The 131,609-nt window shown below is 38.8% G+C and overlaps 1 protein-coding gene and 3 long non-coding RNA genes across 5 annotated transcripts; 2 read left to right on the top strand and 2 right to left on the bottom strand.

Annotated features, from left to right (window-relative positions):
- Positions 1-15,804: 15,804 nt before the first annotated feature.
- Positions 15,805-98,420, bottom strand: cdh5 (cadherin 5). Of its 2 annotated transcripts, XR_015765525.1 has the most exons (16): positions 97,524-98,415; positions 68,223-68,462; positions 67,499-67,772; positions 63,908-64,030; positions 63,603-63,770; positions 63,198-63,379; positions 59,798-59,905; positions 58,824-58,969; positions 58,615-58,748; positions 55,360-55,469; positions 55,115-55,217; positions 49,231-49,361; positions 49,016-49,130; positions 41,557-41,689; positions 33,906-34,005; positions 29,045-32,938 (listed from the first exon to the last, which is right to left on the bottom strand). XR_015765525.1 is itself a non-coding variant. In XM_088013453.1 (15 exons), exons 2-15 carry the CDS (start codon positions 68,457-68,459, stop codon positions 24,175-24,177), a joined length of 2,349 nt encoding a protein of 782 aa, XP_087869579.1. In that variant the 5' UTR covers positions 68,460-68,462; positions 97,524-98,420; the 3' UTR covers positions 15,805-24,174. The 2 variants fall into 2 exon arrangements, 1 of the variants encoding a protein (XP_087869579.1); XM_088013453.1 differs by lacking the exons at positions 29,045-32,938; positions 33,906-34,005 and adding an exon at positions 15,805-24,559 and having other exon boundaries at positions 97,524-98,420.
- A 13,151-nt stretch (positions 98,421-111,571) lies between these two features.
- LOC148155268 (uncharacterized) lies at positions 111,572-112,957 on the top strand. Its single transcript, XR_015765528.1, has 3 exons — positions 111,572-111,977; positions 112,057-112,136; positions 112,692-112,957. It is a non-coding gene; the product is annotated as an uncharacterized LOC148155268 (long non-coding RNA).
- A 6,667-nt stretch (positions 112,958-119,624) lies between these two features.
- Positions 119,625-121,114, top strand: LOC148155267 (uncharacterized). Its single transcript, XR_015765490.1, has 3 exons — positions 119,625-119,860; positions 119,940-120,019; positions 120,574-121,114. It is a non-coding gene; the product is annotated as an uncharacterized LOC148155267 (long non-coding RNA).
- LOC148155266 (uncharacterized) lies at positions 121,115-122,050 on the bottom strand. Its single transcript, XR_015765491.1, has 3 exons — positions 121,860-122,050; positions 121,701-121,780; positions 121,115-121,147 (listed from the first exon to the last, which is right to left on the bottom strand). It is a non-coding gene; the product is annotated as an uncharacterized LOC148155266 (long non-coding RNA).
- Positions 122,051-131,609: the final 9,559 nt, after the last annotated feature.

The raw sequence follows: 131,609 nt of genomic DNA, 5'->3' as shown, positions 1-131,609 counted from the left end.
AATTTATATGATGTTATTCTGAAGGAGGCCATATTGTAGCTCATCAGGTCCATGAAATCTTTACAGTATACCAAAATTAAGCATTTATTTCACAAATTTTCATCAAAGTTTTGTAAATTGTCAGTTATGGAGTTGACACATTATGGTTGTGATGTTCAATTTAGGAATAAAACAGAAGAAAAAACTAAAGAGTAACATATACCAACCAGAGCTGCCTAGCTCTCTTAGCAAAGTAAGAAAAGAGAAAATGTCATGGGGTCCTTGTAAAGTAGGTTAGGCTCAAGGATCAGAGGTGAGCAGAAAATCAGGACCAGCCACTGCTTCAGTTTCTTCCAGTCATATTTTTTTTTTTATTCAGTCATTTCTCAGACTTCTCTCCCAGCATTCAAAAACTCACTGTTTTTATACAAACTTGGCACCACACCTGTGCTTGATTGGACACAGCCACCAAGGAACAGGTCAAACAAACAAAATCTAAACAAAGAAACACCAAAACTACAAATCAATTTACAAACTCCTACATAATGAAATTATCTGCAAAATAAGTTACATAATCCAAGATAACTCAAAAGATTATTTTTAAAGAAAAACAAACAAAGCAATACACAAAAGAAAAACCCTCTAATTGGTAGAACCCAATAAGGTAATCACTGACATCATCCAGCCACTTAACCAGGAAGTACTGGGTCGGCCCCTCCCACACTCCTGCAGATCTACAAGGACAAATGATGGTGAGTTCAAAGAAAAAATAAATACACCTTGAAACAAATTCAACCCACAATCCAGAAATAATAACCAACCTAAACATAGATAGATCCTGCAACATAATGCTAACACAAACAAACCCGGGATAGTAAGTAAAGCAAAATTGCAATGTTTACATTAATTATTATAACCAACTATAAAAATAAGTGAATGAGAAAATATAAGGGACAAGTGGTGAACATAAACTGAACCACTTTGTCACAGTCCTCAGAAGTTCTGATGCCCACCAATACTGCCTGATTTATTTTATTATTATTATTATTATTATTATTATTATTATTATTATTATTATTATTATTATTATTATTATTATTATTATTTTGCATTCTTTTTATGTCTGACAGTGTTGACAAAAACTTGGGACAAATGTCAACTGAGTTGGAACATATATAAAAATTATTTCTAATTCAATTTATTGATACTTTTATAATTATTTATTTGAATACTTATACTTAATTGTCATAATATATTATTTTACTATTTCTATATTTGTTTTAAACTATTATAATGTGTTGAGTTCTGTTTCAGGACAAGGGATTCCACCTACTACAAAGTTTAAAATGAAAAATATTCAGAAAACACCAGGAAAACATACATTGTTGTGCTCACATGTCCCAGGTTAGTTTAGTCAGATATTTGAAAAAAAAATATATGTTTGTGTATATTTTATTCAAATTTTGTGCTTCATGCATAGGACCTGTTTTGTCCATGTTCTCAAGAATCACTGAAAATATAAAAAAATATTTTTTTATTGATCAGTCCTCCTAGACTTGATTATAATGATCAAACATAAAGACAGTATTTTAATTGTAAATCATAGACGTAGCACACATTGTCTGTGTCCATGAGAAGCTGACATGCTTTCCGGTTTATGGAGGTAAAAACTGAATGGGCTTCCTTTATTGTCAGCTGCTAATCAATGGCAGGATGCTGGACAAAAGCTCCAGAGTCAGGCTTTGTTCAAAGTTAACCTTTTGTGAGCACTCTGGATTTCTACAGGGAAGAAAGCAATCAGTCTTCCAGAGGAAAACATTTCCTTAGGGATTATTTACCACATTTCTTGCTTTTTTTTCTTTCTGTTTTTATTGTTTTTTGTTGCCAAACCACAGCCTGTCTGTGGTTCCCCTCAAACGCTTAGTGACATGTTGGCTGTCTACATATGAGGCAGCTCTGGCTCTTTTAGTGGCTCTTTTGAACTAAGCTTTGTTCATTGGTGTGTGTGATGCTGTCTTGTTTTCATGATGGATGACTGCAGTGCTGCTCTGAGGAGGAATGAAGAGTTTTCAGTGACTATTCTTATGTAAGGCTCGCCAGTGTGTGTGAGTGGTCCTGCTTGAGGCGAGGAAATAAAATCCTAAAATCTGCCAATGTCACAGTCTATCCACTTTTCTGCTGCACAGGCATTCCATTTTCCTTATGACAAACACAGAAACACATCTGCTAAACAGACCCAACTGAGGGACATGAGACAAAGCAAACCTTGTGCAAATACACACATTTCACATTTATGTTCATGTTTAATTGTTTAGTGTGTCTTGCTTTTAACACTAGAACACAGAACCTGGGAACTGCAGGGAGTGTTTTGTGTGGAGCAGTTGTGGAAAATAAGTATCCAAGAAGCTGTAGATTAGAGTTTAGATTCGCTCTGCTCCGCTCAGTCACACATCTGACTTAATCTGCAATTACAGCAAGTGACAAGATGGAGCTGGAAGATTTTAAATAAAAGTTAAAAACAGAAGAAGTTACACTGGTTTCTCAAATTATGGTACTAAAACGAAAGCAGTTGAGGCTTAATTAAAGTAATACAGTATGTTGGGTTTATTTCAGGCTCAGGTCTTTAATTAAAGTTAATTGGTGTGGTCAGGTCGGGCTCTGATACAATGCCTGCAGATTCGGGCTGGGTCAGGCTGGATGGACAGCAGTTAGAATAATCGTTGTTTAGAGAAACAGAATTTTTGTCAAAAGAAATCAAGCTAACAACTAATCAGAGCAGGATTAACGGCTTCCATGTTAAATGCCTCAAACTTAACACTTCATTCACAGTTCTAACAAACATGCTAATTTTGCAGGGCTGTAGACAGTGCTGAAAATGAACAAACTGTCAAGCCCCCATCCTGCCTCATTTCATACAGGAGTTCACAAGTTTTGTAGCCTCTACCAAGAGCAGCCAACAGAAGATCAGACTCTGTGGTGTTGTTGTTGTCATGTTTCCTTAACATGTAAAAGGTCTCTGGTTCCAAACCAGACAACCCCCCGTCCCAATCCCTAAACCCAAGGGGTCAAGTTTATCACAGGATGTTGTAGGTGAACACACTGATCTGGGACATGGAGTCTCCTGTAGTGTAATGGTCACCACTCTGGCCTTTGATTCCAGAGATATGAGTTCAACTCTGAGTAGGACCTTCTACCAAACATTTTCTACAAAGCAACATTTTCTATACAGTAGCTGTTTTCAGGCTTAATGAAGTTTCTGTGTTAGAGAATGAGGAATTTAATTTTGATTCCAGCTTTTGCTAGGTCAGATGCAAAGACAGGTGAATCAATCTGAGCTTAACACTTAACCAGGAGCAGCACATTTTATCTGCAGTTGCTGCTGATTCTAATTTATTATTTCTCTAACATTAGTAAGAAAGCTATCATTTTTGTTTCTAATTATTTTTCAGCAAAAATTATCTTAAAATCTGATTATAATTGAATTTATTCTAAATATACTAAATAATGCAAAATACTATGCTATTTTGGATAGCATAGTATTTAACAGTATACTGTTTTATAGATGTTTACAGATTTTTTAAATTTTGGAATTAGATTTTACAGAACAATATACCAAACTCTGATCAAAGGTTTGCTGAATAGCTGTAATGAGTTTTTATAGAGCATTCCACATAGCCGTTTTATTCCTTTTCCATATTTGCCTTCAAAGTTTCTGTGACAAAGTGGTTCAGTTTGTGTTCACCACTTGTCCCTTATTTTTATTTCTGATTCACTTACTTTCTATAGTTGGCTATATTGCTTAATTGGGGCCTGTAATATGGCATTATACAGGGAAGAGAAGTGACTGCCTTGCAAAGCATTATCATTAGCCTTTTCCCTAAAGTTAGCAATAATATTAGCCCATTGCTCTTTTGGGTTTAATGTGACTGGTTTAAACAAACCACTGTTACACATTGAATTAGTGTGGTCATTAAAATGAAGCTTACTTACTCACGTTAGTGCACCACTATAGGAAGTGCAATAATATTAGCCTTTTTAATGGTTTTTTTTTCAGGATAGTGAACATAATGGATAATGTTCATTAACATTCGCGCACATCATCTTTGTCTCATCGCTGTTAATACTGCGAGTGAGGTAGAGATATGAATCGTGGGAATATCAGAGATGACAAATAGCCCTCTCATATGCTTCAAACAGTTTTTGAATACGTGTCACGGTTCCTGGACGGGAAGGAGTTGTTCAAAGTGCTTTTTTTTGTGAGAAACAGGGTGGCTTAAACAGTGAATTCTCTCACCCTTTTTGTGTCACTAACAGCTGCAGGGCATTAATTACCGTAGCAACAGAACACAGAACAGAGCAGAGGAGCTGTTTAGGATTACAGAGGAGCTCCTTAGGACTACAAACACGCCATCATTATATTTCTAACTATGCCTGAACACTCAGTTATTCACAGAGGGTTGAGCAGAATGTTAGAACTACAACATGGGGGAACTGTCTGTCACTCACAGCTGCACTAGGGGATTAATTACCGTAGCAACAGAACACAGAGCAGGGTAGAGCTGCTGCTTAGGACTACAAACACGCCATAACTGTAGTTCTATCTATGGCCAAGACTCAGTTAAAAGAGAGGCCTGAGCAGCATGTCAGAACTACAACATGGCGGAATTGTCAGTTACTACAGAGGAGGACTTACCTGGTATTCAGAACTACTTGTGTTTTGAGCATTATATAACTGATTTAAACCCAATCACTATTACACATGGGATTAGTGAGGCCATTTCAAATAAAGCTTAATGAAAATTTCAAAATAAAAGCCTTGACAATTTTTACATCATGTAATTGCGCTTTTGGCCATTAGAAAACTGGTTTAACAAAACCACTGTTACACCCGGGATTAGTGTTGCAATTTCAAATGAAGCTTAATGAAAATTTCAAAATAAAAGCCTCAATAATCCTCTCACGTAAGTGCACCGCCATAGGCGGTGCAATAATATTAGCTTTAATTATCTTTTTTCCTCGAGTTAGTTATAATATTAGCCTTTATTAGCATTTTCTCTCAGGTTATGGAACTGGCTTGCGCATGCCAGTGCATTAGCATTAGCATTTCACCTAAAATAAGCTTTTAGCTAATTTTCTTACTTATTAGCCATGTTTAGTATACTGAATGGACTAAGTGAATGACAGACAACATACAGGTGCTGGTCATAAAATTAGAATATTGTGATAAAGTTCATTATTTTCCATAATGTCATGATAAAAATTAAATTGTCATATATTTTAGATTCATTGCACACCAACTGAAATATTTCAGGTCTTTTATTGTTTTAATTTTGATGATTTTGGCAAACAGCTCATGAAAACCCAAAATCCCTGTCTCAAAAAATTAGAATATTATGAAAAGGTTCTCTGAACGAGCAATAAAAATAATCTTCTGAATCAACAAAGTAACTCTAAACACCTGAAAAAGATTCCTGAAGCCTTTAAAAACTCCCAACCTGGTTCATTACTCAAAACCGCAGTCATGGGTCAGATTGCTGACCTGACTGCTGTCCAGAAGGCCATCACTGACATCCTCAAGCAAGAGGGTGAGAAACAGAAAGAAATTTCTGAACGAATCGGCTGTTTGCAGAGTGTTATATCAAGGCACCTCAGTGGGAAGTCAGTAGGAAGGAAAAAGTGTGGCAGAAAACGCTACACAACGAGAAGAGGTGACCGGACCCTGAGGAAGATTGTGGAGAAGGGCCGATATGGGAGGGGAGACAAGATAACTGTATTTCCTGCTTAAATGGCTGGATGATGTCATTGACTGTGTCCTACCAATTAGAGGGTTTTCTTTTGTGTATTGCTTCATTTGTTTTTCCTTAAAGTAACTTTTTGAGTTATCTTGTATTATGTGGTTTATTTTGCAGACAACTTCATTATGAAGGAGTTTGTAAATTAGATTAATAATTTTAGTGTTTCTCTGTTTAGATTTTGTTTGTTTGACCTGTTTCATTGTGGCTTTGTAAAATCAAGCACAGATGTGTTGCCAATTGGCTATAAAAACAGTGAGGTTTTGGAAGCTCAAGAGGGAAGTCAGTTAAAAGATTGAATAAAAGCCATCAGAAGAAACTGAAACCGGTGGCTGATGCTGATTTTTCTGTTCGCCTTCTGACCCTTGTGCCTACACTACCTTATAGTTTCCCATAAATAGCTTTACACTGACACCATTTTGGATGCATCACTGGCTCCATTTCTATTGCTGCAGCTTTGCGTTAAGCAGCAAATTCAGGAGGATTTGTAGCTAATTTTCCACACATTTTCATGCACTCATTTGAACTCCTGAGATTACTTTGGGAATCAGTTTTTTCAGGGTTCGAACATTGCTTTGGTGCTCAACCAGCTTCTGTAATGAATGACCAAAAGATTAAAATGATAGTGCATGAATAGATTCCTTTCCTCTCTTTGATAGCATCTGCCTGTTTTGCCCTCTGGGTTTATTTTGGTTGAGCTACATCTGCTGGGTTCAGTGATTCAAAGCTAAAAGGCTGACGTTGCTTCAAACACAGACTGGATTTGTGGGACATTTGCCAGATTTTTGTAATAGTTTGGATATAATTTTGAAATGGGTAATTTAGCAGAACTTAAAAATTATACAATTTTAAAAACACTTTGCGCATGCTGAATCCTTGCATGCAAAATAATGTATGAGGTCCATTTAACAAAGCAGCTTTTGCCACAGCTGTCATGGGCAAAGGAAGTGGCAGCTTCCTGCTAACCTTATCTATTCATGTAGTTGAAGCTACATATACATGCTATATCCTGAGAGGACTGCATGCTGCCATCATGTAAAAAAGTGCATATATCAACTTTTTCTGTTTGTGCAAACAGAAACCCACGTTGAGTTTTAGACTTCAGCTTCAGAGAATTATCCTCTCATATTCTCCATGTTGTCACATTTAGGGAAACCACAGTGTGATGGAGCCTGTCACAAAGTTAACTGTCCCATCCCGCTGCAATCCTCTGCTGATTCATCATCTTTCCCTCCTTCTTGATGACATCTGTCCCGTTTCCCAGCTGTCCTCCTCGCCTGAATAATTGATGACTCTGTGAATTTGCACAGTAAAAGCATCTTTCTGCCTCACATAGCTGTTTTGAACTGTGTCACTGCAAAAGACACTTGAGGGTCACGATAATCAAAAACTTAGAATTTGTGGAAATGCTGTCCAGGCAGACAATAGAAGATGGAAACAGAGACATGCAGAAAGCTAAATAGCCAATCACACAGCCTCAGCTCAACTCAAACATGGAAAAGTCAACCTGGTGAAGTTTTGTAGGGAAGACTTTGGTTGTTGATGGCTGGTCAAAAACTGCTCACACAATGAGTTAAATCATGTTTTAGTTTTATGGTGAATGACCCAAAAAACGAGTAACAGCAAATATCCAGTGAGCAAAAACTGGTTGAATTTGACACCTTGTTGATGTCTGAACTTTCAACGTCAAAGGCAACAGTAGTTCAAATATCAGCTCATCACAATCAATTTATGCAGAAAATAATCTTTGAATTTCCCATCAACTGAGGACACAAAACTAAAGGCTTGAATCACACAGATTGGTTGGTCTTGATTTAATAGCAACGTTCAAATAGTAGAGCCAGAATTTGGTGTGAGCAACATGCTTTATTCAGCCTTGAATCAACTGTTCTTGTGGTGGGGGTGTCATGGTGGGAGGACATTTTATTGGCACCTTTAATACGAATTGATTATTAATGCTGACCATGCCTTTATGACCACAGTGTGTATAATATGCATAGAGGATAAGTCACTGTGTTACCAAGCTCTAATATCTCACCGGTTTCTTGTAATCATAAGACTCCTGTACCCCTTAGTGAACAATAGCTGCAGTTTCAAACTAGCAGAATGAATCTAGTATGTGGTTGTGGGAAATTGGCATCATAATTGTCTTATTTCTAACTCTGACCTGTCTTATTGCTCTTGCCTGCTTCCTGTCTGTCCTGTTAGTAATTCTGATTCTAGGTCTGAACTCTCTTCTTGTACCTGAATATGATTATTGCCTCATGGATTTTGGACCGGTTATGTCGTCTCTGCCTACCTTGTTATTGACCTGGACAGTTTTTCCTGACTGGATTGTGAACACTCTGTCTGTTGGTGAATCTGGTAATGCAGATTGCAGTGTGTTCTTCAACTATCTGAGTTTCCTCAGTGTGTGACCTCTTTGTTCCTGGTTTCCAGTTGATAGAATCACCTCCTCTATATGGTCATGCGGGTGACCATATAGACCATATAGAGGTCACCCGCATGACCATATAGAGGAGGTGATTCTATATGGTCATACTACCATATAGAATCGCATGACCATAAATGAATCTCTACTTCTTTGCAGTGAACCACATCTATCAGCTAACACTTTAGTTTAGATTTTTCTTGTATAACACCACAACAAAATGTTTCAAATCCTGAAACAGAATCTTATCTAAATGTTATCAAAACCCTCTTCATGTAGAAGACATCTAGATACTGCTTATCTATACTTTTTTCAGAAGTGCAGATAATGGTTTAGTGGTTGCATGAATCATTTTCTGACTCGAATGAAAAACTTTATTTAGGTTTCCAGACTTTCAAACATTAACAGATTGACATTGAAGAATTAGAAACTTACAGCAGAGTTTTCACTAAAACTGAACGTGCATCTGGTGCTATTTTAAAGTCAGTTTGTGCTCAAACTGACTTAATTTCATCTTAATTTCTGTGCATGGTGTGTTTCCACACATGTCTTTGCTAAAATGTCTCTTTGGTCTCTTCCTTCTCAAAGTTTGTCTGCTTCCCACCGTTGGTTTTTGCCCCCTTTTCCTCTTGGACAATCAGTCAAATCTCTCACAAACACAATCACGTGTAAAGAGGACTGACCGTGAAACCCCCAAGCTCTCTCCAGACGATAAGAGATCAGCACTAAGCTGTGGTTCATTTATGCTTGGAGAAAAACACAGGATTTCCTCCAGGTCACATTTGATCCCATTTGATTAAGTTGAAAGAGATCAGGGGGATTTCTTACAGATAGAATGTTTGACACAAAGAAAGTGATCTCAACCCATATATGGAAGTCGCTTTTAATCAGAACCAGTGGAAGGGTGACCATTTAGATCCATGGACACCCTTCCACTGACCTGGTTAAAATATGGCACTAATCATGTAATCCACAAATGCTTTGGGGCTATACAAACCAATTCCAGATCCTACTTTCATCACAACGAATATCTCGCACATGTGTAATTCTTTTTGCTTCATCTTTCAAAACAAAATTTGGATGTAGTTCTGGATTTTGACTAACAAATTTCAACTAAACCAGTCCATAAGATTACTTAATATTAGACATGGAATGGCAGGAGTAATTTCAAGAGTGGTTTGATAACCTTGGTTAAAAAGAAACAGTGATTTTAATGTGTTTCTATAAAAATTTGAAACAAAATATTCTAACATTTTCATTTGCTAATGTTTAAAATAAAATGCTTATATGTTTCTCTGGCTAAAATAATTTTACTGTAATGGTAATGTAATGTTAGCATTTTCATTTTGATAAACATGAGGAGGCAAAAGCATGGGCAGGTGTGCAAGTATCTATTTTGTGCATATGAACTCATAAAAATAAAATATTTTTTCTTTGCAAAAATAATACAAAAATATCAAAAATGAAACTCCACTTCAGTCAAAGGAGATACAGTTCCAGTTAGCGCTAGCTAAAACAGTTGGTGCTTTTTTTTTAATAAGGCTTTTAATAACAGTGTGTGATTGGATGGTGTTCTACCCTCCCCAATCAGCGCATCAGGTGCGGCCAGAAGCACCGCTGACTGATGGGTGGGGCAGATGCCTTTATAGTTAGGCAGGCCGCTGTTAAGGTGTGTGTGTCTTTGTTTCTCCCTCTACATGTCATCTGTCTGAGTGGCCTGTGTTCTTGATCTGTTCATCTGAGATCGTATATGCCATTAGATCGTATATGCCGAATCAGTGGCTGGGATTGTGGTTAGTTTTGGGTTGCTAAACCTGCCGTGCGTTTCTGCGGTGTTACTGGCTGCAGTTGGAGGTTGTTGCGTCGTGCGGCTAACACCTGGTTCTCACTTGTTAATCTTTTTAAGTGCATAACTGTTTTAACTGTTTTTTGTTTTGTTTTTTGTTGTTGTAAGACAAGACAGCAGTAGCTATCCAAAGTAACACCTACCTGTGGGTTGAGGGTCTTTTTTCACTGGTGTGTTTTTCTTTTTTGCAGTCTTTGCAGCAGGTATGGAGGAAGTGGCACAGTGGCCAGCGGATGGAGAAGCTAAGCAGAATGTGACGGCTGGGGTATTGCCGGGCGGTGCTGCTTACCTGGCTGTGGCTGGTGGTGTCTTGCCTGCTGGCGCTCCGGTTGCTGAGCAGTTGGTGGTTGTGCCCAGGGACTGACGATGTCCTATGTTCAGTAGTAGAACTGGCATTGCGATCAATGAGTGAATTGAAGAGGCCCAATTATGTATTCGGCCTGCCATTTGTCAGTGGCAGACCAGGCTTTCTTCCTTTTTGATCATCTAGAGGGGAGGCAAGGGAGGAAATAAAGTACCGCACCAGTGCAGAAAGGAATGACCCAGCTAAGATCTTGGCTATCTTGAGGGAGTTGTATGGTTGTGCTGAGTCATATATTGTTCAGCATACATTCTTTTCTAGGTAGCAGCAAGAGGAGGAAACAGTGTTGCAGTTTTCCTTGGCCTTGATGGACTTACGAAACCAGTGAAGCAGAATGCTCCTGAAGGGTTGCTGAATGCTGATATTCTGCTGCGTGATCAGTTTGTAGTGTCATGATTATGGATGATGAGGTGAGGATGAACACAGACTGACCCAGGGTGTAGAAGATGAAAAGATGATTTAATGAAGAATCCAAAATAACATAGTCCAATAGTGGCAGCACAGGGAAACAGATGGTACGAAAGACGAATACGGCATACACGACGAGGATCCGACAACAGACAAAGAACACAGGTGGGTTTAAATACACAAGGAGGTAATCAGGGAAACTTGTTTGTTTTCTTTGGTGGATCATGAATCTCCTGGCATTTGTCGAAAAACAACAACAATAAAAAAAAAAAAGGAGGGGCTGGAAAAGGTGCAACCGCAGCAGCAGTGACGAGGACAACGTGGTTTCAGGATGAAGGAGAAACGGCTGTGGTTTACTTGGGGAACATTCCAGGCAGAGGAGAGTGACTGCCCTGTTTACACTGTGCCCATTACTGAACTCGGAAAGGAGGCACGTCCACTTTAATCCAGGTCTTGTGTGTTTCACAATGACACACAGCTGAGAATGATCAAGGGGTGGACAAGACAAGACAGAGATTCACAAGAACAAAAACCTAGAAATAAACACACAGAAAACTCAAATCCTCACATGTAGTACATGTGTTGTATTTTTAGATACCGAATTCAAGTCTTATGACTGATACATCTGGCATTTATTTATAGTAAATTCTTGATATTCCACTCAAACTAGTTGTAAATAAATTGTAAGTAAAGGTTTTTTTGAAAAAAGCTTTAAAGTTCTATGAGCAATAAGCTGCTTTGATCAGCGATACGAATGGTACATAACAACCTACTGAGCCTAATAGGAGGCACAGGAGGGGACCGCGAGAAGCCATTCAGTGGGGCTGATAACCACTAATAATGGCCATCCCATTGGTTAACAACATCCAAAGCGGGTGTGGATTTTGCCATGTTGGAGCCTTCATGAAATGGTTTGGAAAATGTTCTTGTAATTATTAATGTATGTAGTAAATACACCATTGTTGTTCCAACTTGGGACCAGAAAGCAGCTATTGTCGCCCAGGTTTTGCTGACTGAATGGTTTTTCAGATTTGGGATTCCAAGCTGCATTCATTCAGACCAGGGTCAGAGCTTTGAGAGTGCATTAATTCAGCAGCTCTGTGACCCTTATGGGGTTAAAATGTTGCGCACTACCCCTTACCATCCTGCTGGAAACGGGCAGTGTGAGCGATTCAATAGAATTCTTCATAACCTGCTGCGCACCTTACCAATGTCTAGGAAGCGGGATTGGGCTTCCTGTCTTCCACAAGTACTTTTCTGTTACACTACCCCTCATCAGAGTACTGGTGAGTCTCCATTTTTCCTTATGTTTGGCTGTGAACCACAGCTGCCTGTGGACTTCTTGTTGGGTCGTGATTGGGACCCTGAACCAGGTGAGGTGGAGGATTGGGTTGCTGAGCATAAGACCAGACTAACTATGGCTTTTCATCATGCTCAGGATCACTTGCTGGCAGCTGGAGGATGTAGAAAAGAGTATCAGGGCACATGGGAGGCTCCATTGCAGGAGAGACAGTTGGTTTATCTGTGCGATCATAGTGCTAGAGGTCGTTATAAAATCCAGGACCTCTGGAACCCGGTTATCCATCAGGTCGTGAGAGCTCCAACAGCTGGAGGGCCAGTTTATACTGTTGCTCCTATGGGTGACTTGCAGAGAACTCAAAATGTGCTTCGTGACATGCTGAAGGCTTGGGCTGGGCAGGAGCCCACACCTGTACCCCTGCAATTAAAGCCTACTTTGCCTTCAAAGGGGTTGACTCTCTGGAGGATGACTTGTGCTGGTTAATTCCTGATACTTCAGTACCCACCTCTGCAGCTCCAGGGTTGCCTCCACAGGTGACTTCAGGAAATGTGCACCCCGTTCAAACTTCTGCAGAAGTTCATCCACACTTGCGTTGCACTGTTCACTCAAGAGCTGGACAGCATTCAAATGTCCATCACCTTCCTTGACCTATGGGTCAAGCCAGAGGATCTACACAGCCAGTCTCCAATGTGCAGTTTGCCATTTTTCATCCTTGGTGTTGAAGTGTCCAAAGGTCATCGTTGAGGCGACGATGCAACTCTGGGAGGTAGAATGTGGTGGGATGGTGTTCCACCCTCCCCATTCTGCTCACCAGGTATGGGCAGAAGCAGATGACTTTATAGTTAGACAGGCCGCTGCTAAGGTGTGTGTGTGTGTGTGTGTGTGTGTGTGTGTGTGTGTGTGTGGGGGTGTGTGTGTGTGTGTGTGTGTGTGTGTGTGTGTGTGTGTGTGTGCGTGTGTGTGTGTGTGTCTTTGTTTCTCCCGCTACATGTCAGCTGCCTGAATTGCTTGTGTTCTTGGTCTGAGTGTAAGTGCCATTTTTACAATCAGTGGCTGGAATTGTGGTTGGTTTTTGGGTGCAACACCTGCCATGCATTTCTGCAGTGTTATCACTCTGCTGGTGTTACAGGTGTTCTGTTTATCTGTGCTATAGTCAGAACACCAGTGCTTTTTATATGTAGCCTTTTAAAAGTAACCCCTAGCACTCTCATGCTGGTAACAAGTGGAATACTGAAGCAAAATATGTAATAAACTCCTGCTGGATTTAGTTGAGGTTTGTCAGTAAAAATGGTTTTTGTGAGGAATATTAGCTTGTTAGACTAAGAGTCTAGCAGGTTAATTACATCTTTAGTTTCCTCCCAAATAACATTTGAAACTTTACATAAAAAAGACTTCTTGAAAGTGGTAGACTGGTTAGCCTTTTTAGCCAGCAGGCTAGCCTTCTCTCACAATGCTCTCTTATTTGTATTTCTAAAATATAAAAACCATGTATCGTTTTCCTTCATTATACACACTGTGTTGGTCTGCTATTTAAAAGTTTCGCAACTAATACTTTGTTGCAGATTAAAAAATATTCAACTGAAACAGAAAAAAAAACAACAGATGACAAACAAGATTTTTTTGCCATTTATTTTGTTTTTACACTTACAAATAATGGCAGGTAATAAAAAGTAGCTGCTATACACCATAGAAATAACATAGAAAACATTGTGCTAACCATAAAAAATGTAATTTTTTCTTAAGAATAAAGGCACATGGTCCTCCCCTACAAACCTCCATATTTATATAAAGAAAAAAATCATTGTTGCTTTTATGAGATTGACACTCTATGTACATGAATGCAATGGAGACTAAAACCAATCATTATGGCTGGATACCTATTCTTCACATCATGCAATTTTCTGTCGAATTTATTTTTCAGAAATAAAAAAAAAAGCCAAATAAAGAAAAGCACATTTTTCTCTACATAGATTTTCTAAAAGTAAAATCCCTTGAGGAATGTGCAAAAAATTCAAATAAGTTCACTTTAGACCAGTGTCATTAATTCCAGAGATGTTACTTGTTTTGTTATGAATGTAAAACTTTATTTGCCTGGATCCCACCCTGAGACATTTGTCTTCATTGTCTGAATCCAAGCTGAGTTTTTTAAAGACAAAAGAAACACCATTAATATCCTAAAACTGTTTTAGCTATTTTTAATGGATAGTTTTTGAAGAGCTCTTATGTTGAAAGGTTATATAGAGAGAATAACTCTTAGTATCTTCATTTACTATAAAGTCATCTTAAAACAGAAGGTCAAACTAAAGGCAGACCACTACAAAAGTGGTCTTCTATTAGTTTAAACAACTAAGATTCTCAAAAATCTTAAGGCAGTTTATGTAAAAGCTATTTTATCAACCTTCAAATCATGTTTCAGATTTGGTAACTATTTACACAGAAGTCGCTGATTATTACGACAAATAGAGGTTGGAGGTTGTGCGCCACTGATGATCTTCCTATGTGAAACACAAACTGAGAATGAAAATGGTATTTCCAGTTGCAGTAGCTGTCTATGTAATGTTAAAAGCAAAAATAATAATTACAGCAGCTCAAGTGAACTCCATAGATTTTTACAATGCTTCTCCATTTAAGTTCTCACTTTGACTTGAAATGTTTCAAAAAACCATTTAAAAAAAGTCTCTAAAAAATGACCAATGAACTCACTAGAAAGTCAAGATATGAGAGAAAAGTTAATCACCAGCTGAAGCTGAGATCAAGTAGAACTAGAAACAAAAGCGGTTTTCAGTCACCATTTTCACAAAATGTTAACCTCCACGTTTTCATGTTTGTGGCTTCTTTAATATTCTGCGAATGCTCATGTCAATGGCTTAAAGGTTTTAAAATAATGTTTGCATTAGGACACTTTTCACACTGTAGTCTCCTTTAGTCTTCTTGGATTAGCCGTTAGCTTCCTCCAAGACCAACTAATTTGCTTTTATACTAACATTAATGAGATGTTAACTGCTTTTGCCATGACATTTAAAAATCCCATCATTTCCCTTAAGATTTTTACAGAAAATAAAAACCTTTCTCAAGTTGTGAGCTCATTTAAAAATCTCTGCGGTTTGTGAAACAACAACCACTCGAACCAAGTGCATACACTAACACACAAATCACATTTATAATACAAAATTTGCATACAATATCTCATCTTCATCTTTGAAAAACGTCTTTACATTGTCTGCAATAAAACGGTGCAGCAAATATTTCTTGATGAAAAAAAACATACTGAACTTGTGTGGTGTCTGGCAGATCCTTTTCTATTTTTTTAGACACACATTGTTTTCAAAAACAAGTGTAAATACATAAATGATGACAATACATGACAGATTAAAGGGCGTAGTGAGTTCTAAAATATGTCAAAATAACACCGACAATTGTAGGGATTTTAAATTGCCAGCCCAGGGGTGCTATGGTGACGCAGGGGTTGAGCACAGCCCAGATAAGGAGGCCTTACTCCTCAACGCAGCTGTCGCAGGTTCAAATCTCCTGGCCTGGTCTCCCCCTGTATGTCTCCCCCTTCTCTCATTTCCTACCTTCCTGTCAATTCACTATCAAATAAAGGCTAGAGCCAATAAAACCTTAAAATAAATAAATAAATAAAGCTCCAGTCCAGTCAGTGTTTTGTTTCCATCCCAACTTTGGTCCTTTTGTTTTTATGGCCTAAAACTGTTTAAATTTTCATGCATATTTCATGATAATTTCTCACATTATTTTTAAAATTCATCTGAAATTTAGATTTCTGAAAAGAAATGTATTGCTTCATAAATAAGGTTTTTCTCATGTTTTCTGCGTTATGCCCCAGTATTTCATCAGACATTTTGTTCTGTAGTGTTTCTCCTCTCCACTTGTCCCTCCTTATCCTGCCCTAACCCCAACTCTTCCCCTCATCCCGTGTTTCTACTCAAATCGCTCCCTCTTCCCCCTCCAAGACACTTCCCACCTCCTCTTAACAGGAAGCCAACACAATAGGAGAGAATGCAGACAGGAAGGGGCGGGGCCAGCCCCCAAATGGACAGGAAGCCGGGTCCAGTGTTTTAGCTGATTAAAGGACAAAGAAGGGGGCTGAGGGGAAGATATGGTAAGGTTGCTCTCATTGTATATAAATATAAAAGTGAAGTAATCAAAGAGTCGGCTTCTAGCTATTGTTCCCACGTTTATCCTGTGACATTCCCAGCAGGTCTGGCTTTTAAAGAAGCACTGCAGGCCAAGAAAAACAGAATAAGCAGCAGAGCAAATAAACTAAAGCATTTCTAAACAAAGGAGCCATTAGTGGATTTTCAGAACAACGGCATGATGTCATCACTGCACACAGTTGGTGACTTTTGTGCTTTATTGCTGGCTATGAATGAGTTTTTAATGGCAGAAGCCATCCTTTATGACCAGCCTGTTATTATTTAGATAATGAGTGGTAGCCGGGCTCTCAGCCAGTTGCTCCACAGGCCAGGGTTAAAGGTCAGGAAGTCTGTGGGGAAGCAGTTACTCCTGATTACTCCCCAGGAGCCAGAAACCCAGCAGAGGTAGTTTATTCAAAATGTCCCAAAGAAAAGAGAGAGACACATTTTGAATGATTTGCTGCTACCAGTTATTCAGATGGAAATATGGGTAACACTTTATTTGAAGGGGGTTGAATAAGACTGTCATGACACTTTCATAAACATGACATAACACCTGTCATGAACATCAATAAGTCTTCATGAATAGTTATGACTGTTGTCATAAAGCGTCATTCGGTAAATAATGAAACTTTTAATACAAAGTTGACATTATTCGAAATGTCTTCATTATGACAACTTGTCATTAACCTCGCCAAAAATGTCTTCGTTATGACAACTTGTCATTAACCAAGAAATCATGAGCTGACATAAATTTGTTATAAAAGCATTACCGATTAAACTTTAAAAATTAGCTTTATGTAGTAATGTTATAAAGCTCTGCCATGTTGTTTAGTCTTAATTTTCTTAATTTAATCGATCCTAAAGTTTTACAGCAAGATGTCTACAAACCGCTTATGAACTTAGCATTTGAAACATTATTTAAGGCTGTTTTAACCCTTATGCGTGCGAGGACTGAGGCAAACGTAGAGAACTGTGGCAAATGATAAAAGTTTTACGAGTGTGGGGTCGGTTGGTGGACCCCATTTCTAAACACAAGGGCTAAGTAGTGCAATACACAATCTCCACCAGTGGGAGGCAGCAGTGCACAAACAGGCGTGCAGTGTGTTGGTGAAGAAGAAATCTTCCATACTGTGGCGCAAACCTAACACAAGTTATAACGGCCAGACCTCCTGTTTAAAAAGAAGCCGACGTTTGATACCTAATACATATGAGGTATGTGTCTTATTAACTTTACATTTTCTTAGAGAAAATATCATTGACTATGTTCTCTTTCTTCTTTTTTCAAGCCAATTCTACCTCGCTGTAAGTTAATGTTAGCTAAAGTTATTAAACACAATTACTGTAACGTTAGCCCTTAATATTAAATATATTTTAAAGACAGGCAAATTGTTTTTTCCCCTCCAATTTTAATCTAGCAAATTAATAGCTAATATATTAGTCAAAGTTACCCTTCATGTGCATTATTTAGCGACTTGGCTGATGTGACACAGTGCTTGTGTTCTTTGCTTTGGCAAGTTTAGCCACATGAAGACCCAGGCTAGCCTAAGGACACATGGTGGGGAGGACAAAGTTGGCTAATGAAGACATGCTACGAGTGTGGAGGATGATAATAAGGACCAGCCACCAGAGAAAGAAGTTCCTATTTGACCAAAGAGAAAGAAGCAGATGAAATATTCCCCAAGAAAATTAGGTAAGTCGTTTTTGTGTTAATATTTTCACCATGTGAAGTGGGGTGGGACTGCCAGGTAAGTGGGGCATGGGGGGCAGGAATCAACATAAGTTACGTTTTAGACAACTAAAACTGATGTTAAATCTATTTATTTATTAATAAGCTTCTTGCAAACAACCCTAAGTTAGAGTATCGGCTTAGAAATAATTTAGAATGCTCATTAAGTAAAAAGATGCATTCATGTGCCTAAAACTATATGTTAAATGATGCATTTGAATAACAGTGACAGTCTGTCTGAACTTCTGCCAGACAAATATTTGATCAGAATAATTTTGTTCAGCTCCAGTTATAATTCCACTTGTATTAAGAAATAATTGTATTGCACTTTATAACAACCAGTCATGTTAACTAGGCATTTGTCTGCCAGTCTACCATTCTGACAGTGTGCAGCAAGGGACATTTTTGAAATGGTATTTAAATAAATGCTGGAATATGATGACATTGTTTTTTGTTTTTGTTCTTTTTTTAAGTGACCACAATGAATTGAGTCATCACCGACTATGAGAATGTCCAGAAGAGATTCACCAAGTTTGAATTCATGAAAAGGCTTTCGCCATGATTAACTATTGCAAGAACAGCTGTAATTTCTGAGCATTTCTGGACACCTTCAAAGAGCTGCTTCCAGGAAATGAAGACAAGAAGAAGATCTCCTGTTTTCAGAGCATTACAGGAAGACTATTACGAAGGAGATGGCTGACATAATCCAAGCAAAAAATGTTACTGTTAAAAGAACCTATTTTCTTAAGTTAAAGAATAAGTAATTCTGTTTTAGTTTTTCAATCAGCAGTTCAGAGTAACAATATACTGACCAGACATTAAACCCTCTGTTATCTTAGAACAAGTTATCTTTTGTTTTATTCCAATGTACAAAGGGTTTGTTCTACATGTTGATGGTAGTTATAAGTAGTCCAGTGTGTTTCACTTCATTTGAGGTAAGACTTAATATCAATAACTCTGTTCGCATTGCATTTGACACTGTAATACTAAATTACATCTTTATAATTGTTGCTACTAGTTTCAATTTACTTGAGGTAAAAGTTAATATTAATGACACTGTAATGACACTTAATGACTTTGTCATAACAGTTGTAACTTGTTTCACTTTACTTGAGGTAAAAGTTAATATTAATGACACTGTAATAACACTTAATGACATATTCATAACTGGTGCTACTTGTTCCACTTTAGTTGATGTAAAAGAAATTGTTAATGAGTCTGTTATTAAATCATTTGACCGTGTAATAAAGCTTAGTGAAATCTTTATTGCTTGTCCTACTTGTTTTGCTATATTTCAGGGAGTGGAAATATTAATAATTGTTTTGTTAAAGCTTTTGTTAGTGTAATAATTAAATCATTATGACTACTATTATGACAAATTTATGTTAGATCATGATTTCTTGATTAATGACAAGTTGTCATAACGAAGACATTTTTGGCGAGGTTAATGACAAGTTGTCATAACAAAGACATTTTTGGCGAGGTTAATGAAAAGTTGTCATAACAAAGACATTTTTGGCGAGGTTAATGACAAGTTGTCATAACGAAGACATTTTGAATAATGTCAACTTTGTATTAAAAGTGTCATTATTTACCGAATGACGCTTTTATGACAACAGTCATAACTATTCATGAAGACTTATTGATGTTCATGACAGGTGCTATGTCATGTTTATGACAGTGTCATGACAGTCTTATTCAACCCCCTTCAAATAGTGTTACCGAAATATGTACTTTAAATGTCACCTGTGAGGTTCAAACAGGATTGGATTAGTCGAGACTTTGATCTGTAACTTTGATTTGTATGTCAGCGTGAAACTAAATACAAAAATAAAAATGTGACCTTATGTTTAGTTTTCATTCTCCATATAAACTGTTCTGAGAAAGAGCAAAGAGCTGCTTTGGTCTCTGTGACAGCTGACCCTACTGTCACACACACCTGAATTAATGAATAGTTTAGATTTTTATTTTTAAAAAATATTTTCATTAGCCTGACTCTTAGTTAACTATTTGCAGTGCACACATTTAGTTAACTTTATTTGTCAGTTCTTTATATTTTTGTTAAACGCAACAAATTGATTTCTTTGTTTTGAGTTACCAGTTTCCTTTGGAGCTGCTTCTGGAGGGTCGCAGAAGAGCTCCAGCTAATTGACATCCTTATATGGCTGGCAAACCTCCTAAGCAGATCATTCCATTTGTTTGTCAGGGGACGAGGAAATTTGGTTTTCTTTAGTTTAATTTGACCATTTCTTTAATGTTTCTTCTATTTGGTAGTTTCATTCTAATGTTTATTTAATTTAAAGATGTGGTATTGTATTGACTAGTATTTGTTTAAGTTCTTGTATGTTTAATTACCCCTCATGTGTCAGCCGTGGTCTGATCATCCACTATTTAAGTTCTCCTCATTTCTTATTTGTTAGGTCAGTTTTGTGCTTGAGTTCTTTGTGTTACTACCTGAGTTGTAGTTTGCTATGTTGACCTCAGTTTTGGGCCCAGTTCTTCATTGTTTAATTATTTTTTTAACTTTTTTGTAATAAATTAAGATTATTTTTGGATTCCATTCAGCGTCTCTCTGGCTGGTTTATGTAAAAATCCTCACAGTTTCATTTATCTATTGATTTTCAGTCACCCAAGCATCGATAGCTATGCGTCGATAGCTATCGATAGCTTCCACTTTTATATTTATTGTGAAAATAAAAAGATAACTAATAAAAAATATGAACACTAAACTTGGACAAATGACAAAGGCAGCAAAGCCTTCAAGATTCTTAAAACTGCATTTTGTACCCTACAAAGTCTTCATTATTTTCCATAGCTGCACTAAAAGTCAACAAAAGTTGCAACAAGAAATTGACTTGAGACCAGAATTGGACAAATTTTAGCTTGTTTGGCTCTGATCAGTAACTCACCAAGCAGAAAGTCAAAAATAGGACGAACGACCTGCCAAGTCACAGGTCAAAACTCTTTGGTGTGGATGTTATTACTGAATGAAGACAGCTAGAAGCTAGCTTGCAGTATCAAAGTATTTGAAGTCAAATTAAAGCACAACGGAGTTGTAAGAATCTAATTAAGCAGAAACTGTGTATTCAGCATGTTGAATACATGTAGCCACTATCATGACATGTTTACAGTCAAAGAGACAGACCATTTCAGGAGATAACAGGAAGGCTAAACAGAGTACATCAAAGCTGCTCAGGTTTTTACAGCAAAGCTGGTCAGGAATCATGGAGTATTTGGAAATAATGGCAGCTTCTGTCAAACCTTTAAGGAAAAGTTGGCAGATTGTCAGGGGAATACAAATGTAGACAGCTGTTTTTGCTAATCTAGCAAAAACAGTTAGCTTAACCGTGGTGACTTAGCAGGTTGTTGTCTATGGCTCAAATTGGGAATTTGTAATAATTTGATTAAAAAGTTTTTAAGGATGAACCGATATGAAAATGTGTATTCATCAGACCTATACTGATATGCTAAAAATTGACAAATATTGTCCGATACAGATGCTGATACATATGGTGCATTTGTAAAAATAACATTAAAATTCTGTTTTGCAGTGACTGTTCTCTCACACATGGTGAGACGACACCATCATGAACTACTGACTCATTTCAGGAAGTCCTTAATATTTTTAATGCTTTCTTAAAAAGAAATCTGAGCCACAGATCAATAATCAGCCAAAGAAAACTTTGATATTAGGTTGGAGGTTCGATGAGCAGACAGAAGCCAAAAAGGCTGAGAGGTTAAAGTTATCAAAGCACATCACTGCAGCCCAACAAGCTGCTACTGCTGCTCTGTGCTTCCTGATCGGAGTCAGTTCGGTTTGTTTGACTCTGCCTCTGAGGACTCAGCTTTCATCACAACAATAACTGTGATGAGTTCTGTCAAATAAAAGCCAGGAACAAGCTGTTATTCTGTCAGAGCAGCAGTAGAGCCATTTCCTTTTTGTCTTTCTATTGTCTAGTTTTGTTCTCTTTCAGCACAGAGGTAGTCTGGCCCATGAAGGCACACACCACCTTCTAAACTGGGTTTCTGTTCAGGTCTTAGTCCATAAAAATCAAAACATGGGCTAAATTTAACTCATGTTAAATTGTTAAACATGACTGCTCCTCAGACACCCGATGGTGAGCAAAAAAGAAGAAAAATGACTTTTTTCCATGAAGACATTAAATATCACTGTGAAAACCCACTAGACATCGCAGTGGGAGCTCAGAGCCAAACATTTCCCAAAGAAGGATGTTAATAATGTCTCAGATAAGGAAAAGCCAGCCAGCACCTCGCTGTGATCAAACACCTCCAAACCCTCACAGCTCAAATTCCTGTGATTTTATTTTATTTTTTTTTTGCACATTAAAATCCCCAAGCAATCCTATTTGAAAATAACAAAGTTCAGAAAAGTGTTGCTTTCACTTGGAGTGTGTTATATTCCAAGTAGGACTGAAACCAATATAAGACTTCCTCTCTTGGATAAGAGTCCATGTTGGAAATTTTGGGAAGCCTATACGGTTCCATCCTTCATATAAAATCATAGAGAGTCATATAAAGTCCAAGAGTTTATGAATGTGTTCACATTTAGAAAACTTCTTCAAAAGTTTGAATAGGTGAAGAAAAAGGGATTTATCAGCAACACTTTGTGCATAACCAAAAATGTTGCTTCATATTGGAGTTAAAGCATACACAAAGAATCCCAGATCAATTCTGATTAGGTTTACAAGGTGTACAAACAATTACAAAAATTAAAGTTTTAAAACACCAACAGTTTTATATCACACCATCCCTATGGCCTCTCTGCCCTTGAGTGAGAAACCAAAGATAGTCTTATTTTGGCAAGTTTCTTTCCAGATTTTTAGAGCATAAAATAAAAACCCACGTCTCTTAGAAAGGTCACATTGTTTTAAACTGACACTTGTCACACTAAAACCAACAAGCAGCAGCCTGCAGGCTAGTTCCCTGAACAAAACCCAGTCAATCAGTAAATCATATCCATTGCTGTAACATCATTATTTGCACAGATTCTGTTAGAGATTTTTTGGTATTATCATTTTGTTATTTCTTTAGTTCATATTCAGACTAATGTTAATCAATAGTTAATCAACATTCAGTATTATTGTGATTTTCAGTTTAAAGTGTTCTCTTCCTTATGTGTGTATAAACTGACCTGGAGGTCACATCTGCCTGTTCGTCTTCCTGTGAAACAGTTATCTGTGTGTTTCCCAGACCTTAAATTACTTTCCACAGGTGCCTCCTTATCAACCGGAATACTCCCTATTTTAGAAACTGTCTGTGTGCAGTAGTATTTTTTGTCTCTGCTGTCTTCCTTACCTAACCTCCCTATTTTTGCTTGATAATAAAAGACAAGCTGTAACCAAGGGTCTTTAGAACGCTCAGTGAACGGCTTGGAGGAGCAGTTTGCTGAGACTTCTCCTTTTGCAAAAGCTTGGTCATGAAATTCATATACGTTGTCTGTGGTTCTTTTAATGAAGGTTCGAGGAAAAATACCTATCAGATTCACTTTTACCACATATTTACTCCAGACAGTAACGCTATATGTTCCATTTTCAAAGTAAATTTCACTGAGGAAGATCTTTTTTTAACGCATAATGGCCCAATGCTAATGTGCTATTATTTAAAGGTTCATTAAAATAGCGTTAGCATAAGCAAATATTGGAGTTGTTTTAAAATGACAGTGCTTTGGTTTTGCTAATTCTGATTGGCTAAATTCTGCAGCCTTTCATCTGTTAGTATCTGTTTTCAAGTGGAATAGAAAGGTTAAATCCTCTTCTGCAAGTTCTTTGACCAGTTGCTGAATCTTGTATTGCATCCATAGGGTGCTCCGATGTTCGATCACAAATGAAAACCAGATGAAAATTGGTATATTTGTTGATGTCACCTTCATTCATTGTGTTGGAACCTCCTGGATTTTGATCCAGAAGGTTGCTTAGTGATTATGAGTGAATAGATAAGAAACACAAACATAAATGGATTGCTGAATCACACGTGATAGAGTAAAAAACAAAATTGTGTTTGGCGAAGTGTCTTGGAGACGCTCGGCTGTCTGCCTACTGTAAGTAGATGTTCCTGTTTTCTGTCCGTCCTATTTCTATGGCTGTTTTCAACCACCGACGCACAAGATGTGAACTTGTGAGGCATTCGGTGGGTGGGGGGTTCTCACGTTTGCTCTCAGTACTGATGGTAGTAGTCAGTACCGTCCACGCCGTACAGCTCAGCCAGTGCCTTGAACCTCGGCCCCCAATCATTGAGGAAGTCGTAATCCAAGTTTGATCCTGAGGAAGAACTGTCCAGAGAGCTGAGGCTTGCTGCCAGAGACTCTGGTCCCTCGTAGCCATAGATGTGTAGAGTGTCGTACGGGACTCCGTCTCGGTCGTGGTCGGCCTCGTCTTTCTTCATATCGATCATGGCTGCCATGTCGCCTTTGCAGGCTGTGGGCTGAGAGAGGTGGTGGGGTTTCTGAACCATGGCGTACATGGAGGGGTGGGAGCGGCGGTCGGGATGGCGGAGCAGGGAGCTGTCGTTACAAGCCGAGGTGAGAATTGAAACGTCGTACCTGGAAGAAAATACGGACAACTTCACTGAATGAGCTTAAAGCTTAATAACTGGTCAGCATGCAAACATATCCCAGGGCTATGAGAAATGTAACTCCTAGGAAATTTGAAGATTTTGAAAAAAAGTTCATTTATTAAACACACACACAGTGGTGTTTAGATTCAGGTGTTTGTCAGATAAACTCTTAGTTTAGCTGCAGTTGCCACTAAGCCTGTCCTGTGAACTTTTCAGTGGTGCCAGAATTGCCATTGTTATAAATGTGCATGCTGATTGTTGTTTCTCTGCTTCGGTTTTTTTCTTTCTGCAGGTTTAGAAAAAGACTTCTAGCCTGACTCGTTTTCACCTTTAAACCTTTTCTGCACTGTTCTCCCTTTCTTTTTCATTTTTATGTCCGTTACATCTTAAATAAACCCAAATAAATTTCATATGAAGTTTCTCATACACTTGTAAGTTTATTTACTTACAAGTGTAACAAGATGCTGTTACACTTGTAAATCATTTCCATTTGTTCAAAATCTGTTGGCCTCACCTCGATACTCAACCATTCTGAGTGAAAGAAAAAAGTTAGTAATTTCCTTCAAAAAGTGAAGCACATGCAGGGGCGCTGCCAGAAATCGTGCTATAAATTAAACAATCACCAAAGACAACATTTATGACTTTTCATTATATTTTAATTGTAATTTCTGAATAAAGAAAATAAATGTGAACCTATAATACAATTGATTTTGATAAATCGTTTTTATATATACAGTAATCAACATTTATGAACATATGTACACACAGACGTCAATATATTAAATAAAATATATGTATATATAAAATATATATATAATTTATTTATTAGTTAACAAATAAAAAATATTTTATTATTCAAATAACAAATATATGAATAATATATAAGAAATTATATATTATTCATATATATATATATTCATATATATATATATATATATATATATATATATATAGACCCAAGGTGTAGGTTGTGCAAGGAGGCCTCTGAGACAGTCCAGCACATAACAGCAGGGTGCAAGATGCTGGCAGGGAAAGCGTACATGGAACGACATAACCAAGTGGCGGGCATAGTGTACAGGAACATCTGTGCAGAATATGGACTGGAAGCCCCGAGGTCAAAATGGGGGACACCCCCAAAGGTGGTGGAGAATGACCGAGCTAAGATCCTGTGGGACTTCCAGATCCAGACAGACAAGATGGTAATGGTGAACCAACCGGACATTGTGGTGGTGGATAAAGAACAGAGGAAAGCCGTTGTGGTGGATGTAGCAATACCAAGTGACCACAACATCAGGAAAAAGGAGCATGAGAAACTGGAGAAATACCAGGGCCTCAGAGAGGAACTGGAGAAGGCCTGGAAGGTGAAGACCACAGTGGTGCCTGTGGTCATCGGGGCCCTCGGGGCAGTCACCCCCAAACTGGAGCAGTGGCTCAAACAGATCCCAGGAACAACATCAGACATCTCAGTCCAGAAATGTGCAGTTCTAGGCACAGCCAAGATACTGCGCAGAACCCTCAAGCTCCCAGGCCTCTGGTAGAGGACCCGAGCTCAGAGGATGAAAGAGACCACCCACGGAGGGTGAGAGGGGAATTTTTTTATATATATATATATATATATATGAATAATATATAATATATAAGAGATGAAGGCCACGGATGTTAAGACTCGGAAGCTACTAACCATGCATGGAGGGTTCCACCCCAAATCCAGCACCCTGAGACTGTACACGAGCCGTAAGGAAGGAGGCAGAGGACTAGTGAGTGTGAGAGCCACTGTCCAGGATGAAACATCCAAGATCCATAAATACATCAAGGACAAAGCCTCAACGGACGACGTGCTCAGCGAATGTCTCAGGCAATGGGGAACAGAGGACAAGGTGCTGGAGGAACCATCATGGGAGGACAAGCCCCTACATGGGATGTACCACCGACAAATAACTGAAGTGGCTGATATCAGGAAATCCTACCAATGGCTGGAGAAAGCTGGACTCAAGGACAGCACAGAGGCCCTCATCCTGGCTGCACAGGAACAGGCCCTAAACACCAGAGCAATAGAAGCTCAGATCTACCACACCAGACAAGACCCAAGGTGTAGGTTGTGCAAGGAGGCCTCTGAGACAGTCCAGCACATAACAGCAGGATGCAAGATGCTGGCAGGGAAAGCGTACATGGAACGACATAACCAAGTGGCGGGCATAGTGTACAGGAACATCTGTGCAGAATATGGACTGGAAGCCCCGAGGTCAAAATGGGGGACACCCCCAAAGGTGGTGGAGAATGACCGAGCTAAGATCCTGTGGGACTTCCAGATCCAGACAGACAAGATGGTAATGGCGAACCAACCGGACATTGTGGTGGTGGATAAAGAACAGAGGAAAGCCGTTGTGGTGGATGTAGCAATACCAAGTGACCACAACATCAGGAAAAAGGAGCATGAGAAACTGGAGAAATACCAGGGCCTCAGAGAGGAACTGGAGAAGGCCTGGAAGGTGAAGACCACAGTGGTGCCTGTGGTCATCGGGGCCCTCGGGGCAGTCACCCCCAAACTGGAGCAGTGGCTCAAACAGATCCCAGGAACAACATCAGACATCTCAGTCCAGAAATGTGCAGTTCTAGGCACAGCCAAGATACTGCGCAGAACCCTCAAGCTCCCAGGCCTCTGGTAGAGGACCCGAGCTCAGAGGATGAAAGAGACCACCCACGGAGGGTGAGAGGGGAATTTTTTTTTATATATATATATATATATATATATGAATAATATATAATATATAAGAGATGAAGGCCACGGATGTTAAGACTCGGAAGCTACTAACCATGCATGGAGGGTTCCACCCCAAATCCAGCACCCTGAGACTGTACACGAGCCGTAAGGAAGGAGGCAGAGGACTAGTGAGTGTGAGAGCCACTGTCCAGGATGAAACATCCAAGATCCATAAATACATCAAGGACAAAGCCTCAACGGACGACGTGCTCAGCGAATGTCTCAGGCAATGGGGAACAGAGGACAAGGTGCTGGAGGAACCATCATGGGAGGACAAGCCCCTACATGGGATGTACCACCGACAAATAACTGAAGTGGCTGATATCAGGAAATCCTACCAATGGCTGGAGAAAGCTGGACTCAAGGACAGCACAGAGGCCCTCATCCTGGCTGCACAGGAACAGGCCCTAAACACCAGAGCAATAGAAGCTCAGATCTACCACACCAGACAAGACCCAAGGTGTAGGTTGTGCAAGGAGGCCTCTGAGACAGTCCAGCACATAACAGCAGGATGCAAGATGCTGGCAGGGAAAGCGTACATGGAACGACATAACCAAGTGGCGGGCATAGTGTACAGGAACATCTGTGCAGAATATGGACTGGAAGCCCCGAGGTCAAAATGGGGGACACCCCCAAAGGTGGTGGAGAATGACCGAGCTAAGATCCTGTGGGACTTCCAGATCCAGACAGACAAGATGGTAATGGCGAACCAACCGGACATTGTGGTGGTGGATAAAGAACAGAGGAAAGCCGTTGTGGTGGATGTAGCAATACCAAGTGACCACAACATCAGGAAAAAGGAGCATGAGAAACTGGAGAAATACCAGGGCCTCAGAGAGGAACTGGAGAAGGCCTGGAAGGTGAAGACCACAGTGGTGCCTGTGGTCATCGGGGCCCTCGGGGCAGTCACCCCCAAACTGGAGCAGTGGCTCAAACAGATCCCAGGAACAACATCAGACATCTCAGTCCAGAAATGTGCAGTTCTAGGCACAGCCAAGATACTGCGCAGAACCCTCAAGCTCCCAGGCCTCTGGTAGAGGACCCGAGCTCAGAGGATGAAAGAGACCACCCACGGAGGGTGAGAGGGGAATTTTTATATATATATAGTCTTGAACAGTAAGGTTAATTTTCTCCTCTTTTCTTTTCTGCTGAAGAATTGTTTGTGTGTGTGTGCATATTTATTGAATGTGGAATATGTGCCAGTAAGGTAATACAAGTGAATGGACTGAACTTGATAACGTTCTGCAAAGTATTTTAAGTTAATACCTGCCATTGACACATTTTCTCACGCACATTAATATATTTGGCAATCAAAGAAATTACTAAAGAGAGCGTTTCTAACTTTAAAGAGCACAATGTTTTTATTTGATAGAAACGATTCTGATAATTTTTATGACATTGATGAACAGACACATATTTAGAGTGTTTTATTAAAGAATATATTTACATAATTCCATAATTTAGTGTACATTTAACATTTCAAGACAAGACACAAATAATTTTCCTGTATTTTTTTAATATGTTATTGTCAAACATTAAGCTACACATTTTTCTTACTTTTATCCAGAGAATTTACAGTATGTCAACTCTGCTATTGACAGCAAAGAGTGAAAAATAATTCCAACAGAGTAAATTATTTTTTATTTCATTATATAAGCTACATTAATACACTAAAACTTCAGATTGAGATATTTAAAAATACATAAAAAGTGAAAGAATAAAACATTTATTTATTATACTGGGAACACTGGTCACAGGCAGGGCTTCAGTCTGCTGGTCACACTGGGAGAACTCAATGACTTCTGAGACGTCCTGGTTCACAGACTAAAGCCAAGGATAAAAGAGAAATTATCCAAAAGTGTAAATAGAAAATACATACGATATGTTTAGTATATGTTTCTTTCACATTCAGAAAAATAAATTTTCAGCATGTTGGGCTCTGACTCGTAGCATCTTTGTAGCTAAATACCGACATGATGAAACTGAGCTGGAAACAGGAGAACAGCAGCTCCAGCTCTGATCCTGACTGATCTTTCCTCACTAAATCCTCTGGTTTTTAATTAACAGTATGAAAACGTTAGTTGCTAAGCTAACAATCAGCGGTTATTTCGGGCCAATTTAGCTACAGAGGAAATATTTTTCGGTTGTTTAAAAGCGAATTTCTGGCTGCAAAGTCAAGTAATTCTGATATTTCATCCTTACCTGGGGAAGGTAATCCTAATGAATCCAGTTTGTTTCGTAAAACGGTTGAAACAAGTCCACACAGCACAGGACTTAAGGAGCTCCGATCGCTCTGCTGCCACATAGAAGATGGCGGGCGCTTTTACGTACGACTCAGCGCTCCATGAGGCGTCTACGTATTGATGTCTATGGTTATAACGGCCAGACCTCCTGTTTAAAAAGAAGCCGAAGTTTGATACCTAATACATATGAGGTATGTGTCTTATTAACTTTACATTTTCTTTGAGAAAATAACATTGACTATGTTCTCTTTCTCTGTAATGTTAGCTATAAGCAATTCAAGCCAATCCTACCTTGCTGTAAGTTAATGTTAGCTAAAGTTATTAAACACAATTACTGTAACGTTAGCCCTTAATATTAAATATATTTTAAAGACAGGCAAATTGTTTTTCCCCCTCCAATTTTAATCTAGCAAATTAAAAGCGAATATATTAGTCAAAGTTACCCTTCATGTGCATTATTTAGCGACTTGGCTGATGTGACACAGTGCTTGTGTTCTTTGCTTTGGCAAGTTTAGCCACATGAAGACCCAGGCTAGCCTAAGGACACATGGTGGAGAGGACAAAGTTGGCTAATGAAGACATGCTAGGAGTGTGGAGGATGATAATAAGGACCAGCCACCAGAGAAAGAAGTTCCTATTTGACCAAAGAGAAAGAAGCAGATGAAATATTCCCCAAGAAAATTAGGTAAGTCGTTTTTGTGTTAACATTTTCACCATGTGAAGTGGGGTGGGACAGTCAGGTAAGTGGGGAATGGGGAGCAGGAACCAACATTCACCAGCTGAGTTAAGTTACGTTTTAGACAACTAAAACTGATGTTAAATCTATTTATTAATTAATAAGCTTCTTGCAAACAACCCTGAGTTAGAGTATCTGGTTAGAAATCATTTAGAATGCTCATTAAGTAAAAAGATGCATTCATGTGCCTAAAACTATATGTTAAATGATGCATTCGAATAACAGTGGCAGTCTGTCTGATATTAATTAATATCAGACAATTGTCTGATATTTGCCAGACAAATATTTGATCAGTTATTATTCCACTTGTATTAAGAAATAATTGTATTACACTTATTTCAGTCATGTTAACTAGGCATTTGTCTGCCAGTCTACCATTCTGACAGTGTGCAGCAAGGGACATTTTTGAAATGGTATTTAAATAAATGCTGGAATATGATGACATTGTTTTTTGTTTTTGTTCTTTTTTTAAGTGACCACAATGAATTGAGTCATCGCCGACTATGAGAATGTCCAGAAGAGATTCACCAAGTTTGAATTTATGAAAAGGCTTTTGCCATGATTAACTATTGCAAGAACAGCTGTAATTTCTGAGCATTTCTGGACACCTTCAAAGAGCTGCTTCCAGGAAATGAAGACAAGAAGAAGATCTCCTGTTTTCAGAGCATTACAGGAAGACTATTACGAAGGAGATTGCTGACATAATCCAAGCAAAAAATGTTACTGTTGAAAGAACCTATTTTCTTAAGTTAAAGAATAAGTAATTCTGTTTTAGTTTTTCAATCAGCATTTCAGAGTAACGATATACTGACCAGACGTTAAACCCTCTGTTATCTTAGAACAAGTTATCTTTTGTTTTATTCCATTGTACAAAGGGTTTGTTCTACATGTTGATGGTAGTTATAAGTAGTCCAGTGTGTTTCACTTCATTTGAGGTAAGACTTAATATCAATAACTCTGTTCGCATTGCATTTGACACTGTAATACTAAATTACATCTTTATAATTGTTGCTACTAGTTCCAATTTACTTGAGGTAAAAGTTAATATTAATGACACTGTAATGACCCTTAATGACTTTGTCATAACTGTTGTAACTTGTTTCACTTTACTTGAGGTAATAGTTAATATTAATGACACCGTAATGACACTTAATGACTTTGTCATAACTGTTGTAACTTGTTTCACTTTACTTGAGGTAATAGTTAATATTATGACACTGTCATAACACTTAATGACATATTCATAACTGGTGCTACTTGTTCCACTTTAGTTGATGTAAAAGAAATTGTTAATGAGTCTGTTATTAAATCATTTGACCATGTAATAAAGCTTAGTGAAATTTTTACTGCTTGTCCTACTTGTTTTGCTTTATTTCAGGGAGTGGAAATATTAATCATTGTTTTGTTAAAGCTTTTGCTAGTGTAATAATTAAATCATTATGACTACTATTATGACAAATTTATGTTAGATCATGATTTCTTGGTTAATGACAAGTTGTCATAATGAAGACATTTTGAATAATGTCAACTTTGTATTAAAAGTGTCATTATTTACCTAATGACGCTTTATGACAACAGTCATAACTATTCATGAAGACTTATTGATGTTCATGACAGGTGTTATGTCATGTTTATGACAGTGTCATGACAGTCTTATTCAACCCCCTTCAAATAAAGTGTTACCTAAAGCTGACTTTCAGATCGACTGCACTTTGAGTCAGAATAGCTCTCCTAGCAATAGGCAGTCTAAAACACAAGTTGATCTGTTTATAAATTGCATTTTTTTCTTATTCCATATTGCTTCTGAACTGTCCGTGCTGTGTGATGGAGCCTCTCACTCTCCAGCCATCTTTCTCTGCCTCCCTCCCGGTGCTCGTATATTTCCTCAGCAGCCTTCAATCCATTCTCCGCTTTGTCTCTGTCTGCTTGTTATAAAATGTCCCAATTAAAAGCAAACGGAAAGTATCTAGGTTTTTGTCATGTTATTTTGCTCAATTAAAACAGCACGGCACACCTCAAAAACAACTGCTTATTAACTTGACCAGAGATTTCACTCGTATTAAATGATAGTGCATAGTTCACACATCTTCCTCTAAAAGAAGGTGCTTGCTGATTGGATTGGTGCATCTGATTTAAGGACTGGGACCAGGGCCGTGCAGAGACCACTAAAGGGGCAGGTGCTCAAAAAAAAAAAAAGGGCACATCTAACTGCCTTCTAGGACAGAATATTAACAAAGCCACACAGCTTTCAGAGTTTAATAAACAATGATAAATTATAAAATTGTGACATATACAATCAAAGTTAAGGAAAATCTCTATATAGAGCATACAAATATGCATATGTAAGATATTTTATCTGCAGGTCTATTTTGTTATAGGAAAGTATTGCAATATTCAAACCCGCAATTTAGCAAGATATATAAATCAGTGCTAGACCACCAGACATATTTTGTCTTTACAGAATTACACTATTAATTCTACTATTAAAAATATAAACATGGGCACAATACAACCTTTTAGTGTGCTATAATCCATAAAAAAAGAGCTGCCTGTTTGCTACACTTGCAGTGGAGATGAAAATGGTCCATTCAGGAAAGCAGAGCTGCATCAAACTTTAATGTGGAACTGCAGAAAAAAGAAAAAAAAAGAAGCAAAAATTGAATTGTTAATGCATGTCACCATGAAGAAAAGCCTACTGAGTTTTGCTTTAAAAACTTTTTTCAAAATTAAAATCACACATTTTTGTCTCATGAAGTGAAAAAATTATTTGCAAAACAAACTTATTTGCGCTTGTCAGAAATCTTTTCTTGCTATTCTAAGTTTTTATTTTGACTCAAAGTTTTGCTTGTGATTCTCACATGATGTCGTGGGCAGGGCCTAAAATCGCAACAAACGATTTCTGATGTGTGCAAATAAAAGTTTATGTGTGGCAAATAACTTTTTAAGTTCACAAGACAAAAATTAGTTATTAAATTTAGAAAAAGTTTTTAAACAAAACATTTTGTTTTTAAAAAAGCAATCATTACAATTCCAAAAGTTTTGATTACAATTTTATTTTACTTAACTGAGGTTAGTTTTTTTAATTTTCATTGAATAATTGGAGAAAAATTTTACTTCATACTCTGTGAACCAGACCCTAAACTTACTTAAAGTCTGGATTGATTGTTTTCCCCTTCATTAATGACACTTTTATTACATAAATTATATATATATCATGGTAATTCAGGGTGAGTTATTTTTTATTCTAAATGAATATCCTTGTTGGACCTTTATTTAAGTGTTATTCTCCTTCAAGACACATTTACCTAACGCCAGAATAAATGCAATGTACATTATGCAGCACAGGAAATTAGAAGATCGGACATATATCCATTATGGAGATGATCGGTTTTGGACGGGCGATGTGTCCCTATTGCATAAGTTATACTGAAGAATGGCTGCTATCATTAATTATACAGGGAAGAAGCTTTTTATTTATTTTGCTTTGCTAGTAAAGTCGTTAGCAAGAAGCTAGCTAATAGCACAACAACAATAGCCGAATGTCTGTATGATAAAAATACTGAATCAATAGAGAAGGACAGTTTTTCCTCACCTGGCTGTCTCCTGCCGCTCAGTAGTTCTTCAGAGAAAGGCAGAAGCCTGTCAGTGTCTGTTGTATTTCATTATCTCTCGACTTAAACCGCTACTCCGTGCTGAAGCAGAAACGATACGTTCAATGTTTTCCGTCATCTGACAAGTAGCAAGTCTACTCCACTTTATTCACCACAAACTTTTTTTTTTAATTCACCCAAAACAACAGTTCTGTAATCTGGAACGTACACTATGTTTAGCTCCAGTTAGCGAGAGGCAACTGTGTCATGTGTCACGGGCAAAAGGTCAAAGATAACAAGGTGACCGGCTTATTATGTTGTACAAAAAACCCCAACAAAAAAACAAATAATTTTAGTACATGTTATTATGTGTCAGAAGGTGGCTTAGAAAATAATAATAGCCAAAAAAATAAATAAATAAAAAATTGACCTAAAGGGCACTTGGGGGCAAGGAGCAAAAGGGACATGTGCTCAAATACCCCTAGCCCCTCCTCTGCACATGCCTGACTGGGACATTTTACCCAGGTGGTCCACGGACATAAAAAAATGCCGCTTGCGTTGGGTCAGGACGAACAATAAATCGCTTATTTATTTATAGACTTTAAAATAAAAAATGGGAAAACACCGCAGGACAGTGAATTTTTAATTCAAGAGAAATCAAAACCTGATAAAGTGCAGAAAACAGTAACAAATTTGTTCAAAAGAAAAGTCAGTGAGGACCGAAGTTATTTGAAAAACAACAACAAAACACTTAAATACAGAAAAGTTACTTATATTAAAAGTAACAAGGACCTCATTACAATTTAACTTTTTGTTGAGAAATAACAAATCTCTTTCCTCATCACAAAGGAAAAGAGCACATATTGGCCTAAAACTGTTTTTTATTTAAAAGAGCACAATTACAAATAAAAAAGCAACACAAAATAGTATGTGTATTTTTAATGGGACACTAATTTCCAATATCTTGTTACTCCTATCTAGTTTTAAATAACCGACTCCAAACTATCTGATTTTCTGTTTTCAGTTTTAATTAATACAAATTGTAATCACAAGTACCTGATAAAACTGACATTTCCATTTGTTGTTAAAATATTATTCAAGTTTACAAAGTAAGATAAAACTGCTGCCTATTACTGTTAAACTGATGCATTAAATTCAGCAAGTGTTGGGATCTGCTCCATTTTCACCTGTCAGTTCTCCACCAGATGGCGTCAGGCAGCGCATTTGGGAAGCAGGAGCTTGCAGGTGTGTCTCAGCGCACCTGCAAGCACTCCTATGCCAGAGCGTTAACCTTCGTGGTAACTTCTAGCCTTCTCCTGTGCTTTACTAGTAATCTGCTTGATATTAATTGGTTTTGTTTTGTTTTCCTATTGAAGTCTCCCAGACGAAAAACCCGGATCTCTGCCCAAGTTATTCCCCGGACCCGTGAGGATTCACACACTGCCGATAACCTTCCGGACTAACCTTTACCTGGCTGGTAGCTTGGACCCGTCTCCACTCCATTACTGCTCCAATGTGCATGAACCTGCTCCGCCCTCCGCTGCACTCCCAATTGGATCAAACAAACGGACCTGTAAGCAAGACTCCATCTGGTTCACCTAATGACCAAGTCAGCTCCAATCATCTCAACGGATCCCACTCACCAGTTCTCTGTCGAACTGCCCCATTCTCGGCGTAAGCATACCCTGCTTACGCCGAGCAGGGTATGCTTTTCATTCTACTCACCTGTTTCTGTCTGCCCTCAGTGTGCTGAAACTTCTGCTCCCCCGGCGCCTCCTGCTGCGGATTCCTACAGTTTCACATTTTTTGTAAATAAATCCTTAAAACTGTTCTGTTGTCTGAGGGTTTCTGTATGTGGGTCAGACCAGCTATTAAAACCATGACAACGCTCTGGCCACATTGACCCAGCAGATGCCCTCAAAAAGACTTCAGCTGAACAACACTCTTTGCTTCAATCTCATGATGCAGTTCTCACGTCTCTCGGTAAGCAGCAGGATGCCACAAACCAGCATTTGGAATACCTCATTGCGCAATTTCAGCAGAGTAGGATCGAGCCCACTTCTGAGCCTGAAGATGGCGCTACATCTCCACCAATAACCCAACAGATAAGTTCTTCCCACAAATTCAGATCTCCTAATCCAGATAAATTCTCTGGAGAGAGTGGAGGCTGCAGGGGTTTTTTGTTACAATGCTCATTAGTCTTTAATCGTACATTCACTTGATGATACCAAGATTTCTTTTATTCTAGGTCTTCTCAGTGGAAAAGCGTTAAGATGGGCAGAGGCTCGGTTTGACGACCCGGATAGCTTTGGATGTTCCTTCTCTGAGTTATTGAGGTGTTCAGTGACACATCGGACCAGACAAGTCTTTCACGCCACTTGTGGGCTTTAAGGCAGGGACAAAGATCGGTGGCAGAGTTTTCTATTGAGTTTCGCACATTAGCCGCATCCTCTGATTGGAATGATGCGGCCCTTAAAAGTGCGTTTTTTCAGTCATTGAGTGAGTCCATTAAAGATGAATTAGTCCCGTTAGATGAACCAGAGACTTTAAATGAACTGATTAAGCCTGCTACCCGTCTAGATAACTGTGTCAGAAAGAGAAGGGGTCAGAGAAGCGAAAAACACTCCAGAAAGTCACTTACGTACCCTTGCTGAAAACTCACTGACCGCCCAGGCCTAGGAATCCATTGCCCGAGCCCAAACCTATGCAGATCGGCCGAGAGTGTTTGACTGTTTGACTGAGTCCGGTCATTACATAGCAGCCTGTCCCATCCGCCCAAACTTAAAGGTCTGTCAGTCAGAATGGGGAAACTGACGGACCAAAGAAACACATCCTCATCCTGCCTTCTGCTCCCAGCTGTTCTACATTTTAATAACGATTCTCTCCATCTCTCATCGACTCAGGTTGTGAGCAAAACCTGATTGATTATTCATTAGTAAAACAGGCAAAAATAGAGACTATCAGATTACCTTCCCGATTCAATGTTTCTGCTCTGAGCAGGGATTCCCTGCCGAAAATCACCCACAGAACAAAGCCACTGCAGTTTACCATTTCCGGAAATCACCACAAAACAATTTCCTTTTTTGTCTTCCTGACATGCCAATCTCCTATTGTGTTGGGGTTTACCTGGCTTTAACACCATAACCCACACATAAACTGGTCCAATAATTGTTTAGAGTCCTGGTCTGCTAACTGTCTTTCCTCCTGCCTCCAGTCTGCCATACCTCCAAGTCCGTGTCCAGCCGCTGTGGAGAACTTGGAACCCATCGATTTATCTTTGGTCCCTGAAGAATATCACGACTTCAAGCAGGTATTCAGTAAACACAAGGCTCTCTCTCTACCACCACATTGTCCTTATGACTGTGCCATTGAGCTTCTACCTAGAGCCCCTTTACCAGATGGGAAAGGGGTTACCATCTCAAACCTGAGCGTCAAGCCATGGAGAAGTACATCAGTGAATCATTAGCAGCAGGCATCATCAGACACTCATTGTCACCACTAGGGGCGGGATTTTTCTTTGTGGGTAAGAAGGATGGCTCACTCAGGCCCTGCATTGACTTATAGGGGATTATCCACATTACAGTGAAAAACAAATATCCACTCCCACTTATTTCCTCAGCATTCAAACCAGTACAAGAAGCTGTAGTTTTTTCTAACCTTGATCTCCGTAATGCTTATCATCTTGTCAGTATCTGTCAAGGAGACAAATGGAAGACGGCTTTTAAGACCCGTATTGGTCATTTTGAATATTCCTCATGCCATTTGGTCTCTCTAACTCTGTTGCAGTTTTCCAGGCCCTCATCAATGATGTCCTCAGAGATTTTTTAAACATTTTAATTTTCGTCTTTCTAGATGACATCCTGATCTACTCTCAGAACATTGAGAACCATTGCAGAGACATCCACTTTGTCCTCCAAAGCCTCTTAGAGAACCGCCTCTTCATCAAGGCAGAGAAATGTGAGCTTCACAAAACATCGATCTCCTTCCTAGGCATTCTAGAGGGTGGGCAGGTTCGACCAGGTTCGACCAGATCCGGAAAGGATAAAGGCCATCATGGATTTGCCGGTTCCGAATTCACGTAAGCAGTTACAAAGATTTCTAGGATTCTCCAACTTTTACAGACGTTTCATCAGAAATTACAGCCAGACCGCCACACCCCTCACTTGCTCTTACCTCCACCAAGGTTACCTTCACATGGACCAGGGAGGCTGACCACTCCTGATGAGAAACTTCACCCCTGCTCATTTTTCTCTCACTGACTGACACCAGCAGAAAAGAACTACGAAGTGGGGGATCGAGAGCTCCTCACTATCAAGTTAGCTCTGGAGGAGTGGTGTCACTAGCTGGAGGGTGCTGAGCATCCAGTATTGGTTTGGATAGACCATAAAAACCTTTTTTACCTGCAGACCGCAAAACAACTGAACTCATGGCAGTCCCATTGGTCTTTGTTTTTTTCAAGGTTTATTCTTTTCATCTCAGATCACCGAGGCTCCAAGAACACAAAGCCTGATGCCCTTTCTCGACCTTACTCGAGGGATGGCACAGAAGATACCCTAGCTCCAATTTACCTCCAGCTGTATGGTCGGTGCAGTTACATGGGAGATTATGGATGTTGTCAAGCAGGCCTTGCAGAAAGAGCCCGACCCAGGTAATGGTCCTCCTAATAAGACCTATGTTCCCTCTTTCGTCCGTTTCATTCACTGGTTCCACTTCACCAAGTTTTCTGCTCACCCTGGCATTAGCAGAATTATTTTTCTTATTGCTTGACGCTTCTGGTGGCCCTCCTTACACAAGGACGTTAAAGAGTTTATCCTCGCCTGCCACGTCTGTGCGCGCAATAAGTCGTCCCACCACCCACCTGCAGGTCTCCTGCACCCTCTGGAGATCCCCAAGCGGCCTTGGTCCAACATTGCCATAGATTTCATCACAGAGTTGCCTGCGTCTCAAGGTATGACAACTATTCTAACCATAATCAACCGTTTTTCTAAAGCATGCCACCTTATCTCTCTCAGAAAACTCCCTTCAGCTTTCCAGACACCTCAACATTAAACATGTTTTCCAGCTACTCAGCATTCCTGTGGAAATCCTGTCTGACCGTGGACCACAATTTCTCTCCCAGGTATGGAAGCAATTTTGTCTCGTCCTCAATGCCAAGATATCCCTCTCATCGGGTTATCACGGTCAGACAGAACACATGATCCAGGAATTAGAATCTCCTCTGCACTGTCTCACGTCATCCAACCTCTCAGACTGGAGCAAGTTTCTTCCCTGGATTGAATACGCCCACAATTCACACATCTCATCAGCCACAGGCCACAACCCCCTTCGAAATCTCCCTGGGTTACCAGCCACCTCTCTTCCTGGAAGATGAAAAAGGCATTTCTGTAACGTCAGTCAGCCACCATATCCATTGATGCAAGTGGATCTGGTCCAGCACAGTTTCAGCCCTCCAGCTCATTGCAGACCAGAACCATCGTTTTGCTGACCGCAGACGCAGACCAGCACCCAAATATGCACGGGAAAGGGGGTTTGGCTCTCTTCTAGAGATATTCCATTCAAATCCATTTCAAGAAAACTTGTCCCACACTTCATTGGCCCATACGTCATTGAATCAATCATCAACCCCCACAGCCGTCCGTCTCAGGCTTCCCTCTAATCTCTGTGTACGTCCTATGTTCCATGTCTCCCAAATAAAGCCTGTCATTACCAGTATATTGTGCCCTCCAAACCATGCCCCCTCCATCCACCCAGGACCAGCAGGGTCCATCTATACTGTCTGCAGGATCGTCGACTCCCGTCGTTGTGGCCGTGGTTGGCAGTATCTAGTAGATTGGGAAGGCTTTGGTCCCGAAGACCAACAATGGGTTCCCCATTCCTTCACCTGCGACCCTTCACTCATCTCAGATTATCATGCTTCCCTTCCTTCGTCTTCCTCGGGACCGCCTGGAGGCGGCCGTTGGGGTAAGGGTCGGGGGGTGGCGGGGCGATGTTGGGATCTGGTCCATTTTCACTTGTCAGTTCTCCACCAGATGCAGGCAGTGCAGTTGGGGAGCAGGAGCTTGCAGGCGAGTCATCAGCATCAACATAGTATAAGAAGAGACTGCTGCCAGCACTCCGACGCCAGAGCGTTAAACTTCGTGGTAACTTCTAGCCTTCTCCTGTGCTAGCGATCTGCTTGATATTAATTGGTTTTATTTTGTTTTCCTATCGAGGTCTCCCAGACGAAAAACCCGGGTCTCTGCCCAAGTTATTCCCCAGGCCCGTGAGGATTCACACACTGCCGATAACCTTCCGAATTAACCTTTACCTGGCTGGTACCTTGGACCCGTCTCCGCTCCGTTACTGCTCCACTGTGCTCGAACCTGCTCCTCCCTTCGCTGTGCTCCAGATTGGCCCAAACAAACAGACCTGTAAGCAAGACTCCATCTGGTCCACGTTCCGATGAATTCAGCTCCAATCATCTCATCGGATCCCACTGTCGAACTGCCCCATTTTTGGCGTAAGCATACCCTACAGTACGTGGTCCGTTATTTTATTATTCTACTCACCTGCTCCTGTCTGCCCTCAGGGTGCTGAAACGTCTGCTCCCCCGGTGCCTCCTGCTGCTGATTCCTACAGTTTCAAATTTTTTGTAAATAAATCCTTAAAACTGTTCTGTTGTTTTAGGGTTTCTGAATGTGGGTCAGATCAGCTATTAAAACCATGACAGCAAGTTAACTTGATAGGTTTTACTCCTCTGTCATCCCATTGATGCAATGCCATGAGATCTTAATACAAACCCAGCTGAAAGAATCAATGCTGTTTTTCTGGTTTTGTCTTATGTTTTATTTTTACTTATTAATGAATATGATTTCAACTGTAACAGAATAACTTTCTTCAAAACAAATTTTAAAGAAGTAAAAGTTCAGGTTTTGCAAACAATTTACAGGACAAATTAGACAAACTGTAATTACAGCAAATGTAACTTTTACTTTCCACCCTGTGTGGCAGAACCAAAATCTATATTTTTTCCACATTGTGAAGTGTTTCTAATTTCTGTGTTATCCATAGAGGTAGTCTACAGTAGAGTAAAATCTTATGATTTTATTTGGTTCTCACAATGAGCCACTGACGATTTTCGCCATAGTACCAGCAAAAATGTAAAACTAGTTTCACTCCTGACTGAACCAAAAACAGGTAAGTGTCACTTTTTGACTTGAATTGCAGAAATTAAAGAACTTTTCAATGGTATTTTAATTCAATAAAAATAACTTTTAAATAATATCTTCCTTTTATGTTGTGCTATTTCTATATATTTTGTTTTCAAAGCTCTTTCTGGATCTGGATGCGTAAAACCTTTCTTGTATTTTCCATACTTTACAAATTATCAAAACATTTTTGAATTGTTCCGATCAGACTGCGATTCCAAGAAGCAAAGCTTCTTGGAATCGTAGAAAATACTTGAGTTTCTAGAGCTGATTCTTTTATTTCCCTTTAGTGGAAATGAAGAACAAAAGAGAAAATCACCAAGTGAAGTCACAACCTCACAAGGATAAAGAAAAAAAACATTTGCAAGAAAAAGAACAGAAATGATCTTGATTTTCATGGAGAAAACTGCAAAGGACAAAATGTCTTCCTCAGGTTTATATGAAGTATACATGTTTTTCTACATACCCATTTGTGTCCATCTCTCCTCCTCCTTCCTCATCATATGTGACCAGTTGCTCGTGGATCTCACCATTGTTCTTCATACTGGCCAAAGAATCCTTCTGGTAATGTTTCCTCATCACAAACAGGATCACTATCACTGTACAAAGGAAATAAATATTAATGTCTTTTGGCATTAATCATTGCAAGAAGAAAATCTGAAACAAAAGTGCAAATATCTGAATCTAAGATTACCATCTGAGAGACAGTAATAAATGTAAATAATGCATTTGGGTCTTCTTGACTGAAAATGTAAAACATATGGTGCAAAAGAAAAGATTACAGGAAAGATGTTGATGATGTTAGAGCCACAGAGAATGTAAAATGAGATGGTGAGAAAGCCAAAGCAAAATGAGAAGTAGGCCTTGAAACAATTGGCACATCAGCAAGAGGATAACAGGAGGAAACCTGAAAGGAACAAAGTCAGCCAGACTCCAGAAGAAACAATCTGCACAAAGGGAGAAGAAAGAGGGAGTAAACACAAGAAAGGAAATGAGTAAGAAAACAAGGTGGAAGAGGATGAGTCAGACAGATAGAAAACTCAAAACAGAGGAGCAAACAGATCGAGAGAAAAGGGTCACAGAGGGTGAGGCACAGACAAGGAAGTGAGAGAATAAAGAAGAAAAACATTACGTTAAAAAGCAAAAAAAAACCCACAAAAAAAACAAGAACTTTACAATTATTGAGGAAACACACAATGCCCTCTGTTCATTCTATGGCGCTATGATTCAATTCAGTTTGCTGTTCAATATGAGCCACTTGTCTCTAAAAATCTTTAGTAAAAGAATTGACTAAAAATAAAATTATAACTTGTCCGCTATTAGGGGTGTAGTGATACAATAATTTCACGATACGATATTCTGATCACGATACGATATATATCACAATTCCATTTGATTCAATTTTACGATTTTCTGAAAGATTTTAGAGGAACAGAGTAATTTTGGTGACATTTTGTGTTTCATAGAGTGGATTTAATTAGCTGAAAACTGATTAAAAGCACCAACTACACAATACCTGACTCTGATTGGACATAGTCTTAGAATCTACAGCTGGACACAATGAATCAAAGATGTGGTGAGAAAATTTGTTTCTGTCATTTAATTTATATGGATTTGACAAAAAACTCAAAGTTTCAACAGTGATCCGGTAGCTGAGTGGGGAGATTATCAGCCTCTGTAAACTCTCAATATGCAAATGATTGTACTTATGTTTTTCTTTTGGACATACTGTGGCTGCATTTTGGTGCTTGAATCACACAATTTTATAACATTAGCATGAAAATAAAGGCAATACTTCATTCGCTTGTATGCAATTTTTGACAAAACATCATAGGTCAAAACAAGATGCCAAAAAATGTATGATTGTGTGTTGGGGGGTGTGGGTGGAGGAGTAAAAAAAGGCCTTTTGGACTATGGGGAAAAGGCTTTTCTACCTTGACTCCCGGAGTTAGCCATGGCTGTAAGCTGTTTACTACTATCTGCTGGGGGAGTTGCTCTGCCTCATCCCGATTGACTCCTGGCAGTTGTGCAGCACTGCCTTTCCCCTGGATCTCTGAGTAGCTGCCTCTCAGACTGCCAGGATCTCATCGTACTCTCAATCTCTAATAATCTTTGTCAATAAGAATGATTGATCCGCCATCGTCATCATGGCAATCCTCACTGTGCCCAGACTCCTATGGAGGACCAAAACTGACATAAGAAATAAAAGCATAAATATATATTTAGTTTTTCCTTGTCCTTACACGAGTCTTCTGTCAAGAAATGTATATATTTTCTTTTTCATTTCTCCTAAACATGCGTTTTTGTCAAGAAAAGTAGATATTTTGTTTTGTCTTTTCCTTATACAAGCCCTCCTTTTGTCATTGCCTCCTCTCTTGTTTCTGCTTGTCCTGTTTGTGCTTGTCCTTTTTCTGCTTCTCCCTTCTCTGCTTGCCCTTTCTCTGCTGCATCGTTATGTTAATAAGGAGGAACCAACGTCACTGCGTCAGACATTGTGGGGCGTTTACGTCTTGCGCAGTCACTCTGTGCCATCTTTACAGCCCACAGACCAAAACAAACTTTATCCCGGTGGTTTTATTGTGTTGCCGACTGCAGTGAGGTTAGTTTCGAGTTGGATATTGGGTATTCCAATATCCGCCGAGCAAGCGGCATTTAGCTCAAGATTGATCCGATTTATGAACGCTAATTTCAGCCAGCCGTTCTCCAGCTCCCTCCTCAAGCGCTCGGAGGTTCACTTAGGGACTGTCAACAAATTTACAAAACAAACACTCCTGTCCAACAAATGTTAATAAATGCCTTGCCTTGTGACCAACTGATACAAAAAGTGGTAATTCATCCTTTTGCATGATACACACTACCCTCTATTAAAATGTCAAGTCATATTCAATATTTTAAATAATTTTAATATTAAATATGTTTTTCTTCAATAGCTTCCATATTGTGTGCCACATTGAATAGAAATCAGTGTGTAATTATTGTACTAAACTGGCACATGCATTTTATTTTGCTACCTATTTTTTTAGCTTAAATTTCTCCTCTTTCTCTTCAATAGCGTTTAGGTCAGATGACCTATTGAGTTAAAATCAGTGTGAAAATTGTTCTACCAGTCTATACAGATGAGGTACACTCATTTTCCCCCATTTTAGATGTTTTTAAATCTTTTATGTTATTTTATATTTATAAAAATATGATTGGTGTTTAATAGCTCACATGTCATCTGACCCACTGACAAACAATCAAGTTTGATTTTTATAGCACAATTGAACAGCAATGCATTTCAAAGTGCTTTACATAATTAAAGAAACAAAGTCATGTAACATAGAATCAACAATAAAAACATTACATTAAGACATTAAATTTGTAAATTGATAATGTTTCAAATACAACTCTAAACAGGTGGGTTTTTAGTTGAGATTTAAAGGAAGTCAGTGTTTTAGCTGTTTTACAGTTTTCTGGAAGTTTGTTCCAGATTTGTGGTACATAATAGCTGAATGGTGCTTCTCCTTGTTTGGTTCTGGTTCTGGGGAACAGACCAGAACCAGAACCAGAACCAGAAATTCCCTAATTCTGGGGTTTATGTCTGCTTATTTTGAAACAACTACAAGCAACTACACGTTCAAAAACAAGCCCAAAAGCGCAACCCGCGATTCATTATATTTGCAATCGACTTTAGAAAAAAAACAAACCGCTTATTATTAGTGGACTTGGCGACTAAACTCAAAATAGTTCCTGTTTTTCCAGCAACAAAATGCGCATCTCCCTCCATTGTTTACATTTCTGTCACTACTGATACTGTTGCATAGAAACGTTGGTTACTCCCCAAGACGCGTAGAGGAAATAAAATTAAATTACAAAAGAAAATAGTAATGCACAGTAATGCAAAGTGATTTCAATAAGTAAGTGTAGTCTGACTACTGGATTTGAAATAGCAACACATTAGATTACTCGTTACTGAAAAAAGAGGTCTGACATCACTGTTCATAGTTAATTAACTGACTATGAAATTGATGACTATTTTTTTCTACTTCTAATATAAACAGGCAAAGAAGTCACTCAGAAATGTTTTTCCACCCCAGGCATCTGGTCCCAATCATCATCATATTATGATATTATTATCATAATAATAATATGTATTTTGTGAGATTTTTTAGATGTATATATTTAGAGACAGGTGCGAGCGAGGCAGCTCTTCACTACATTTTCTACTTTTGAATACAAAAGTAAAAATGTCTTATTTTAAAAGGCTTTTATTTTTAAATTATAATCAGATGTGGTTGATATTTTCTGGTTGTCTTCTCGAGGTCTCCCTCTGTCATCCAGAAGTGAGAGAAGTAATTGGAAACAGAGAGTTTTTCAGCAATGGGCATGGCAACTTCTGGGGAAAAAAAATAAAAATGCCTTATCTTAAAATGTTTTTATTTTGGAATCATACATCAGATCTGGTTGACATTTGCTGGTTGTGTTCTAGAGGTGTCTCTCTCTGTCACCCAGAAGTGAGAGAAGTCACTGGAAAGAGAACGTTTTTAAGCAATAAGCAGGCAACTTAGGGGGAAAACAGTAAAAATGTGCTTTTTTACTAGGCTTTTATTTTTAAACTATACATCAGATAGGGTTGATATTTTCTGGTTGTGTTCCAGAGGTGTCCGTCTGTCACCCAGAAGTGAGAATAGTCACTGGAAAAAGAGTTTTCAAGCTATAAGCAGAGCAACTAAGGGGAAGATAATAAAAAGCTGCTTTTTAAATAGGCTTTTATTTTGAAATTATACAGCAGATCTGGTTGACATTTTCTGGTGGTGTTCCAGAGGTGTCCCTGTGTCACCCAGAAGTGAGAGAAGTCACTGGAAAGAGAACGTTTTTAAGCAATAAGCACGGCAACTTAGGGGGAAAAAAGTTAAAATGTCATTTTTTTAATAGGCTTTTATTTTGAAATTATACATCAGATCTGGTTGATGTTTGCTGGTTGTGTTCTAGAGGTCTCCCTCTGTCATCCAGAGGGATGTGAAAGCAGCACGTAAATGGGTGTACCATAATGTCTTGAGCTGTCGCACACATGAATATCTTGTGCAGGCCGGCTGTTCGAAGAGCCGGCTTGCTTTACCGCAGTACCTGAACTTACTTGTCCGCCCTCCACTGCAGCCTCTACATCGCCAACAAAGAACTTACTCCGTTAAGATCTTACATTGGAACCCGGATCACTTCAAGGACACCCACAAAGAGATCAGACCCTGGAAACCACTATATTTCCCCCCTGGCAAAAGTCTACATTCAAATCAAGTAAGATCATTCTAATTCTTGTCAAAGATCCATTTTCCGACAACCCTCTAACTCATCATCTATTTGTCACTACTCTGCAGCGTACAGACAACCCTGGTTGCCAACCCCAAGGACCAGACTCACATAATCTCACTTTTCATTTTTGTTAAAATAAACTTTATTATCTGATTCTCCTGGTGGTGTTCTGTATGTGGGTAAAGAAACTGGAACCCAACATGACAGTTTATGCTTGGTGCCATACATTACATTAAGCTACCAATGGATATAATGGATGGCACTTTCAGGTATTATATGCCAACTAGTTTCCCTAATAAAGTGTTCTTTAAAGAAGAAAGCCATGGGTAGCTAGCCTGGGCATGCTAATTACCAGCCTATCCATGCTAATGCCAGCCTATCTATGCTAATGACCGGTAGAGGGAAAAAAGCAATTAAGCACTTGACCATTTGCGTTAGCATCCTTCTCATTTCCCAAAGCGGCCGCTCGGTTACCATTGGTGGTTGCTTAGTTACCAGTGCTGGTCTGTGAGCAGGAGCCTCTGTCTGCTAGATAGTCTTAATTTTGGCGCTCATACACACCATTAAAAAGCTTTTATGGTTTATCATCAGCATTGTTCACAGGTTGAAACAATATTTGAAGTAAAACCCTGTGATTTAGTCAGATTAAGAAAATGATGCGAATCAAAAGATGAGTCTGGAAAAAAAGGATGACATTTTCGCTGTTAAGAAGATCTGTGACTCTATCAATCTGAAAATGCATCAATTTAAGACATGAAAGCAAGTTATTACAAATATTACATCAGAAATGGGGCGAAGAAGCATGATTTCCCAAAATACGAGACTCGGTTCTACAAGCTTCTTTTTTAAAGTGAACCTCTTCTAAGTTTATGTTGCTGGTGAGCAGTTCTTCATTGTGTCCATGGAGAATAAAACTAAGCAAGCAGGAGGAAGGAAGAAAAGAAGAAAAGAAAGGAAAGGAGGGAAAATATGGCAAGCAGCTGCTGAGTGAAGAAAGAAGGCAGAGAGATTCCTTCTTTCGGGTGAGCAAATCAGGCACAAGGACAGATGAGGAGGAAAAGAAGGAAAATGTGACATTTGATTGGGCCCCAAGCCTCTGACCCCATGTGAACATCGAACTCTTTCAGCATTAGCCACAGCTCTTGGCTGAGGGAGAGCGGACTGATTTAAGTTTGCATGGGAAACCAACAGATTAATCTTTTACAACACATGCTTCTCAGTTTAATAAGCTGCAGATATCAGGCTTAGAGGCTTAGAGACAAGAGAAAGTGATGGAAAAGACAACTGAGAAAAATTTCTGGGTGTCAAGCCTGACTTTATGTGAGAAAATGTGTGTGTGAATGGCAAATTACTTTGTGGCCAGACAGAATTATCTGTCTGGCCACAAAGGGCATTAAATAGTTAATCTGGCTTGCTTTTGGGCTGTTTGATAAAAAGAGAGGAAGACAGAAAAGAGTGGTAGAAGAAGAGACACCCTCAGGGAGAGAGGAAGAGAGAGATGAATAAAAATTAAAGAGAAAGGATGATAGTGAAGGAGTGAATTAATAGTTAATCGGTTGGGTGTTTGCTGGTGTTTGATAAGCAGATGGCACCTAAAGAGGTGATAAACTTTCCTTATTACCACTCCTATTTTTCCACTGTTTTTCCCACAGTTTTCTCTTTCCAACCACTTCCAAACCATGTCGTCTTCTTCTGTCATTTAGCCCAACCGATCGCACCTCAACTCTTTGCCTTTGGCGTTTCTTTCACCTTCTGCATTTCCCCAGATCCATGTCTGCATAGATGTGTTTCTCTCTCTGCCTCCATCCCTTTTTTAACTTCCTTGTCTCTTTTCCTTCCGTCTTACGCACCACTCATCCTGGACCCCTCACGTCTGTCCGACTGTCTCCATTGGGCCTCTGATTTGACATGACAAGTGTCTCTTTTTCTCCATGAAGAAAAACGAACAGTGGGTGAAGGTATCAAACAGAGTCTTGAGCTCACAACCACGAGCATTACTTCCACATCCGTCGCTGTATTATTCATAAAACCAACAACTTGGAGAATGGGGTTTGGTGCACCAAAACCCAAATCATTTATTGAATCTATGCTCATGTGCCAATCGCTTAGCAGTGCATCAATCGCTGCTGCTGCTTTATGGATTTTCAGTTTTTCAGTTGAAGCTCTAAACTTTAGAGTGATAAGTTATTAAAAAACACTGTGCCACCATCATCCTTCCACTTCTTTCCACCACCAGTAACATCCAGTCACTGATCACATGACTCGTGTGATGCAATAAGTGTTTCCACTGCAGTTTTGGGAAACACGCTAATTTTTACACAGCCAAAGAGTGTGAGTTTTTTTTTTTTTTTTAATTGGTGCGTTTTCCTTAACAATTATTAATTTTAGTTAAACATAATAAATTATTTTTATACTTCCAACTTGTGCAGCCATATGGGCAGTGGAAACACAGCTGCTGAGATTCATGGAAATGTTCTCCAAATTTACATCAAACAAATTTCCTAACATTCTCCACAGGACTATTTTGTCCAATTAAAAGAGATATACAGAAACATAGGTTATATTAAAGAAAAAATAAAAATGTACAAAAGACAAAAAGATTCATGCATGAACCAAGAACATAAATCCAGACTTACCCAGTATGGTCAGTATGCACAGCAGTATGGCAATCAGGGCGTGGACGCTGACCCCCATCCTCTGCATACTGGCCTTACACCTTGAAAAAACTCGCTTGGCGTCACACTGGCATAACTGAGACAAAGGAAGGAAGTGTTTGGTTCTTTCTGTTGCCTACTCCTTCAGAAGACATGTTGGACATTCCCCTTTCATTCAAAGCAAAGCATAAAAGAACCTTGATTTGCAGTTTGGTGATGCTGCTCATGAGAGGCTGGCCTCCATCACTGATGCGCACTTCCACACTGTAATCACTGGAATCCTCCAGGTTGAAGGGGCCCTCCTTCACCAGTAAAGCAGCCGTGTTATCTGCACAAGATGAGTGGGAACACAAGTAGTTAGCATCCACATCAAATGCTCTTTGGACTAGGGCTGGCAGAGACCAAATTAGCCCTGGAAAAAGTCATTAGTTGTGCCAGTAGGAAATGTTAGAATGTTGTGTTTTCAACAGGCCACGTCCAAAACAATGGAGTCATTAGTTCAATTATTGGAGGACAGAAGTTTCCTGCTGAAACTTTTGTCCTCCAATAGAGGAGAGCCGTACACAATATACCTCCGTTTTAGGAATTTGAATGAATACAATGACAGGAAAATTCCTTTTGCTCCACTTGCTGTTCTGCGTTAAAGTTCAGAAGAAGCTCGGTTTGGGGTGGTCACTAAGACTTTGGAATGTTTTAGTTTCAAACTTACTCTGTTTTCAGTCCATTTCTATGATTTCAGTCCATTTTAAAGCAATGCCAGTGAAAGAGAGAGCAAATTTTCTCAGGTTTTCCGTAGCATTCAGTTAAGCAGTGCTATTCCTTCCTCTTCTGTTGCTTGAGGCCTGCTGGCTGAAAACTCCTATTCTGCGATCTCGATCTAAATCAGACTGATTGGCAGCACTAATTATAAAGCCAATCAATTAAAAATTTTAATCAATAAATCTATCACTATGATTTATCACAATCCATCACTACACTAACTTTGTAAACTTGAAATGTAAAAATGCACGTTTTCCAAAATTGCTTTATTGCCTCAAACCAAACGATTCAGTTTTCCAGGTTTTCATATTCAGGAAGCTTTAAAAGAAATAATTTTGTTTCAATCTCTAAACTGGTTGAGCTTCCATTGACGGATAATTCACCGTTACAAGGTTGGCTACATGCTAGCTTGGATATATCCAAACATTCATCATGGTGGTTTTTAATATCAAATTTACAGCCGAGTCACCAGCCTCATTCAATCATTTTTCTCTCACATTTGTGACTCTGCATTGCTGATCGCAGCACAAGACAGCGTACCGCGCTGCTGTCAGCTAAGTAAGACTATTAGAGGTTTTTAAGTCAAAACAGGTAACAGGTCAAAACATAAAGCCTGTTTCTCCGCATTATGAAATATTAACACATTAAAGTTTAACACATTAAACTTTATAGATTAATCACATGCGCTAACACGTTAGCATTGGCAGCCCTAGCTGCAATGGAACGAGCCAGAGTTACTGGAGCTGAATCCGGACAGAACAGGATTGTGTGTTAGGATCCATTTGCCATTCATTGTGAATTGTTGCTCTATGGAGGAACTGAATTGGAAGGAAACTGTCAGACATACAGGAGAAGATAACTGTAATCAAGGCTTTTAATTCATTTAAATCTGACAGACTTCTTTGTAATGTTATAAATTCAGGGTTTCACAGGGTTCCATGCTGGGACCAGATTCGTATACTGAATCCAAATTTAACAAATGTGATGAGATTGAAATAGTTTTGCTCTATTGAATCAAGGACAGTCTTCAGCCCTCAACTAACAATTCTCAGTAAGGTCTGAATGAAAGTGTCACTTTATTCCACTATTTCATTTAGATATTTAAAGAATAAACAAAACATGATCAAACTATTGATCACATTGCTAATGCATCATTGTAATTATTGATTGGAGACAAAGAACTTCACCAGTGCATGTTAACACTTAAAATACAAGCTTGTTAAAAACATTTGTACAGAGGAAACCTTCACTGAGTGAAGAAACGATAGAACCAGTGTCTATCAACCCTTCATCCCATCACTCTTCTCTTTTTGATCCGCCTCTCGTTCTGTTTGATTTTCGTTATTAATCCCATCTGTGAGGATTGTCCTCGTTGCCCTCTGGAGGTTTCTTCTCCTCTATCTCATTACTCATGTTTCTTTTTCCTTGTTTGTCCATCTCACCCTGTCTCTCTGGTTCTAATGTAGCGAGCTGCACACAACAGTCGTCATGCTGTTACTGAAGGTTGTTTATGACAGATTTAAAGAGGTGGCAGACGATTAATTTTTCAGGAGCTTTCACTTTGAAGGTTTTGCGTGTTGGGAGCGTTTGTGGATGTTTTTGAGAGGAGCTCCAACAAACAACTACAGTCTCTTTTCTCCGTCTTCTTCACCTTTCATGTCTTTTCAACAGCTGACATTTCGATTTGATTTTCATGAAGTCTGCCTCACAGCTATTTTTTCCTTCATGTAATTTATTTTTATTCTCTTCATCCCATCCCTCACAGTCTCTCTGCTAATTTATTCCTTCATTGTCTTCATTTTTGCCAACTTTTCCTCCAATATTATTCTCTTTTGATATTCTTCATTAATGTCATTCTCACACAGGATTTTTTTTTCTGGAATCATGAGTAGAGACTTCATTTTTATCTTTAACTCTGGTGTTTATTTTTCTTTTAATGCTGTTTTTCCCCGGTGCCTCCTCTCATCTACATTTCTCTCTGTTCTCCTTTCATGTCTTTCTTTTGCTCTCCTTTATTCTCCTCTTCCTCCATCACCTTCACAAGCCAGCTCCTCCAGGCATGTGAAGACTGGAAATGGATGAGTGTTGGGCTGGAAAGGGTTGTTTATTCACTTTTTTTCTCTGTTTTTCTTGCTTTTAGATCTGATCAAGTTCCACTTAAATTAAATATTAACTCTTTGCCTGAATCTTTCATCTGACTACCTGAGGCTCTGAACATTTAAGTCATTTGGGGCAATGTTTTCAGATGAAACGTAATAACCCAAAATGCTTTCAATTTGTGTCCTATTATGTTTAAAATGTGCTTTGCAAAGGTATTCACACCCTATGAACATTTTCTCATTTTGTCACATTGCAATTCAAAACTATTTTGTTGATGCTAATAGTAAAATGAAAGGAAAATTAGAGATAATTTTGTCTTAATTTTTACAAATAAAATCTGAAATGTGTTGCACCCACTTTAGTTTAATAACAATGAATAAAAATCCGGGTAATCACTAAAGAGCAAATAATACCAGACCGGTCAGGGTAACTAAGTGTAAAGCAGATTAGGATTAAAACAAAATTCAAAATCTAACACTTTTCAGCTCATCTGAAAATTAACTGAACCATCTCAGTTAATTTAACTTGGGAATATCGATACAGTGTAACACCACACAATCAAAACCTGCTGGGCTATGCTAACGTAGCAGGCAAAGGCAATGCAAATCTACTTGTTTACTGCAATTTGAACAATCCGACCTGAGCCACGTCTGATGCTAATTCAAATTCATATCCAACTGTTTCATCTCCAGTCTGAAGGTCCTGTCATATTTATTTTAGTTCATTGATGTGAGATATGCATCATAATTGTGTACCAAAAGTCGCTGTAGAATGGGATGAAAATCATATGAAATGATGAAGGACGTTCATGTCGCCACTCATGGTTCCCAATGCACATCCTTTTCTTCTCTACACAAACTGCAGCCAGTGCTAAGGCAGCAGAAGTCATGTGATTATTTTTGTATCTTAACCTCTTTTTAAATTCTCCAATGCTAAAGGCAGAAAATCTCATTATATGGGAAGATTGAAAATCTCTCTCTGGGAATATAAATGATTTAAATGTCAGAAGCCATCCAGAGCTTCAAATCAACCAAACACCGACTGCAACAAACAAACTATACTGAAATTTTTGGTAACACTTTATTTGAAAGGGGTTGAATAAGACTGTCATGACACTTTCATAAACATGACATAACACATGTCATGAACATCAATAAGTCTTCATGAATATTTATGACTGTTGTCATAAAGCGTCATTCGGTAAATTATGACACTTTTAATACAAAGTTGACATTATTCAAAATGTCTTTGTTATGACAACTTGACATTAACCAAGAAATCATTGCTGTTTAAACTTTATCTTTAATAACATAAAGTTACCTAATTTTTAAAGTGCAATCAATAATACTTTTATAACAAATAATCATAGTCAGTAATGATTTCTTGGTTAATGTCAAGTTGTCATAACAAAGACATTTTGAATAATGTCAATTTTGTATTAAAAGTGTCATAATTTACCGAATGACGCTTTATGACAAAAGTCATAAATATTCATGAAGGCTTATTCATGTTCACGACATGTGTTATGTCATGTTTATGACAGTGTCATGTCAGTCTTATTCACCCCCCTTCAAATAAAGTGTTACCCAGATATCTAAAAATGCATTTTGACAAGATAAAACTACATTTTGACTATCCGGAATGGTAATTTAAGATATCTGTATTAACATTCTGACTAGTAAAAATAATAATTCAAGATATCTTCAATTACATTTTGACTAGTCAAAATTTCTTTCAAGATATCTCAAATGACGTAACTGGATCTGTCATTTGACGGGACACATATCCGTAATTACGATTTAAGATATCTATCAACCCCCTTCAAATAAAGTGTTACCAAATTTTTACATCACCACTAATATTTTCATTTACAGGTTCCAAATATCCATAATTTTTTGTAATCTTTGAAAGTGGTATTTATACCTATCCCTAGGGATAGGTATATCCCTAGGGATATACCTATCCCTTTTTGATTTATCCATTGAGCATGACAGCGATTAATAGGTGAAAGGAAAAAAAAAAAAACAGGCCCTGCACTAAAAATAAAATGAAAATGTTGTGGAAAAAAAAAACAAGAAGAAAATTGGAAAATCAAAGCTGGCAAACCAAACACCAAGACTGTATTTAGGGAGTGTGGGGAGGCGGGGCTACTAGCATGCTGCTTCCTTACCACCATCAGTTTTAGGAGTCATGTTGTCAACTTAACTAAATCCTAAATGTTTTACTACTGCCAGCACGATGACAACTAAACAACAAGGTCAGGAAATAATTTTATTATAAAAAAATAGCGATGGAGCGGGAAGTAGTTTAGTTATGCTAGCTTAACTTTAACTTTGACAACAGTAACAAGTAGTTGTGCTGCAGAATTTGGTGTGTTTCAAAGCAGTAAAAATTAGATGAACTAATCAACCATCACTGTGTTTAGATGATAAATTATTAATAATCACAAAATAAGCATCAAGCCCAGAAACATTAAACTGTAACAGATTCTGTTCTTTGCGTGGGAAATTTTTGTGTGGTTTTTGGTGTTGAAACATGACAGCTGAGAGTTATCAGTCAGTTGCTATGGCAACTCATCTGTGTGTAATGTAACTGACATAGAACGAGAAAAAAGAATTAGGAGTGGTTTGAGTTCCTCAATGGTTTTTCTCTCTGCTGTGACACACTGACCTGAATGAATCACAACTTCATCTCTAGGTTTTGTTTTGTTAATTAATTTGTTCTAGTGCAGCTGTGGCCATGGATGGCAAAGAAAATAATTGCCTTTTTCCCCTCCAGCGTTTTGCACAAGCAAAATTTACAGATGTAAACAATAAGATTTTATCCATTGCAACGTGTCTGCCACTCATAAAAGCAGTCCTATTTTTTCTAAAATAGTGTTTTATGCCAAAAGAGCAAAGATTGGCTCTCATTAAATTAATTCTTAAAAAATTAATAATAATAATAATTTTAAAAAAATTAATAAAAAATAAAACAGAGGATCAGTGAAGAAACTGTGACCATCTTTTTTCTCTGAGGAATAATGAAGCACAAAACGCACTACAAAAGCACTCAGTTACAACTAATCAACACTGAGCACTCTGCTGCCGATAGTTTCATCTGTTGCTGATAGTTTCATCTGTTGCTTAGCAACAAGTTAGCAGGCCCTCTGCAAGTTCCCCTTTTTGCTTGGATCAACAGGTAAAGAAGCAGCAGAGCAAGGTAATTATTACAAGCACTCACTGCCGTGGTCTCTGATGGAGAAGTTGGAGCTGGGAAGAGCGAGACTGAAAGTGAAGCTAGCTGCTTGATCGTCTTTGTCCGAGGCTCCCAAGTTACCGATCACCTAAAAACAGGAAACAAGTAACACACAGACTGTAGCAAATTATGTCATACAAAACACCAGATAGAGAAGATAAAATTGAGTTAAATGCAAATGCCTGTTATCTAAAAGTAACCAAACGGTATTTAGAATGTTCTCCTCTCACCGTGTTTCTGACGTCGTTCTCACACACAAAGATATCATTGGCAATCAGTTCAGGTGGATTGTCATTGACGTCCAGAACTGTTACAAAAACATCAGCAAATGACGCCAGGCCTACAGAGGAGAGACATTTCATGAATATCTGGGTGTTTTTGTGGTTTTATGTCAGCAGTTTTTCCATAAGCTGCGTTTCTGTAAATGAACCAGAAAATTCTTGCTTAGTTTTCTTCTGCTTTTGCCTTTCCCGTAATTTCTGTTATTTTCTCAACAGTGGCTTTCAGGAGAGTCAGCGCACTGAGTAAACTCGGCTTCTTACTGACATGATGCCTCAACCTGTCGCCACATTTTACTCTTTACAGACAGTTTATATATTTAGTCTCGACAAAGAGTTACATCTGCAATAGATAACATCTCTCAGGTCAAAAGTAAAGTGAGACTCTGCATTTGCTTAGCCACTTTGCTTTACTACCCTAGCATAGTGGCTAATTGTAGAGTGAAAAGGGATTTAACACAAGTTAGAACAATGCATCAACTTCAAGCAAAGTTTTATCAATAAAACACAAATGCAGATGAAGGCGAGACGTTTGTTAAACCACTGATGTAGAAACACTTTGGCCTTTTAACTACAATAAAAGAAAACAATACACAGCAACAATAAAGCTGACTTAATGCAGTTCTGATGTTATGTTACCATTTTGGCTTCATGTCTTGGTTTCAGTGATACTGTTACATGGGCTTGTGTGGTTTGTTACACTAGTTTTCATAGTAAGCAGACAACGGAAACAGACACTGTCCAGAAACATTGTCTGTTAAAGCGACCTGTTCTGCACTGCCCTGGGCCCTGTTCAGAGGGACATCTGCAGGATAAAGTACTATAGACACAACACGGTCCAACACTGGAGGATAGAAAAATGAGACTCCTTGACACAAACACAAGACACATTTGTGCCTCATGGTTGTTGTTACACTGGTGTGACGCAACATTTCACTGCAAAACACAAAATCATACAGAGTTTTGGTTTAGCTTCTCACGTAAATACCTTTTTACAGTTGAAATGAGACAAAACTAATTTACAAGTGACTTTTCAGCAAGTTATAGGAGCTTGTTTTAAGTCAACAATTCCTTAACAATGATCAAAAGTGCTTCTATTGGCAGATTATTTCACTTATATCAAGTTTTCTCATAAGTGAAATAACCTGCCAATAGACATGTACGTTTTCATACACATTGAGGAATTATTGATTTAAAAGAAGCTCCTATGTCTTGCTGACGAGTTACTTACGAGTCAGTTTTGTCTTAATTCAACTGAACCCGCAGTGAATGTCTCGCAGGAGCTGTACATTGCGACTTCTCCTTTCTTGAAAGCTTGGTTGAAAACTCATATGTTGTCTGTGGTTCTTTTTATGTAGGTTGAGAAAATACCTATCATATTTGCACTAGAGAGTAGAACAGAGATATTTGGTAAGATTTAGCATTTCTGCAGTGTAGGTGTTTGTGTTAAATACCTACACTGGGTTAGGGTAGTCTAGAGCCATTGCCAGTCTAGAGCAATTTCCTCCTGCATACTCCGGACCTTAGCGTAGCGTACCGAAGCGCAGTGAGCCATACTGAATTGCTCTGTAGAGCCAATAGTGGCCGCTGCTGAGTGATTGAGTAGTCTGTTCAGAACAAGGCAGAACTTATGGGCAACACTTTAAGTCTGTAACCATTCTAGTACTTTTATACAGAAGTCTGTTTCCTTAAGGAAACATCTGCTGCATGTTGCATCTGCAATCTACAAAATTAAGGTCAAAAATGTGCTAGGCAGCCTAAGAATGTCTAAGTAGAGACGGTCATACTGTCCACACTGGTTCATGACAGGGAGGTTTAACTCTAAAAATGTCACAAATTGTGGATTGTTTGACGTGAGGTAGAGACACAGTGAACTCAGATTATTGTGAAAATGGTGATTTTAATGGTGACAACTAAGAGTACAGAAATCCAGGCAGCACAGGTGAAGGATGAGGCTCAGAACTCACAAACTGGTAGCACTGGAGGAACGCAGACATGACACATGACTGCAAAGACAAATGACATAAGACAAGGATCGAACAGACAGCAGGGGACACAAGTGAAGTTAAATACATAAGGAGATAATCAGGGAAAACAAAGGACAGCTGAAAACAATAAAGGGGTAGCCGTGACAACAGAGAGACTCAGTTAACCGAAAAAATACACACAAAATCCAAATCCTCACAAAAAAATCAATACACTGCAACTTTTATTCAGTTAAAAGCAGCTAGAATAGCATCAAGTGTCAGTGATGATGTGGTTTCCTCGAACATAAATGAAACCTGATGGAAGTACAATACAAATAGGTCCAATCAAAGACCGCTGTGCTCTCAGACTCTTAGGAGAAACAATTAAATTTAAAATCATACACTCACATTTTCCTTTGCTGTTTGCAAACTATTTAAAATTCCTGCAGTGGAAGCTATGGAGGATTACATTATTGAACACTCAGCTAAAAAATTAATTGTCACTTAGACAACCTCTAAATTTCCACCGAGATCCCAAATCTATTTGAATTTTTCTGCTTATAAATATTAGATTTTGTGTTTTAGGCTCAGAGTCCTGATCAGAGCTCTTGATTATTATTTTTTTAGCGGACGGGTCTGGCAGTGACTAGCTGTGATTATAATTAGTTATGAGCAATTTGCGTCTGTGACGCATCTGATTAAGGTCAAGTGACTGAAAAGTTTTCTATTTACGTGCTCCATGTTTGACAGGTATTGTTTTTTATTAAAGTGTCTCTTATGATGCATTTACAACTTCTTTTGCTTTGCTCCTCTGCTGATAGTTCTCTTTGCTGTCTCTGTTTTTAAAAATATCTCCAGCACAAGAACATGTTTTATATATGGAGGACCTAGTCAAAGCTCGGGGGACCGTTGTGCTCCCTAAACGTTGTGACAAGCAGCTAAAATAGATCTCTGGATTTCATTCATTTGCTTGTCTAAAAATACAGAAAGCTGTGTGTGAACAAAAAGACTTGCTAATGTGATTTTCCTGCTTAGTCTCCAATTCCAGAGTGGTGGAAGCAGGTGTTACAGGAACATGTTAAATCTGTGATAAAATCCCTGTTAATGTGTCACAACCTGACTGAAACAAAAATACCGTCCGTTTTAACACTTTCAAATTTCCATTGTTTAAAAAAATGCAGACATGTTCCCATCTTTATTTTGTGAGGACGTGTTGGTTCAGTGTTGATGTGTGACGTACCGCCATTCTCCTCTTGCGCCTTAACTTTAAACATGTGTTGCTCCTCCGCCTCTCTGTCCAGCCTCCTCAGAACAGACAGCTGACCCAAGGTCGAGTCGATCCTAAAGGGTAAGCCCGTTTCCAGGATGGAGTACCTGAAAACAATGAGAGCTAGTGATGAGCAGGACGAGTGGCTGCACAGCTGGACTCAGCTGCAAAGGGAACCGTACTCTATGCGCTTCCTGACTCCATCTGGGTCTCTGGCTTGGATTCTCCCCAATATTGTTTTTTCCATCTGCTCCTCTGGAATGCTGAAGTTGTAGATGGAGTGAGTGAAAACTGGTGGCTCATCCACATCCATCACTTTGATGGTCACCTGCAGCATATTACAGAAGAGAAACACTTTGATTTGGACATGATCTAAATACTCTACTTGACTTTCACCTCTGCTGCCCTCTTAGGTTCACAGTCAATTTATTTGATGATTGTACATTCTGGATTCCTTCAAAACATCCCAGTTCAAACCTTCCTACATCTTGATTTTATGGGATTATTTGTGACCCTATCTCCGGCGCTCACACATTAAACACATTAAACTTTCATTTGGGTTAAGTTTGATTTTCCTTTTTTTACATAATAAAAATGTCCCAAAATTTGTTTTTTTGGCATTTAAACTTGATCCTGTTTAATAATCAGAAAAAGAAGTGAAACTTCCCATTTTTGCTTTTGAATGAGGGTGCATTCGATCCTCATTCGATCACAATCACTGTAAAAAAAAATTGCTTCTTTATAACATTCTGACTTTATATCTTTTACATAATTGGATTTGAAAAACAAGTGGAAATTCAAGCAAGTTTTGACACTCAATATAAGTTTTATTTTCCATAATGATGCAGTAATGTATTGTGCGAAAATCTTCGTTTGAAAGCTGATAGTTTTGTCTGAAAATGAGAGGAAATTTAGATTTAAGACTTTTGCACAGAAATGTATGCATCTAACTTTGTTTTCTGGGGGGTTTGTGGCTGTATTTTGTGTTTACATACAGTATCAATGAGTCTTCATTTCTAAAACAGGGTGTTTGTGTTTTTTGTTGAATATTAACAAAATACAGAATGAAAGTTAGTGAGATCCAATCTCTAAATCAGAAATGTAGAACTTTCAATTTACTTACAGCTCTGCTTACGCTAGCCGATGAGGGACTTACCTGTGCCGTTGTATTTGCGATGTTGAGGTTTTCTGCTGGAGAAAATTGTAGCCGTTCATCCACCTTGACAGTGAAGGTGTAGTTATTCCGCAACTCGTAGTCTAAAGCCTGCAGAGAGGAGTGGAGGTGAGTGAGCCGCTGCTATTTTAAACCTTCTGACATCATGTCATTTGAACATTTGAAGTCAATCTGTTCTAACGCTGGATTCATCCTCCAGAGAGCATGTGAAAACATGAGCGTTCTTGTTTTTGCTGAGCAGGAGCACATTTGCACCTCCATTTATTTGAACGGGAACGGCTGAGAACTTCATGTGTGAAAAGGATGCAAACGTAAAACAACCCAGGAGACTCAATCATTTACAAAACGTCAGCTAAAGCTTTTTCAAATAGTCTGGTGGATTCTTCATTTATGAGACAATGTTCTCAGCAGAGATCTAACATAGGATTTGAAGCAAACACTGACATCATTCCAGGATGTTGGGTCACATTTTTAGAGTTTTACTTTACAGTTGAAAAGTTGCTTCATACTTAAATATTAAAAGTATATATAATACTTTTAGGGTTAGGGTTAAATCTGTAAACTTAGCGGCCAAACAGATGTTTCATAAATGTCATTAGATTAATATGTTAGATTAATTAACGATCCATGTCTAGACACCTGCAGAGTTAGCCTTCTACTGACGGAGAAAAATTAAATATTTGTTTTGCATAAAAATTTAGAGCAGTCTAGGCCTTTCAGTTGTTGAACACCACTGAGATAGCGATGATATCAGCCTGGCCACACCCATGAAAACTTTCTAGTTCTACCACTGAGTCGTACTTAATATCCTATTGGCTGACACCTAAGTCAGCTAATCAAAGAGCTATGTTTATTTTTCTTGGTTTTGATTGGGTGTTTCCACAAAAATGGAAATAAGGAAGACTGCAGTTAGCTTCTGCAGTAGTGCCAACATGGTTTCCACTGAGTGTATTGATTCATATTAAGGTATGTTATCTTTTAATTTATTAAAATAGATATTTTTACAGACATATTTCAGCCATTCACAGGAAAATGTGGTGCCTAAACCCCTGAAAATATGAGAGGCTCAATGTGTGCAGACACTGTTACAGTCAGTGATGCTAGCTATGCTAACGGTGCTATTCACAAATAAAAGCTGCTCAGTCATTTGGTCAATTCACTAAATATAATCGCAATGTAAATGATATGTCAAAAGATCACTGTGACTTAAACATTTGAGTATTAAAGTTAATAAAAGTGAGGATGTGAGGAAAACTGTAGCAGTATAACTGAGTTAGCGTATACAACACAGGGAAATAAAATATATTTGTGAATGTAAAACCATTCTAGAACAAAATATGTCGGTAACAGCAGATTAAGTAAGTTCAGATTAAAAGACAGGTTGAGCATCTCTATTCTTTGTGAACTTTTTTTAAGGTTACTTTTATTGCTTTGTTTTTTCAACATGACGCTTCAAAATTAATTTGTTTCATTATAGCATCAACTTTGAATCTTTCCAAGGTTGTTAAAGACGCAGCTTGACTTCAAGCTTTGGTACTACACACACTTTCTCACTTCCTAAAATGTTAAATTCCCACCTCAATAGTGACAGCAACTTATTTTTCACACTTGAAACATCAGAATAATTTTCTTTTTAAATATGTCACTTTTTCCCCACAAGAATTTTTTTTTTAAAGGTTTTGTTAGCTCTAGTGGCTTTTATTTGAAAGTAGTTCAACAGGAAAGAGATGCGGCAAATGTCACCAGGCTGGGAATCAAACCAAGGTCTCAATATGTGGGTTGTGCTTTGCCCCTACGCCACCACAGCACCCTAAGAAGAATTTTTTTGAACGTAAAAGATAAAAACCAACATGTTCCTCCTTTGTGATCATATTCCTAATCAAAGAAGTTTTGCTTTACGCTGATTTTTATTTATCTTGAACAAGCGAAGCCATTCTTATCCTGTTTGTTATTTTCTTTCTACTGCATTACAACAGCAAATTTTCATCTGCAGAAGGGACAATACAGATAGACGGGAATATTCTAACACGATTATCCACAGTCATAATGCTGCTCAGTCGCAGGCTATCGAAAGGCATTAGCAAACACCTTAGCAGCAATGAAGCCTTGACGGCGGCGGCGTGGACGATAGCTGGGTTTATTTTGTGAATACAGACGGTGAGGAAAATGAAGAGTGGCTACAGAGCTGAGGGGCGAGTGAACAGATCAGAGTCCAATTTGGTTCTAGGCCAGCATGGGAGCCAGTTATTACCCTGCTTATTTTACAATAGTGCATCTTCAACTCTCTGAAGCCCTAAATACTTTATCTTGACAAGTAAACCTTCAGAAATTCCTGCAGGGATAAATATCTTCTCCAACCAGAAGAATGCAGCTCAAACACTGTGTTGTGTATTACTACAAAAAAATGTATTGTGTTATTTCCAGGTTTGCATTTTATGCTGTCGTTATTTGGCAGTAGATGTAAGGAAGCATGATCAAAAAAAAAAAAAAAACACAATAAGGATGTCAGTGTATTGGTGTATGAGAATTTACGAAAATCTTGTCAGAGCTCACTGCTATCATCCTACTGCTCGACTCGTTCATGTTTGTAATGTTCTGTGATAGCGGAATGTATTTTTACTCTCGGGTTTTAATGTTCCTGCAAGAGTTTTCCATCAGTTCCTGGGCCTCCAACATTTCAGCACCCAAGTGTTACAAATTCTCTGCGGATTTCACTTATTTCATGGATTAAATTTAGAAGAAACTCACCCATGTTTTGGATGTGCAGCTGGAGGAGACAATTCATGTGCAACACACAGGCAGAGCTGTTTTCTGTTTTTTCTCTTGGACATGTTTAAATCCATCTTGCTTGCATTTTGTTGCAACAGACAATATATTTCAAGATCTTCGCCTTAAATACTTCAGTATATCATCAGCTGTGTACGTAAGTCACATTATACTAAGAAGTTACATTTCAGAATTTCAGATTTGAGCCAGTTCCGATGTGGTGATCTGAATGGGTCAGATTTCTACAGAAGCTGAGAGCAGATATATACTTTTTGCCGATAGTTTTCTTGAGGTAATTTCTCAATGGGTTTCATTGCTAAAACTACAGGCAGACTTTAAACTTAAAACAGTGCAGAAAATCAAAGTCATTGTTCATGACTTCTTCTGTTTGCTGACTGGCAAGTTTGAAATTCAACCACAGATATCCACTTCAATGGGTGAAAGCCAATGGTCAGGCTAATCCAGAACATTTTCAAACTAAAATTCCTCCCTAACCAAGAATCTGAATGAATTGAACCATAAAGATTTAAAATATCTTACACCACATAACTGTGAATTAAAAACAAGACTGCTTTGAGACATTATCTCATCAGTTTCTCCCCTCCAAGCCTCTTACCTGTTTGAGCACCAGTATGCAGTTGTTATCCTCACTGGGTTTGGTGCCGAATACATTCCCATTGCCACTTGGAATAGAAAAGATGGGCTGCTTGTTCTCATCCTCGTCTAAGTCTATTAACTCCAGGATGCCAATCTTCTCATTAACTTTAAGGTTTTCTGGGACACTTATTTCATATTTTCCTTATGACAGAAAGCAAACACAAAAATAACACATTATATATATGTTTATATATATATATATATATATATATATATATATATATATATATATATATATATATATATATATATATAAATATATATATATATATATATATATATATATATATATATATATATATATATATATATATATATATATATATATATATGTTTGCTAAAGAATTAGCTGACTGTTGCTTACTTTTGGTAAAAGACGCTATGTTGTCATTGGCGTCAGTGATGGTGATGGCCACTGAGGTGGTGGCAATGCAGCCAGACTCCCTTCCTTTCATGTCCTGAGCCCGGACCACCACCACGTATTGACTCTTTGTCTCCCGGTCCAGGCTGCTTACCTTAGAGGTGATCACACCTGCCAAGACACAGGCAAGGTGTTATCTTTGATGTCAACTCTGACTCATTTTCAAGCACAAATAGTCTTACAGCTGTTCAAAAAAAAAAAAAAAAAATTTAGCATGGAGAAAATGTTATAGTGCTGCAGGTGCCTACCTGATTCATAGTTGATTTCAAATAAATCAGAGGTCCGGCCATTCAGCAGACTGTATCTGACTTGTCCGTTGTCTGTGTTTGGGTCGTCTGCGTCGGTTGCCTTCACTTGAACTACTGTATCCTCTAGAGGAGAGGAAGTATAGTGATTTACACAATAGTGCAGCAGATAATTGAATAATTCAGCAAAATCTTTCATATGCAGATAGATACAAGAACTTAACTTGGTCCAGTTTTTTAGGGGCTCCAAAAAAAGAGACAGCCACTGAAAAATTCAAGATGGCCGCTGTGGTCGTAAAAGAAAATTTATTTTTGTTCTGAATTTGCAAATATTTATCAAAAATGAATATTTTCAGTTTCACATCACACATAATTTAAATATTATATTTACTGACCAGGAAAATTTGTTTTTGCACTAACATTGGAAATGAAATTAATGTGTTTGTGGTCAAACCATAGGCTACATATGTTGAACCATAGAAATCTTACATTTTTCCTCACTTCTCTGTTTCCTTTCCTGGTTTCAATGGTTAAAATTATGCAAAACTGCTAAATGCATTTTAAAAATAGCAAAACCTAATGCTCAACTGCTACACATAAAAAAGCTAGCGTAAGCTAACACTAAACACAAAAACACTGGTGGAAGCTAACTAAACCGCAAAACAGATTTTAAAAATTAACAGAAGATAACACTAACCATTAAGAAGACTGCAAAATCGATGTGTGACAAACTCAGTGTTACAATCTTTACCTCCTTCCAATTGACAAAACTTGTGTTACTCTCATCTTCAAAGTCCTCAGATTCAGTTTTGGTGTCTGATTTACTTGTAAAATATTATTAATTTAAAGTTGCATAAATAGGATGAAGTTATTAAAATTGGTGACATTATATGGCAATAATTGGTGTAAAAGGCTCAAAAACGGCAGCCATGTTGAAAATGGCTGACATGCTGAAATGTGGCTAATGGGACATATGGAAAACATACAAGCTCAGAAGTGAGCATATTCATACATGAACAATTTTACAGTAATATGCTGCAATATAACTGACAGCAATCACTTTAATATCTTCAAATATTGTATTGTATTTGAATTTGTATTTGTATTCAGCTCCCTTAATTTTGATACTTGGCGATAAAAGCCATTAGAAATTACCCGTGAGGCCCTCAGCTACCAAGGACTAGAGGTGTGCCGATCGATCGGCCACCGATCATAATCGGCCGATTTCTGTGAAAAAGTGTATGATCTGTGATCGCTGATCACAGTCTCTTATGAGAGGCCCCATGGGCCAAAACTTACAAACTCTCTTACACACACTATCAAACTCTCTTACACATACTATCAAACGCTCTTACACGTACTATCAAACTCTCTCACATTCAAAGTCAAACTCTCTTACACGTACTATCAAGCTCTCTTACATTCACAGTCAAACTCTCTTACACGTACTATCAAACTCTCTCACATTCGCTATCAAACTCTTTTACACATACTATTAAACTCTCTCACATTCACTATCAAACTCTCTTACATTCAGTCAAAGTATCTTACACGTACTATCAAACTCTCTGACAGAGTTTGATTGCAACGGAAGTTAACTTAAAATTTCAGTTTCTGATTGGATCCCAGGCAGGACTAGCCGGGTTTTCACATACATAAAAATAGCTGAGCGGCAGCAACTCACAGAGGCAACTAATATTTTAAATGACATCGTTAGCGCTCCAACAGTAATGTCAGCATTATCAGAAGTGTTTAGAAGCCAACAGCCAGCATCGGAAACCCCATCTATCAGTGGGATAGCCGTCTCTTCGGAAATGGCAGTAATGCCAGCCTGCACTCAATTTTAATGTGCGCGACAGCACAAGTTATGGAGCTCTCTTTTCAAAATAAAAGCGCATCTCCAGTTTATGTTTAATTCACACATCAAGTTTCTCTCCGGCGGCTATGACAGGCTAAAGCTTTGTGTTAATTAACCCTCTATGGCATGACTTTTTATTTTTGGGGGGAAAAAATATTTTCCTGCATTCTTTCGGAGCTTGTTGGTCCCTAATTACATATCAATCATAAAATTGGACCCTGACACCTCCCGGTGAAGCACGTCAAAACGCATCAACACGACGAATCTAATATGGCATAAAAACAATGCCATACTTGACGGAGTTTGGCATCGAGGCTCACTGCAGTGAGCTACATCGAGGCTCACTGCAGTAAAAAGACATATGGAGTAATTAGATAGCAGGTAAAGCAGCGCACAGCTACAAACACTCACCTGTATTAGCATGACGGTCAGAAAGCTAAACAAATAACCCGAAAAATTATTTAAGTCATCGAGCTGCAATGTAAGACGCTGGTTCTGCTCTCACTGTTGAACCGCTGCTACGCTACAGGTAATATTTCACAGACGGAGCGCCGCTTCTGCTCCACCTGATAGTGAACTCTTACACCGAACCTCTGTTTGAAGCTGCAGCATCTAACTTAAAAAATATTTTTACAAACGTATTAAAACTTTCACTGTCCTAACATGAGACAGATAATCTCTGAAAAATTAATCGATCTCTGCCTCGTCTCTGTTCTGCATAATTACTCCGCTCAGTCAGAAACAGCCACTCAGAACTAACAGTAATCAGCTAGCCATGGTATCAGGAAGTTTTCATCAGTAACTCAGGATTGTTTATTGTAATGGAACCTGTATTTGCCTTTGAATGCTAAGTTTAATACTTGAATTTTTTGGCAATGTTGAGAGGTTTTATTTTGACTTTTTACATTATTTAGCCTCTTCAGAGACTTAATATGTTTTCAGTCTGTTAAAGATAGTATTACAGATAGCAGTACAATTTGTACAATGATTGTTTTGTTTTTTTCTTGGAAAAAGTTATTAAAAACAAGTTTTATATCTAAATTAAGGTGAATTCATGGTTCCTTTTTCCACATAATGTAACTGTAGTGCTTATGATTAAAAAAATAATAATTATGTGATCGGTATCGGTGATCGGCCGTGATCGGCCCTCATGGGTGATCGGAATCGGAATCGATGGGAAGATACCTGATCGCCACATCTCTACTGGGGACTGAACCACAAGCAGAATAGAGACTGCTATAAAAACACAGCTGCAATGGAATTGTTAAAACAAAGCAAATTCATTGAATAGAATGGCTCAGTCAAAGTCTAGACCAAAATCCAAACCAGAATGTATAGCAGGACGCTATCCAATCTTTTAAGACTTGCAGTTGCAATTGTAGCAAAGTTAGTCGAACACAGATCAGAATGCCAATGTGCAGTATACTTTTTACATTTATATTTGTACATAAATAAAAAAATCAAATTCCTGAGTTGCTTTCCTTAGACATTGCAATCAAGGGTTGGCTTATGTTGAACTATCAAGTAAGATCCCCAAAAATTCATCAAATAAAGGATGTTATTTTTTAGGCTCTGACATGGGAAACAGGTTTTCTGTTTTTCTGTTTTGGCTGTATGAACTAAGTGAAGAATATTAATTCAATCAGACTACTCTCTATTCAAAATCTGTAAAACCAAATACATTATGGATCAAAATGATTCATTTCTGTACTTCCTCTGCTTGTGGTCCAACATACTTGTTCTCTCCATGACGGATCCTTTGTACTCTTCTTGAAAAACTGGGCAGTTATCATTGATATCTGTCACTTCAATATCAAATTCCCCAGCGTCCTCTATCAACAGGCCGTTTCCGTCGTACATCTTGGCCGTCAGATGATACCAGGCCTTCTTCTCTCTGTCCAGACGCTCCTTGACATACAGGTTTCCTTTGTTGTCCACAATGAAGGTTTGGTTCACTCCTTCACCTTCTATTGTAAACGTCCTCACTGCCACTTTTTGGTCTGACCGAAGCTATAAAAGAACAAGAACAATACGACGTTCATAACACATACCAAGATATTCTAGATATTTATTTAAAAAACTAGAACTCAATGCCCTAGATCAGGGGTGGGCAACTCCAGGCCTCAAGGGTCGGTCTCCTGCAACTTTTAGATGCATCTCTAGTTCACCATACCTGAGTCAAATAATGAGGTCATTAGCAGGACTCTGGAGAACCTGACTGCACTTAGGAGGTGACTCAGCTGTTGGATTAAAGTGTGTTGGACCAGGGAGACATCTAAGAGTTGCAGGACACCGGCCCTTGAGGACCAGGATTGCCCACCCCTGCCCTAGATTGTTGCATGGCATAAGACAAAACAAAAACACAAATGTATCTGCTTTAAGTAAGAAAACAATGCACATAAACAAAAATATAGTCTCAAAAGTCATAAAAATCCTAGATTAGAGAGTTACAAACCATACCTGTTTTATCTTGTAAGGGATGGGTGCCTCTCTTTCTTCTGTCACAGAAATGGAATTCCACACCCAAGCCCTCTTCTGTCTGACCAGCACCGGATGGGACTCTTTCTTCACAATGTCAACTGAGTTTCGTCTTTCTGGTACCACCCCAGAAAGACCAGCATCTGGAGCGACGATGACATAGAATTGGAGCGCCAAAGTGAGAAGGAGTCTTGCTGTCTGCACCTGGAGCCACGCCATTGTCTAAAAACACATCGAGACAGGACCAGGAGCAGGGAGATGAGAGAATGAGGTGATGAAAGGAAAGGATGAGTGAAGAAAGAGGCAAGGCAGTAACGAGGGATGCAGGGAGGAAAATAGAGAAGAAAAGAAGAGTGGAGATCAAATTAAAACCACTTATCAGCTGTGGACAGACCTCTTCACTGTGCCTGGGTGAAAATTAGAGGCAAGGCCAAAGACTCTTTGTCCCATTACGATCTATGGCTGAGCTCGAGGTCTAGCTATCATTTAGGTCCAGGGGTCTTAAATCTTTGCAGCTTGGGACTCAAATGAAACATTTAGCCTCTCACCAAGGGAGCTGTACTGAAAGCATTTCACCAGAGTGGTCATTTGGGGATCCATTAAACATAGGCCTGTGACCCAAATCAGGTCCTCACTACAGCCTGACATATTGGCTGTAGTCAGAGAGAGACTAGCATACATGGAGAGATGACAATAAAGAACACTTTGGACCCCTGTTTTAATCAGTCATTGAAATTTTGAGTTTGTGGCAACTGTTTTAATACAGCAAAATAATTCAGGGTTTCCTCCAGTGTATTATAAGCCTGGCGGGGCACGGGTAAAGCCTGTGCCCCCACCGGGCTAAGCATTGCAATGCTTATTTAATTTTTTTCTTTTAATGTTTGCATTTTTTAAGACTTTAAGACTTGGTGTTCAGGTATTAATCTTCCAATCTTTCAATAGCACGTAATTATCAAGTGATATTTTCAAATTTCCTGTCAACTTTAAAAAAATTTTAACTGAAAAATAGGACAGGCTCCTGGATGAATGGCTGCCCTGGCACCCAACCACCAGGCTTAGCAAGTGTTCTGGGGGAAACTTTGTAATTGATTTGAAATGTAAGGGATTTGAAACTAATAGTTTCGATTTAAAAGATGGGTTATTTTGGTATATTGATTTTTCTAAGATATAGATTATAGTCGTTTGTGTTTTTAGCATAAGATTATTTGGGAGATTGTGTTATGTCAGATCAGCCACAATCTGAATGATTAACTCTGACATCTTACATGATAAAGGTCTACGTTAAGAATTCAATCTCAAAGCATCGCAAGTCTAAAAGAAGCTGAATTTTTATCATGATACTTTGTGATTTATGTAATTGGGGCCTGCCCATAGCAATGCATAGGGAGAGCAGTGACTGACCTGCAAAGCAGGTCAGTCACTGCCTCCATGCATTGCATGGCAGGCACCTATTGTTCTACACCGAATAGAATGTCTCTTTATTATAGATTATTTATTTTTCTCGTACCGCTGCGTGTACCCCCACAAAAGTGGTATCAAATCGTGCGGCTCGATGCAGAGAAGGGAGCTATTATTTTTATTGGGATTCTGTGTAAAAATGACGACATAAATTTAAAAAAACGAAAAAACTTTAGTCTGAGGAACTCACAGCATCACTAAGATTTCTCTCTGAAACACACACACAGGACAGTGGAGGTCTGACTCCAAAACTCTCTTTAACTCCCCCTCACAGGCACAAATAGCGGCCTATTGATCTCAAAGTTGGTCATGACATACATACACATGCCTGCTCCCGTAAAATGTTTTCAAAATTTTCCTAGGGCTTATGGTTTTTTGTCAGGGCCCTGAGACCGACGCTAGGTGTCTCACAAGTATAGAAACCAGCATCCTGCCTGACAGAGAGAGCCAGCCCAGGTGCAGATAATTAATTACCATAGCAACGGGTCCTAGGCAGAAGCAGTGAGTAGTCACAGCGCTGAATCAGATCTCACTGTGGGAAGAATACATATTTCCTGTGACTTTTCAAGTTTTGCTTACATAAAATTATTACTTGTCTGAATTTTTGAGTGTAAATTAAAATCCTTATTATGAAAATTGAATTCATTTTTAGAAATAAAGAATTACCAACTTTCATCACGTTTTTTTTTTTTATTTGGAACCATGAGTGAGAACAAAATGTGTGAAGCTTATATTTGTCGGTCTCGGACTGAATTTCACTGATTTGGGATTCAGCAATTATATTTTAATGTTGATTCATTTCATGTAAATACCTATGATATCCTTGACAATACTTTAAGATATGTATTTTAGACCAGCGTTGATCTATTTATCAGGACAAATCTAAAAACGCTGGGAGTAAAGTGATGGGCACACTTTGGCAGGCCCCTTAAAATTTCTGCAGGAATTTTCTAGTTTCTGTGTATCATTCAGTTCCACCTTTGTATTCACATACAAAGGTGATTCACACTGTAGCTTTGATTAGCCTGATTTATTCTGATTGAAACAAAATTAAATTATTGAATAATTATATTGAATTAATTTGAGTCCCTTTTGAGTTCATGGATTTTGACTGGTTACAAGTGTCTTGCATAATTTTTTTTCTGCCTCCAAGCTTCTTAGTTTAATTAAACCTAAATAAATGTATACAAAATACCAGCAGTTGTGAGTGGAGTTGCTTTTTTGCAGTGTGCTTATGTTACCATGTCTATTTATGTCGTCGTTCTCGTGTCTATTGCCGCCCTCACCCCCAACAGGCTCTATCTAATAAGGCAGAAATGCCAGGGAAATAATCTTCAAAACACTTTAGTCTTTCTGCCCTGAACTGCAGCTGATTTGTTGGCGCAGCCCAGTGCCATCCCAGTGGACGGATTAGAGCATTTTATTGTCTCGCAGCCATTAGCAGCAGGGAGGGAGAAAGAAAGATTATGGTGAAGGGATTATTCTGGCGCAGTTCTCCGTCTAATGGCCTAATCCGGTATTCTGCTGACCTCCCCTCACCTCTTCACACAGCTCTGTAGAATTAAGCACTAACAAAGACTCAACAGTGTTTTGTGGCCTTTGCCTGACTTCCTTCTGTTTCCATTTTATGCTGTTTTCTTTGTTTTGGGACTCCATTAACTGAATGGCATTGTGTTGTCCTTTGTTGCACTTCACTGCAGACTACAGAATGCAGGAGCTGATTGTGAGCCCTTATGTTTTTATGATTCTATTCCAGCTAGATGTTATGTGTAGAACATATACTGAAAGCCAAAGCAAGCCATTTGGATTTTGAAAGATTTTTTCATGGGTTTTAATTTGGAGTTTGTCTGCTTTTCACTAAATTCCCATCCACCTTTTGAACCAGATGATGAAAATTAACAAGCTGATTGTTAATTTTCATTAACAAAAATTAACAATACATAATATTATGTATTATGTATTACATACATAATACATAATAATACATGTATTATGTATGTATTATACATACATAATACATAATAATACATGTATTATGTATGTATTATACATACATAATACATACAATTATGTATGTATTGTACATACATAATTGTATGTACAATACATACAACTATGTATGTATGTATTGTACATACGTAATTGTCAAGCTGATTATGTATGTACAATACATAAGCAGCATCTAAAAAGTCATGCCCTGAAGAAATCACAATTAAAGAGATTGATCATCCCTCACTTCATCATCTCCTCTGCGTCTAGTTTTCTGCTAATAATTCAGAAGCAATGGACCTGAAGATGCTGAATATGATTTTTTTTTTGTCAAACTGTTGTGTTTTGGAATTTCAGCCAAAAAAAGTGGGAAAATTACAGATTTATTCCACTGGCACAAGAAGTAAAAGAAAACAAAAAACTGTAATTTTAAATTCCTTTTGTGGATCAAGATTTCATATGGACTCATTAAACCGGGTCTGAAATGCTCTACACTGATTACAGATTTTCTAAAATAAATTTTCTGATTTGTGTAACTTTTACCATATTTGTAAAAAAAAAACAACAAAAAAAACACGTAAAACACTTTAATTTCCAGGATTACTGAATCTAAAATATTGTCTCGTCTCCTTCGTCACCTTCCTAAAATAATTGCCTACCCATATTTTTACCAAAAGATGGGTAGGCAAAAAAAGACTTGGCAAAAAAAAAGAAAAAAAGACTTGCCATTAGGCAACAATATTTCATAATGACTAAATAGAAGTCACCTATATCTGTATGGTCGTTGTGAACTGGGCATAATGGCCGATCAGAACGATAAAGCTGTTGTTTCAGAGCAGACATGTTCCAGATAAGGTGCTTTTTCAACTGTGCGTCTCCTTCCTTTCATCATGTTCTGAACAAATAAGGTAATCAGACTCTATTTTGAACATGCTGGGTTTTTAACACCCAGGCGTCCTTAGATTACTTTCTAAAGAGAGCAGAAAGTTAAAGGAGCCACAGCATGGTTTCCCCCAGAGAACTTGCTAAGCCCGGTGGTCAGGGTGCCGAGGTTGTCCACCATGTTTTGTATTAAAAGATGTTAAGGTGACAGGAAATTTAAAAATAGCACTCGGTAATTATATGTTAGGGGGAAAAAATCGCCAGTGAAACACTACCTAAACCCACAACTAGTCTTAAAAACAACAAATCAAAATATACATTAAAATTAATATCAATTATTTGCACTTTTGTTTAATCCAAATTAAGTCAGCAGCTCCATCAGGCCCCCTGGGGCATCAGGGTCCCCATAAATGCTAATATTTTAATACAGACTACAGACACATGAATGTAACACTTGTTTATTGAGATGATCAATGCTGCTAAATTTGATTCAATTTCAGCATATATAAATTAAAAGATTTTAAATTGTTTAACATTTAAATGTAAGATTTTAAGGAGCTGGCAAGTTTACTTTGTAAAAGTTCAAAGAATAATATTCATAGTTTGTTTTGTTACCCTAGCTACAATCTGATGCTGAGTTTAATCTTTAAGTTTGAGCTCTGTTTGTTCACAAATAATAAACTGCAATTATAACTGCTTGCTTTTAGGTTGGCCAATTAAACTACTCCCCCTCTCTCACATTAAATCCAACACACCTGTTAGAGGTGCTGATGTTTTTAGCAACAAAAGGGGCCCCTAAATCAAATTCTGCTCAAGGCCTCATACAGCCTTGGACCAGCTCTGCATGATGAGGTACGCAGAGATGCGCAAAAAACGGGAGATTTAATTAAATGCTGCGAATGTGGCTTTAGTAGCGCTTCCATTTCGTGTATGTTGAGTTTTTAATAAGCGTCACAGAAACTAATTTGGTTGGTCGAGTTAAAAGGACGAGTTTCTCAGATCTTGATACGGTTTGATGCATTCTGTAACCGTCCATCCATCCATTTTCTTACACCCTTGTCCCTTAGTGGGGTCGGGAGGGTGGCTGGTGCCTATCTCCAGCTAACATTCCGGGCGAGAGGCAGGATACACCCTGGACAGGTCGCCAGTCTGTCGCAGGCAGTGGCGCAAAAAGGGGGTATCCAGCGCATGCAACGAATAGGGGCGCAGCACCAGAGGGGGCGTCAAAACCCCGTCTGGAGGGGGCGGCGCGCCGATTATGTTTTCCCATACACTTCAGCGCGCCTTACGCTCCTTCACCTCGCGCACATGATGAGGTAAATAGAGCGAGCTTATGTTTTCCACGCTCCTGCAACCTTCCTTCGGGGGAGAGGGGGATAGGGGGGTGCGGGGGGCGCCGATTTATGTTTTCGCATCCACCTGAATAATGTGTAGTTGCGCCACTGCCCTAACCTGATCATGCAGGTTCAGCCTGGTGAGGAGCTTTCGCGCTCTCCTGTCTGTAATGCATCTTTCTGCATGGAGTTTGCATGTTCTCCCTGTGTATGCGTGGGTTTTCTCCGGGTACTCCGGTTTCCTCCCACAGTCCAAAAACATGACTGTCAGGTTAATTGGTCTGTCTAAATTGTCCCTAGGTGTGTGTGTGCATGGTTGTTTGTCGCAGGGCAAACGCCACTGGTTGCCCTGCGACCAGTGGCGTTTGACAAGGACTCTAACCTTTCGGAAACAGTGAGAAAGAGAAATAAAAAGAAATTAATAAATAGATAAAAAGAAAATATAAAAACATTAAAAACATCAGTTAAAAACATTGAAGACATCAAAACCCACACTCTAATCCTAATTTAGCCATAAGCAACTCTAAACAGGTGGGTTTTAAGTTGAGATTTAAAGGCACCCAGTGTTTCAGCTGTTTTACAGTTTTCTGGAAGTTTATTCCAAAGTTGTGGTGCATAGAAACTGAATGCTGCTTCTCCTCGTTTGGTTCTGGTTCTGGGGATGCAGAGCAGTCCAGAACCAGAAGATCTGAGGGGTCTAGATGGTTTGTACAGCAATAACAGATCTTTAATGTATTGTGGTGCTAAACCATTCAGTGATTTATAAACTAACAACAGTATTTTAAAGTATATTCTTTGAGCTACAGGGAGCCAGTGTAGGGACTTTAAAACTGGTGTTATGTGCTCTATCTTCCTGGTTTTAGTGAGAACGCGAGCAGCAGCGTTCTGGATCAGCTGCAGCTGTTTGATCGATTTATTAGTCAGACCTGTGAAGACGCTGCTGCAGTAATCAATGTGGCTAAAGATAAATGCATGGGTGAGTTTCTCTAGATTGTGCTGAGACATTAGTCCTCTAATCCTGGAGATGTTCTTCAGGTGATAGAAGGCCGACTTTGTGACTGTCTTAATGTGGCTCTGAAGGTTCAGGTCAGAGTCCATCACTACTCCCAGGTTTCGGGCCTGATCGCTGGTTTTTAGTTGTAATAACTGAAGCTGTGCATTGATTCTAGTTCGCTCCTCTTTAGGTCCAAAGATAATAACTTCAGTTTTATTTCTGTTCTGTTCAGCTGGAGAAAGTTTTGGCACATCGACACATTTATCTGTTCTAAGCATCTGTTCAGTGATTGGATGGGTTCAGAGTCACCTGGTGACATCGTAATGTAGAGCTGTGTATCATCCGCATAGTTATGGTAGCTAATCCTATTTCCTGTTATAACCTGAGCCAGTGGGAGCATATAAATATTGAAAAGAAGTGGTCCTAGGATTGAACCTTGGGGTACCCCACATGTGACCTTTGACCTCTCTGATAAGAAGTTTCCGATTGAAACAAAGAAATCCCTGTTTTTTTATGTACGATTCAAACCAGTGGAGCACTGGACCGGAGAGTCCGACCCAACTCTCCAGTCAATTCAGTAAAATGTCGTGGTCAACAGTGTCGAAAGCTGCACTGAGGTCCAATAGAACCAGCACTGTGGTCCTCCCACAGTCTGTATTTATATGGATGTCATTGAACACTTTTACAAAGGCCGTCTTCGTGCTGTGGTGAGCACGAAAACCAGACTGGAAGGAGTCAAAGCGATTCATTATTGTTAGGAAGTTATTTAATTGTTTAAAAACTGCTTTTTCAAGCAGTGACAGGAAAATGACTGTGTCTCACACACTAGTAGAATTATTTCAAAGTGATTCTGAGTAAATAGGTCAGATGACTTGGGATCTATTAAATTCCTTAAAAAAAGACACTCCATTTTGAAAAAAAATATTAAAAAAAGGAAAATGATTTAAAATGGAAAACCAATGATTGTGCCTTATCTCTACTGATTTGTAGAATTATTTCAAAGTGATTCTGAGTAAATAGGTCAGATGACTTGGAAGCTATTGTAGAAAACATTATATTATTTAATATTAAAATTATTTAAAATAATGTATATGACTAAAATTTAATAGAGGATACTATGTTTCGTGTAAAAAAAAAAGAAGCATGAATTAGCACTGAGACAGTTGGTCACAATTCAAGGCATTTATCAACATTTGTTTGACAGGAGTGTTTGGTTTGGTAATTTGTTGTCAGTCCCTAAGTGAACCTTCGAGGCTTGGGCCGGGAGCGGTGGGAACGGCTAGCCGACAGTAGCATTCATAAATCTGATCAACCTTGAGCTAAAAGCTGCTTACTCCATGGAGCTCGAATATCGAATATCCAACTTGAAACTAACTTCACTGCGGTTTATTACCACCGCTCGCTCAACACACCTCTGAAAGCGCAACTACAAGATATTCCTGCCGTTCACGTAGAGCTGCGCAACCAGAGCTAACCAGAGTGGTGTTTAAAGTCCTGCCTTGATCAATAACTCTGGAAAGAATCATAATTCCTCACAGGGGTTGATGTAAATACCCATACAGGTTAGCCTGTGTCCAGTTTGAGTAAAAGGAGGCACGCGGGATCCGCGCTGAGGTAAACTTAACCCAGCTACTGCAGCGCACGAGGAAACACAGAGGTGCCAGCGGTGTGACTGGTCCGGCTTTAAATGCATAAACTATAAGCCTATCTTCTATAAGCCTATCTTTTATCTTTTAGCAATAAATCTGCTTCGCCAGCGAAGCACTCAGAGCAACAGAGGCGCTTGCAATCCGGCTTAAAAAAGAAAGAAAAAAAAAGATTTTATTATTATTGGGGCCTGCCCATAGCAATGCATAGGGAGAGCGCCTCCATGCATTGCATGGCAGGCACCTACTGTTCTTCACCTAATAGAATGTCTCTTTATTGGGGCCTGCCCATAGCAATGCATAGGGAGAGCAGCAGGTCAGTCACTGCCTCCATGCATTGCATGGCAGGCACCTATTGTTCTACACCCAATAGAATGTCTGTTTATTATAACATCTTCTTCCATTACCGTTAATGCGGCTCGTACCGCTGCGAGAAACCCCACAAAAGTGGTATCAAAACGTGCGGCTCGATCCCGGCATTGGAGCTATTATTTTTATTGGGATTCTGTGTAAAAATGATGACATAAATTGAGAAAAAAAAAAAAAAACTTGAGTCTGAGAAACTCACAGAATCACTAACATTTCTCTCTGAAACACACACACAGCACAGTGGAGGTATGACTCCAAAACTCTTTTTAACTCCCCCTCACAGGCACAAATGGCGCCCTATTGATCTCAAAGTCGGTCATGACATAGATACACATGTCTGCTCCTGTAAAATGTTTTCAAAATTTTCCTAGGGCTTATGGTTTTTTGTCAGGGTCCTGGAGACCGACGCTGGGTGTCTCACAAGTATAGAAACAGCATCCTGCCTGACAGAGAGAGCCAGCCCAGGTGCAGATCAATTAATTACCATAGCAACGGGTCCTAGACAGCGGCAGTGAGTATTCCCACAGTGCTGAATCAGATCTCACAATGCATTGTGGGAAGAATACAGATTTCCTGTGACTATTCATGTTTTGCTTACATAAAATTATTACTTCTCTGAATTTTTGAGTGTAAATTAAAATCTTTAGTATGACAATTTAATTTTTTTTTAGAAATTAACTATTACCAACTTTCTTCATGTTCTTTTATTTTGGACCATGAGTGAGAACCACATGTGCGAAGCTTATAGACGTCGGTCTCGGGTTTATATCTTGCTCTTCAATGGTGACTCATTGTCATAATACACCTGAAAATATTTACAGTTACTGTGTTCTAAGTGTTGGGGTAAATATGTCAGACCTGCATATATATGTTTTTCAAGGCAAATTTGAAACGCCGGGTTTAAAGTGATAGGCACACTTGGCAGGCCCCTTAAAGTTTTTGCAGGAATTTTCTAGTCTAGTAGCTTATTATTCTTCCATTACCGTTAATGCGGCTCGTACCGCTGCGTGCCCACCCACAAAAATGGTATCAAAACGTGCGGCTCGATCCCGGCATTGGAGCTATTACTTTTAGTGGGATTCTGAGATATAATGACGACACAAATTGAGAAAAATGAGAAAAGTTTAGGCTGAGTGTCTCACAGAATCACTAACATTTGTCTCTAAAACACACACACAGCACAGTGGAGGTCTGACTCCAAAACTCTTTTTAAGTCCCCCTCACAGGCACAAATAGCGGCCTATTGATCTCAAAGTTGGTCATGACATACATACACATGCCTGCTCCCGTAAAATGTTTTCAAAATTTTCCTAGGGCTTATGGTTTTTTGTCAGGGCCCTGAGACCGACGCTAGGTGTCTCACAAGTATAGAAACCAGCATCCTGCCTGACAGAGAGAGCCAGCCCAGGTGCAGATAATTAATTACCATAGCAACGGGTCCTAGGCAGAAGCAGTGAGTAGTCACAGCGCTGAATCAGATCTCACAATGCACTGTGGGAAGAATACATATTTCCTGTGACTTTTCAAGTTTTGCTTACATAAAATTATTACTTGTCTGAATTTTTGAGTGTAAATTAAAATCCTTATTATGAAAATTGAATTCATTTTTAGAAATAAAGAATTACCAACTTTCATCACGTTTTTTTTTTTTTTATTTGGAACCATGAGTGAGAACAAAATGTGCGAAGCTTATATTTGTTGGTCTCGGACTGAATGTTGACTCATTTCATGTAAATACCTATGATATCTTTGACAGTACTTTAAGATATGTGATAACCACTACACTACAGAAACTCATAAATCTGTTTCTATTGTAATGGCATCTAATATGTGAAGAATTAATAAGTACTTCTTGAAAATTCAATTTAAAAAAAAAAAAACTTTAAGATATGTATTTCAGACCAGCATGGATCTATTTATCAGGACAAATCTAAAACGCTGGGAGTAAAGTGATGGGCACACTTTGGCAGGCCCCTTAAAATTTCTGCATGAATTTTCTACTTATTATTATTATCCTAAAAACATAAACAACAAAGGCTTAACCTGGCGGTGGCGCTAGTAAAGAACGGCCGTGCCCCCAGGCCTTTAATACAGTGAATATTTTTTTCTCATATTTGTTAAAACTGTCATTATGTTGTGACAGTATGGTATGAAAGGTAATCTGTGAAACAGGCACATGCAGAGGGTGGTGTGGGGGGGGGGGGGTTAGGGTGCTTGAGCACCTGCCCCTTTTGCTCCTTGCCCCGACGTGCCCTATTGGTTAATTTTTTTTTTTTTTTGGTATTATTTTCTTAACCCTCTTCTGAATCATAACATGTACTAACATTATTTGGTTTTTGTTTTTTGGGATTTTTTGGGGGGGTTTTGTTACCTTTGACCTTTTGCCCGTGACGCATGACACAGTTGCCTCTCACACAGTGAGATAAGGCGGCTAACTGGAGCTTAACATAGCGAACATTCCAGATTACAGAACTGTTTTTGGTGAATTAAAAGAAAAAAACAGGTTTTGGTGAATAAAGTGGAGTAGACTTGCTACTTGTCAGATGACGGAAAACGTTGAAGTATCATTTCTGCTTCAGCACGGAGTAGTGGTTTAAGCAGAGAGGTAATGAAATACGACACTGACAGGCCTCTGCGTCTGCCTTTCTCTGAAGAACTACTGAGTGGGAGGAGACAGCCAGGTGAGGAAAAACTGTTCTTCTCTAGCGATTCAGTATTTTTACCATACAGACATTAGGCTGTTGTTGTTGTGCTATTAGCTAGCTTCTTGCTAACGACTTTGCTAGCAAAGCAAGATAAATAAAAAGCTTCTTCCCTGTATCATTAATGATAGCAGCCATTCTTCAGTATCGCTTATGCAATAGGGGCACATCGCCCCTATTGCATAAGCCAAAACCGATCATCTCCATAATGGATATATGTTCGATCTTCTAATTTCCTTTGCTGCATAATGTACATTGCATTTATTCTGGCGTTAGGTAAATGTGTCTTGAAGGAGAATAGCACTTAAATAAAAGTCCAACAAGGATATTCATTTAGAATTAAAAATAACTCACGCTGAATTACCATGATAGATATAATGTATGTAATAAAAGTGTCATTAATGAAGGGGAAAAAATCAATCCAGACTTTAAGTAAGTTTAGGGTCTGGTTCACAGAGTATGAAGTTAAATTTTTTCCCCAATTATTCAATAAAAAAAAAAAAACTAACATCAGTTGAGTAAAATAAAATTGTAATCAAAACTTTTGGAATTGCAATGATTCCTTTTTTTTTATAACAAAACATTTTGTTTAAAATTTTTTTTTAAAATTAAATAACTCATTTTTGTTTCATGAATGTAAAAAGTTATTTGCCAAACAAACTTTTATTTGCAGACATCAGAAATCTTTTGTTGCGATCTTAGGCCCTGCCCACGACATCATGTGAGAATAACAAGCAAAACTTTGACTCAAAACAAAAACTTAGAATAGCAAGAAAAGATTTCTGACAAGCGCACATAAGTTTGTTTTGCAAATAATTTTTTCACTTCATGAGACAAAAATGTGTGGTTTTAATTAAAAAAAAAAGTTTTTTAAGCAAATTTTTTTGCTTAAAAAATGTTTTTTTGCTTAAAATGTCATCATGAGTAGGCTTTTCTCATGATGACATGCATCAACAATTCAATTTTTGGTTATTTTTTTCTTTTTTCTGCAGTTCCACATTAAAGTTTGATACAGCTCTGCTTTCCTGAATGGACCATCTTCAACTCCACTGCAAGTGTAGCAAACAGACAGCTCTTTTTTATAGATTACAGTACACTAAAAGGTTGCATTGTGCCCTTGTTTATATTTTTAATAGTGTAATTCTGTAAAGACAAAATGTCTGGTTGTCTAGCTCTGATTTATATATCTTGCTAAATTGTGGGTTTGAATATTGCACTACTTTCCTATAACAAAATAGACCTGTAGATAAAATATCTTACATATGCATAGTTGTATGCTCTATGTAGAGATTTTCCTTAACTTTGATTGTATATGTCACAATTTTGTAATTTATAATTGTTTATTAAACTCTGAAAGCTGTGTGGCTTTGTTAATATTCTGTCCTAGAAGGCGGTTAGATGTGCCCTTTTTTTTTTTTTTTTTTTTTTTTTTTTTTTGAGCACCTGCCCCTTTAGTGGTCTCTGCACGGCCCTGCTGTGAAAAATATATTTCCTCTGCTTTCTCCCAGTGCTAGAAGTAACCAGTCAGTGGCAGGAGAGTTTTAGTGCTGTCAATCACAATCTCATGTGGTGCTTCTCATCCTTCACCCCCTAGATTTGTAAAGTGCTGCAGCTAGCATAGCACAGAGCTGTGCAGATTCAAACTGTAAATGCTCAGTTTAGTTAGCATAGCTACCAATTAAGGCAGATAAACAATTTCTTGTCATGATAAGTTGTTTCTCCACCATTAGCACATTTAGCAGTGAGTGAATGAGGCTAATTGACAGCACTAAGAGCGTCCTAGTAGTCCTGATTGGTTGTTTTTGGTCAGAACGGTGCATTACTTTAACCAGTAATAGTAATTCAGGAAGGAGATGGAGGAGATTGATTGTTTTCACAGATGATCTGTCTCATAACAAACTGCTACGACATCGTGACAGCTTTAATAAATATGGAGAAAACATTTTATTTATTAAAGTTATGTTCTGTAGCTTGAATAAAATGGAACTACATAGCAGTTTTGAGAAGTCTGGATTGCTTTATGTGTAGTTGCACGTTGCTTTTGACTGTTGCTCGGGGGGAGAGACATTTCAGTAATCTAAAACTAAGAAAAAATGTAAGCAACCTACTTGCATACTGGATGTGGACTGTTGGATGTTAAATTCATGAGCTGTAAATATTGTGCTAATTATCAGTATTGAACCAAAGAAAGCAAGGCAGATGCAAGCCTTTAAAATTGTGACGCTTTTTATGGGTCAAATAGACTCAAAAAATTGTAACAGCAGCTGCGCGGGGGGGCCCAAACAAATTTTTTGTCAGGGGTCCCACGATTCCTAGCGGCGTCCCTGACTAGGCCTACATCAATGTGGACAAAGTCTAACTTTATGAAGATTTATAAAGTCCAGAATGTACATAAATTTCTCTTTTCAAAGAACAAGACAAAACAATATTAATCCAGTTGAGGATAAACAAAAGGAATGGCCGATGTTGTTCTTACAGGTTTCTTCACAGAGTGACAATCAAAACATATTGCCATCATTAAAACAGAAATGATGGCACGAGTTAAACGTTAAGACTTCATAATCCCACAGGTTGCTGAAGGCCATGTGAAGTTTGTTTGGTTTTTGTGGTTTAGCCTGTGGTTCCACTGGAAAACTGGGTCAGACCTGTCAGTCACACGCATCCCTGAGAATGACAACTGTATCTCCAGTGTCTGCCTCTTCCCACACCTCCAGGCAGGGGGCGCTGGCGGACATTTTTACAAAAGGGGGGCGCTGGGATTCCTTTGGGGGGCATTTGGTCGAAGGTAAACTTTACACCTTAAATGCACAACAATGCCAGTTTAGACTTTGAGGAACTTGTTAAAACTGTATTGTTTAACAATAAACCATGCTTGGCTGCAACTGTATCAATGGCAGCTCTTCTATTCAGTGTTTGTTAGCTTCTGTTAGCTTCTTGGCGCAGCTCTGTTCTTCTGCTACTGGTAGCTAAAATCATGATACCCTCACTGTGTATCCCTCTGAAAAATGAACCCATTTAAATAAAGAAATAAAGAAATCCCTCCATGGTGACACCACGATAGAGAGCGTTCATTTTATAGCGTTAACACCGGTGCTGTAAGGTCCGGTATGAAACGGGGGTGATAGAACAACGGTACCACAGCACTTTTAAATTTCAATAATCAGAATGCAGAAATTGTTTCCGTTGTCTTAAAAGGTTTATGTCAGTCTGCCTTTTCCCCATCAATACGTTTCCCGACCGCCCTGCACTTTAGTGGGTAAAAAAAAAAAAAAAAGACGCACACATTGCGCAAAACTCTGAAACAGGAGAACCGGGACATAAAACGTAGCGACAAACTAGATGTGAATTATGGCATAAAAACAAAGAATCCGACGCTGGACAGTGAAAAATCAACACATGATGTGAAACACATGACGATTAGGCGGCGCAGCAGGTGATGAGTGAAGATTACTGATGGTGAGCGTCAATAAAAGATAAAATAAATCTAGCAACAGGAAAGAAACTAAAGTGGACATAGCGATAAACCAAGAGAGGATGATACTAATCAAAGGAAACTAAATGGAAATGAATGAAGAACAAAATCCAAAAATAAACTAAGAAACTATACAGAGGAATAAACTGGTATGGCAAGACCTTTAGAGCAATAATTAATACAGAGACTGTATGGCAAGAATAAACGGACACTATTTCCAGATAAAAGTTAAATATAGTTGAAGTGCCATGGGCAGTGTTGTGTTCAAGACCACCTAACCCAAGACCAAGACAAGACCAAGACCAGAGTGTATCGAGACCGAGACAAGACCAAGACTTTTAGGGTCCGAGACCAAGTCAAGACCAAGACCGAGGAAAGTCGAGACCGAGTCAAGACCAAGACCAGCGGCCGTGCTACATGACACAATAAAATGTAAAATATGATCGAAATTGCTTCTCAGAATAATCTGAAAGATCCATATTCCCATAAAAACACCTAGATATTAAATACTTAATACATTTTACCAATATTAAATATTCCATTTCTGTGTTACAATGTGTGATGGTCTCGTGCCATCCCTAAAAACATAACACCCTGGGAATTTGCCCATATTGCTCATATAAGAATCCACCACTGTTGCACCATTAAACATAGCAATTGAGGCAATGCCCTGACGGTAAATAACGCTCAACCATGAACACTGACCAAGGAGCAACAAGCAAGAAGTAACCAAACAGAAGGCGCTCATCGTGACTGTTTTCACTCTCTATCCCAGTACATGAAGCCAGGTAGTCTGACACCATGGCAGACATTACAGTTGCCACTTTGAACAAAAACAAAGAGCAATGTGCATGCTCTGCATGCTCTTTCGTTCTTATGTTTTAGTTATTTGTTAATTTAAATATCAACGTACATAATTAAATAATGATGCAGTGTACACAGAGCATTACTAGAACAAAGAACGGGTGTTCTGTCAGGTCAGATCGTCATACGCTTAACACGAACTCACGGTGTTCTGTCAGATCAGCATACGTTGTCAGATAGTCGTACGCTTAGCTCAGACATACATACGCTGTCATTACCATATGATTTTATTTAATCAGCAACATAGAATCATGACGTAGATCATCATACACTTGGTTATTAACAGTTGTATGGCATCCAGCTGCAGCCAGACCTAGTTTAAATACACTTTGAAACCACGACAACGCATGTATATCTATCTAGTTATCATTTTATGTCATATTATAAACAATTTAATGACTTATTTTCGTCATAACTTGTTGCATATGCTGAACTGACAACTCCACTGACGGTCGGACTTCTTAAGGCGCATGCGCTGGCATGGTACTCACTGCATGTATGCTAGGAACATAGAATCATGACGTAGATTTGTTATTAACAGATGTATGGCATCCTGACTTAGCGGTTAAGTGAGTTTTACACGGGCGTGTGTTGTAGCTGACTCCAGCTGCAGCCAGACCTGCTTTAAATACACTTTGCAACCATGACAACACATGTATATCTATATAGTTATCATTGAAAACAATTTAATGACTTATTTTCGTCATAACTTGCTGCATATGGTGAACTGACAACTCCTCTGACGGTCGAACATGCGCAAGCATGGTACTCACTGCACGTATGCTATTCTGACAGTGTATGGTAATCTGATAGAACAACGGCTCTCAGTGAGTGACACTCCAGTCCTATCTAATAAATAAAGAGCCGTGGAGAAGAATCGACTGTTTCTGAATGTCACATCACTATATTCCAGACTTTTGGACATAGCGTTGTCCTATATATGCGACAAGTCAGTCTACACCTCCGCACAATAATTCAGGCAGTGAGTGACTTTTTTTCATCACAAATTCTTATGTGTCTCTGTACAGCTAGCTTTGCTAACATCACGTTAACGTAGCTTACCTTCTTTGAGCTACTTTTCTAAGTGACGAAAATAGTTAGACGTTGTCCCCACCGTCTGTGAAAGCGAAGCGCTGCTGAGTTAGCTCTGGCCATCGTTTTTCTTACTATTTATGCAGCGCTATTATATTACTGACGATTAGACAAACATTTTCTGCCGCTGAGAGAAAACCACTGCATGTCCTGGAGCGCCGCGTGCGAGTGAAAGGTGGGGAGGAGGGAGGAGGGAGTAGCGCCGCACGCGAGTGAAAGGTGGGGAGGGGAGAGGGAGGGGGAGAAACACGTAGTTGCTTGGATTTTAATTGGTGCGTTTTGCATCCACTGAAAACAAAGATGTTAACAAATAAACTGGACAGTATGCTGCACGTTTAATGATATTTTCACAGCTGCGGTCTCGACTGGTCTTGAAATAAAATGCCGAGTCCTCAGAGCCCGAGACCGAGACAAGACCGAGACCAAATGCGGTCGAGTCCGAGACGAGACCGAGACCATCAGAAAACGGTCTTAAGACCGGACTCGAGACCAAGACCGATCTCGAGTACCACAACACTGGCCATGGGTTTGTTAAGACAACATCTACTACTGAGAATAAATATATTTTACAGACCATAACAGTAAAAAACTTATCACTTATTTATGTTTTTAATTAGATTTGATATATTTATTTCTTCAATATTATTTTTCATGTCAGTGTTAATGTCATGAGGCTGATGACTCCATGACACTTTCAATTTGACTCATTAGGATTTGATCAAGAACCATATTTGCTTTTTGTAATTTCTGTCCAGTAAAACTATTAATCTATAAATCAACAGACAGGTCTATATAAAAATATAATCCATGTTTCTGTCTCATATTTATATGGCATTAAAGGACCTGGAACTTTTGTTTTTCCACTGACAGCTCTGGTTTGAACAGTAAATGCAATGTGGGTGAATTTTTATGGATGATACTCTGATGTCCCATTCTCCTGAAGGCAGCACAGAGCTGCACCACAAGAAACCTACAAGAAGAGCTATGATAATGTAGTTACAGTTCTATCCATGTGTTAATGTTGCAGAGCTCAGTCGTTTTGCAAATAGTTCAAAGTTTAAACTGGCATGTTGAACGTCTTTTATCTGGTTATTTTATGCAAGATTTAACAACTAGAAAATGTTACAAAATAAGAATATTTTTTCCATTGACTGGCTGCTGTTAGGCCTACCAATTTTAACTTGAATGTTCATTGCATTTTTCATAGACGCCTGTGAAAATAATTTCTATTCCCATTACTTTTTTGTTCTCTGGGAAATTATTTTTGATGATAAACACAGAAACAAGCATAAAAATCAAAACATCTACAATAGTGATAGTAATATTAATGATAAAATAATGGTCAGTGCAAAGTAGCCTACAAATTCTTTGGTGGGGGGCGGTGAGGGACCTGGATAAAGGCTAGGGGGCGCTGGCCCAAAAAAGGTTGAGAACCACTGAGTTATAGGCTCAAGATTTGAACAATTCTTCAAAGAGTTATCTTTGACTCAGTTTACCTTTCCATGCTGGTCAAAAAGCTTCTTCTGCTTTACATTTGAACTTTTGAAGCCATTTGGAAGGAAACCGATGTGGATAAAAGGCAAACAACATCAGTGTTGTTGCTTCTAGAACTGAAATCATTAATAGGCATTATATCCTTGGCAACTTCTAATTATTGACTGTATATATATATATATATATATATATATATATATATATATATATACACATTAGGGATGTGCCGATCAGGTTTTTTCCTGCCGATACCGATCACCCATGAGGGCCGATACACCGATACCGATCACATAATTATTATTATTATTTTTTTTTTAATATATCATAAACCCTACCAGTTACATTATGTGGAAAAAGGAACCATGAATTCACCTTAATTTAGACAAAAACTTGTTTTTAATAACTTTTTTCAAGAAGAAAACTAAACCAAACAGGCATTGTGCAAATTGTACTGCTATTGATAATACTACCTTTAACAGACTGATAACATATGAAGAGGCTAAATAATGCAAAGAGCCAAAATAAAACCTCTCAACATTGCCAAAAAAATTAAAGTATAAAACTTAACATTCAAAGGCAAAAACAGGTTCCATTACAATAAACAATCCTGAGTTACTGAATGAAAACTTCCTGTTAGCATGGCGGCTAGCTGATTACTGCTAGCTCTGATTGGCTGTTTCTGACTGAGCGGAGTAATTATGCAGATCAGGGAGGAGATCGATTATTTTTTCAGAGATTATCTGTCTCATGTTAGGACAGCGAAAGTTTTAATAAGTATGTAAAATGTATTTTTTTAAGTTAGATGCTGCAGCTTTAAGCAGAGGTTCGGTGTGAGAGTCACTACCAGGTGGAGCAGAAGCGGCGCTCCGTCTGTGAAATATTACTACCTGTAGCGTAGCAGCGGTTCAACAGCGAGAGCAGAACCAGCGTCTTACATCGCAGCTCGAAGACTTAAATAATTTTGCGGGTTATTTGTTTAGCTTTCTGACCGTCATGCTAATCCGGGTGAGTGTTTGTAGCTGTGCGCTGCTCTACCTGCTATCTGATCCTCCGTATGTCTTTTTTACTGCAGTGAGCCTCGATGTAGCCAAACTCCTCAAGTATGGCAATGTTTTACGTCATATTAGCTTCGTTGTGTTGATGCATTTTGACCTGCTTTAATTTTCCGCCGCAACACGCAAACTTCCCCATTCACTCAGTGCGTTATAGTTACACATCGCTTAGGATTTGTTGCTGCGCGTTTGCGCAGTGTGAAGGAAAGAGGAGACCAGCTGCACAGGCAGGTTGGAAATGAGATGTGATCGGTATCGGCAACAAGAGCCAATGATCGCCGATCACCGATCATGCACTTTTTCACGAAAATCGGCCCGATTATCATCGGTGACCGATCGATCGGCACACCTCTAATATACATACATATATAGTTGCTTAACTGATAATTCATTGTTTGTGGCTAACTTACAGCATCAACCATTTGACAATTTTCAGCTGACTTATGTCAAAGTACATCTTTCATTTAACCACTTTATAACAAAATAGGTCAAATGGACTGTTTCAAAACTTTTATCACATTTGCAAAATGTAAAATCTGAAGCCGTTTTCTTCCATTTACTTCTCAGAGGCCTAAGGCCTTTTCCCTGCATCAGGCATGTGCAGAGGGGGGCACATGGGGTGCTTGAGCACCTTCCCCTTTTGCTCCTTGCACCCAAGTGCCCTTTTGGTCAAATTTTTTTTTTTTTGGTATTATTATTTCCTAAGCCCTCTTCTGACACATAAAAACATGTGCTAAAATTATTTGCTTTTTTGTTTCTTTTTGTATAACATAATAAGCCTGTCACCTTGTTACCTTTGACCTTTTGCCCGTGACGCATGACGCAATTGCCTCTCGCGCAGTGAGATAAGGCGGCTAACTGCGGAGCTCAACGTAGCGAACGTTCCAGATTACAGAACAGTTTTTGGTGAATAAAGTGGAGTAGACTTGCTACTTGTCAGATGACGGAAAAAGTTGAAGTATTGTTTCTGCTTCAGCACGGAGTAGCGGTTTAAGCAGGGAGGTGATGGAATACAACAGACACTGACAGGCCTCTGCGTCTGCCTTTCTCCGAAAACTACTGAGTGGGAGGAGACAGCTAGGTGAGGAAAAACTTCTCTATCGATTCAGTATTTTTATCATACAGACATTAGGCTGCTATTGTTGTGCTATTAGGTAGCTGCTATCTAACGACTTTGCTAGCAAAGCTAGATAACTAAAAAGCTTCTTCCCTGTATTGTTAATGATAGCAGACGTTCTTCAGTGTTGCTTGTGCATGGGGCACATCGCCCATCCAAAACCGGTCATCTTCATAATAGATAAATGCCCGATCTTCTAATTTCCTTTGCTACATAATTTATTCCAGCGTTAGATAAATGTATCTTGAAGGAGAATAACACTTAAATAAAAGTCCAACAAGGATATTCATTTATAATTAAAAATAAATCACCCTGAATTACCGTGATAGATATAACTATGTAATAAAAGTGTGTCATTAATGAAGGGGAAAAACTCAATCCAGACTTTAAGTACGTTTAGGGTCTGGTTCGCAGAGTATGAAGTTATTTTTTTCCCCCCCAATTATTCAATGAAAAAAAAAAACTAACCTCAGTTAAGTAAAATAAAATTGTAATCAAAACTTTTGGAATTATCATGATTTCTTTAAAAAAAAAAGTTTTGTTTAAAATACTTTTTTTTATTAAATAACTCATTTTTACCAAACATAAACATTTATTTGCACACATCAGAAATCTTTTGTTGTGATTTTAGGCCCTACAGACGACATCATGTGAGAATCTCAAGCAAAACTTTGAGTCACAAACAAAAACTTAGAATACAAAGAAAAGATTTATGACATGCGCAAATAAGTTTGTTTTCCAAAAAAAAAAAAAAAATCACTTCATGAGTCAAAAATGTGTGATTTTAATTTTTTAAAAAGTTATTTTTTTAAGCAAAACTCAGTAGGCTTTTCTCATGGTGACATGCATTAACAATTAAATTTTTGCTTTTGTCTTTTTTTTCTTTTTTCTGCAGTTCCACTTTAAAGTTTGATACAGCTCTGCTTTCCTGAATGGACCATCTTCATCTCCACTGCAAGTGTAGCAAACAGGCAGCTCTTTTTTATGGATTACAGTACACTAAAAGGTTGCATTGTGTCCTTGTTTATATTTTTAATAGTGTAATTCTGTAAAGACAACATATATCTAGTGGTCTAGCTCTGATTTACATATCTTTTTAAATTGCAGGTTTGAATATTGCAATACTTTCCTATAACAAAATAGACCTGCAGAAAGAAATTTCTAATAAAATATCTTAAATATGCATAGTGTTATGCTCTATATAGAGATGTTTGTTAGCTTTGATTGTATATCTCACAATTTTTTAATTTATCATTGTTTATTAAACTCTGAAAGCTAAGTGGCTTTGTTTATATTCCATCTTAGAATGCGGTTAGATGTGCCCTTTTTTTGTTGTTGTTGAGCACCTGCCCCTTTAGTGGTCTCTGCACGGCACTGCATGGGCATTTTTAAAAACAGCACTTCCTTCTGTTTCAAGAGTCAGTGTCTGTTCCTCGTTTATTTTCGGCACTAGGAAGTGTAAACACTGTAACTTCTGGGAAATACCACTGGTCTGGTCATTTCTGGTCATTAGTGAGCTAACACGCCCTTCCTGCATTCAGAGCTCACGGTCCATCGCTTCACACTGGTTTTCGCCACGTTGTGTGGTATGGACTCTTTCCACCACTTTTATCTTTTGAGGTTTTTAATGTGGTTTTTGTCCCAGGTTGGGCACTTCAGTCCTCCCATAATTTCCACCCCTTTAAGCCCGACGATCTCTCGTGAGGGATCTGTGTTCGTGTCTTTTCGGCTTTCTCCGTAAACAACCGCTCCACATTATTTTTTATTTTTTATTTTTTTTGTCCAATAGAGAAGGCTTTCATCATTCGAAAACTATCCCGCATCTAAGTTTTGCTCAACATGTTATGGTTTTACAGCTATTTCAAAACAGCTGTCGAGACTGAAAGGTCCTCTGAGATTTCGTACTTTTCCTAAAACTCTCTTCGAAAACAACCCTTTTAGTTGAGCAGAGCTCCATCGACAAGAATCACATGACAGGAAAGGGACTGACCTTTGTAGATATCATATAATCGGTTACGTAAATTTACTACCGGGTCTGAATTTTGTCTGCGTAATGAGACCCCCTCTCGTGCGTAATCCGTGTGCTCTGCATGTGGTCTTTGTACGGAGATTTGTTTGATGAATACGTCAGTTCAGTTTTGATTTATTTATGGAGAATCTATCATTTGTGATGGCACAGCAGAAGAAACTGGGTGATTTAGAGGCTTTGTAATGTGCACACGGAGCTTTTCTGATAGACACTGGCTTCGTGCCGGATGGCTGCGTTTTTGTAAATGTAAATGTAGCCAGTTTTACCGTTCACGGGGTGGGGGGGTTTGGGGATGGGTTGAGGCTGGGGGGGCTAGAGCGACTGTATGTTGTGTTCGCTTCCACCTTATGGTAGAGCTTATTTTTAGCACTAGCAAAATATATGCTAAAGCGTGTGCTAATTCACCCTCACGTCACTTCCTTCGGGGGTGTGGGTGGGGGGGGAAGGAACACATAACGTATGTTGTGTTCACTTCCATATTAGAAATGTAGAGCTTTGAAGCTACATACGTGTAACTTTTGTACAGTTTTTCATGTAGGCCCATTTTGCTGGAGTCCGCGTGATCATTGAGGGAAGAGAAATCAAGTCACCGCTGTCCCCAACTGGACAGAAAGTCATTCCTGTCCTTATGGACACAACAAGCCCTTCATAGGCATGTTCACAGGTTCTGCTCAGTTGGCCACCTACAAAACCTACACTTAATATTTGGATCCTTTTCTATCTTCTAATCCTTGAAGGCAGTTTGCCTAACCAAAACTCAATTCATACCTTAGCCCTAACTCTGACCCCTGACCCAAAAATAGGGTTTCCCCTTGTGGGGACCAGGCTCCGGTAAAACTAGTAACAACAAATAAGTAACAAACAAGTAAAACTTGATATTGTTACTTATTGGCCAGTTCCCGTAGTGACTCCAGGTCTGATGGGAACTTCAGCCTGGAGAGAAAACCAGAGGATCACACCATAGTACACTTATGTGAGTTTTTTCATTTGCTACTAAAATCAAGTTGTGATATGACTGATGGAACACAATAACAATTAACCTAAAGCACAGCAAAGAAATTTGACAACAGATTGACTGAAAAAGAGAACAAAATGGCCCATTCAATGGTCCAATCTTAACCCGATTCAAATGGAAAATCATATTGACTGTGCAGTACTTTCAAGAACCTTTGCATTTATTTCCCAAAATTTTGGCTTGGTTTGAAAATGTTCCTGCATGTTTTAGCATAAACGTGTTATGCTAAACGTTTATGGTAACTGTTCAGCATAATATGTTCTATTTGTGACTGAAAATCTAAATGTAATGTCACCAATTTAGAGCAGGGAGACACTTCTACAAAGCAAAAGTATTGGTTTATCTTAACATACCTGATGGTCAATCTGGAAACTTCACCCGTCTCTAAATTAGTCACTTTGTTATGGTGACTCTCCAGTGGTTTTATCCTTGATCCCTCCTTGATTAGAGATTTCTCTGCATCCCTTATTGAGGATTTGAAAGGTGGCTATACTCTTAAGTATCTAAGTAAAAGAAATAACGCACAGAGACGTAGTTCTTGCTGCTAGGCCATAGACGAGCCGGAGATTTATTACACTACCACGGCTACCTCGTTACAGTTTCTTCATTTCAGTACAAAATCTTCATCGTCATTTCTTGTCACAAAAAATCTCCTCGAAGTCTTAATCTCGACCTGTTTTATCCTTTTCCATCTTCATCAGTATGTGTTGGAAAGTTTCAACCAATGGCGTGCTACTGTTGTTTTGCAGAAAGATTCTGGCACGCTTTATACTGAGTGTGTATTGGACGACCTTTAAAATATTTTGGACCTCACGAACTCAACATCTGCTCCATTTCAGAATTGCTGAATAGTACAATTTATCTCAAATTGTTAATTTTATCTTGCACAAACAGACATCCTTTCCAGTAAATTCTGGCTCCATTTGCGCTTTGCACGCAAATGGAAGGAAAGAATTCGGTCAGGTTGACCTAGTGCGAAGCCAAAGTCTTCGCCGAGGTGCCAATGTCTTTTTTCCGCCAAACAACTCCTTAGATAGTATTTCCGCTCTTACACCCTTCCCTCTTCTCGGCCGCCAGGTGGTGTCCGTTGAGGGGGGGGTACTGTCAGGAACCAGGGTTTTGTTTTGTTTGTTTGTTTTTTTCCCCTTCCCTCCTCTACCACCAGAGGCCGCCTGTGGGCCAGCCCCTGGAGAAGTGCGGTGGCAACCCCGTGGACACACCTGTGTAAGATCTACATTGGCTGTGGAGCTACATAAGGAGTGGATGGCCGACTCTCCAGTGCCTGAGTGTTAGCTTCCTCAGGGGATCACTGGAGATAACCATAATAGGCTAACGTACGCTGAAGGCGTCTGGATTCCTCTGTGAGCTCTTCCTGTGACGCATGAGGTTGTACCCACCGGTTGCTCGAATCCTGGAAGTTCAATCCTCCTGGTCCGTTGTGATCCTCCTCGAGACGCCACAGGTATTACCTGTCGGTTGCCCGGCTTCGGAGATCCCAGTTACGTCTGGACCCTGTCAGCCTCCCGCCTCCACCTCCGCAGACCAAACTTACCTGTCCGCCCTCCAGCTCCGCCACCCCTATTCCGAACCTCACCACTCTGGACCCCACACAATCCTCCCCGCTCAAGAGAAGCCTCCTCTGATTCATCCATTCAGTCCCAGAGCCGGTCACCAGCTCAAAGTAAGCTCCGCTATTATTATTGTATTTTCCTCACTGATCCTGAAAGCAACACTAACCACTCTCTCTCGTTGACAGTCAGAGGACCGGATTTTCCCCCTTTTCCCCGGAGCACAATCCCTCACTTATTATTTGTGTTTGTTCAATAAACCATCTTTACTGATTTCATTGCTCTCCTGTGTGTGTTCCTGCATGTGGGTGAAAAAACTGGTACCCATCATGACACTTAAGATGACATAATCATTGTCAGTTCTTTCTTCTCTTTGTCTAATTTGACTCTGTGAGTACAAATAAAGACTGTTGGTGTGATCTTTACATCAAAAGACTGACAGATTGTACTTTGAACACCAAAAGCTTGCTGACACAAACACGGCAAAGCATTTTACACAACTGCTCAAGAAGCAACTTAAGATACTAAAGGAGAGTTTTCTTGAGGTTGTTTGGGGGCTGTAAGCAGTTAATATCTTCATTACTGTAGATAACCTTTAATGGTGATTCTATTAAATATAAATTCAGATTGGTGCAGTTAAACCCTAGCCCAGAATGGGCTAAAATCAAAACAGACTTCTACCAACATCAAACAAATTGAAATTTGAAAATATCAGAGTAGTTTATTGAAATAATGTTTTATGACCTTTTAAACCGTCATCACGTTTGCATCTGATGGTTGTTTACACCAGTGTAAAGAGGTGGTGTACCACCACTAACCTTCCTATTTTAAGCATGATCTGACTGTGGAAACGTAAAGCGTTTCTGGTGTCAGATATTCTGCACTGATTCAGAGCAGCAGAAACTACTATTCGCTATATAAAGTGATGAAGTATTTCTTTACATTTTTTGCATTTGGACTCTAAAAGACGATGTTCAGTCAATGTTATACAGTTCGTGAAGTGCCACTGATTTAATGAGAATCAAAAAGATAAAGAGTTTAACCGTTTACATCTGAAACGTCAAGGAAGTTAAAATGCTGAAGCTTCTTATTGAAATTCCAACTTTAGGTGATATTTTTGCTTTGTGGACTTAGAACTGGGAAAATCCAACTTCTGGCTACAACTGGAACATACCTTACCAACCTTGTATTTAAGTAAATGTAAACTTCTTACACCACCTGACTTTAACCATCCATCCATCCATCCTTCTGTTTTCTGTACAGCCTTGGCCCTAGTGGGGTCGGCAGGGGTGCTGGTGCCTATCTCCAGCGAATGTTTCAGGCGAGAGGCGGGTATCTCTTGGACAGGTCGCCAGTCTGTCGCAGGCCTGACTTTAACCACTAAAACAAATTTCACATTGATTTAGTTTTAAGTAAAGCTTTACACTTTTTTTTTTTTTTTTACTTTAGTAAGAACCACAAAAAATAGCAAATCTAACTGGTTTTCTGAAATGCAACTGGAGCGTTCAAGTGTGACATCATTTCCATGTCTGACCTGTGACTTCAGGGACAAATGAAATGTAGCAGACCAGACCAGAAACACTCTACGTGTTCTCCTCGGCTGGTTCTTAGGACAGGCCAAATTTAGATCGATCTTTCCAGCATTCCATCTATGATGTCTGTAGTTTTCAAAGGGTTGAAGATTTGTACTCGTAAATTTTGTGATTTGCCCTTGTGTTGTTGCAGAACTATAACTGTGTAGCTTGTAATCATAACTCATAAACTTCCCACAGATAAAACCTATGATTTCACATATATGTTTGGGTTGAAAAGCAAGGAACAAACACAAATCCTGCAGGTTTACTGTGAAATTTACAAATTTAGACTCGTAAGCATACATTTTTCAGCCTAGCCCATACACCACCTTCTAAAAAACTATTTTCCATTAAATAATCCTTTGTTGCTGTAACTAACCATCAGATCTCAAGCAGTTGGATGTTTCTGAGATGGCCCTGCCACTACCTAGACTAAAGTTGATTCTTACCAACTGATGTCATCAGCAGAGGGACGTACTGCAGATAAAACATTAACAGCTTCTAACCTTTTAATAAAAAGCTTAAAAAATCCCAAACTATCCCAGTGAGGACAGTTCTGGACAAAAACATGTAACCATGGTAACAATTTTAGTTTCTCTGATTTTTAAAAATGATTCCCAAAATGTCAAGCATTTATTTGCAGAGAAAAACAATACTGGTTTTCTTACCTAACACAAGAATTATATTATAAAAAAATTGTTAAACAACACAGTACTTATATTAGTTTAGAAATCGCCTTTCACTGTGCTGCTGGGTTCAGCTGATCACCAAGACCTGGAGATAATGCCTCCTTTGGTCAAATTCAACATACATTCTAATGTAGACATATATACAATGATATCAAAAAATCTTAAAAGTTGATACTTACAAAAAAGGCATACTTTCACTTAATCTTTGAGAAAGCATTTTCTTTGAACACCACTGATTTTTTTCCGTTTGGGTTTATTTATGTGTTAGTGTGTGTCTTTCGCTGAGATTAGAACAGATCTAACAGACAGACAGATCTAACAATCTGTCTGCCAGCAAGTCACAGCAACACACAAACACAGACACTGCAAGTCAAATCAGGCTAATTAGACTTTCACTGTCCTGAAGGATGTCTGCCAACTCCAAAACCGATTTTAATTATGCCATCTCTGCTCATCTTTTATTCCTCAAAAATCCATACCCTACAGCTTAAATCAATGCATTACAAGAAAAAAGTGTTGTAAACACTGTTTAATGTTAAGCATTAAACAGATATTAAAACATGACCATTCAGTTTCATTTAAAGCTGTTCAAAGCCAAAATCCCAAATATGGAACCCTTCAAAATTCTTCCCTTTTTTACTTTTGCTTTTTTACTTAAAACCTTACCAAGTCTTTCCTGTAGTAATGGAAGTGGAAACCAATTTGCAGAACAATAAAAAAAATATTGTATTACAGGCCAGAGTTTTAGTATGCTATGGAAAAAAAAGGGGGAAATGCAGGTCAGTCACTGAGAATAAACCTTAACTGGGTCTTTCAGCAGTAATCAGTGACTTGAGCTGAGCTAACAGCACCACAGCTGGACAGCTTGTCAACCTCACTGACATATATCTGAATGAATGAACAGCTCTAATCATGAATCTTGGGTATGTGTGCGAGTCGAGTGAGCACACGCGTGCGTGCGTGTGCGTGTGTGTGAAGTCTCCCAGATGGCAGCCAAAGGATTTTCCCCTGATAGTTTGCTCTTCAGGAATTAAACCACCGGGTTTAGTTGGCATCGGCAGCTTTCCATGTAACAACTAAATCAAATCACTTCTGTTGCCCTCTGGAGAAAATCCACTACAGAGGAGTGAAGATTACCACAGACAAAAACAACAAGAAAAACAAGGTTGTCTCTGAAACCTGTGCTGAAATCTGTTGGAGGCATTATTTCACCTTCCACTCTGCCAAGAAACCACAAAGCTAATAAATTAGGACTCCACTGCATATTAGGGAGGACTTCATCTGACAAAATGACACCACTCAAAAGACAAGATCATCTCTGATTGTTAAATATTAGATGCGTGCCATCAATACTTCATAGGTGAAGCCAACTTGAGCTCTCAACAGCCGCGACAAATCGGTTTCCTCGCAAAATGTTGGAACTCTTCAAAAGCGAGCAGCTGAGGACCCTCCTTGTGGATTTAGTTAAATTTCTTCCAGCTGCGTCTACAAATCGGCCTGTATCATTTTAATGGGCCTCGGCCGTCCGTCTCCAGGAATGACAGTCCCAACCCTGGGGACGGCACAATTACTGCATTCAAATCCACACTGAGCTGTCTGAGGCCATTGCCGTAACATATGTGAGGAGTGACAGGTGCTGACAACCTATCTGGGAAGGGGTTATCATTGTCAGTTCCACTTATTTTGGTGCCTTCTCTGATACGTTTTTATTCCCCCACTATTCATCAGCATTTCGCCCCGGAGTGAATGAGAAAGTGGCCTGGAGCATTTTCAAGGGATCTGGGTTACATTTTTTGTTGAAGTATGCCGCTCTTCATTCAGAAGTAAAATGTATATTCACAGGCTCATTTGCTGAACAGGGATGCTCTGGTTGAAACACTTCATCATGTCCACAGAAAACTCCTAATTTACCTTCATAATTGAGATGGAAAAAATTAACTCACCTGGTTTGACTCTTGTCTTGGTGAAGCCCAAATCCTCTAGAGATTGTGTACTTATTCAAAGACGCTGAAAGTCTACTTTAACTCCAGGAAATTCAACAGTTCCTGAGTCCAGCTACTTTTTCTGTCCAGAAACGCGTGTTTTCATCAATGTAAGAGATTTCAGCTGAAGTAGCTATTTCCTCCAAAGCTTTTGACTGAACCTTTTCCGGGAATCAGAAAGCCTGTTGAAGTCTCTTCAACAAGTATAAAAAAGATGAAATTCCAAGGACACTTCCAAAGTCAGATCCCAGAATATTTAAGAATTAGATTATTGAAGAACCTCGGCTTTTGCTAAGACTTTGGGCTTTACGCATACAAGTAAGAAAAAAAGTCCAAGTCACTCCAAGTGTGGAGTTTTATCACCAAAATGTCTTTCTCGCCTCCTTTTCGTCCTCAGGTTGTAGAGGGTTTTTTCCCCCCGTCAGGTGTGAATCCAACAGATTCACCGTCTCAGTATTTTCCCTTGCTCGTCGTCTTCTCGCAGACTGCTCTGATGTGGTTTTCTCATCCCAACATCCAAAAACTGTTGAGCCCACAGCTGTTCGACTCCAGTCCCCTCTCGCACAGGTCACTGCCCACTTCCTATTTCCTGTTTTTGTGGTAACGGTCTTCTTCGCCGGTGATCTCTGCTCCTTTTTTCATGTCCTGGGAGAAACAGGACAAAAACTTAGAGAGCCTGGCTCCCCTGGTGAGGTACGGGGTCAATAGAAAGATAGCAAAAAGAAAGCAGCAGGAAGGCAGAGGGGGAGCGCATATGTCAGAATGGCTCAAAGATGCACAACGAAGGCAGAAAAAGCAGCCAGCTCATGCTCGAGAAGCAGATGGAGTGAGGGAGTGTGTGTGTTTGAGGAGGGAGAGGAGAGGGAGTGTAATGGAGAGTAAGGTGAGAGAGGCGCTACTCCCCTCAGTCCATCTCAGAAAAACAGAGAAGAGAGGTGGTGGGGATTTATGATTCATGTGTGTGAGATAAGGATTAAGTTAAACAGGTTATTGGGGATAATCCTCAGAGATTTCCCCACATGAGACTAGTAAATATTCCAGGGGGCTGACTTTGAGATAAGAGTGTATCTGACAAAGTGATCTTGTCTAAGCCTTGAAATGAGATGAGATGAGCAGGACTTTTGCCACACACACAAGGAGACAAACACTTTCCACCCTACCCCAACTCCACTTTTGCTATCTTTGGAGTGGCTGGGTTTGTCGGTAATTAAGCGAATTGGAATGTGTGTTTTCATATGAAACCTCTCCCCTGGCAACAACAGTCCAGTCTTTCCCCCCTTCCTTCTCCCTCCACTGTCTTTCCCATGTTTGCTTTTATTGTTTGCACTTTCAGCTCTGTTCCTACATCTCCAATTCTAACAATACGTTCATAACATCTGGGAGTAGTTGTGCCTCATGACATCCATCAACGATTTGTTTCGACTCTGTATATGCAATTGTTCTCACAGCTTTCCGATTGAGGCTGTTCCAATTCATAGTCAGTTCCAAATGTCGACACAGCGTTTGGCATTTTTACACAGGCAAGCAACTCTTAATACACCAATATCAAAAACGTCTTGCATCAGAGACAAAAGATGAGGATTAACATGTGTATCCAAGTTAGTGTTATGAATTAAGAAGTTGGTGGTGAGGATGAGATGTGGTCAGACCCAGATTAAGTGCAAAAATTATGGTTTTAATGATAATCTTAAACTTTGCAAAATCCAGACAGCATAGGTGAGCAATGAGCAAGGAACCGAGACACTGGTAACACTGGAAACACACAGGACTGTAACACAACAAATGACACACAAATAAGTGTGGACAGGGAACAAGAGACACAGGTGGGTTTAAATACACAGGGACTAATCAGGTAACACGACAGACAGCTGGGAACAATCAGGGGCAGACATGACAACATGGAGACTCAATTAACTGGAAACACTCACACAAAAATACACACAAAAACCAAATCCTAACAGTTAGGTGTCCTTACAGCTTGGTGTTAGGACACAATCTGTTCCCAGGAGTTTTGTTAAGTTTAAAAAAGATACAAACAAGAACAGTTTGATAAACAAAAAAACATAATTTTAGCTCCAACAAGGCAATTCTTAGAGTTGTAAAGAGTGATAAGCTGAAATATGCTGCCGTGTTTCAGCTTTCCATTGGGGCTTAGCTAGATTTCTTTTAGCGATATTGGAAAGTTGGCTAGAAAGCAGGATCTACTCAGTTGCAACAAACTCTGGCTAATGATAAGAGTTAGAATCTCAAAGATGTGATTGTGTCCCAATCTGCAAAACATCATGGATACAACATCAGCTGGGCTGACCAGAACCCTCTGTGATATGGATGTTGTCTATGGCTGTTACTGTAAGGATTCTTCTTCTTCTTCTTCTTTTTTATTTTTTATGGCGGTTGGCAAGCTACATATTGATGTGAATTACCGCCATCTACTGGAATGGAACGTGGACCAGGATGCTACATATATATCACCCCACCCAATATATATATATATATATATATATATATATATATATATATATATATATATATATATATATATATATATATATATATACATATATATATATATGTATATATAGACAAGACCCAAGGTGTAGGTTGTGCAAGGAGGCCTCTGAGACAGTCCAGCACATAACAGCAGGGTGCAAGATGCTGGCAGGGAAAGCGTACATGGAACGACATAACCAAGTGGCGGGCATAGTGTACAGGAACATCTGTGCCGAATATGGACTGGAAGCCCCGAGGTCAAAGTGGGGAACACCCCCAAAGGTGGTGGAGAATGACCTAGCTAAGATCCTGTGGGACATCCAGATCCAGACAGACAAGATGGTAATGGCGAACCAACCGGACATTGTGGTGGTGGATAAAGAACAGAGGAAAGCCGTTGTGGTGGATGTAGCAATACCAAGTGACTGCAACATCAGGAAAAAGGAGCACGATAAACTGGAGAAATACCAGGGCCTCAGAGAGGAACTGGAGAAGTCCTGGAAGGTGAAGACCACAGTGGTGCCTGTGGTCATCGGGGCCCTCGGGGCAGTCACCCCCAAACTGGAGCAGTGGCTCAAACAGATCCCAGGAACAACATCAGACATCTCAGTCCAGAAATGTGCAGTTCTAGGCACAGCCAAGATACTGCGCAGAACCCTCAAGCTCCCAGGCCTCTAGTAGAGGACCCGAGCTCAGAAGATTAAAGAGACCACCCGCGGAGGGTGAGAAGGGAATTTTTTTTTTTTTTTTTTATATTAGAGATGTGCCGATCAGGTTTTTTCCCTCCGATTCCGATCACCCATGAAGGCCAATCACGGCCGATCACCGATGCCGATCACATAATTATTTTTTTAATCATAAGCACTACGGTTACATTATGTGGAAAAAGGAACCATGAATTCACCTTAATTTAGATATAAAACTTGTTTTTAATAACTTTTTCCAAGAAAAAAACAAAACAGGCATTGTACAAATTGTACTATCTGTAATACTATCTTTAGCAGACTGAAAACATATTAAGTCTCTAAAGAGGCTAAATCAGTGTTTCTCAACCTTTTTTGGGCCAGCGCCCCCCTAGCCTTTATCCAGGTCCCTCACCGCCCCCCACCAAAGAATTTGTAGGCTACTTTGCACTGACCATTATTTTATCATTAATATTACTATCACTATTGTAGATGTTTTGATTTTTATGCTTGTTTCTGTGTTTATCATCAAAAATAATTTCCCAGAGAACAAAAAAGTAATGGGAATAGAAATTATTTTTACAGGCATCTATGAAAAATGCAATGAACATTCAAGTTAAAATTGGTAGGCCTAACAGCAGCCAATCAATGGAAAAAATATTCTTATTTTGTAACATTTTCTAGTTGTTAAATCTTGCATAAAATAACCAGATAAAAGACGTTCAACATGCCAGTTTAAACTTTGAACTATTTGCAAAACGACTGAGCTCTGCAACATTAACACATGGATAGAACTGTAACTACATTATCATAGCTCTTCTTGTAGGTTTCTTGTGGTGCAGCTCTGTGCTGCCTTCAGGAGAATGGGACATCAGAGTATCATCCATAAAAATTCACCCACATTGCATTTACTGTTCAAACCAGAGCTGTCAGTGGAAAAACAAAAGTTCCAGGTCCTTTAATGCCATATAAATATGAGACAGAAACATGGATTATATTTTTATATAGACCTGTCTGTTGATTTATAGATTAATAGTGTTACTGGACAGAAATTACAAAAAGCAAATATGGTTCTTGATCAAATCCTAATGAGTCAAATTGAAAGTGTCATGGAGTCATCAGCCTCATGACATTAACACTGACATGAAAAATAATATTGAAGAAATAAATATATCAAATCTAATTAAAAACATAAATAAGTGATAAGTTTTTTACTGTTATGGTCTGTAAAATATATTTATTCTCAGTAGTAGATGTTGTCTTAACAAACCCATGGCACTTCAACTATATTTAACTTTTATCTGGAAATAGTGTCCGTTTATTCTTGCCATACAGTCTCTGTATTAATTATTGCTCTAAAGGTCTTGCCATACCAGTTTATTCCTCTGTATAGTTTCTTAGTTTATTTTTGGATTTTGTTCTTCATTCATTTCCATTTAGTTTCCTTTGATTAGTATCATCCTCTCTTGGTTTATCGCTATGTCCACTTTAGTTTCTTTCCTGTTGCTAGATTTATTTTATCTTTTATTGACGCTCACCATCAGTAATCTTCACTCATCACCTGCTGCGCCGCCTAATCGTCATGTGTTTCACATCATGTGTTGATTTTTCACTGTCCAGCGTCGGATTCTTTGTTTTTATGCCATAATTCACATCTAGTTTGTCGCTACGTTTTATGTCCCGGTTCTCCTGTTTCAGAGTTTTGCTCAATGTGTGCGTCTTTTTTTTTTTTTTACCCACTAAAGTGCAGGGCGGTCGGGAAACGTATTGATGGGGAAAAGGCAGACTGACATAAACCTTTTAAGACAACGGAAACAATTTCTGCATTCTGATTATTGAAATTTAAAAGTGCTGTGGTACCGTTGTTCTATCACCCCCGTTTCATACCGGACCTTACAGCACCGGTGTTAACGCTATAAAATGAACGCTCTCTATCGTGGTGTCACCATGGAGGGATTTCTTTATTTCTTTATTTAAATGGGTTCATTTTTCAGAGGGATACACAGTGAGGGTATCATGATTTTAGCTACCAGTAGCAGAAGAACAGAGCTGCGCCAAGAAGCTAACAGAAGCTAACAAACACTGAATAGAAGAGCTGCCATTGATACAGTTGCAGCCAAGCATGGTTTATTGTTAAACAATACAGTTTTAACAAGTTCCTCAAAGTCTAAACTGGCATTGTTGTGCATTTAAGGTGTAAAGTTTACCTTCGACCAAACGCCCCCCAAAGGAATCCCAGCGCCCCCCTTTTGTAAAAATGTCCGCCAGCGCCCCCTGCCGTCCTCTGAACGCCCCCTGGGGGGCGGTACCGCCCACGTTGAGAACCGCTAGGCTAAATAATGTAAAAAGTCAAAATAAAACCTTTCAACATTTCCAAAAAATTCAAGTATAAAACTTAACATTCAAAGGCAAATACAGGTTTCATTACAATAAACAATCCTGAGTTACTAATGAAAACTTCCCGATAGCATGGCTAGCTGATTACTGCTAGTTCTGAGTGGTGTTGGGCCGCGTTTTATCGTTTGATTTTTACACAGGAAGCACATCGGCTAAACCGTGAGTGAAACAGTCACTGGGACTGACTACTATATATTCCATTGAGGGAAATTAATTTTAACATTAAATAAACCTTTCTCAACAGGCGAGAGTGCACTTTCTCCGTCTAAAATCAGACATTAAAGCGACTTGAAACCATTCCTCCCTCCCTGGCACCCGCCCGGGCCGCCCCCCCCCTATAACCCTGTGCCTGCTTGTAGTATACTAATTCCTTTCTCTCAACAGAATATTTGGAACAGAACAACAAAACATGTTTTACTGTCTCTTCAGTAAAACATGTTGAAAACAAAAATCACATTTTCCTGTTGGATGTTACTGTAAGGATTTAGGTTTCTGAGTTGTTTTCTAGTTAATTTAGTTCCTGTGTTGTCTTGTTCCCAGCTGTGTCTTGTGTTCCCTGATTAGCCCTTGTGTATTTAATCCCACCTGTTTCTGTATTTCCTGTCGGGTCCTTGTCATTAGTTGTGTCATTGCTGTCCAGTGTTAAGGAAGAGATTCTCTGAATTAATTAATTTTGGAAAAAGTTTGGCTCTCTCTCTTCCTCTTAGATCCCAGGTCCTCCCGGCGGGCCGCGTGTAGCCCCAAAGAAAACAACAGCAATCCGTGTTGACGTCACAGAATTACAGAGTTTAATCCAATAGAAGACGATGCATAAAATTACAACAGAAACTGCAGAACAACAGAGACATACATTCATTTACCTGACAGACTTGGAAAAAGAAGGAAAGAAAGAAAAGCAAAGATGTGCAAAGACGTCTTTGGAGAATTGCAAAAGCAAATCTAATGTGTTACTTCTGTGTAGAAAGTTTTATAGTAAATTAAATTATCTTTAATTTATTCAAATAAGGCGTATCTTTGCTCATCCAATCCAGGAGCTATCTCTGACCCTCTCTAAAGCCAGGAACTCCTACCGTGTTTACGGCTTTTCACAGATGAGTGTGAAAAGGTAGAACTTCTACTGTATTGTTTTCCCACACAGACAAAAGGCAGTTCAAACGATCCTAGCAAACCATCTGCCTTAACTACAGGTAACATAAAGGTCAATAGGCCAGAATACGTTACTGATTTTAAAACCACAATTTAGGCCATTTGAATCAAGACATGTTGAGTTTTAAAACTAGCTTAAATTTATTTTCTTAACAATTCCCTCTTTTAATCTCTTAATAGAGATTATACTCTAAAATATAAATTTAAAATATGCTATGCGGTAATATAAGCCTAGATTCAGAAACACCATATTATAGCTGATAAATTAAGCCCCTCTTTTTGCATAACATTTCTACATAACATTTGTTGTTAAAATGTTGGCATATTCATTGCAAATAAAATCAGACCAAATCAGACAGCAAAATCATATAGAGGATTAAAATCCTAAAATGCATTTTCAAAATGATCTAGCCCATAGTCATGTCTTACCAAAAAGATGATTTAAAATGCATGAATTTTATCAATGCTTCACAGAAACCTTACCACAAATCTTAATGTTATACTTAAAATGATATTTTAGAAAAGTCAATCAAGTATTCCTGATACAAATAGGATGTTACACAAATACTTGTCCAAAATTATCCCTGCAATAAATGAGCAAGTTAGATACAAAATACTGCATATAAAAGACTTACAAACTATCAATAAACCTCCAGTTGTTTTGTACAACAATTTTTTTTCTGACATATCTTCATTTTGTGTCTCCGTTTCTTGATGCTCCTTGAAGTAAGATGAGTTCGTTGGCACGTCGTAGATGAAAGATGAAAACTTGGTAATAGGAGAAATAACAAAGATGATCCTCTGGTCTCTAGCAGCTCATTTTCCTTATAGTTTTGAACTCAGGGTCGTCAGCTGAGTAACCGATGCTCACCTTTTTTGGGATTTATTGTGCCCACAATTTGGTGAGTTTAACAAAGAGGGCGTTCCCTCTTTTCCAATTTGATGACATCAAAAGCATAATAGAATGAAAGAAATCCCGATGAACATCTAGGTGTGAGGTCATCCTCCGGCCAGGGAAGACCCTCAGGTTGGTTCTTTGTTATTCAGTGAGGTCATCCGCTGGTCACCATACTGGAACAGAGTCTGTCGCCTATCTAGAGCTCCTTAATGTATTTTAAAATAAAATAAGTAATTCCTTCCAATTTGAATTAATATTTTATTTACACTAATTTATTAATTAATACTCTAATTATTCTTTATTGTTTTAAGTCGTATATTGTTCTTGTTATCAAATCTTATTTTAATAGTTATTTTATTGTATTATCAGGAAGGAAGCGATTTTGTGGTAGTTTTAGTTTTATTTATTTCTCTTTAAAACTTTATTCCTAATTATCATTTATTTCCTTATGTAAAGTCTCCTCCAGTAATTTTCCTTTCGTATTATAACTCAGTAAACTTAGCATTTTAAGAAGCTGCTCCTTTAGAACTGTATTTTATCAATCTTTTGACCCTCTTTTTATATAAGGCCTACATGAGAAATAAATGTTTGCCAATGTGCTGAACCCAAATCTTAACCACATTTTAGAAGCAGTTCCATAATTGTTAATTTGTAAATCTCCAATTTAGACCAATTTAATTTCAATCATCATATTTTCTGTTTTAAAACCTTAAAGAATGATCAGCCTGTTTTTCATGAGTAAAGTTAACCGTGTCATTAAATATCAAAAATGACTTACTTTATTCCAATCATAGTTTTAAATCCCAAAATTTCAACCATTTTTAACCTTTGATCCATTTATTCTTTTGCTAACCTATTTATAAAATATTTAATTGGTTAATTAATTACCCGTTTATCAATTATCAATGCATTTTCAGTTTTGGGGAGAAATTTGATACAGCTAAGTTTATTAAATGATGTAAATATTTAGTTTTGACCTTCCTTAATGTCTTAGTTAAACAACTTATTTTAAATTAAGAAACACTGTTTTATATAAATTATTTGACAAGTAATATTAAGTTTAGTGTATTCAATTTATAAATTTTGCTTTTTCCATATCCAAATAGTTAACTCATATTTAACGCTGCTAATACACCGTAAGACATTTAATGTATTTTGATTTAACTTTAATACCCTCTTTTTTTGCCGAAACGTAAAGAGAGATCCAAACTAAAAATTTGCTTATTAGATCAATTCCATTCATTTCCCCCTGTTTCTATAACAGAACAAATGTTCTGTCATAGAATACAATAAAAATCCCATACAACTCATTGAGATGAAATCTGCTAGCACCGCTAACTTTAGCATCATATAACACAGTTGGATATAATTCAAAGATGGTGTCCCAGATGCTGTTACAATCTGAACACCTCAACCAAAGAATTCAATATTTGATGTAAATTTATGAAATCAACACAGAACTTGGTGTCATTAGCTCAGTATGCTCTATAGACACTCATCAATCCACTTTAGCACCTTAATTTTAAATTCCATTTAATTTAGTTGTCACTGAATGGTAACCACTGTAATATGAGCCAAATAAAATTTAGATAATCTCTCTTTGTAGTTGAAGCATAGCACACAATGCAATTCAGCTATGGTTAAGAAAAAAATATGTAATTCTAATAATTAAAGTTAGAATAGTTATTCCCCATTCTTCTCAGGCTGAAAGGGGAAAAATTAAACTTGTGTGAGACAAACAGAGTGAATCATGGAGGAAGTTAAGGCATTTCCGAGAAATGCAGAAAGCTATACCACATGTCTTGCAATCATAAAACTTTTGAGATGGTTTACCAAAAAAGATCAGAATGTCAAGCGAGAAGAATATGAGGCAGTCAACCCAGTAAATGTAGTATGCCCTGTGATAAATCAGGTTAGAAAAAAAATAAAAAGGAGGCATCCTACTCAATACGAGATAAATTTGGAAAAAAATAGTGAAATATTAGCAATTTAAACCGGGTACTGGCAGTGGTTTGCAACTCGGAGGCCAAAACATGCCAAAGGAGGGGTCAGAGGACTGAGGTCACATGCCGAGAGGTGGAGAATCTGGGACTACCAGGCAACCAGACAAACAGGAGATCTGCTGAGCTGCAACTTGACATCTTAACTTGCCCATCGTGAACTGTGCAGAGTCCATAGTGTAAAAACACACGGAACAGACCAAGCATCTGTAGAGCACAGGGGATGCAATGTCCTCTTCTTGAACTGAGGTCAGCTCTTGATGTCAGCAGTGTTCGTGGGGGAGAAAACGCAGAACAAAGGAGGGTTTCCACCCAACGTACTCCATCCCCATCAGGATGTCTTTGATCCTTGAAGTACGACCTCCTGCCGAATCCAGCTGTAGCATGCTTCATCAATAACAGTCAGAGAGCACATCCATCCCTGGGTCCTGTAAGCATCAGCGTGACCCAAGTAACATGAAATAGCAGGTATTCTTCACCGACCTCAGTTAAAATATAGGAGGTGTCGTCCCTTCCAATTGTCAGTCCGGCATCAAAGGCACAGTTCGTAGTTGCAGCACTGTGGGCGGCTATGTCTTGGCTTAAAGCAACATCAGACACCCGAAGCCAGATGCCAAGCGACACCATCATCTCACACCTTCCAGCATGGTTCCAAGCCTCAGAAACCCACCCCCAAGACCGACTTCAACTTCCAAGAACAGAACTGCCAGAGAAAAATAATACAAGTTAACTAAAAAATTCAACAAAAGTCTATGCCAACTTTGCTCTCTCAAATGAATTTTCACTTCCCTGTGTTATGTTAAGTCTCCACAGAGCACTCTGCCATTCCTCTCGCTTCACAACCCAAACTCTGTAAAGACAAGAAAAATAGAATTAAGCAAGACGTTTCACAACCAAATGTGGCAGAACTAATGAAGTAAGGTCACTTACTGTTTGAATCAATAAATGTCAGTACCTCGATGACATTCACTCCGCTTGTGCCAGATATCAACTACAATTTTTAAAATCACAACCTCACAAACTCATTAAAGAATTAGAACAAAATCTAGAATGTCCTAGTACTAACACTTATAAAAGTTGTGATTGAATTGCATTTTGTCAAATAATTACGAATTTCATATTGTTCTACCAAACACCAAACATCCTTATCATTGTCCCACGCTTCAAGACAAAGTCCTATTGCAAAATCTAGATCAAAATAAAACCATTATTGTAATACTGAGATCTTCAAAACAGCTTCTATTTTATGTTTAAAATGTCAGAAGTTATTCACATTTTATTTGAATTTCATAGCAGTTTTAATCAAAATCTTCCTCAAAATTAACAATTTACACCCAACTGTAACTTTATACAAAGAAATCAGCAGTGATGCAGAAATCCATCAACAATTTTAAATGTAAATAAACATTTCATAGATGTTGCTTGAAACCGTTCAATTTTAGATTACTAATTTAAATTTAGTAAGAGCTTCACTATCACAGACACCATATTTTAGTCAAGCAGGAAGGCAATATGACTCTACATTAAATAAATCCATAATTCACTATTGTTTAATGAAAAAGTCAAAATTATTGATTAACAAATTTACAATTAACCATATCTATAAATTGACCAGGAATTAAGGTCTATGTGTCCTTCTCCCCCTGTTGATATAATAAAATTATCATTTTAAAAACAATTTTGAATCTATGTCACTGTTATATAATAATTTGCTGAAAAACTAAAATATTGTAACATGTTCCACCATTTATCCAAATCATCCATCCAGTATTCAAAATAGACTGAGATGTTTCAAATTTCAAAGTTCTATCAGTAATATCTTATCTTTATAATATCCCCCTGTGTTTTCTTATTTCCAAAAGAAAAACAAATTTACAGGTGGAAAACTAAAATCAAAGAACTTTCTCCCATTATGCTAAAATTTCAACATGTCCAATCAGTTACCCATGTGACATATAAACCAACAGTTAATTCAGTTAGTGTGTTAGTATAAAATAAAAACAAAAAATAAAATTCCAAAGTGGATGAGACAGTCTCTTAATCACTAATTCTATCTGCTGCAAGCCAAGGCCGAAATTGTGCTGCCTCTGTTGTGTGCATTAATCCTACGGCACAAGCAGATGACTCTGCTTCAAATCAGATTGTGATACCAAAATATGCAATCATCACCGTAAAATTGTCCGTAAAGCAGTAGTAAAAGTAAATTTATGAAACAAAACCTTCACTGTCCCTAAATAGTTTAAAATAAGAAAAATATCACACAGCTATTCACTAAAATGACGTCATATTTACAAAACGCTTCCTAAAAACCCATCAAAGGCCATTTGCATACAAATCCACTCTCTCATTCGCACTCAAGCAGACCCATTAACACCCCATTGTAAGAAAGATGCAGGATGTTACCCCAGATCAAACTGACCAAACAAAGTGAGGTGTGATACTCCCCCAACACTCTCGTAAGAGCAGGAAGACGACCCCATTCTCAGTATTTGAAGGCATCTTTACATGAGTTGACCTATAATGTAATAAATATACCTTCCAACTCCTCAGAAACAGTGGGTAAACACATTAAGTAGTGTAATTCACCTACAGCAACTGAAAAGATCCCCATGTTCACCTGCAATTTTCTGTCACACTCCAACATGTGAAATAAAGAAATTTTCACCATAAAGTTAAAACTTTCCAATTTGTACTGATTCCATCTTCCAAACACATATTTCCCCAAATTTTAAACCAAAATTCGTCCTGTAGAAAGTTTTAAACACAATTGTCATAAGACCATGCCTGAAAAAAAACAAAATTATCCAACAGTTCTAATATTGTTTTGGTTTGAGTGAACCTGTTTTAAAAACTCCAGTTTATACACACAACCTTATTTTATGATGAGCATTGTTATTAAATGGCTACCCATTAACTAGACCCCCTGAGGGAAAGTCCCAAAAACTGTTCATGTGGTCATGTAATATGAAAAAATGGACTGCACACAAAGATCGTCCTACAAGAAACAAAGTCATTCATTAGTGTTTCAACATGTCCTACATTAACAGTGTAGACAACACTGTCAAACAGAAAAACCATCCATATCTTCTCGTTTTTGTTTCCTTGTTCCAATCAGTGAGGGTGTTCCATCCTGTGTCAGAAAACCTAGGAATTGAAGTGATTGTAAATGTTACAATATTATAAAAAACAAGCAATGACATCTTTCCAGAGCTCCAGCCTGGAACTGACGCCTTATATGTTCCCTGCTGAGAAAATAGAAACCTTTATAAATCTCTTAGTTTGTACTTTCCATTTCAACATAAAACACAGTTCTAAAAGAAATTCACATCAAGATCCAAGAATCCTGAAAGAGTGAGCTGCAAATGTCAGCTCACTCATTTTGGGAGTTCTTCAGAACTGAAGAACTCCCAAAATGCAAATGGAATGGTCACTCAGTCTCCCCGCTGTGAAACAAAAGACTGCAAGATCTGTAAAAGAAATCTCTGTCCCACAGAAACCATGTGCTCCAACAGGCCATGTGTTAACATAAATTTAGCAACATAACATACAGCAAAAACATTTAATAACATTTCATAAAATATTCTCATTCACCATCCATGGAATCAGTGCAGCATTCTGAGGTTGTGGTGCTGGTGAGTTTAACACACCTTCTTCCGCAGGTGCTGGCAGTTAATGGGGACATTGTTTGATCCAATGTCCCAGTTCACCACAAAAACGGCAGGGGTAGCGATGCATACTGCTCCTTCCGCCCCTCAGTGAAAAAATAAAAACCTTCACATCCAGCTGCAATCAAAAACAATTCACAGTAAACACACAAAAAGGTTAGTGAGACGCACAAAGACACAAAAACAGTAAACGAAAGAAATCCCTACGGACACCGGTGTCATAAAATAACAAACGTGTGGGCCTCACTCTTGTCCCTTCGTAACGCTAGTCGTCACAGGTGGATTTCACACCCAAAATTGTTCCAGTCCTTCCGAGTCGAGTGCAGAACTTGAGGGGGACCGACCCTTCAATTTAACGTACTCTTCAAACCACAACCCCAGACACAACGAAGCAGTACAACCTGTGCCAAATCCGAACAACACTCGGCCAAATCCGAATAACATGTCCCTTTAGAGAGGATCAAACTCTCAGGCTGATACAAGCCTGTTCCTACAATAACGCACTACTCACCGTGGTAAAAATAAAAGTCCTATGTGCTAAGATCCAAAAAAGAAAAATCACACAATTGTTTCTCTGCAATCAAACCAAAGATCCGGTCGAAGCCAGCGCATCAAAGAGAAATCAAACTCACATCAGGAGACGCACCTGTATCGTGGACCAACACGGAGCTCAAAGTCGCCCACTGCGGTCCCAGAGTCAATTGCACAGCACTTGTTAAGAACCGGACGAGTCCCCAATTGTTAAGAGAGGAAAAATTCTTGAACTTTAAAAACCTTTTGACTTGTTAAATCCTCTCTTATGCCCGGGTTCAGAAAAATGCTGTGCGCAAAGACTGAGATCACACAGAGATAACAGCATTCATTCAAGACAGATGCATACCATCACCAGAAAAGCACATCACATAACATCAGAAACCTCAGAGCACAAACAACATGTAACCCACGTGACCGCCACGCCCCAACCACCTTCCCTTTAAGCCGTCCCTTTAACAGCTGGGACCCTCATGTGTATTTCCGGGTTTCCACTGTGCTGCTGCTCATTGTTGGTTGTGGCGTCGGTTGTTAATAAAACAATCTCAAATCTCCAACTCGACTCATCGCTGAACAAATTCATCCCTAAAACTCGAGGATCTGCGGTGAGTTAAGTACCATCTGAACTTGACGTTGTATCAGCAATACTAGCGCCGCTAATATATCCGCTGCAATACTCACCAGGTTGGGCTTTGTTGATGCCTGGTTTACCTTCTGATGAGAACAAGTAACATCCACTTCCTCAGACAATCCGTTACTCGACGGTGAGTAAATATTCATCCATATATGATGGGGCGTTATTTCCGCTGTGCTCCGCCAGTTAGCATTAGCTACCAACTCGACAATCAGTTGCCTGCATGAGTTCAGTCCACTTACTAATTATTTACTTAATAAAAAGTCACATTGTTGAAGCCGAATTAAAGGCCACACCTTTAATATTTAAAGGCTTCTCTTTCAACTTTAGATTTGATTATTTTTCATGATTTCTTTGTTTATTGTTGTATTCCATGCTGGTGCATCAATGAAGTCTGGTACCTAATATGATTTTGTTTGTAGCTACTTTGATCAATCACATTCTTAAAGTTGATTGATTTGATTTATTATTAGCTGTTCGTAGCGACTGCTAATTACCTTGAGAAATTTTGAACTTGAATTATGAAGTGCACTTTTCTTTTTAAAAGGATTTTTTTTTCTCATTTTTATAAAATATGAAGTGGTTGTCAATACATAGCAGTATGTATTTGTTTTTTTTTTCCCATTTAGCTTATATAAATATAACATTTATATATGAACTTAATGTATGTTTTCTGGCCTTTTAGGTCAGGTTTTTTTTCTCCCCCTTCATCGACTCGCTTGATGACGGAGGATGGCGAGCTACCCACACACCACCTGGTGGTAGGAAAAAGAAAGACACTCTCCACACAGGAAAACCAAACGACACTTTTCACACAGGAAAACCAAACAACACTTTCCATACAGGAAACAAAATAAACTCTAAGGGAGTATCTAAAGGAAAAGAACAATTCTCCCGTTGCTCTTGGACTTTTGAACTACATTTGGTTTTGAAGTATTATTGATTATTTCTTTGTTGGTTTGTTTTTTTTCCCCCTCCTTGTTTCTTTTGAACAATCTATTTTTGTTTAGTTTTTGCTGTTAGTATTATTATTATTATTATTATCATTATTATTTCCACTGCAATAAATAGCAATATAAACAAAGCTCTTTGCATCAGTTGCATCAATTATCCACCCAATCATGACTCCATGCCGTACCTATTTCTGATTTTACAAAGTGGTTAACGCTAAACCTTGCAGTCAGACCTGCGCATTTAATAAGAGCGTTACATGTGGCGAGCTAGCCGGGCGTCTTGTAGTGGGTGAATAATTGAATAATTCCACAGTACCTTTATTTTGGATGCGTTATCATTATCAATAACAAAAACAAAAATGGATGTTGTTACTCAGCTGGGGTTAAACATGCAACGATCTGTGTTAGTTACTGGCACTCAGAGCAGTGAGGACGAAAAAGAGATAGTTGATCGTTTACAATGTTATGGTGCAGTAAAAGAGGTTTTCCATGTCAGTGATCCACAAAGTACATTTTATAAAAACCTGATTGTCAAGTTTGAAGAAGATTCTACATTAAATGCACTACAACCCCTTTTCCCATATAATTACCCTTCCCGAACCACAGTAGATGCGATATTTCGTGTTACTTCTCTCGCTTCAGAGTATGCAACCTCAGTGAGTAGCAGCAGCCCTCCCATGGGCTACATTGATGAGCTGAAGAACATAGCTAAACAAAGTGGAAAACGGTTTGAGGAGGTCCTGAAAGGTGTAATGGATCAAATCAGCACACATTTGGAGACAACAGGAGATGATGATGATGGTGGTGATGATGGAGATGATGATGGTGGTGATGATGGTGGTGATGAAGAGGAGGAAGAAAAAAAAAGAAGACATCCTCACCTTAGCACAGTCTGTGCAAAGTCAGCAGATGTTACCAACTGTGCCTCAAGCCTCTTCAGCTCCTCCAACCCATTCGTCCACTGATCAGCAGGGAGCACCACCTCGACCCAGTCACTCCCGTATACCACCAACCCAGAGGTTTCCTTTGTCGAGGAATGACCTCATTCCACAGGACGTTCAAAGAGTTGTGGTGGAGCATGTTGTAAAAAATAGTGACTTTTCCACATCTTCACTTAGACTCGCTCATTTTCAGGAAAAATTCCTAAACCAAGCAATGAAGCGGACTATGACTCATGGCGATCTCAAATCGAACTGTTACTTGCTGATCCCAGCCTTTCCAGATTGCATGTTAATCGGCGAATTGTGGAAAGTTTGTTGTCACCAGCTGCAGATTTAATTAAATGTTTGAGCCCTGGTGCACCACCTTCCACTCTTCAAGTCCTTGATTCAGCTTTTCAGACAGTACAGGATGGAGAGGAGCTTTTCGCTCAGTTTTTAAACATTTTCCAAAATCCTGGAGAGCGGCCATCTTCCTATCTCCAGCGATTGCAGCTTACCCTCAGCACAGTAATAAAAAGAGGAGGAATATTACCAAGAGACAAAGACATACATTTACTTAAACAGTTCTGCCGGGGATGCTGGGACAACTCAGTCATCTCCAAGTTGCAACTTGAGGAGAAAAAAAGCAATCCTCCCCCATTTTCTGAACTTTTGTTGTCACTCCGGACAGAGGAGGACAGACAAATTGCTAAAGAATCTCTAATGAGAAAGCACATTCATTCATCTAAACAAAAAGTGACCAGTCAGTCTCAGAGTACCTGCTCTTGTGGTCATGACACAGTTAATGAAGAACTGAAAGAATTAAAAAAGCAGATTCAACAACTCCAACGGCAGATGTCTTCCTTCATGTCCAGAAAGACACCTGTTGATGCAAAATCAGAACTGCAACAGACCAAGTCTAAGCCAAGGACCAGCAACACCTCACCTCAGACCGCTGGAAGACCAAAGCCAGGGTACTGTTTTAACTGTGGTGAGGATGGTCATATGTCTTCCCAATGTAGCAACAAAGCAAATCCAAGCCTTGTGGAACAAAAGAAGAAACAGCTTCGTCAGAAACAACAAGCGTGGGATGGAAAAAAGTCAAGTCAGCAGTTAAACTAAATGCAGTTCCTGCTGAGGGACACCCAGGAGCTGCCACCATCAGCTGTCCCAAACCCCATTCTGAATCACATTTTGTATTACCTAAGGGTCTCATCGGTACGAAGAGCATGGGCCAAATCCAAATAAAGGGAACCATCTTCAGCTGCCTCCTTGACAGTGGGTCGCAAGTCACTACAGTATCGCATTCATTTTATAATACCCACCTCTTTGACCATGAAATTATGTCTCTGAACAATCTGTTGGAAGTTGAGGGTGCCAATGGCCAAAATGTACCATACCTTGGGTACATTGAATTAAATTTGACTTTTCCACCTGAATTTCTTGGCTCACCAATTGAAGTGGACACCCTAGCTTTGGTAGTCCCAGACACCAAAACCACACATCCACTTTTACTAGTGGGCACAAATACTATTGATATTGCCTACAAGAAGCACCTTGAGAGCCAGTCTACTACTTTTAAACCCACTGCTTTTGGGTATCAAGCTGTCTTGAAGATCCTGCAGAACAGGCATGTTCAAAACTCACCTGAACATCCAGTTGTTTTGACTCTGCAGCCTGATCAGCCACAAACCATTTTATCTGGCCAAACTGTTGTCCTTGAGGGATGTTTGACCACACGGGTGTTGAGGGAAGAGAAAGTGGTTGTTGTTGAACACCCAGCCTCTTCCTGTCTGCCTGGGGGACTTATGGTTAAAGCCTGTCTCATTAACATACCTCAACATCGGCCTTGTTACCTGCCAGTGGTAGTAACTAATGAGTCAGACCATCCAATTATCATCCCCGCGAGAGCAGCCATTGCAGAGATTGCCGCTTTAGAGTCTGTTATCTCCAAAGAGCAAAGTGTCAAAGTCCATGACAAGCCTGCAGAGTCATTAACACCTCAGCTTCAATACAATTTTGGAGAATCGCCTCTAACACCACAATGGAAAAGTCGGATCATTTCAAAGCTCAACAGCATCCCAGAGGTCTTTGCCAAACATGACCTTGATTTTGGTCGTACAGACAAGGTGAAACATCAAATAAAATTGTCTGACCCTACACCGTTCAAACAAAGACCACGCCCTATACATCCACAGGATGTTGATGCTGTGAGAAAACATCTTCAAGAACTGCTTGAGTCTGGAATAATCCGTGAATCAGAATCTCCATTTGCTTCACCCATTGTGGTGGTGCGTAAGAAAAATGGCTCTGTACGCCTCTGTATTGATTATCGGAAACTTAACATACAAACCATTAAAGATGCTTATGCCCTTCCGAAGCTAGAAGATGCATTCACCGCACTAGCAGGCTCTAAATGGTTCTCTGTGCTGGACCTAAAATCTGGGTATTACCAGATAGAAATGGAGGAAGCTGACAAGAACAAAACAGCCTTTGTTTGTCCTTTAGGCTTCTGGGAATTTAATCGTATGCCTCAAGGAGTGACCAATGCTCCAAGCACTTTTCAACGACTCATGGAAAAATGCATGGGTGAGCTCCATCTGAAAGAAGTTCTGGTTTTTATTGACGATTTGATCATCTTCGCACCAACTCTTGAAGAACATGAAAAAAGATTGATGAAAGTCCTAAACAAATTAAAGGACTTTGGACTAAAACTGTCCATTGAAAAATGTGTGTTCTTCCAAACTTCAGTGAAGTATCTTGGCCATGTTGTGTCCAAGGATGGTGTGGAGACAGATCCTGATAAAATTTCCACCCTTACATCTTGGCCAGTGCCAAAGAACCTGAAGGAACTGAGATCGTTCCTGGGATTTGCAGGATATTATCGGCGATTTGTGAAAGACTATTCTGCAATCGTCAACCCGTTGCATGACCTTACTGCTGGCTATCCACCTAGCCAAAAGAAACTAAAACCTATGTTGAAACCCCAGAACTATTTCAACCCAAAAGAGCCTTTTGCTGAACGTTGGACTGAATCCTGTCAGCATGCATTTAACACCATTATTGAAAAACTCACTACTTCTCCTGTACTTATATTTGCAGATCCTCGCAAGCCATACACTCTCCATACTGATGCCAGTTCTTCAGGCCTTGGAGCAGTGCTATATCAAGAAAATAATGGCAAAAATCGAGTTGTAGCTTATGCAAGTAGAGGTCTGTCCAGAAGTGAATCAAACTACCCAGCACATAAATTAGAATTTCTGGCACTTAAATGGGCAGTTACTGAGAAGTTTAATGACTACCTATATGGCACACAATTCACTGTGGTCACAGACAGCAATCCGCTGACCTACCTTTTGACATCAGCTAAGCTTGATGCTAAATGTTATAGATGGCTCTCTGCTCTGTCCACATTTACCTTTAAGATTGTTTACAGAGCAGGAAAACAGAATGCAGATGCTGATGGGCTGTCCCGACGACCACATCCTGAGATGCCTGATGACCTTAAATCCTGCAAAGAAAGGGCGAGAGTGTTAAAGTTCGTTCAACATCATCTCGAGGAACCAGGTTGCACCACCATTGACCAGCACATTGTTGAAGCCATCTGTGACCGCCACCTGGTGCTCAGCTCAAGCAACGACCATGCCCTTGTTCTCTCTTTGTCTGCCCATGTGGAAAGCCTACCTGACAGTTACACAAACGATGCCCAATTTGCCACTGCTGTTCTGCCCCGGTTCTCTACTGCTGATCTTGCTGCCAAACAGCGAGCTGATCCCATCATCCAACATGTGATTGCTCAGCTTGAGAGAGGGGAATCTCCACCGCCATCGCTGAGGGATGAACTTCCAGATCTGCCACTCCTGTTGAGAGAAGTAAATAAACTGGAGCTTCTTCTCAGGGGACGGCAAGTGGGAAGCAGTGTTGCCTATCAGCTAGTGTTACCAGAGGAGTGTCGGCATATGGTGATGGTTCAGCTTCATGATCATATGGGCCACCTTGGGATCGAGAGGACATTGGACTTGATTCGTTCCCGGTTTTTTTGGCCACGAATGTCCACTGACGTTTACAACAAAATCAAAACCTGTGAACGATGTGTAAAAAGGAAAACCTTACCAGAACGGGCTGCACCTCTCGTTAACATCAAGACTTCAAGACCTCTAGAGCTAGTGTGCATGGACTTCCTGTCTCTGGAGCCAGATCGCAGAGTGAAAGATATTCTCGTGATTACAGATCACTTCACAAAATATGCTGTTGCTGTTCCAACACCAAATCAGAAAGCTCGAACTGTTGCTAAATGCTTGTGGGAAATTTTTTTTGTCCACTATGGCATCCCAGAGAGGCTACACAGTGACCAAGGACCGGATTTTGAGTCCCGTACCATCAAAGAACTGTGTGATATTGCTGGCATCCATAAAGGAAGGACAACTCCTTATCACCCCAGAGGTAACCCTGTGGAAAGATTCAATCGCACATTGCTTAACATGCTAGGGACATTAAGTGAGCAGAATAAATCTCGATGGAAAGATTTTGTAAAACCCCTTGTTCACGCATACAATTGCACTAAAAATGATGTCACTGGGTTTTCTCCATACGAACTAATGTTTGGTCGCCAACCTCGTCTTCCCATAGATGTGGCTTTTGGGTTACCACTGGAAGAGGACACCTCCACCTCTCACCTGCAGTATGTCCAAAGGCTGAAAACGCATCTGCAAGACAGCCATCAGTTGGCTGCGGAAAACTCAGAGAAGGTGATGTCCCGCAATAAGACCTCTTTTGATCGGCATATCACCACTTCTGAACTTGCCGTAGGCGACAGGGTCCTTGTTAGAAACGTCCGACTGAGAGGAAAGCACAAATTGGCTGACAAATGGGAACCTGACATATATGTAGTGGTAAAGAGGGCTGGCAACCTCCCTGTTTACACTGTAAAACCAGAGAACCAGGATAAACCTCTCAGAACACTCCATCGTGATCTTTTGTTGCCTTGTAATTACCTAGCTGAACAGAGCCCTGTAAAAAACTTACCTGTGAAGAGGAAAAAGCACCTGCCTGTGAACTTACCTGACCCTGACAATGAAGATTTATCAGAAGATGAGATCATCTCACCTCTGTATGATCCTTCTTCCTTCGAACCTGTGAAATTCATCACTGTTGTTGATTTACCAGTACCTCCTGTCCAGCAACCTGTTCCACCTGCAGACCTACCTGAAGTTCCTGATCAGCCCCCATCCTCTGCTGCAGAAGAGGATTTGGAACAGGAGCTCCCAGTCGTCACAGAGGAACCAAGGGAATTTCAACCTGTGGACAGAGAGGCGGTAAACATCAGTTCAAAAACTAATGATTCTCCAGGAGATGCTGCTGGAGATCCTGCTGCTGAGGGAGGTCCTGAGCCTGTCACTCCAGAGCCCTCCACCAATAATATGGAACCAGAAGTGGACTTAATTGTTCAAACAGAACCGTCAAGCCCTGAAACAGAATCAAGTCCCGAAACGGAACCATCAAGCTCCGTAACAGAACCATCGAGCCCCGAATCAGAACCATCTTTGCGGAGGTCAACCCGAGCAAGAAGACCACCAGAACGTTTACAGTACTCCCAACTCGGTCACCCGCTGTTGAAGAGTATCCAGTTGTTGTTTCATGGACTGACCACTGCATTTACACATGCTCTTGAAGGGACTGAGGATGATGAACACATGACTGTTCCTGGTATTATCCAGCCAGCCATCCAGACTCAACCTGGTCCATGTACGGGGACGTGCATGGGATCAGGGGGGGAACATGTAACCCACGTGACCGCCACGCCCCAACCACCTTCCCTTTAAGCCGTCCCTTTAACAGCTGGGACCCTCATGTGTATTTCCGGGTTTCCACTGTGCTGCTGCTCATTGTTGGTTGTGGCGTCGGTTGTTAATAAAACAATCTCAAATCTCCAACTCGACTCATCGCTGAACAAATTCATCCCTAAAACTCGAGGATCTGCGGTGAGTTAAGTACCATCTGAACTTGACGTTGTATCAGCAATACTAGCGCCGCTAATATATCCGCTGCAATACTCACCAGGTTGGGCTTTGTTGATGCCTGGTTTACCTTCTGATGAGAACAAGTAACATCCACTTCCTCAGACAATCCGTTACTCGACGGTGAGTAAATATTCATCCATATATGATGGGGCGTTATTTCCGCTGTGCGCCGCCAGTTAGCATTAGCTACCAACTCGACAATCAGTTGCCTGCATGAGTTCAGTCCACTTACTAATTATTTACTTAATAAAAAGTCACATTGTTGAAGCCGAATTAAAGGCCACACCTTTAATATTTAAAGGCTTCTCTTTCAACTTTAGATTTGATTATTTTTCATGATTTCTTTGTTTATTGTTGTATTCCATGCTGGTGCATCAATGAAGTCTGGTACCTAATATGATTTTGTTTGTAGCTACTTTGATCAATCACATTCTTAAAGTTGATTGATTTGATTTATTATTAGCTGTTCGTAGCGACTGCTAATTACCTTGAGAAATTTTGAACTTGAATTATGAAGTGCACTTTTCTTTTTAAAAGGATTTTTTTTTCTCATTTTTATAAAATATGAAGTGGTTGTCAATACATAGCAGTATGTATTTGTTTTTTTTTCCCATTTAGCTTATATAAATATAACATTTATATATGAACTTAATGTATGTTTTCTGGCCTTTTAGGTCAGGTTTTTTTTCTCCCCCTTCATCGACTCGCTTGATGACGGAGGATGGCGAGCTACCCACACACCACCTGGTGGTAGGAAAAAGAAAGACACTCTCCACACAGGAAAACCAAACGACACTTTTCACACAGGAAAACCAAACACTTTCCATACAGGAAACAAAATAAACTCTAAGGGAGTATCTAAAGGAAAAGAACAATTCTCCCGTTGCTCTTGGACTTTTGAACTACATTTGGTTTTGAAGTATTATTGATTATTTCTTTGTTGGTTTGTTTTTTTTCCCCCTCCTTGTTTCTTTTGAACAATCTATTTTTGTTTAGTTTTTGCTGTTAGTATTATTATTATTATTATCATTATTATTTCCACTGCAATAAATAGCAATATAAACAAAGCTCTTTGCATCAGTTGCATCAATTATCCACCCAATCATGACTCCATGCCGTACCTATTTCTGATTTTACAAACTGGTTAACACTAAACCTTGCAGTCAGACCTGCGCATTTAATAAGAGCGTTACATGTGGCGAGCTAGCCATCCTCCGAGTCGATGAAGGGGGAGAAAAAAAACCTGACCTAAAAGGCCAGAAAACATACATTAAGTTCATATATAAATGTTATATTTATATAAGCTAAATGGGAAAAAAAAAACAAATACATACTGCTATGTATTGACAACCACTTCATATTTTATAAAAATGAGAAAAAAATCCTTTTAAAAAGAAAAGTGCACTTCATAATTCAAGTTCAAAATTTCTCAAGGTAATTAGCAGTCGCTACGAACAGCTAATAATAAATCAAATCAATCAACTTTAAGAATGTGATTGATCAAAGTAGCTACAAACAAAATCATATTAGGTACCAGACTTCATTGATGCACCAGCATGGAATACAACAATAAACAAAGAAATCATGAAAAATAATCAAATCTAAAGTTGAAAGAGAAGCCTTTAAATATTAAAGGTGTGGCCTTTAATTCGGCTTCAACAATGTGACTTTTTATTAAGTAAATAATTAGTAAGTGGACTGAACTCATGCAGGCAACTGATTGTCGAGTTGGTAGCTAATGCTAACTGGCGGCGCACAGCGGAAATAACGCCCCATCATATATGGATGAATATTTACTCACCGTCGAGTAACGGATTGTCTGAGGAAGTGGATGTTACTTGTTCTCATCAGAAGGTAAACCAGGCATCAACAAAGCCCAACCTGGTGAGTATTGCAGCGGATATATTAGCGGCGCTAGTATTGCTGATACAACGTCAAGTTCAGATGGTACTTAACTCACCGCAGATCCTCGAGTTTTAGGGATGAATTTGTTCAGCGATGAGTCGAGTTGGAGATTTGAGATTGTTTTATTAACAACCGACGCCACAACCAACAATGAGCAGCAGCACAGTGGAAACCCGGAAATACACATGAGGGTCCCAGCTGTTAAAGGGACGGCTTAAAGGGAAGGTGGTTGGGGCGTGGCGGTCACGTGGGTTACAAACACATGAATTTACCTGAGAGAGAAAAAGACAAAAGATGGAAACGACAAACAAAAAGCAAAGACGTCTTTGGAGAAGTTGCAAGAGCAAAATCTGATTTGTTACTTCTGTGTAGAAAGTTTTATAGTAAAAGGCGTATTCTTATCTTTAATTTATTCAAATAAGGCGTATCTTTGCTCATCCAATCCAGGAGCTATCTCTGACCCTCTCTCAAGCCAGGAACTCCTACCGTGTTTACGGCTTGTCACAGATGAGTGTGAAAAGCTAGAACTTCTACTGTATTGTTTTCCCACACAGACAAAAGGCAGATCAAACGATCCTAGCAAACCATCTGCCTTAACTACAGGTAACATAAAGGTCAATAGGCCAGAATACGTTACTGATTTTAAAACCACAATTTAGGCCATTTGAATCAAGACATGTTAAGTTTTAAAACTAGCTTATCTTAAATTTATTTTCTTAACACCAGTCATATGAATTTCCCAGTTTCTACCAGTGTCAAAGTTACTTACCTTTTGCTCATCTGTGCTGCCTCGACTTTGTACTCTTGTTGGACTTCATTAAAACCATAATTTTTGCACTACTACTTGGGCCCACCGCATCCATCCTCACCATCAAACAGCCACACTACATGATAGAAGGACCTGACCAAACTAATGATGAGGTTCACTATTAAAAGGCAATATGGACCCAGCGAAACTTGAAAGCCTTCAACAGGCTGTATGAGAATCTTTAGACACAGTGGCAAAACCTTGCTCCATTCAGAGACATTTTGGGATGAACAGTCAGATAAGGCTTCTGCATGTAGGTGTTCTTGCTAAAGCCTGAATATACCCAATTTGGGTTGTCTTGGCCCTTTTATCGCAGCCTGTGGGGTTTTGCCTGATTGGGAATGAGAATACAACCTGTTGAATGTGACAGCCAGTCAGAAAGCGCGGTGACGTAAGAACAGAGGGGAATCCCAAACAGCTGACATATCACGAGAGTCCAGTGGATATCGGAGATATGTGGAAATGTTTATTATTACATGTAAAGGTCATTATTATATATGTTTATTATGTTTATTCAATTAAAATGTTAACTGTGAAAAAACAGTCACCTCCAAATCATAGTCTAGCAAATAGAGCGGCTGCTCCCGTCATCTTTTATCTCTTAAAATGAGACCACAAACTATCACTATAGTCATCCGTGTTTGGTTATTCTAAATTCCCGCTATGTTGGGGGAATTGTGGATTATCCTCTGGAGTCGGGATGTTTGTGACTGGAATCGGTTCGAGTGTGGTGTGTTGCTCCTGCCTTGGACACATGAACCGATCAAACCTGTTGTACTTTTATCAGCTCTGCGGTCACAGAGGTTTGGATAATCAGCCGACAATTCTTAAATCTTAAGACTCACAAGCTCTATTCCTCTCCTCTCGACCACTGCCCAGACGCTCTCTGACTCTGGTCGCTATGGTAACGTTTACATATCCCTTCAAAATAAGATACAGATGTGCCACAAAAACGAAAATTTTACTTTTGTGAAAATTTTAATTCACGATAATGACTAATAGGAGCCCTGAGCTTGTTTCTCTGCAATGAGACGGTTCCTTCTGGGAGTGATGAGAGACAATGACACCCAAAGTTTTGCTTATATCCACAGGGTGCTTGGATATACTACGTGGCGAAGCAGTTTGAAGGCTTTATTGCCTCATTAGCGAGCTGGTCGCCGCATGTTGCGCAGAGCGGGCTTGTAATGTGGGACTCACCAACTGGTCCAGGATAATTCCATTCTCCTGTTTCTTCTCTGGGCCTTTTCCCCTTTGCAAAGAAACTTTACAAAGACATCTGTTTCTTACTCATTTTGCTACTTGTGGGCTCAGTGTTGGTGCGCAAGTAACCGAGAGAATCTGGTTAAAGGATTTTCAAAATAAAAGATCCTTCATACTCAAATAAGACATAAAACTGAAATATTTAATTATTTCTTGCGCGGCCCAGTACCAATTGGTCCATGGACTGGTACCGGTCCGCGGCCCAGGGGTTGGGGACCACTGGTTTATTGGGCTGTTATTTTGTGTCTTTTCTTTGTGTTTACTTTGGACTCTTCAAAATGTAAAAACAGTGTTTACTGCAACAGGCTAAAGCTACATTTACATGAGACCACTGCCAGAAAATTCCCAGTGTTTTTGGATGTTTGAGAAAGTTAGAAGCAAGACATTTATTAGTTCAGAGAACATCTTGTAAAGAACGCCAACTCATCACAGGGCAACACAGAAACAACTTAACAAATAACCATGCACCCACTCACTCCCAAATGTACTTTGGAGAGTGTGAGAAAACAAACTTTCCTCTTCTACACAGATTTACGATGACCTGGAACCATTTATTAACAACTGAAAACAGCTGGTTCAGGTTTTGAAAGGACATTTGCAACTAAATCAGGCCGAGGGTACTTTTACAGACATTTACAGGGAAGTCTAACTAGTACCATTAAACAATGTTTTCTATATTCTTAAAATGGCTTTTTTTTAAACTAGTACTCAGTGCTATGAAAGATTTTTAAAATGCCTTGTTTTCATTTCATTCAATAAACAAGCCTATCTGCTGTTTATAACCAAAATGATAGGGATGACTAATAGCATATGTGGAGTTTGTAGCTAACATTTCAGATGAGTTAACATTTCTCAACACTCAGCACAGCCCATCAATTTGCAGATGTCTGCCATTTAACACAGCTCAATTCTCATAATTTCTTTTCTGCTTTGTGTTGATAGGAAACTATTTGATCCTTCACCTTGTCCATTCAACAAGAATGCTGCTACTATTGTCAGATCTTTAGCTCAATTGAATTCACTGAATACTTCAAAGTGTATACTTCCATGAAATTCCTTTTGCACTGGATTCCATTGGTCTAATCCCAAAACAAATGAGTTTATGATCCTGGGTGGAGCTTCTCCTTTTCCTTTTTCACATCTCTCCACCTTCATCTCTTTCACAGTTGTGTATGCCTGGCATGTTTTCATCTTCCTGCTGTTTCCTAATCACATCTCGTCTCATACCTTTGGTTGCACTTATCTGTTCATTCTCCATGTCATTAAGAACCTACTGGGACTACTACATTGACTCACATGGAAAGTAAACTTCTTCTGTGCAACTGTCTGCTGGTCGTTGCTTGTTTCAAAAAAGAAATGCCATGCAAAGTCTGTGGAGTACAGCAGGGATGCCCGAGGAACCAATGTAGAAGGCCAGAAATTATCACTTCATAGAATGAAAACTGTGTTTTTAGGCAGCATAGTAGTATTAGAATAATAAGAACAATGATCCCATCAAGACTAAGGATTCATTTTCTCTAGAAAAGCAAATCAAACTGATGTTTACAAACCAGAATATTCTCATAACAGCTTTTAGCACCATCATATTGTTAGTAATTTGGGTCAAAGAGTCTAAAAACAATTTTCTCATTTGGACAAAAAAAGTCCTCCAGGCTCTAGCACAAAAGCTGGTCCTTAATCTCCTTTAGAAGTAGCTATATTTAACATTAACAAAATGTTTCACTTGACATCTTTTCAAATTGAGACTAGAGTGTAACCAATTGTTTTGTTGTCTGCATGAGAATTACCACTTTTCCAAAGATTGACGTTAATACAGTGGAAAGCACGATCTTGGGCAAATGGCAACGCTAACAATCTCAGAGAAGGAAAAAAAAGGTCTCACCCAGAGAGGCTCTGGTTAATGTCAAACATTCAAGCAGAGATTCTTGGTAATTACTGTGTGGCATAAATGCTGTATGTCAGCATTTGGCCTCTTGGTTATTAGAAAACAGGATAAAACAACAGACTCCAAATTTTAACCGAAAAGTCTTGCACCATTTTAAAGAGAGTATTGTACTATTCTTCTTTAACTTCTTTACTCACTCTTTTAACTTCATTCTTTAAGTATTTACCTGTTTCATGACACATACCCTCCACCTGTCTCTTTGATTCTAATAAAGAAGCTATAACTTCCGGGAACGTCACCTCACCCCATCCTGTCCTTCTCCTGGCTTTGTCTCAAACCCAAAGAGAACATTTAAAGAATCTGGATGACATCTGTTCACCAGAGAGAAATAACTAAAACAGAAACAAGTCCTTCAGTCTTACTGTAATTCCTACATTTTAAAGTTAAGTGTAACAGGGTGTTTGCACATTTTTAAGATGTCTTAAGTGAAATAAAGACATGCCTGAAATATTTTTTTTAATGCAGGTTGGCTTTAAATACATTAATCACAGTGCTTAAATGTTGTCATTGCAGGAATATTTAATCTTGTATGAAGTTATTTTTTCTCATTTGACTTTTTTTGTCAAGTTCGCTGCTGACATCTTCATTGTGTTCACTGACTCACGCCAGTAGAGGCTATGCTGCCGATATATCTTTAATAGCTAGCTAGCTTTTTTACATCCATCATGAATAAGAGCAAATGTGTCAGCAATTCTTTTGTCTTGGTACATTTCTGTTGCAATATAGGTCTTAATTTTAATTCATTATGGTCTTAAAAAGTCTTACAATGAGTTTTTGAAGCCTGCAGTCAAAAGTTCTTTTGGAGCATCCTTTCTACTCCCTCACCTGTGGCAACACTGCACCAATAACCACTGAAGGAAATGACATGGAAACTTTTGAAGAAGAAGAAGATGTGAGCGCAGCTTCCTTCTTAACAAAAAGTAAAAAAAAAAAAAAAAATGGAGAGACGTTTCAATTTTCTGTTTGTTGGATTTCTGTTTTGTCTCTGACAAAAGACCAAGAGCCATTTCTCCTGCTGGTACTAGATACACATGTTTTTTTTTTGGCTGGATTTACCCAGAATGCCCTGCACTTCCAGCTATTGGAGCGATCTCCGGTCTGCTTGGCATTCACATACGCATTCAAACTGCACCAGATTTCACTTCAGCTGTTTTTGGTCCAGATCAGAGTTCGACTGAACTGAAGCAGACCTTACAGACAAATGAACTAGAGTTTGATTACAGCAGACTAAACACTTTAAGAAGTTTCTCTGCTTCAACACACCTGAATCAAATAATCAGGTCATTAGCAGAACTCTAGAGAACTGTTAATGTATACTATGGAGATAATCCAGACATTTGATTCAGGTGTGTCAAAGCAGAGACATTTAAAAGTTGCAGGACTGCGACCCTCAAGGGTTGGAGTTGAAGACCCCAGCTCTAAATGTAGCAAAAAGCACAGTTAGCTGTATTGATGGGAAAAACACATAAAGAGAGAACAAAAAACACAAGTTTGTCCCCATGTTGGATGTTTTCTGTGATTCACCCAGCATGTACAAGAGTGATGGTTGTCTCTTTAACAAACAAACAAAATGTCATATGCATGGAGGGAACTTTATTTACCCGTCTCATTCCCTGAACCCCCTGTGTGTGTATCTTTTAGATATTTGCTTTTAAGAAAAAAATCCAGGTGCTCTTGGCCTACTTTTCTAAAAACAAAAGACTGGCAATAAAAACGGCATCTCCGTTCCAATCATGACATGTAAGGAAGCATATTCTCCTCCACTGGTGAGGGGAAGACCACAGGAGGCGAACATCAAGGACAGCAGGATCGAGAGCAAGGGGAGTGAGCAAGAGACACAAAGATGTTTAACATGACAGATCTTTAAAATAGTGTCTCTCTGCCTAGAGGGCCCACTTTCAACAATAACACCTACAATACTTCAGCTACAAAGATCTTCAGAGAAGCACTGAAATCACATGAAACATGGCGACTGGAAACCGTGTAACAAATCTGGGTCACACAGGTTTAGGACTTCACAAGGTAAGCGACATGGCAAGCTAACTAAAGCAAATGTGTGATCTTTGAACTGATGTTCTTTAACTTTCTCATGACAGTACCCTGTTTAAAAAAATGCTGAGATTACGTGGATGATTTATTTCTGATGCATGATGTTCATCACAGTCTTGAATTTTTTTTTTTTTTCTGGCATCCATTTGTTTATTTTGTGCTCTTACTCACAGACTGCCTTTTATTTCCAGCTGTACAGCAGTTTGTTCAAGGACTTTAAAAGCAACAATAAATAAATTCCCTTTAGTAAGGGAATTTATTTACTCAAGTGTCACGTTTTTTCAACGTTTCCAACACAAGTGTGTGTTTGATGAGCCTGAGCTTTTAAAAGGTGCTTGTGATTATTTCATGTGGAGATTGGGCTTTTTAGTTTGACAAGGGCCCATGGATGCAACAAAGCACTTACCATGAAAATGGACTCCAGTAATGATTGCCTTTCATCGTAGCTTATGTTGGTTTATTCTTTTTCCATCTGCATGGTAACATGTCGGAATAAACTTTTGCTTTACAGTTACATCTAAAAGGCATTTGAGTATTGTTGAAGCGATTTGGTTTAAAAAAATAAAATCTCTAATCTTTTTATACCAAATTTGATTTCAAAGTATTTTTTCCTCACTTTTTCCTTAAAAATACAAACGATGGATAATAATTTTTAAAACTCTTTTATTTTGACAATTCCTTCTCTAAGTTAACCCGACTTCAAAGTCAAAATAATCTGTAGTTCATCACTTAGGAAACCCAATTGGTGAAAAACAAAATCCATATTTTTTCCAAAATTAAACCTACAAAAAAAATCATTAATTGTTAAAAATGGTTTATTGCCCAGCCATACATTGGAGGATACGTGTCAGTGACTTTTCTGATCAGGCAGCGCAGTGGTTAAGGTTTAGATGAGATACCTGCATTCAGACTTTGCTTACTGTTACAGGACACAGAAAATACATATTTCTTGTGTTTCATCTGAATGTTACCTTCCTTGTTTCATGGACTCCAAGACTGAAATGAAGCACTACCTGTTAGCCAGTGCTTGCATCATCTGGTGTAGTATTTTGGACTGAACCAGGCATGTCTGCAAGATGTGATGAACATCTGCACAGGAAAATAAGAAATGCATAAGCAGAGTGATAGAGCAACTGTAGTTTTCATTGATACGGGTCAAACTGTGTCATTCATAAAATATTTTTGTCTTTTTCAAACATCTATTAGCATAATGTGTCAATTATAAGAGACCAAGATGTGTGCGCTTGCTACTTTTTGAAGGGATAAAAAAATAAACTGTAAGAATCAATCATAGCTGCAGACATGGTAAAACTATATAAAAAAATACACAAACTCTAATTTAATCTTTGGCATTTCAGGTGGCATGATTTTCAAATAACTTTGTTTAATCTGGTTTGGAAAAAAATCATGTTGAAACATCTATTTTTGTTTCATATTTAATGTGCTCCACATACTAACTGTTAAATTTTCAAATAAACTTTGCAGCTTTACTATCAGCCTGTCTCATACATGCTGAGAAACACATTTCCATGTCGTTACAAATTAATCACTAATTTCATTTTCTGATCATTTTTAGTCGGGATTCATCAGTCAGTTGTTTATCACAAATATCACAACACAAATAAGCATTTAGAGAAGCATTATGTAAATGGAAAAATTATCAAAGTGGCTTCTCAGGGCTTGTTGGTTAAGGAAAAGTTTTAATCTGCTAAAACGCAGCATCTCTTTAGGATTACCTCATTCATAGGATTACGCGGTTGTAGTGAATTTCGGTCACAATCAGGGATTATAGTTTAAATAAATTCAACCTAGACACTTGAGGAGATAATGTGATATATTCACTATGATATGAGCGATTAGACGATCCATCAAATGGTAAAGCTAGGATAACCATCAACTAGGATGCCATCCTAGCTGATAAATGGTATCCTATTACCAAGCTTATATTACCAGCGTACGTAAATGATGCCACGATTCTTCCTTTGAGAGACAATTTTCTTTGATTCCAGTAGTAAGTACATGATACATTCAGCTTACAGAATGAAACTGTACAAAACTGGAAGACATCTGAGGAGAGATTTGATCATAGGCTGGTAAAAACGCTTCACTAGTTTGTACACTAAAGCACAGCCAGCCTCACCTGCCTCGGTTGAGGTGACTATTCTAGATTCAACAAGAAAAAAATAGATTAGGTAAAAATGGCCTCCTTTGTAGAGTTTAATGCTAATGCTGATCAAAATTAATGCAAAGGTCTGTCTCACATTTTCTAAAAACATCTTGATTCCCAACATTTTTGGCAGTGGTGGGTGAACACTGCTAACTAGAATGTTAGCTATGCTAACCGAAAAGCGTAAATCACAAGCATTAGTTCTGCTTTAAAGCATTAGCTCCCACTAGTTCTACAGCATCATGACTGGAGAACTTGAGGAGAGGAAATGGAGCTGATGCGTAAACAGTCTAAAGCCACTTCAAAATAAGAGCATGAACATAAACGCCTAACTACTTGAACAATTCCTAACTTTCAATAAATGAAGCTTCAATACAGACATTGAACTTTAGTTGACAAAAGGACAAAACAGTCTCAATAAATTAGAGATTTTAATTCTTTCTCTTTGAACAAAGCCAGGCTTCTGCTTTTGCTTAATTTAATTAGATTTGAAATCTGCTTTCTGTATTTAGTCAGGCTGTCTTTGTTGTATATTAAAATTTTTTGGTTATCCAAAACATTTAGTGTGGTGAAAAAGAAACAGAATAAGTGGGAAAATACATTTTATAGGCTCTCTGTCCACCAACAGAATTCAGGCATGGCAGTGACTTTGAGCCAAAACATCATTTCAGTTTTTGTCTGACTGTTGTGACATGTCTCCAGTGACATATGTAAAGACATTAACCAATAACACATTCATGTGTGCAACTACTTTACTCCGATTATATCATGCTTGTTGAGATCAGTGCGTCTGCTATTTTTTGTGTACGTGTTGAGGTTTAAATAGAAAATTATCCCCCGGGACAGATCTTGTGAAGTGTGCCCTTTAAAAATAGCAGGGTCGCTGTCAACATTGTTCGGATCGGGCTCACTTGCTCCACGTGTGTTTCTGTGGGGGTGTATTTCTGTATGCCACCATGATCAGTGTGTGTGTTGTGCATTCTGCAGTCCCTCTGTCTCAGTTTTCTGCATGTGCATAGATAAGCAACAGCTATTAGGATCTGTCATCATGCATGACTGATCTCCACATTCCCTGTGTGTATATATGTACTAATAAACAGCCGTGTCTTCAAAGAAGTATGAGGTAGATTTATCCAGGGCCCCTGTGACTGATGTTCGTAGTAATGTGAAACACTGCCTGAAGCTGACATGGGTAGAGAGGAAGAGAGAAAGGGGGCAGGATGTAATAAAAAAAGGTGGCTGAGGAGACAAAGAACAATATAAAGCAAATGATGTATTTACATTTATATGTTGCCAAAATGTAATTAAGTCCTCTTCCTAATTTTTTTTATTTTTTTATTTCCTTATCTCTTGTTTCACACTAGCCTCCGTAATGGAGCCCATGATAATTGCAGTATTGCATTTAGGGGCAGCTGCAGCACAACGCACACATATACACAACATCAGGACAATAAAATGCAATTCAGCAGTGACTGATTGTCACAGCTGTGAAATTTCTCAAAAATCCAAACCAAAAAGACAACATACTGTACGTATCGATGTGATAGTTAGGGATGTGGAACCAGAAGCATCCTGA

This window comes from Poecilia mexicana, unplaced genomic scaffold, assembly GCF_051168715.1.
Source record: "Poecilia mexicana isolate PSO_F unplaced genomic scaffold, ASM5116871v1 scaffold_15, whole genome shotgun sequence".
Taxonomy (NCBI): domain Eukaryota; kingdom Metazoa; phylum Chordata; class Actinopteri; order Cyprinodontiformes; family Poeciliidae; genus Poecilia; species Poecilia mexicana.
Note: the sequence above shows the minus strand (reverse complement) of the source record. Positions and strands in the feature narration are given on the sequence as shown.

What these genes read in the sequence shown, in the direction of transcription:
- cdh5 (XM_088013453.1), bottom strand. Translation starts at nt 68,459, where the DNA reads ATGGCGTGGCTCCAGGTGCAGACAGCAAGACTCCTTCTCACTTTGGCG. An exon ending in GGAGTCAGGAAGCGCATAGA is followed by an intron (nt 58,749 to 58,823) that starts GTACGGTTCCCT and finishes CATTGTTTTCAG; the next exon opens with GTACTCCATCCTGGAAACGG. An exon ending in TCACCAAACTGCAAATCAAG is followed by an intron (nt 49,131 to 49,230) that starts GTTCTTTTATGC and finishes CCTTTGTCTCAG; the next exon opens with TTATGCCAGTGTGACGCCAA.